The sequence below is a fragment of the Salvelinus namaycush genome, unplaced genomic scaffold, assembly GCF_016432855.1.
Source record: "Salvelinus namaycush isolate Seneca unplaced genomic scaffold, SaNama_1.0 Scaffold485, whole genome shotgun sequence".
NCBI lineage: Eukaryota > Metazoa > Chordata > Actinopteri > Salmoniformes > Salmonidae > Salvelinus > Salvelinus namaycush.
In genome coordinates, this window is record NW_024061181.1 from 40,288 (window position 1) to 181,518 (window position 141,231).

The 141,231-nt window shown below is 45.3% G+C and overlaps 6 protein-coding genes and 1 long non-coding RNA gene across 9 annotated transcripts; 2 read left to right on the forward strand and 5 right to left on the reverse strand.

The window, feature by feature from the left end:
- Positions 1–4,852: 4,852 nt before the first annotated feature.
- LOC120041609 (zinc finger protein 271-like) lies at positions 4,853–10,220 on the reverse strand. The gene is made up of 3 exons (XM_038986479.1): positions 10,121–10,220; positions 8,747–9,317; positions 4,853–8,511 (listed from the first exon to the last, which is right to left on the reverse strand). The coding sequence occupies exons 2-3, from the start codon at positions 9,257–9,259 to the stop codon at positions 6,415–6,417; spliced, it is 2,610 nt and encodes an 869-aa protein (XP_038842407.1). The 5' UTR covers positions 9,260–9,317; positions 10,121–10,220; the 3' UTR covers positions 4,853–6,414.
- An 8,664-nt stretch (positions 10,221–18,884) lies between these two features.
- LOC120041598 (zinc finger protein 665-like) lies at positions 18,885–29,941 on the reverse strand. Its single transcript, XM_038986466.1, has 3 exons — positions 29,881–29,941; positions 26,647–27,214; positions 18,885–21,093 (listed from the first exon to the last, which is right to left on the reverse strand). The coding sequence occupies exons 2-3, from the start codon at positions 27,154–27,156 to the stop codon at positions 19,087–19,089; spliced, it is 2,517 nt and encodes an 838-aa protein (XP_038842394.1). The 5' UTR covers positions 27,157–27,214; positions 29,881–29,941; the 3' UTR covers positions 18,885–19,086.
- A 3,305-nt stretch (positions 29,942–33,246) lies between these two features.
- On the reverse strand, positions 33,247–58,704 carry LOC120041599 (RNA exonuclease 5-like). The gene is made up of 18 exons (XM_038986467.1): positions 58,620–58,704; positions 57,812–58,156; positions 57,380–57,506; positions 56,691–56,808; positions 56,009–56,116; positions 55,777–55,865; positions 55,290–55,405; positions 54,896–55,034; positions 54,319–54,413; positions 53,680–53,782; positions 53,452–53,552; positions 49,497–49,614; positions 45,688–45,801; positions 42,320–42,457; positions 38,205–38,300; positions 36,450–37,011; positions 35,895–36,180; positions 33,247–33,601 (listed from the first exon to the last, which is right to left on the reverse strand). The coding sequence occupies exons 2-18, from the start codon at positions 58,048–58,050 to the stop codon at positions 33,511–33,513; spliced, it is 2,640 nt and encodes an 879-aa protein (XP_038842395.1). The 5' UTR covers positions 58,051–58,156; positions 58,620–58,704; the 3' UTR covers positions 33,247–33,510.
- A 51-nt stretch (positions 58,705–58,755) lies between these two features.
- Positions 58,756–71,369, forward strand: LOC120041602 (ERI1 exoribonuclease 2-like). Its single transcript, XM_038986468.1, has 9 exons — positions 58,756–58,965; positions 59,169–59,233; positions 59,329–59,409; positions 59,719–59,846; positions 60,693–60,846; positions 64,849–64,949; positions 65,346–65,427; positions 68,205–68,293; positions 69,109–71,369. Exons 1-9 carry the CDS (start codon positions 58,943–58,945, stop codon positions 71,014–71,016), a joined length of 2,631 nt encoding a protein of 876 aa, XP_038842396.1. The 5' UTR covers positions 58,756–58,942; the 3' UTR covers positions 71,017–71,369.
- A 4,379-nt stretch (positions 71,370–75,748) lies between these two features.
- Positions 75,749–76,356, reverse strand: LOC120041607. Its single transcript, XR_005475903.1, has 2 exons — positions 76,304–76,356; positions 75,749–76,210 (listed from the first exon to the last, which is right to left on the reverse strand). It is a non-coding gene; the product is annotated as an uncharacterized LOC120041607 (long non-coding RNA).
- A 2,626-nt stretch (positions 76,357–78,982) lies between these two features.
- Positions 78,983–90,785, reverse strand: LOC120041603 (zinc finger protein 585B-like). 2 transcript variants are annotated; one of them, XM_038986469.1, is made up of 7 exons: positions 90,711–90,785; positions 89,104–89,306; positions 87,923–88,692; positions 86,216–86,311; positions 85,528–85,638; positions 84,310–84,442; positions 78,983–84,181 (listed from the first exon to the last, which is right to left on the reverse strand). In XM_038986469.1, exons 3-7 carry the CDS (start codon positions 87,956–87,958, stop codon positions 81,066–81,068), a joined length of 3,492 nt encoding a protein of 1,163 aa, XP_038842397.1. In that variant the 5' UTR covers positions 87,959–88,692; positions 89,104–89,306; positions 90,711–90,785; the 3' UTR covers positions 78,983–81,065. The 2 variants fall into 2 exon arrangements, with proteins under 2 accessions (XP_038842397.1, XP_038842398.1); XM_038986470.1 differs by lacking the exons at positions 78,983–84,181; positions 84,310–84,442; positions 85,528–85,638; positions 86,216–86,311 and having other exon boundaries at positions 87,977–88,692.
- A 6,817-nt stretch (positions 90,786–97,602) lies between these two features.
- On the forward strand, positions 97,603–105,100 carry LOC120041611 (THUMP domain-containing protein 1-like). Of its 2 annotated transcripts, none has more exons than XM_038986480.1 (6): positions 97,603–97,771; positions 97,929–98,153; positions 98,494–98,665; positions 99,310–99,395; positions 99,572–99,734; positions 103,296–105,100. In XM_038986480.1, the coding sequence occupies exons 2-6, from the start codon at positions 97,950–97,952 to the stop codon at positions 103,811–103,813; spliced, it is 1,143 nt and encodes a 380-aa protein (XP_038842408.1). In that variant the 5' UTR covers positions 97,603–97,771; positions 97,929–97,949; the 3' UTR covers positions 103,814–105,100. The 2 variants fall into 2 exon arrangements, with proteins under 2 accessions (XP_038842408.1, XP_038842409.1); XM_038986481.1 differs by having other exon boundaries at positions 97,604–97,660.
- The last annotated feature ends 36,131 nt before the right edge of the window (positions 105,101–141,231 follow it).

Below are 141,231 nucleotides of genomic sequence, written 5' to 3' on the forward strand. Positions count from 1 at the left end.
CTACATGTAATAATAATAACAGAGTGATGAGGAGGAGCTCCACCTACATGTTATAATAATAACAGTGGTGAGGAGGAGCTCCACCTACATGTTATAATAATAACAGTGGTGAGGAGGAGCTCCACCTACATGTAATAATAATAACAGTGGTGAGGAGGAGCTCCACCTACATGTAATAATAATAATAACAGTGGTGAGGAGGAGCTCCACCTACATGTTATAATAACAGAGTGATGAGGAGGAGCTCCACCTACATGTTATAATAACAGAGTGGTGAGGAGGAGCTCCACCTACATGTAATAATAACAGAGTGGTGAGGAGGAGCTCCACCTACATGTAATAATAACAGAGTGATGAGGAGGAGCTCCACCTACATGTTATAATAACAGTGGTGAGGAGGAGCTCCACCTACATGTAATAATAACAGAGTGATGAGGAGGAGCTCCACCTATTCTTCTTGCGCTTCGCCAAGCTGTTGTTAAGGAAGTTGTCAAGGAAGTGTGTTTTTGTTTATACATGACCTCCCACCCCCACCTACCTTCAACCAATCATGTCAATGTGGAGTTATACGGAGGCCTCTGCATTGTTACAGCATTTGAGAGGCGCACGGCGATGCGCTCGATTTCGTCTCCGGAGGCTCCGCGTCACACCCTCCATACAGAGGCTCCGCGTCACACCCTCCATACAGAGGCTCCGCGTCACACCCTCCATACAGAGGCTCCGCGTCACACCCTCCATACAGAGGCTCCGCGTCACACCCTCCATACAGAGGCTCCGCGTCACACCCTCCATACAGAGGCTCCGCGTCACACCCTCCATACAGAGCCTCCGCGTCACACCCTCCATACAGAGCCTCCGCGTCACACCCTCCATACAGAGCCTCCGCGTCACACCCTCCATACAGAGCCTCCGCGTCACACCCTCCATACAGAGCCTCCGCGTCACACCCTCCATACAGAGCCTCCGCGTCACACCCTCCATACAGAGGCTCCGCGTCACACCCTCCATACAGAGGCTCCGCGTCACACCCTCCATACAGAGGCTCCGCGTCACACCCTCCATACAGAGGCTCCGCGTCACACCCTCCATACAGAGGCTCCGCGTCACACCCTCCATACAGAGCCTCCGCGTCACACCCTCCATACAGAGGCTCCGCGTCACACCCTCCATACAGAGCCTCCGGACAGCATCGACGGATCAAGCATAAATCAGCTATTACTGTCCGACAGTAATTTAGCCATTCATAGTCATGACTGGTTTGATTACAGTGCCTTCAGGAAGTATTCTCACCCCTTGACTTATTCCACATTTTGTTGTGTTACAGCCTGAAATTAAAATGGATTAAATGTATATTTTCTGTCATTGGCCTACACAATACCCCATAATTTCAAAGTGGAATTATGCTTTCGACATTTTTACAAATTCATTAAAAATGAAAAGCTGAAATGTCTTGAGTCAGTTAAGTGTTCAGCCCCTTTGTTGTGGAAAGACTAAATAAGTTCAGCAGTAAAAATGTGCTTAACAAGTTACATAATAAGTCACATGGACTCACTGTGTGTACAATAATAGTGTTTAACATGGTTGGTGAATGACAACCTCATCTCTATACACATCACATACAATTATCTGTAAGGTCCCTCAGTCGAGCAGTGAATTTCAAACGCAGATTCAACCACAAAGACCAGGAGGGTTTTCCAATGACAAAAAAAAAACCTTTGAGCATGGTAAAGTTATTAATTACACTTGCATATATGGTTTACTACATTTCCTATGATACATAAAAGGACATAAACAATGGAATTTAAAGGAATACCTCTGTAAATGTCTGAAGCACATGTTTTTCATTGTTTATTATTTTATTTTCTTATTTTAAAAGACCAAAGAACTACTGATGCTGTAAATGAGTGTGCTAAGTAGAATGACTCTTAATCTGTATCTGTCCCTACCAAATGAATCACGACCACCTGACTCTTCATCTGTATCTGTCCCTACCAAATGAATCACGACCACCTGACTCTTCATCTGTATCTGTCCCTACCAAATGAATCACGACCACCTGACTCTTCATCTGTATCTGTCCCTACCAAATGAATCATGACCACCTGACTCTTCATCTGTATCTGTTCCTACCAAATGAATCACGACCACCTGACTCTTCATATGTATCTGTCCCTAACAAATTAATCACGACCACCTGACTCTTCATCTGTATCTGTCCCTAACAAATCAATCACGACCACCTGCCTCTTCATCTGTATCTGTCCCTACCAAATGAATCATGACCACCTGACTCTTCATCTGTATCTGTTCCTACCAAATGAATCACGACCACCTGCCTCTTCATCTGTATCTGTCCCTAACAAATCAATCACGACCACCTGACTCTTCATCTGTATCTGTCCCTACCAAATGAATCATGACCACCTGAGTCTTCATCTGTATCTGTCCCTGCCAAATGAATCACGACTACCTGACTCTTCATATGTATCTGTCCCTACCAAATGAATCACGACCACCTGACTCTTCATCTGTATCTGTCCCTGCCAAATGAATCACGACCACCTGACTCTTCATCTGTATCTGTCCCTACCAAATGAATCACGACCAACTGACTCTTCATCTGTATCTGTCCCTGCCAAATGAATCGCGACCACCTGACTCTTCATCTGTATCTGTCCCTGCCAAATGAATCACGACCACCTTACTCTTCATATGTATCTGTCCCTACCAAATGAATCACGACCACCTGACTCTTCATCTGTATCTGTCCCTACCAAATGAATCACGACCACCTGACTCTTCATCTGTATCTGTCCCTAACAAATGAATCACGACCACCTGACTCTTCATCTGTATCTGTCCCTGCCAAATGAATCACGACCACCTGACTCTTCATCTGTATCTGTCCCTACCAAATGAATCACGACCACCTGACTCCTCATCTGTATCTGTCCCTGCCAAATGAATCACGACCACCTGACTCTTCATCTGTATCTGTCCCTACCAAATGAATCACGACCACCTGACTCTTCATCTGTATCTGTCCCTAACAAATGAATCACGACCACCTGACTCTTCATCTGTATCTGTCCCTGCCAAATGAATCACGACCACCTGACTCCTCATCTGTATCTGTCCCTGCCAAATGAATCACGACCACCTGACTTTTCATCTGTCCCTACCAAATGAATCACGACCACCTGACTCCAAATGAATCCCGACCACCTGACTCTTCATCTGTATTTGTCCCTACCAAATGAATCACGACCACCTGACTCCTCATCTGTATCTGTCCCTGCCAAATGAATCCCGACCACCTGACTCTTCATCTGTATCTGTCCCTACCAAATGAATCACGACCACCTGACTCCTCATCTGTATCTGTCCCTGCCAAATGAATCACGACCACCTGACTCTTCATCTGTATCTGTCCCTACCAAATGAATTACGACCACCTGACTCTTCATCTGTATCTGTCCCTACCAAATGAATCACGACCACCTGACTCTTCATCTGTATCTGTCCCTACCAAATGAATCACGACCACCTGACTCTTCATCTGTATCTGTCCCTGCCAAATGAATCACGACCACCTGACTCTTCCTCTGTATCTGTCAAACATTGTTTTGTTTTATTCTTACCAAATAAATAACTACCGGTAGAAGCCATCTTCTTCAGACATGTTATATTTCCCACCACTTGTTCGTCTGTCTGTTACGTGTTTTGTTGCTGATATATTTTATGAGAAGGAAACTACGTCCCTTCTGCACAAATACTTCTGTTGGTCGTAAAGAATTACTTCAACAACAGTGTTTACTGTCACCATTTTATTACCTCTGGTTGAGGTTCGGCTGTAAATGCAAACCACCCTTTAAAATGGACAACATACTAAATGCAAACCACCCTTTAAAATGGACAACATACTAAATGCAAACCACCCTTTAAAATGGACAACATACTAAATGCAAACCACCCTTTAAAATGGACAACATATCTTTAGATCCACGTTATGTGTGTAAATCCAGTCCATTACTACTACTACCCATACTAACTCTTCTTACACTACCCATACTACCTCTACTACCCATACTACCTCTACTGCTACTACCCATACTACCTGTTCTACTACTACCCATACTACCTCTACTGCTACTACCCATACTACCTCTTCTGCTACTACCCATACTACCTCTTCTACTACTACCCATACTACCTCTTCTGCTACTACCCATACTACCTCTACTACTACTACCCATACTACCTCTACTACTACTACCCATACTACCTCTTCTACTACTACCCATACTACCTCTTCTACTACTACCCATACTACCTCTTCTACTACTACCCATACTACCTCTTCTACTACTACCCATACTACCTCTTCTACTACTACCCATACTACATCTACTACTACTACCTCTTCTACTACTACCCATACTAACTCTTCTGCTACTACCCATACTACCTCTACTACTACTACCCATACTACCTCTTCTACTACTACCCATACTACCTCTACTACTACTACCCATACTACCTCTTCTACTACTACCCATACTACCTCTTCTACTACTACCCATACTAACTCTTCTTACACTACCCATACTACCTCTTCTGCTACTACCCATACTACCTCTTCTACTACTACCCATACTACCTCTTCTACTACTACCCATACTACCTCTACTACTACTACCCATACTACCTCTTCTACTACTACCCATACTACCTCTTCTACTACTACCCATACTACCTGTTCTACTACCCATACTACCTCTTCTACTACTACCCATACTACCTCTTCTGCTACTACCCATACTACCTCTTCTACTACTACCCATACTACCTCTACTACCCATACTACTTGTTCTACTACTACCCATACTACCTCTTCTGCTACTACCCATACTACCTCTTCTACTACATGTTATTGACTGGACTCTTATTGTTGATATGTACTGTATTGTTGAGGGAGCACATTCACATATCCCTGCATCTTTTATACCTGCTGCTAAACTGTGTATGTGACCAATACAATTTGATTTAACTGTCAACCGTTAATACAAAACCCCCCCCGAGGCAAGAATGTGAGCAGAGTATAATAATAGATGTTTGAAACAGACAAAGTGCAATACCTTTCCCAGTAATATATATACAGGAAGCACCACCGTGGAATTCTACCCACGGTGAGTCATTTAGAATGTTTGTAGACGAGTCTTTCAGAACCTGGAATCAGAACACACCTGATCCAATACTTTGTCCAATGGTCCAGTGAGAGGAAGTCAGTTGTATCGAGTTCTACTTCATGGGCGGGTGTCCCGATTCTCCACAAGTGTGCAAATTTGCACACTTTGGGAGAATCTCAATTGCCTTTGATTCCTCGCGTCCTCTCTCCACGCCTCCTTCTCAAAAACCCATTGGATAAGAAAGTCAGAGCGGAGGGGACCTCTGACCTTCTCATCCAATGGGTTTTGAGAAGCCGACGCGAGGAATTGAGATTCTCCTATTCTCGATATGGATTTGACAATGGTGGAAGCTCTCTCCAGCCAATGCTTGTAACAATCCCATGCTTTTAAATCCATGTCAGGGACGGTGCCACTCATGGAAAAGGGTGGAGAAACAGGACTTTTTTTTGTTCAGTTGTAGAGTTCTATTTCCATCTGTTTGTCTTTTGATTCCCTCAAGTCATCTGGTCCCAAATCCCTCCCTCTAGATCTGTCAACATGGAAAGGTGAGGGCCAAAGGGTGCGTGATAGGTCGGGGTTTCGACGGGGGTTCTAAGTCTAGGGTTTTGTTCCAATACTTTAGAGATGCACAGTAGAGCTGCGGGCGATATGGTCACAAATCTCCATAATCGCCATAAATTGCTTGAACTGACGTGGATAACAACATATAGAACAATACGTTTATAACATCAACGTGCACCACAGTTTTAATCAATTATCCTTTTAAAAATACTACTTCTAGTTTGATGGTTCTAGCCATGAATTGTCCCATTAATAATCACCCATATTAACAAACTTGTTTCATTTGAAACGTTCTAGTATAGGGTTATTTATCGTAATGAATGACCGAGCAAAACGCCCTGCAATAAGTGATTGGTATGTTCGCTGTAGATCGTTTTGGGTTTATTAATGTCCCAGCTGTAGTACCTAGCCTGTAATCTTGTGTTAACACAGCTGGATGCTCTATGTATGCCTCAGCCTCCCCACTGGAGACCAAAGTTCAATCCCTGCATCTACTCTTCACTGTCTTCCCTGCTCATCTGTCTCCCCCTCTACTTCTAACCTGTCTCCATTAAAAACAATTACAACATCAAATATACCCCCCTTTAAAAAAACACATCCTTCACATCTTGTCTCCTTGAAGTAGTAAACACATCTATAAGGGATTGGACAGGTGTAAACCAGTTTACAATGGAGTCTGATGTGGGTAGGGATAAGGGACATGCTGATTGTGTGGTAGGTAGGGATTAGGGAGTCTTGGGACAGAGACAGGCAGAGTTTGCCTGTGTGTCTCCTGATGTTTCTTCAGACTGCTCAACTGAGCAAAGGCTTTATCACACATGCGGCACTGGAACGGTTTCTCTCCTGTGTGGGTCCGCCGGTGGTTTTTCAAGACATTCCCATCACGAAACCTCCTCCCGCAGTCAGGGCATTGGTACGGCTTCTCTCCAGTGTGGATTCGCAGGTGAAGAGTGCAGTGGCTCTTACTTGTGAAGCTCTTGTCACAGTAAGTACAGCGGTAAGGCTTCTCACCAGCATGAATCCGGAGATGAAGTTTTAAACTCCCTGTCAGGGAGAAACTCTTCCCACACTGAGGGCAAAGGTAAGGCCTCTCTCCAGTGTGTTTCCTCTGGTGGACTAGTAAATTACGTTTAGTGGAGAAAGTCTTGTCGCATTGTGGGCAGTGGACTCTGCTGTTGTGGGTCTTCTGCAGGTGATCCTTTAGAAGAGCCTTGGTAGAGAACTTCTCCCCACAGTGGGGGCATGGAAGAGGGCCTTGATGCATACGGACGGGACCCAGTGTCTCCCCCTTGTGGTTCTTCAGGTGGTGCTGCTTTAGCGAGATTGTATGACGAAACTTCATCCCGCACACTGAGCAGTGATAGGGTTTCTCTCCCGTGTGAGTTCTCATGTGTCTCTGTAAGAGTCCAGATTGAGTAAAATCCTTACCGCAACGAGGGCAGACGTACGGTTTCTCCCCAGTATGGATTCTCAGGTGTATTTTAAGATTGTCGGCATATCTGAATCCCCTTCCACATTCAGAGCACACATGTGGGTTCTTCAGAGGATCACTTGGCGGGTGTCGTGTTTTTATGTGTGATTCCAGCCTTTCTGCAGTTATGAAACTCTTCTTACATTGACCACAACGGTGAGGGTGTTCTGTGTGAACAATTTCCTGGTGATGTTTCAGGCTTATTTTTACACGGAAATTCTTCCCACAATCCAAGCAGTGGTAAGGTTTCTCACCTGTGTGAGTTCTGATGTGTTTCTGTAAGTTTCCAGAATCATTGTAGTCCTTCCCACAATGATGGCAAACATACGGTTTCTCCCCAGTATGAGTTCTCAGGTGTCTCTTAAGACTGCCAGCCTCACTGAATCCCTTTCCGCATGTAGAACACACGTGTGGTTTCTCTCCAGTCAAGTTATCTCTGTATCTCTTCAGGTACTGTAGGTGTAGTTTTAGACTTCTTGCTGTGATAAAACTCTTCCCACAATGATCACAGATATGGGAGCCATCTCCTGAGAGGGGTTCCTTACGTTGCTTAGCATCAGGCGTGCTGCGAAGCTTCTCTCTTGTGTGTTTTCTCCGTTGTAGTCTTTGTTCGCGTGAGGTAGCAAAGCTCATCCCACAGTCGTCAGAGGAGAAATGGGAAGGTTTCTCTCCTGTATGGACGCTCTTCTGAGGGACAACGACCTCCTCTCCTGGGTGAGCTCTTTTGATGTGTTTCTTCAAACCTCCAGATTCAATAAAGTCCTTCCCACAACGAGGGCAGTGGAAAGGTTTCTCACCTGTGTGAGTTCTGATGTGTCTCTTTAAGGTTCCAGATTCAGTGAAACCCTTCCCACACTGACAACAACCATACGGTTTCTCCCCAGTATGAGTTCTCCAATGTATCTTAAGACTGTAGGCCTGAGAGAATCCCTTTCCGCATTCAGAGCACACGTGTGGTTTCTCTGCAGTGACGGTATCACTGAATCTCTTCAGGTTCTGTATGTGTAGTTGTAGACTTCTTGCTGTGGTAAAATTCTTCCCACAGTGATCACAGATATGGGAGCTAGAACTGTCTCCTGAGAGGGTTTTGTGTTGTTCAGCATTAGACGAGCTGTGGGGTTTCTCTCCTGTCTGTGATGTCTTGTGTATTATATGGCCACTCTGCCCCTGTGTTTTCCTGCAGTCGACTAGCCGCACGGACACCCTCTTCTGACCCTGCAGTAAGGTACTACTGGGATAGGCACGACCTGGGCACTCTGACAAAGGGGAGGGTTGCGGGGGAGGCTTGTCCTGGAAATCATTAAAAAAGAGACAGACTTAATCAGGGTGGGTAATACTCTCATAAGGTGATCTCAAAAGTCTTTCCTTGATTCCTTTCACCCTTGGTTACTTTGACTCCTTTTCAAAAAACATTGGAGGAGAAATTCCAAGAGGATGAACCTTGAATCTTCTCCTCCAATGCATTTATAGAAGGAGGACAAGGAATCATTTTATGACTGGAAAAATAAATACTCATGTGTCTTACTCTCTGCTCTGGAGTGTGCCTCTCCCGATCTGACTCTGCCTCCAGCCCATCGCTAGCCAACCAATCGTTTTCCTCCACGTCCCAGTCTTTGTCGCAGTCTGCAGCGCCATCATCGGATTGGCTGGAACTCAAGTGTTCCGCCTTCAGTCCATTGCTAGGCAACCAATCGCTGTCCTCTTTGTCGCATTCTTCTTCATAGTCTACAGCATCATCATCATCGGACTTGCTGGGACTAATTTCCGCACCACTAGCATCCTCCAGTATCCTTCTGATGTCCTCTTTAAGTCGGACTAACCAAGACATTCCCTGCTCCTCTGATTTCATTGACTCCGTATTGTCCCACATTTCCTCCATGATTTTACGTCTTAATAAGCGATGATTCATCCCTTTAATTTCCAATCCATCGTTGCCATGACGTTCACACAGGTAACGTAAATTGTCCACAGTTAAAGTGAATAAACTCTGTTCAATTTCATCAATCAACGTTTCCTTCTCTGAACTGAGCGGATTCATATTGTCCTGCTCGTGTGGCAACAACAACAATGCAGTCAATGGCAGGACTTTCGAGTACCTGTAAAAAAAGATTTATACATCAAAACACTCATCTGTAATGTCATGTCATTATTAGCTGATATTTAAAACACGTCACCAGGCGTTGTGAGATCTGGCAGCCGTCTACAAAGAAGCCTGGAACGTGACCATCGCTCTGTTAGCCGTTTAGCTAGTTAACTGGCTACTTAGCTTAGCTAGCTATTCTGTTCACGTTGTGTAGGGGACCCAAATCAATTCAATCGATTTACAGATCCTGGAAATACACATTCACAGCTTGAACGTGTAGCAAAGTTGGGAAAATAAACCTCATATTACAGTATACACTTAACACTACAACAGATCTAGCTAAATAGCGGTATACAAAGCAGCTAAACGTTAACGTAGCTAGATAGCGGTGTACAAAGCAAGCTAAACGTTAGCGTAGCTAGATAGCGGTGTACAAAGCAAGTTAAACGTTAGCGTAGCTAGATAGCGGTGTACAAAACAGCTAAGCGTTAGCGTAACTAGATAGCGGTGTACAAAGCAGCTAAACGTTAGCGTAGCTAGATAGCGGTGTACAAAGCAGCTAAACGTTAGCGTAGCTAGATAGCGGTGTACAAAGCAGCTAAACGTTAGCGTAGCTTGATAGCGGTGTACAAAGCAGCTAAACGTTAGCGTAGCTAGATAGCGGTGTACAAAGCAGCTAAACGTTAGCGTAGCTAGATCAGCATGTGCTAACCTAGCTAGCTACCCATGTGGACCTAGCCATCTAGCAGCTATATAGCTGACTATGCCTATCTGCAAAGCGAATATAAATTGTCTATATATGCATTTATAATATACCTGGCTGCTTTTAATAACTCTGATCATATAGTCTGTGATTTTCCTTCTGATGTTTACATTTTGACCACAATTCTACTGGCAGCAGATCGATGACGTCGCATTCTGCTTCTTCTTCTTCTTTGGGATCTAACGCCGGTTGGCATCCAATATGTTGCATTACCGACACCAACTGGACTTTAATATAAATCCATGATACTTTGTGATACAAAATGGGAAAATAGTAAAATAAAATATTTTAAAAACACCCTTCCGACTAACCCTGCACTCATTCATAACCGCAGGGCTCTCCAGAGGGTGGTGAGGTCTGCACAACGCATCACCGGGGCCAAACTACCTGCCCTCCAGGACACCTACAGCACCCGATGTCACAGGAAGGCCAAAAAAATCATCAAGGACAACAACCACTCGAGCCACTGCCTGTTCACCCCGCTATCATCCAGAAGGCGAGGTCAGTACAGGTGCATCACAGCTGGGACCGAGAGACAGAAAATGTTTTTCAATCTCAAGGCCATCAGACTGTTAATCAGCCATCACTAACACAGAGAGGCTGCTGCCAACATACAGACTTGAAATCATTGGCCACTTTAATAAATAGATTGCTAGTCACTTTAATAATGGCACTTTAATAATGTTTACGTATCTTACATTACTCATCTCGTATGCATATACTGTATTCTATACTATCTATTGCATCTTGCCTATGCCGCTCTGACATTGCTCATCCATATATTTATATGTACATATTATTATTCCATTCCTTTACTTAGATTTGTGTGTATTAGGTAGTTGTTGTGGAATTGTTAGATTACTTGTTAGATATTGCTGCACTGTCGGAACTAGAAGCACAAGCATTTCGCTACATCGCAATAACATCTGATAACCATGTGTACAGTATGTGACCAATAACATCTGATAACCATGTGTATGTGACCAATAACATCTGATAACCGTGTGTATGTGACCAATAACATCTGATAACCATGTGTATGTGACCAATAACATCTGATAACCATGTGTATGTGACCAATAACATCTGATAACCATGTGTATGTGACCAATAACATCTGCTAACCATGTGTATGTGACCAATAACATCTGCTAACCATGTGTATGTGACCAATAACATCTGATAACCATGTGTATGTGACCAATAACATCTGATAACCATGTGTATGTGACCAATAACATCTGATAACCATGTGTATGTGACCAATAACATCTGATAACCATGTGTATGTGACCAATAACATTTGATTTGAATTGATTTTGAAACCATGTTATCAACAATCACCTGTTTATTAGGTGGACATGACAAAGACAACACGAGGCATCATGTGGCATCACGTGATTCAAGTCAACACCAGTAAAACAATGAATATACAATATGGGAGTCTGTAGGAAATAACGACCTAATCCCTATATAGTGGACTACTTTAGGCCAGTGCTCATAGGGCTCTGGTCGAAAGCAGTGTCTTACACAGGAAATGGGGTGCCATTTTGTGTTTTCCTTCTTAATTCCTTTCCTCTGTGAAAACCCATTAGCCGTGGTATACTGGCCATATACCACAAACCCTCAACATAACCTTATTGATATCATAAACTGGTTACCAAGACAATTAGAACCCGTGATATACAGTCTGATATACCACGGCTTTCAGCCAATCAGCATCCAGGACCCGAAATACCCGGTTTGTAATTTAAAATAACTTTATATTCTCGTAGCCTTTTTCATTCAAGTTGAATTCATCCCGGGTTCTATCACACACAGATGGTTCAGTAGAGGTCTTTGAAGCAGTGTAGTTTCACTCTCTCTTTTGTGAAAATGCTTTCTGATTGCACAATATTTCAAAATGGCGGCCTAATGGCGGAAAACACTCTGTATTGAAAGCAACCAGTGTTGTTACTGCTGGAGAGAAAAGGATCAACCAGTGTTGTTACTGCTGGAGAGAAAAGGATCAACCAGTGTTGTTACTGCTGGAGAGAAAAGGATCAACCAGTGTTGTTACTGCTGGAGAGAAAAGGATCAACCAGTGTTGTTACTGTTGGAGAGAAAAGGATCAACCAGTGTTGTTACTGCTGGAGAGAAAAGGATCAACTAGTGTTGTTACTGCTGGAGAGAAAAGGATCAACCAGTGTTGTTACTGCTGGAGAGAAAAGGATCAACCAGTGTTGTTACTGCTGAATAGAAAAGGATCAACCAGTGTTGTTACTGCTGGAGAGAAAAGGATCAACCAGTGTTGTTACTGTTGGAGAGAAAAGGATCAACCAGTGTTGTTACTGTTGGAGAGAAAAGGATCAACCAGTGTTGTTACTGCTGGAGAGAAAAGGATCAACCAGTGTTGTTACTGTTGAATAGAAAAGGATCAACCAGTGTTGTTACTGTTGGAGAGAAAAGGATCAACCAGTGTTGTTACTGTTGGAGAGAAAAGGATCAACCAGTGTTGTTACTGCTGAATAGTAAAGAATCAACCAGTGTTGTTACTGCTGGAGAGAAAAGGATCAACCAGTGTTGTTACTGCTGGAGAGAAAAGGATCAACCAGTGTTGTTACTGCTGGAGAGAAAAGGATCAACCAGTGTTGTTACTGTTGAATAGAAAAGGATCAACCAGTGTTGTTACTGCTGAATAGTAAAGGATCAACCAGTGTTGTTACTGTTGAGTAGAAAAGGATCAACCAGTGTTGTTACTGATGGAGAGAAAAGGATCAACCAGTGTTGTTACTGTTGGAGAGAAAAGGATCAACCAGTGTTGTTACTGTTGAATAGAAAAGGATCAACCAGTGTTGTTACTGTTGGAGAGAAAAGGATCAACCAGTGTTGTTACTGCTGGAGAGAAAAGGATCAACCAGTGTTGTTACTGCTGAATAGAAAAGGATCAACCAGTGTTGTTACTGTTGGAGAGAAAAGGATCAACCAGTGTTGTTACTGCTGAATAGAAAAGGATCAACCAGTGTTGTTACTGCTGGAGAGAAAAGGATCAACCAGTGTTGTTACTGCTGAATAGAAAAGGATCAACCAGTGTTGTTACTGCTGGAGAGAAAAGGATCAACCAGTGTTGTTACTGTTGGAGAGAAAAGGATCAACCAGTGTTGTTACTGCTGTAGAGAAAAGGATCAACCAGTGTTGTTACTGCTGAATAGAAAAGGATCAACCAGTGTTGTTACTGATGGAGAGAAAAGGATCAACCAGTGTTGTTACTGCTGGAGAGAAAAGGATCAACCAGTGTTGTTACTGCTGAATAGAAAAGGATCAACCAGTGTTGTTACTGATGAATAGTAAAGGATCAACCAGTGTTGTTACTGTTGGAGAGTAAAGGATCAACCAGTGTTGTTACTGCTGAATAGAAAAGGATCAACCAGTGTTGTTACTGCTGGAGAGAAAAGGATCAGCCAGTGTTGTTACTGCTGGAGAGAAAAGGATCAACCAGTGTTGTTACTGCTGAATAGAAAAGGATCAACCAGTGTTGTTACTGATGAATAGTAAAGGATCAACCAGTGTTGTTACTGTTGGAGAGTAAAGGATCAACCAGTGTTGTTACTGCTGGAGAGAAAAGGATCAACCAGTGTTGTTACTGCTGGAGAGAAAAGGATCAACCAGTGTTGTTACTGCTGGAGAGAAAAGGATCAACCAGTGTTGTTACTGCTGAATAGTAAAGAATCAACCAGTGTTGTTACTGCTGGAGAGAAAAGGATCAACCAGTGTTGTTACTGATGGAGAGAAAAGGATCAACCAGTGTTGTTAATGCTGGAGAGAAAAGGATCAACCAGTGTTGTTACTGTTGGAGAGAAAAGGATCAACCAGTTATGTTACTGTTGGAGAGAAAAGGATCAACCAGTGTTGTTACTGCTGGAGAGTAAAGAATCAACCAGTGTTGTTACTGCTGGAGAGAAAAGGATCAACCAGTGTTGTTACTGCTGGAGAGAAAAGGATCAACCAGTGTTGTTACTGCTGAATAGAAAATGATCAACCAGTGTTGTTACTGCTGAATAGAAAAGGATCAACCAGTGTTGTTACTGTTGGAGAGAAAAGGATCAACCAGTGTTGTTACTGTTGAATAGAAAAGGATCAACCAGTGTTGTTACTGCTGAATAGTAAAGGATCAACCAGTGTTGTTACTGTTGAGTAGAAAAGGATCAACCAGTGTTGTTACTGCTGGAGAGAAAAGGATCAACCAGTGTTGTTACTGCTGGAGAGAAAAGGATCAACCAGTGTTGTTACTGCTGGAGAGAAAAGGATCAACCAGTGTTGTTACTGTTGGAGAGGAAAGGATCAACCAGTGTTGTTACTGCTGGAGAGAAAAGGATCAACCAGTGTTGTTACTGCTGAATAGAAAAGGATCAACCAGTGTTGTTACTGCTGGAGAGAAAAGGATCAACCAGTGTTGTTACTGCTGGAGAGAAAAGGATCAACCAGTGTTGTTACTGTTGGAGAGAAAAGGATCAACCAGTGTTGTTACTGCTGAATAGAAAAGGATCAACCAGTGTTGTTACTGCTGGAGAGAAAAGGATCAACCAGTGCTGTTACTGTTGGAGAGAAAAGGATCAACCAGTGCTGTTACTGTTGGAGAGAAAAGGATCAACCAGTGTTGTTACTGTTGGAGAGAAAAGGATCAACCAGTGCTGTTACTGTTGGAGAGAAAAGGATCAACCAGTGTTGTTACTGTTGGAGAGAAAAGGATCAACCAGTGCTGTTACTGTTGGAGAGAAAAGGATCAACCAGTGTTGTTACTGTTGGAGAGAAAAGGATCAACCAGTGTTGTTACTGTTGGAGAGAAAAGGATCAACCAGTGTTGTTACTGTTGGAGAGAAAAGGATCAACCAGTGTTGTTACTGTTGGAGAGAAAAGGATCAACCAGTGTTGTTACTGTTGGAGAGAAAAGGATCAACCAGTGTTGTTACTGTTGGAGAGAAAAGGATCAACCAGTGTTGTTACTGCTGGAGAGAAAAGAGCTTTCTGGTCTGAATTGTATTTAATAATGAACAAAGGACACTCACGTCGGTCATTCAAGGTGGGTGTATAGGCCTATACACTAAATGTAGCCTTCTGTTAGATATCAATTACATGGCTAACTATCAGTGATATTAGGCTATATTTACAGTTAGCAATTATGCTAACCACTTCCTCGGGTGGTGGATTAGCCCCAAATGAATTAGTCTTTGTGATATAATTCCCCCCTAAGAAATGTAGGAATATGAATCTCTATTGAAGAACAAAAAAAAAAAATAATAATAATAATAACAGCAACAATAGTTAAATTGTCAAACCAAAAACGAATGTTAATCACTGAAAATCGAAAATCAAGTCGAAGCAAATCACACATTCTTTAAAGTTAGGAAAATCGTTGGCCTGCAATTGTTTTGAAAATTTTCATAGGCGAACAAATAGATTTTGCAAGCAGTAGGTATTTAGAATTAAAATGTGGAGTGGAGCTGCGCTAACCCAGGTCTCTCAAACTCATGCCTTAAACTAATGACTCATGAATATATCGTGTCATAATTACAGCCAGTGTGATATCAATATATATAAACTGGGTGGTTCGTGCCAAGAATGCTGATTGGCTGACAGCCGTGGTATATCAGACCGTAAACAATGGGTATGACAAAACATTTAGTTTTACTGCCCTAATTACGTTGATTACCAGCTTACAATAAGGTACCTCAAGGGTTTGTGGTATATGGCCAATATACCACGGCTAAAGGCTGTATCCAGACACTCCGCTTTGCGTCATTGTGCCTAAGAACAGTAATTAGCCGTGGTATATTGGCAATATACCACACCCCCCGTGCCTTACTGCTTAAATATATACTATACTGTAGATAGGGTGTTGCAATGTAGTCTACATCTTAGATTTAAAATTGACAGGACTAATGGTTGCTAGGGAGTTGTCTAGATAATCATTAAACAACTGAACAGTTAAACAGAAAACAGCTTCAGTTTAAAAAAAAATTAATTATAAATCGATGGTGGTGTTTATAAATGTTATTAACCCCCTTAAAAAATGAACTAGCATTTATTTAGTGGTCTCCATGAATCGTGGCCCCTCTGCAGTTCACAACACAGCTCTGTAGTTGGAGACAACCACGTATCTGAATAAAGCAGAATGTTTTAAATAACAAACAAACATCACAACAATTTTACCCGTTATTTGTCATTTAGAATGAACTGGTCAAGGCAAAGATGGTGGATAAATGTTAGATGAACGACTCAAGCCGTTTACCATTGTCTACTTAAGTGGCTGGCTCTCCAATAGACACCAAATGCGAGTCTGGACTACTTAGTTCATTGACCTCCATTGAAACGGAAACATTTGGGAGTGGGATGTCTTGATTCAATCTCTGGTCAAGGAGGTAAGTTTGCGGTAAAATATTTCAAAACCCCAGAAATCAGGACACACCAGACCCAATACTTTGAGGAAGTCAGTTGTATAGTTCTATTCAGTCTCCCATCTGTTTTGTCTTTCATTACCTCATCTGGTTCCAAATCCCTCACTACATCTGGCCAACATAGAAGGGGGAGGGGCCAGGGGGACGTAGTAGGTAGGCGTTTGAGATGTCCTGAGTGCCAAATGGCACCTTCGTCCATATAGAGTGCACTAATGTTGACCAGAGCCCTGGTCAGAGCCCTATGGGCCCTGGTTAAAAAGTCTCGCACAAATTGTAGGGCATACTGGTCAAAATTAGTGCCCTCTATCGTGCAGAGTGTGCCATTTTGGACAGGCCGAGTCAAAGGCAGTGTTCCAGTACTTCAGGAAATGCTTCCTCCCAATCTATTTGCTTCAGTTGGTAACCAGAGTGATCCCTCACGAAACCCAGACAACAACAACAACAGAAAGACTGGGCGCAGACATCCATTCTAATTCTATTCCACGTTGGTTCAATGTCATTTTCATTGAAATGACGTGGGAACAACGTTTATTGAACCGGTGTGTGCCCAGTGGGATGGGTTTTGGGGATTGTAACAAAATGTAATCCATAGAATGCTCATTTGGAGGAAGGATTGTTTACATATATTTGAGATTCATCTCTGAAAGCATAATTGAGAAATAACTGATCAAAGTTATTAGATTTTGGCCTTACCCAGGCCTAATTTAAAACTCCATGTTTCATCTGTAAGTGCTACAAAGCAAAAAATAAACAATTTTTGATTTGGCAATTTTTATATATATACACACACACCACCGTTCAAAAGTTTGGGGTCACTTAGAAATGTCCTTGTTTTTGGTTGCCCTTCTAGGCAGAGTTGCAAAGAAAAAGCCATATCTCAGACAGGCCAATAAAAAGAAAAGATTAAGATGGGCAAAAGATCACAGACACTGGACAGAGGAACTCTGCCTAGAAGGCCAGCATCCCGGAGTCGCCTCTTCACTGTTGACATTGAGACTGGTGTTTTGCGGGTACTATTTAATGAAGCTGCCAGTTGAGGACTTGTGAGGCGTCTGTTTCTAAAACTAGACACTCTAATGTACTTGTCCTCTTGCTCAGTTGTGCACCAGGGCCTCACACTCCTCTTTCTATTCTGGTTGGAGCCAGTTGGCGCTGTTCTGTGAAGGGAACAGTACACAGCGTTGTACGAGATCTTCAGTTTCTTGGCAATTTCTCGCATGGATTAACCTTCATTTCTCAGAACAAGAATAGACAAGAATGAGTTTAATTAGAAAGTTCTTTGTTTCTGGCCATTTTGAGCCTGTAATCAAACCCACAAATGCTGATGCTCCAGATTCTCAACTAGTTTAAAGAAGGCCAGTTTTATTGCTTCTTTAATCAGAACAACAGTTTTCAGCTGTGCTAACATAATTGCAAACTGGGTTTTCAAACGATCAATTAACCTTTTAAAAGGATTAACTTCGATTAGCTAACACAATGTGCCATTGGAACACAGGAGTGATGGTTGCTGATAATGGGCCTCTGTACACCTACGTAGATATTCCATTCAAAATCAGCCGTTTCCAGCTACAATAGTCATTTACAACATTAACAATGTCTACACTGTATTTATGATCAATTTGATGTTATTTTAATGGACAAACAATGTGCTTTTCTTTTTTTAAAACAAGGACATTTCTAAGTGACCCCAAACTTTTGAAAGGTAGAGTATATATATATACACAGTATGTGTGTGTATATATATATATATATATATATATAGTTGTACATAATATACTCTATAAGCATATCAAAGTTCCAGAGTGGAATCTCTCCTAGTTTTAAAGCCCATTTTATGAAACAGGGCTCCCGAGTGGCGCAGTGGTCTAAGACACTGCATCTCAGTGCAAGAGGTGTCACTGCAGTACCTGGTTCGAATCCAGGCTGCATCACATCTGACTGTGATTGAGAAAAAAATGTAATATACACAGTGACAGACAATATATCCATAACAGACTGACCAGGTGAAAGCTATGATCCATTGTTGATGTCACTTGTTAAAGCCACTTTAAATCAGTGTAGATGAAGGGGAGGAGACGGGTTAAAGAAGGATTTTTAAGCCTTGAGACAATAGAGACATGTATGTGTGCCATTCAGCTGGTGAATGGGCAAGACAAAAGATTGAAGTGCCTTTGAACGGGGTATGGTAGGTAATAGGTGCCAGGTTACACCTATTGTCAAGAACTGCAACGCTTCTGGGTTTGTCATGCTCAACAATTTGTCATGCTCAACAGCTTCCTGTGTGTATCAAGAATGGTCCACCACCCAAAGGACATCCAGCCAACTGGACACAACTGGGAAGCATTGGAGTCAACATGGGCCAGCATCCCTGTGGAACGCTTTTGACACCTTGTAGAGTCAATGCCCCCAACGAACTGAGGATGTTCTGAGGGCAAAATGGGGTGCAACTCCATATTAGGAAGGTGTTAATGTTTTATTCTATTCTATGGATTTTATTTTGTGAATTTCCCGCAAATCATGGTATTTTTCTGTCTGGGTATCGTAAGGAATCCCTCTATAAGGGATTGGACAGGTGATACACCAGGTTACCATGGAGTCTGATGTGGGTAGGGATAAGGGACATGCTGATTGTGTGGTAGGTAGGGTTTAGGGAGTCTTGGGACAGAGACAGGCGGAGTTTGCCTGTGTGTCTCCTGATGTTTCTTCAGACTGCTCCACTGGGCAAAGGCTTTATCACACAAGCGGCACTGGAACGGTTTCTCTCCTGTGTGGGTCCGCCGGTGGTTTTTCAAGACATTCCCGTCACGAAACCTCCTCCCGCAGTCAGGGCATTGGTACGGTTTCTCTCCAGTGTGGATTCGCAGATGAAGAGTGCAGTGGCTCTTACTTGTGAAGCTCTTGTCACAGTAAGTACAGCGGTAAGGCTTCTCACCAGCATGAATCCGGAGATGAAGTTTTAAACTCCCTGTCAGGGAGAAACTCTTCCCACATTGAGGGCAAAGGTAAGGCCTCTCTCCAGTGTGTTTCCTCTGGTGGACTAGTAAACTACCTTTAGTGGAGAAAGTCTTGTCGCACTGTGGGCAGTGGACTCTGCTTTTGTGGGTCTTCTGCAGGTGATCCTTTAGAAGAGCCTTGGTAGATAACTTCTCCCCACAGTGGGGGCATGGAAGAGGGCCTTGGTGCATACGGACTGGACCCAGTGTCTCCCCCTTGTGGTTCTTCAGGTGGTGCTGCTTTAGCGAGATTGTATGACAAAACTTCATCCCGCACACCGAGCAGTGGTAAGGTGTCTCTCCCGTGTGAGTTCTCATGTGTCTCTGTAAGAGTCCAGATTGAGTAAAATCCTTACCGCAGCGAGGACAGACGTATGGTTTCTCCCCAGTATGGATTCTCAGGTGTCTTTTAAGACTGCCGGCCTCACTGAATCCCCTTCCACATTCAGAGCACACGTGTGGTTTTTTCAGAGGATCATTTGGCGGATGCCGGGTTTGCATGTGTGATTCCAGTTTCGATGCACTTACGAAGCTCTTCATACAGTGAGCACAGCGGTGAGGGTGTTCTGTGTGAACAACTTCCCGGTGATGTACAAGGCTTATTTTTTCACGAAAATTCCTTCCACATTCCGAGCAGTGGTAAGGTTTCTCACCTGTGTGAGTCCTGATGTGTCTCTGCAAGTTTCCAGAATCATTGTAGTTCTTCCCACAATGATGGCAAACATACGGTTTCTCCCCAGTATGAGTTCTCAGGTGTCTCTTAAGACTGCCAGCCTCACTGAATCCCTTTCCGCATGTAGAGCACACGTGTGGTTTCTCTCCAGTCAAGTTCTCTCTGTATCTCTTCAGGTACTGTAAGTGTCGTTTTAGACTTCGTGCTGTGATAAAACTCTTCCCACAATGATCACAGATATGGGAGCCATCTCCTGAGAGGGGTTCCTTACGTTGCTTAGCATTAGGCGTGCTGCGAAGCTTCTCTCTTGTATGTTTTCTCTGGTGTACTCTGCGTTTGCGTGAGGTACCGAAGCTCATCCCACAGTCGTCAGAAGAGCAATGGTAAGGTTTCTCTCCTGTAAGGACGCTCTTCACAATGACCTTCTCTCCTGGGTGAGTTTTTTTCATGTGTCTCCTTAAGTTTCCAGAATCACTCCAAGCCTTCCCACAATGATGGCAGACATACGGTTTCTCCCCAGTATGAGTTCTCAGGTGTCTCTTAAGACTTCCAGTCTCACTGAATCCCTTTCCGCATGTAGAACACACGTGTGGTTTCTCTCCAGTCAAGTTCTCTCTGTATCTCTTCAGGTTCTGTATGTGTAGTTGTAGACTTCTTGCTGTGATAAAATTCTTCCCACAATGATCACAGATATGAGAGCTAGGCCTGTCTCCTGAGAGGGTTTCATTGCGTTGTTCAGCAGACGAGCTGTGAGGATTCTCTCCTGTCTGTGCTGTCTTGTGTATTATATGGCCACTCCGCCCCAGTATTTTCCTGCAGTCGACCAGCCGCACGGACACCCTCTTCAGACCCAGCAGTAATACGCTACTGGGAGAAGCACGACCCGGGGACTTCGGGAGGGCGGAGGGTGACGTGGGAAGCTTGTTCTGGAAATCATAAAAATAGAGACGGAACAAATCAGGGTGGGAAACACTCTCCTACATGTCTTTCCCGTGACACTCTCATCCTTAAAACACATTGGAGGATAAAGTCCAAGAGGAGAAACCTTTTCCTCCAATACATTTATAGAAGGAGGATAACACTGTTAAAACACATTGGAGGATAAAGTCCAAGAGGAGAAACCTTGAATCTTTTCCTCCAATACATTTATAGAAGGAGTATAACACTGTGGCGCCGACAGACACGGTTGCCTTGTTTCTAGCTACTAGCCAACTTTGCAGTATTTTTTGGAGGTGTTATTTCTGACATATTAGGGGTGTTATTTCTGACATATTGGAGGTGTTATTTCTGACATATTGGAGGTGTTATTTCTGACATATTGGGGGTGTTATTTCTGACATATTGGGGGTGTTATTTATGACATATTGGGGGTGTTATTTATGACATATTGGAGGTGTCATTTCTGACATATTGGGGGTGTTTTTTCTGACATATTGGAGGTGTTATTTCTGACATATTGGAGGTGTTATTTCTGACATTGGGGGTGTTATTTCTGACATATTGGGGGTGTTATTTCTGACATATTGGGGGTGTTATTTCTGACATATTGGAGGTGTTATTTCTGACATACTGGGGTGTTATTTCTGACATATTGGAGGTGTTATTTCTGACATATTGGAGGTGTTATTTCTGACATATTGGAGGTGTTATTTCTGACATGTTGGAGGTGTTATTTCTGACATGTTGGAGGTGTTATTTCTGACATGTTGGGGGTGTTATTTCTGACATATTGGGGGTGTTATTTCTGACATGTTGGGGGTGTTATTTCTGACATATTGGGGGTGTTATTTCTGACATATTGGGGGTGTTATTTCTGACATATTGGAGGTGTTATTTCTGACATATTGGAGGTGTTATTTCTGACATATTGGGGGTGTTATTTCTGACATACTGGGGTGTTATTTCTGTTATATTGAAGGTGTTATTTCTGACATGTTGGGGGGTTATTTCTGACATATTGGGGGTGTTATTTCTGACATATTGGAGGTGTTATTTCTGACATATTGGAGGTGTTATTTCTGACATATTGGGGGTGTTATTTCTGACATATTGGAGGTGTTATTTCTGACATGTTGGAGGTGTTATTTCTGACATATTGGAGGTGTTATTTCTGACATGTTGGGGGTGTTATTTCTGACATATTGGGGGTGTTATTTCTGACATATTGGGGGTGTTATTTCTGACATATTGGAGGTGTTATTTCTGACATATTGGAGGTGTTATTTCTGACATGTTGGGGGTGTTATTTCTGACATACTGGGGTGTTATTTCTGACATATTGGAGGTGTTATTTCTGACATATTGGGGGTGTTATTTCTGACATATTGGAGGTGTTATTTCTGACATGTTGGGGGGGTTATTTCTGACATGTTGGGGGGGTTATTTCTGACATATTGGGGGTGTTATTTCTGACATATTGGAGGTGTTATTTCTGACATATTGGAGGTGTTATTTCTGACATATTGGGGGTGTTATTTCTGACATATTGGAGGTGTTATTTCTGTTATATTGAAGGTGTTATTTCTGACATGTTGGGGGGGTTATTTCTGACATGTTGGGGGGGTTATTTCTGACATATTGGAGGTGTTATTTCTGACATGTTGGGGTGTTATTTCTGACATATTGGAGGTGTTATTTCTGACATATTGGGGGTGTTATCTGACATATTGGGGGTGTTATTTCTGACATATTGGAGGTGTTATTTCTGACATATTGGGGGTGTTATTTCTGACATACTGGAGGTGTTATTTCTGACATACTGGAGGTGTTATTTCTGACATATTGGAGGTGTTATTTCTGACATATTGGAGGTGTTATTTCTGACATGTTGGGGGTGTTATTTCTGACATGTTGGAGGTGTTATTTCTGACATGTTGGGGGTGTTATTTCTGACATGTTGGGGGTGTTATTTCTGACATATTGGAGGTGTTATTTCTGACATATTGGAAGTGTTATTTCTGACATATTGGAGGTGTTATTTCTGACATATTGGGGGTGTTATTTCTGACATATTGGAGGTGTTATTTCTGACATGTTGGAGGTGTTATTTCTGACATGTTGGAGGTGTTATTTCTGACATACTGGAGGTGTTATTTCTGACATATTGGGGGTGTTATTTCTGACATATTGGAGGTGTTATTTCTGACATGTTGGAGGTGTTATTTCTGACATGTTGGGGGTGTTATTTCTGACATGTTGGAGGTGTTATTTCTGACATGTTGGAGGTGTTATTTCTGGCATATTGGAGGTGTTATTTCTGACATATTGGGGGTGTTATTTCTGACATATTGGAGGTGTTATTTCTGACATATAGGAGGTGTTATTTCTGACATATTGGAGGTGTTATTTCTGACATGTTATTTCTGACATATTGGAAGTGTTATTTCTGACATATTGGGGGTGTTATTTCTGACATATTGGGGGTGTTATTTCTGACATGTTGGGGGTGTTATTTCTGACATTATTTGCTCAGAACGTTTCTTGTATTAATACCTACAGCTGAAAATAACTGACACTAAATCGGCGGTCACTCACCAGAAACTAGTCTATTCAACAACAAAAAAACTCCTTAGTCTTTGCCGATGACAAACATACACATAACACGGTGCAGCCACCACCACGCTGGAAAATTTGAAGAGTGATGTGTTGTATTGGATTAGTGATGTGTTGTGTTGTGTTGGATTTGCCCCAAACATAACACTTTGTATTCAGGATATATCATTAATTTTTTTTGCACTATTAGCGCCTTGTTGCAAACAGGAAGCATGTTTTGGAATATTTGTATTCTGCACTGGCTTCTTTCTTTTCACTCTGTCATTAAGGTTAGTATTGTGGAGTAACTACAATGTTGTTGATCCATCCTCAGTTTTCTCCTTTGACAGCCATTAAACTCTGTAACTGTTTAAAAGTCACCATTGTCCTCATGGTGAAATCTCTGAGCGGTTTCCTTCCTCTTCGGCAACTGAGTTAGGAAGGACGCCTGTATCTTTGTAGTGACTGGGTGTATTGATACAACATCCAAAGTGTAATTAATTACAATCACCAGGCTCAAAGGGATATTCAAATGTCAGTTTTTATTTTTTATTTTATTTTTTTACTTATCTACCAATAAGTGCCCTTCATTGGAGAACCTCCCTGGTCTTTGTGGTTGAACCTGTGTTTGAAATTCACTGCTCGACTGAGGGTCCTTAGAGATAATTGTATGTGTGGGCTACAGAGATGAGGTAGTCATTCAAAAATCATGTTAAACACTATTATTGAAAACGGAATGAGTCCATGCAACTTATTATGTGACTTGTTAAGCACATTTTTACTCCTGAACTTATTTAGGCTTTCCATAACAAAGGGGTGGAACACGTATCGACTCAAGACATTTCAGCTTTGTCTCAAGGCTTAAATCCTTCTTTAAGCTGTCTCTTACCCTTCAACTACACTGATTGAAGTGGATTTAACAAAGGATCATAGGTTTCACCTGGATTCACATGGTCAGTCTGTCATGGAAAGAGCAGGTGTTCTTAATGTTTTGTATACTCAGTGTATTATGTACAGTAACAGTCAAAAGTTTGGACACACCTACTCATTCAAGGGTTTTTCTTCATTTTTTAAACTATTTTCTACAATGTAGAATAATAGTGAAGACGTCAAAATTATGAAATAACACATGGAATCATGTAGTAACCAAAAAAAGTGTTTCACAAATCAAAATATATTTTATATTTGAGATTCTTCAAAGTAGCCACCCTTTGCCTTGATGACAGCTTTGCACACTCTTGGCATTCTCTCAACCAGCTTCATGAGGTAGTCACCTGGAATGGATTTGAATCAACAGGTGTGCCTTGTTAAAAGTAAATTTGTGGAATTTTCCTTCTTAATGCGTTTGAGCCAATCAGTTGTGTTGTGTACAGAAGATAGCCCTATATGGTAAAAGACCAAGTCCATATTATGGCAAGAACAGCTCAAATAAGCAAAGAGAAACAACAGTCCATCATTACTTTAAAACATGAAGGTTAGTCAAATCCGTAAAATTTCAAAAATGTTGAAAGTTTTTTCAAGTGCAGTCGATAAAACCCATCAAGTGCTATGATGAAACTGGCTCTCATGATGACCGCCACAGGAAAGGAAGACCCAGAGTTACCTCTGCTGCAGAGGATAAGTTCATTAGAGTTACCAGACTCAGAAATTGCAGCCTAGATAAATGCTTCAGAGTTCAAGTAACAGACACATCTCAACATCAACTGTTCAGAGGAGACCTGCGTGGATCAGGACATCATGGTTGAATTGCTGCAAAGAAACCACTACTAAAGGACACCAATAAGAAGAGACTTGCTTGGGCCAAGAAACACGAGCAATGAAAATTAGACTGGTAAAAATCTGTCCTTTGGTCTGATTAGTCCAATTTTTTTGATTTGTGGTTCCAACCGCTGTGTCTTTGTGAGACGCAGATTAGGTGAACGGTTGATCTCTGCATGTGTGGTTCCCACATGAAGCATGGAGGAGGAGGTGTGATGGTGCTTTTCTGGCGAAACTGTCTGTGATTTATTTAGAATTCAAGGCACAGTTAACCAGCATGGCTGCCACAGCATTCTGCAGCCATACGCCATCCCATCTGGTTTGCGCTTAGTGGGACTATCATTTCATTTTCAACAGGACAATGACCAAACACACCTCCAGGCTGTGTAAGGGGTATTTGACCAAGAAGGAGAGTGATGGGGTGCTGCATCAAATGACCTGGCCTCCACAATCACCCGACCTCAACCCAATTGAGATGGTTTGGGATGAGTTGGACCGCAGAGTGAAGGAAAAGCAGCCCAAAAGTGCTCAGCATATGTGGAAACTCCTTCAAGACTGTTGGAAAAGCATTCCAGGTGACGCTGGTTGAGAGAATGCCAAGCGTGTGCAAAGCTGTCATCAAGGCAAAAGGTGGCTACTTTGAAGAATCAAAAATATAATTTGATTTGTTTAACACTTTTTTGGTTACTACATGATTCCATATGTGGTATTTCATAGTTTTGATGTCGTCACTATTATTCTACAATGTAGAAGAAATAGCACAAATAAAGAAAAACGCTTGAATGAGAAGGTGTCCAAGCTTTGACTGGTACTGTATGTATGCATTTTTACACACACACACACACACACACACACACACACACACACACACACACACACACACACACACACACACACACACACACACACACACACACACACACACACACACACACACACACACACACCAAATTCCTGCCTCTGACATTGCACGTTCTGATATTTCTTAATTTCTTAATTCTTTTTCATATCTTATTACTGTTGGAACAGTATTTCGCAAGTATTTCGCTGCACCTGCAATTAATATCTGAAAATGCGTGTTTCGCAACCAACAAACTGATTTGAGGACAAGGAATCAAGGATGAGATTTATCAAGGAAAGACTGAAACACACATTTTATGACTGGAAAAATAAATACTCATGTCTCTTACTCTCTGGTCTGGAGTGTGCCTCTGCGGATTTGACTCTGCCTCCAGCCCATCGCTAGCCAACCAATACTTGTCCTCCACGTCCAATTCTTCATCGCCGTCTGCAGCGTCATCATCGGATTGGCTGGAACTCAAGTGTTCCGCCTTCAGTCCATTGCTAGGCAACCAATCGATGTCCTCATCGCATTCTTCGTCACAGTCTACAGCATCATCATCATCCGACTGGCTGGGACTCATTGGTGCACCACTAGCATCCTCCAGTATCCTTCTGATGTCCTCTTTAAGTCGGAGTAACCAAGACATTCCCTGCTCCTCTGATTTCATTGACTCTGTATTGTCCCACATTTCCTCCATGACTTTACGTCTTAATAAGCGATGATTCATCCCTTTAATTTCCGATCCATCGTTGCCATGACGTTCACACAGGTAACGTAAATTGTCCTCGGTTAAAGTGAATAAACTCTGTTCAATTTCATCAATCAGCGTTTCCTTCTCTGAACTGAGCGGATTCATATTGTCCTGCTCGTGTGGCAACAACGACAATGCAGTCAATGGCAGGACTTTAGAGTACCTGTAAAAAAAGATTTATACATCAAAACACTCATCTGTAATATCATGTCATTATTAGCTGATATTTAAAGGAATAGTTCAGGATTTTGGCAATGAGTTTCTTTACTTCCAGAGTTAAACGGACTTGTGGAGACCATGTTTATGGTCCTGCGTCCAGTATTGAATAAGTTAGAGGTATAGTTTCGCGAGCCAATGCTAACTTGCAGTAGCGCAATGACGAAGTCTACAGAAACAGCTAGCAGTCTCCTTAGACTTCCAGTCATTTCTTATGATCGAACACAGGCAGGCTTTCATTGTTTTCAAATATGTAGCCTATTTGACTGACAAACCTTAGCTTATTTAACCTTTATTTTACATAGGCAAGTCAGTTAAGAACAAATTCTTATTTACAATGACGGCCTAGTAACAGTTGAATCAACTGGTTTATCCTCATTAGCTGTTGATAACAGGCAGCTTCATAGCAGGAGATTCTTCCACCATCCTTGGCGATACTTTCCTCCTGCTCTCTTACATGCTGACCAAACCAGACGCGTGACTCCTCTTTCACCTTTATTTAACTCGGCAAGTTAGTTAAGAATAAATTCTTATTGACAATGACGGCCTGCCGGGGAACAGAGGGTTAACTGACTTGTTCAGAGGCAGAACGACAGTTTTTGACCTCGTCAGCTCGGGGATTCGATCCAGCAACCTTTCAGTTACAAGTCCAACGCTCTAACCACTAGGCTACCTGCCTCCCCATCCTCATAGGTTTTTAGGAGCATATACCCAACATGGGTGATTGAAAGGTGAACTTCCACACTGCGGTAGGTTGTAGTAACGCTGTAAAGTTGGTTGCCAACCACCATATTAAGTCCAAAGAAGAAAAATAAGCCTTTAGGAAGAAGAAAGGGATTCCGTTTTATCTGTGGATTAATTGTCAGAGTTGAAGACCTTGTGCATTTCAGGTAAAATAACAAACCAATGTTTATATCCCAGGACAAATTAGCTAGAAACAGCAAGCTAACTAAATAGGACAAATTAGCTAGCAACTGCAAGCTAGCTAACTAAAATGCCATAAATGTCTAAAATGCTTTTCGACCTGTCCCCAAATTAATATAATTGGTTCAGAGTTTGTTTTCATATTTCAACCTGCGTGTCCTGATCGTGTCTGGTGTAGGGGTACAAAATCAACATGCGCGAGTCCTGTTTGGTCAGCATAGGAGAGGCACCGTTGTCTTATAAGCATACGTGTCCAGTTGCTGGGGTAATGTTTGAATTTTGAAAACACTTAGTTATTACATTTAATATTTTGCTCCAAGAAGTAAAGTAATCCAACAATGTAAACGTGGCCATCTTGTCTATTCCTCATCTCTCATTGATCGGAGTCGGGTGAGAGTACTCGTTAATTAATCCACCAATCAAACGTCACTTTGAATGACACTCACCTGGCTCGATCAATGAGAGCAGATCAGAGATAGAAAAGATGGCGGTGAACACATTTATGGAGCAAAACATGTATTTAATAACGGGAGCATTTTATGAATTCAATCGTTCCCGCTGCAACTGGACACAAACATTTAAGAGAATGGTGCCTCTCATAAATGAGAACGATGAAAGTATCGCCAAGAAAAGGTTGGCGGATAAATCTCCTGCTATGGCTATGCAGCTGCCTGAGATCAACGTTTATCACAGCTGATGAGGATAAACCGTTTGATTCCATCAACTATCGCTTTGGGACAACATCGGGAGTCTGTATTGGTTGCGTCATTCTGGTGGTTGGCGACAGAAAATAACGTACCACAATATAGCCATCTTCACAAAATAAAAACGTTTTCTGTCAACAAAGGCATATGCATGTATAAGCTCTAGGCACTATTTACCGAATGTAAAGTGAAATGTGACCCTCGCTATCAAATTAACGTGTGTCCCATTTTTGTCAGAACAGCGCCATGTTCCTGTTGAGTTATACAGTGGGTTGTCATTAGACCACGCACGTCCTACCACTGTCTACAAAGCAGGAATATGGTGCGGTTCGGACAACGTTTTGGATTCAGACGTTTATTTGATAGTGAGGGTCACATTTCAATTTACGTCTGGTAAATGGAGTTCCTAGAGACTATACATATGCTTTTGTGTAGCCAGCTATATTGTGGTAGGATTATTTTCCGTCGCCAGCCACCAGAACTACTAACGTTATATGCACAACTCAGGGAGTCCAACCAATACAGACCCCCGATGTTGTGTCCCAAAGCTACACTATACCATGCATTTCGTTGGAACCACTATATGGACAAAAAGTATTTTCTGGCAATTTAACCGTTAATTTTGCCAGCATTGCTCCGCGTAGACGCGAGAAAAATAGAATCTGACGCTCGCAGCCCGTCTTTTCTCATTCTGCATTATATTTCCATCGTGAGCACGCTCATTCACGTGTTTAGAAAACACTTAACGTATGATTTGTCCTTTTTTAAAGGTCTATATAAACCGTTCTGATATAGGTAACGTTCGAACAAATACGTTACAACAGCTAACGTTAACTAGCTAGATTAGCTAGCGATCCATGTGGAGCTAGCTACAAAGCGATTATAATTTGGCTAGATGCGCATTTATGATCTACCTTGATGCTTTTAATCAACTTTAATCATATCGTATGTGTGACGTTTCCCTTCGATGTGTTCTCATGTTTACCTTTTGACCAAAGATGGTTTAGATTGTCTTGTTTTCAACTCAGCCTGTTTTGATGGCAGCAGTTTGATGCCGTCACTTCCGGTATGGGAAGGAAGCCTTCTTCTGAGGTTTATTGGCAGACTTGAATGTCTATTCGCCTACCTACTGTACAGGGTAGTGAACGACATAAGAATACAAATAATTTGGAGGGGGGTGGAGGAAACGACATCATATGCTATACCAGGGGTACTCAACTCTTAGCCAACGAGGTCTGGAGCCTGTTGGTTTGCACACACCTCGTGTCCCAGGTCTAAATCAGTCCCTCATTAGAGGGGCACAATGAAAAACCTATACTATACAAAAATAGACCCATTAAAAACCACATCCAGTCATAGTCCATGGCGGAACATTCTTCGACAGGATTCCTAAGACCCAAAGAGCGTTCAGCTGCACTTACAATGATGCCAATTGTCTCTGATTTCTTCTCCGTTTGTGCTGTGCAGTTTATGACCATTGCAATAAATTATACAGTCCACCTTTTTAACATGAAATATATCAGGATCCCTTGGTTGCCGAGAAACATTCACTGGCGTAGGCTCTACTACCATTGCGTCTTCAAACCCACTCGATCCTTCCACTTTTCCTTGTTCACCACTTTAACTCACTCTTTCTCACTCTCTGTGTTCTCATCTTCACCCGACCCACCTTTAGTTTCAAACAGAACATCGGTTTCCCCCATCTTCCTTCAGTGGAAGCTCTACTCTACTCTGTGACAGAGTGAGTTATGCATTCTACTCTGTGACAGAATGAGTTATGCATTCTACTCTGTGACAGAATGAGTTATGCATTCTACTCTGTGACAGAATGAGTTATGCATTCTACTCTGTGACAGAATGAGTTATGCATTCTACTCTGTGACAGAATGAGTTATGCATTCTACTCTGTGACAGAATGAGTTATGCATTCTACTCAGTGACAGAATGAGTTATGCATTCTACTCAGTGACAGAATGAGTTATGCATTCTACTCTGTGACAGAATGAGTTATGCATTCTACTCTGTGACAGAATGAGTTATGCATTCTACTCTGTGACAGAATGAGTTATGCATTCTACTCTGTGACAGAATGAGTTATGCATTCTACTCTGTGACAGAATGAGTTATGCATTCTACTCTGTGACAGAATGAGTTATGCATTCTACTCAGTGACAGAGTGAGTTATAAATGCACTAGCAGACAGTAGAAGCTAGCTCTCTATTGAATGACCGAACCATGTTAACAACAATCATCGGTTTATTAGGTGGACATGATAAAGACAACACAAGGCATCATGTGATTCAGATCAGAAGCAGCAATACAGGTCAAACACAGTGAGTTTACATCCAAAATGACAAACTAACAATCCCTGTAGAGGGTTTTGCCAGGACCCATGGCGTGCCCATAGTGCACACTACATAAGGAATAGGGTGCCCATAGTGCACACTACATAGGGAATAGGGTGCACACTACATAGGGAATAGGCTCCACACTACATAGGGAATAGGGTGCCCATAGTGCACACTACATAGGGAATAGGGTGCCCATATTGCACAGGGTGCCCATAGTGCACACTACAGTGGGGCAAAAAAGTATTTAGTCAGCCACCAATTGTGCAAGTTCTCCCACTTAAAAAGATGAGAGAGGCCTGTAATTTACATCATAGGTACACTTCAACTATGACAGACACAATGACCAGAAAATCACATTGTAGGATTTTTAATGAATTTATTTGCAAATTATGGTGGAAAATAAGTATTTGGTCAATAACAAAAGTTTATCTCAATACTTTGTTATATACCCTTTGTTGGCAATGACAGAGGTCAAACGTTTTCTGTAAGTCTTCACAAGGTTTTCACACACTGTTGCTGGTATTTTGGCCCATTCCTCCATGCAGATCTCCTCTAGAGCAGTGATGTTTTGGGGCTGTTGCTGGGCAACACGGACTTTCAACTCCCTCCAAAGATTTTCTATGGGGTTGAGATCTGGAGACTGGCTAGGCCACTCCAGGACCTTGAAATGCTTCTTACGAAGCCACTCCTTCGTTGCCCGGGCGGTGTGTTTGGGATCATTGTCATGCTGAAAGACCCAGCCACGTTTCATCTTCAATGCCCTTGCTGACGGAAGGAGGTTTTCACTCAAAATCTCACGATACATGGCCCCATTCATTCTTTCCTTTACACGGATCAGTCGTCCTGGTCCCTTTGCAGAAAAACAGCCCCAAAGCATGATGTTTCCACCCCCATGCTTCACAGTAGGTATGGTGTTCTTTGGATGCAACTCAGCATTCTTTGTCCTCCAAACACGACGAGTTGAGTTTTTACCAAAAAGTTATATTTTGGTTTCATCTGACCATATGACATTCTCCCAATCTTCTTCTGGATCATCCAAATGCTCTCTAGCAAACTTCAGACGGGCCTGGACATGTACTGGCTTAAGCAGGGGGACACGTCTGGCACTGCAGAATTTGAGTCCCTGGCGGCGTAGTGTGTTACTGATGGTAGGCTTTGTTACTTTGGTCCCAGCTCTCTGCAGGTCATTCACTAGGTCCCCCCGTGTGGTTCTGGGATTTTTGCTCACCGTTCTTGTGATCATTTTGACCCCACGGGGTGAGATCTTGCGTGGAGCCCCAGATCGAGGGAGATTATCAGTGGTCTTGTATGTCTTCCATTTCCTAATAATTGCTCCCACAGTTGATTTCTTCAAACCAAGCTGCTTACCTATTGCAGATTCAGTCTTCCCAGCCTGGTGCAGGTCTACAATTTTGTTTCTGGTGTCCTTTGACAGCTCTTTGGTCTTGGCCATAGTGGAGTTTGGAGTGTGACTGTTTGAGGTTGTGGACAGGTGTCTTTTATACTGATAACAAGTTCAAACAGGTGCCATTAATACAGGTAACGAGTGAAGGACAGAGGAGCCTCTTAAAGAAGAAGTTACAGGTCTGTGAGAGCCAGAAATCTTGCTTGTTTGTAGGTGACCAAATACTTATTTTCCACCATAATTTGCAAATAAATTCATAAAAAATCCTACAATGTGATTTTCTGGATTTTTTTCTTCTCATTTTGTCTGTCATAGTTGAAGTGTACCTATGATGAAAATTACAGGCCTCTCTCATCTTTTTAAGTGGGAGAACTTGCACAATTGGTGGCTGACTAAATACTTTTTTGCCCCACTGTACATAGGGAATAGGGTGCACATAGTGCACACTACATAGGGAATAGGGTGTCCATAGTGCACACTACATAGGGAATAGGGTGTCATTTCAGACACATCCTGTGTTTTACCTTCAATTCGTTGCCTGGGTACAAAACCCTGTCCAGCCTGTACTGAATGAAACATATCGAACACTCGTAAGTAGACTCATCTCTTTATTTAAAAATAACTTAATACTCTCGTAGCCTATAGCTGTCTTTGTTAGTCAAGTTGCAGCACTCCTGGGCTACAGCACACAAAGATGGTAAAACATGGTATCGCAGGCGAAGTGTTGCCAAAATCTGTTAACTTTCCCAAAATGTCCTGTTTGGAAGATTCACGAAATCAGGAGGGAATAAGCAAGAAATCCAGAATCCTCCAACCAGGATTTCTGGGAATCTTGGGAAGGTACTGGATTTTTGCAACCCTATGCAGGTAGCATCAGGTTGTGGGCATGGTCACGGAGTGCTGCTGACCCCTGTTTGACCTCCAGGAAACACAGACCATCGCCATGGGAACTGAAAAAGCAAACCGACAGCATATTAGAATCCACCCCTCTCTATATAGAAAACAACAGCCCCCTGAGTTCCTCTCTCTATAGGAAACAACAGCCCCCTGAGTTCCCTCTCTCTATAGGAAACAACAGCCCCCTGAGTTCCCTCTCTCTATAGGAAACAACAGCCCCCTGAGTTCCCTCTCTCTATAGGAAACAACAGCCCCCTGAGTTCCCTCTCTCTATAGGAAACAACAGCCCCCTGAGTTCCCTCTCTCTATAGGAAACAGCAGCCCCCTGAGTTCCCTCTCTCTATAGAAAACAACAGCCCCCTGAGTTCCCTCTCTCTATAGGAAACAACAGCCCCCTGAGTTCCCTCTCTCTATAGGAAACAACAGCCCCCCGAGTTCCCTCTCTCTATAGGAAACAACAGCCCCCCGAGTTCCCTCTCTCTATAGGAAACAACAGCCCCCCGAGTTCCCTCTCTCTATAGGAAACAACAGCCCCCTGAGTTCCCTCTCTCTATTGGAAACAACAGCCCCCTGAGTTCCTCTCTCTATAGGAAACAACAGCCCCCTGAGTTCCCTCTCTCTATAGGAAACAACAGCCCCCTGAGTTCCTCTCTATATAGGAAACAACAGCCCCCTGAGTTCCCTCTCTCTATAGAAAACAACAGCCCCCTGAGTTCCCTCTCTCTATAGAAAACAACAGCCCCCTGAGTTCCCTCTCTCTATAGAAAACAACAGCCCCCTGAGTTCCCTCTCTCTATAGAAAACAACAGCCCCCTGAGTTCCCTCTCTCTATAGAAAACAACAGCCCCCTGAGTTCCCTCTCTCTATAGAAAACAACAGCCCCCTGAGTTCCCTCTCTCTATAGAAAACAACAGCCCCCTGAGTTCCCTCTCTCTATAGGAAACAACAGCCCCCTGAGTTCCCTCTCTCTATAGGAAACAACAGCCCCCTGAGTTCCCTCTCTCTATAGGAAACAACAGCCCCCTGAGTTCCCTCTCTCTATAGGAAACAACAGCCCCTGAGTTCCCTATCTCTATAGGAAACAACAGCCCCTGAGTTCCCTCTCTCTATAGGAAACAACAGCCCCCTGAGTTCCCTCTCTCTATAGGAAACAACAGCCCCCCGAGTTCCCTCTCTCTATAGGAAACAACAGCCCCCCCGAGTTCCCTCTCTCTATAGGAAACAACAGCCCCCTGAGTTCCCTCTCTCTATAGGAAACAACAGCCCCCTGAGTTCCCTCTCTCTATAGGAAACAGCAGCCCCCTGAGTTCCCTCTCTCTATAGGAAACAGCAGCCCCCTGAGTTCCCTCTCTCTATAGGAAACAACAGCCCCCTGAGTTCCCTCTCTCTATAGGAAACAACAGCCCCCTGAGTTCCCTCTCTCTATAGGAAACAACAGCCCCCTGAGTTCCCTCTCTCTATAGGAAACAACAGCCCCCTGAGTTCCCTCTCTCTATAGGAAACAACAGCCCCCTGAGTTCCCTCTCTCTATAGGAAACAACAGCCCCCTGAGTTCCCTCTCTCTATAGGAAACAACAGCCCCCTGAGTTCCCTCTCTCTATAGGAAACAACAGCCCCCTGAGTTCCCTCTCTCTATAGGAAACAACAGCCCCCTGAGTTCCCTCTCTCTATAGGAAACAACAGCCCCCTGAGTTCCCTCTCTCTATAGGAAACAACAGCCCCCTGAGTTCCCTCTCTCTATAGGAAACAACAGCCCCCTGAGTTCCCTCTCTCTATAGGAAACAACAGCCCCCTGAGTTCCCTCTCTCTATAGGAAACAACAGCCCCCTGAGTTCCCTCTCTCTATAGGAAACAACAGCCCCCTGAGTTCCCTCTCTCTATAGGAAACAACAGCCCCCTGAGTTCCCTCTCTCTATAGGAAACAACAGCCCCCTGAGTTCCCTCTCTATATAGGAAACAGCCCATCCTGTGAAAACCCCTTTCCTCACCAGGGGTTGTCTTCACTAGGAACCCATTGGAAGCAAAGGTACAAAACAGGGAGGGACTACCATAACTAAACATCGTCCAAAAGGAGACACTCGTTTTTTGGTTTTGCACAACGTTTTGCTACGCTGTACACTAATGGATACACCTCTGGTGTCCTAATATGACTTTGGCCCGATCTCAAATCAACCCCTAAGCCCAGATCTGAGATGAGTTGACAGGTGTAAGAAATCTGGTAATAGCTCCACATTGACCTCTGATAGGCTAGGTGATATCAACATATTGCTCATTCCAATTAAATCCTTGCAGATATCTACAAGTGCATAGGTGATGATTTGGGATTGGGCCAGTGTCTTTTCTCACCTGTGACCAGGCAGCAGTACGATGCTGAGGGTGTTGTCAGGTAGGGATCTGAACAGCTTCCCCACGCGCCGGTCCAACTTCCTCATCACACACGCCACTTCCTGTTCCTCTCTTCCAGTTTCCTGTGACGACTCGTCCAGTGTCTCTCTGTCGGACCCAGTCGTCATCATAGTAACCCAGGAGCACAGGTGGGGCGGAGTCAGGGCTCTGCAAGTGCTCACCTTCCTGTCCCAGAGTTCCACAGGTGAGCTGAGGACCGCGTCCACAGTGTCAGGACTATCAAACTCTGGAAAAATGTACACATTTTAATATGATGATTAACAAACAAATTGCATTTTAAAATCATACTTTATATTTCAAACAGCTAAAATTAGACCCAGGTCATTGATGCTGGGCGGCAGGTAGCCTAGCAGTTAGAGTATTGGGCCAGTGACCTAAAAGGTTGCTGGTTCGAATCCCTGAGCCAACAAGGGTAAGTTGCTCCGGATAAGAGCGTCTGCTAAATGACTAAAATGGGTGACTAAAAGTGTTGGTACATGTGAAGCTTTGACTCACTTAAGAAAGCATGTCTCCTACGTTTCTGTTTTCCAGAGTGCTTTGCAGGTAGAATTACGCCCTGAACCGTTCCGTACTGTCCGAAGGCCTCACGGAGGTCCTCTTCACAGAGTCCGGCAGTCTTAGCATGTAGCCTCGCTACAACATTGGCTTCGGCTGCTATCTCGGCTAGCATAGTTTTCGCTTTGAGCAGGGTTCCATTGACTTCAGCTGAGAGCTCTGCTAGCTTAGCAAATTTTGCTTTAGCATGTAGCCCAGGTTCATTCGCTTCAGCTAGCTTAGCTTTAGCATTTAGAAAAGTTCCATTGACTTTCTCTAAGAGCCCTGAATGGTTCGCCTTAGCTGGGAGTGCTGCTATGTTAGCATTTAGCCCAGAGCCATTGACTTCAGCTGCTGCGTTAGCATTTAGCCCAGTCCCATTGACTTTGGCTGCAAACTGTGCTGTTTTAGCATTAGCCTTTAGCCCTGCGGCGTAGATGACGTTAGCATTTAGCGGGTCATCCTGCAGGGAACTCAAAAAGACGTCCAGATCCAGCGTGGACTCCTTTACAGGTCTCTGGACCTGACAGGTAGGAGAGAGATATAACACACATTAGATTTACATTCAGAAAGAGCATGAGCAACAAGACAGAAGGGTTAATTACTGGAATCAAAGGTCAGAGGGAGAAATTAGAACGAGAATATGAAAAAAAGAGAGAGAGAGTGAGGAGACAGACAAAGTGTGAAAGAGACACAGGCAGGGCAGAAAGCGATAGAGATTGAGAGACAGAAAGCGAAAAAAGAGAGGCAGAAAGCGATAGAGATTGAGAGAGACAGAAAGCGAAAAAAGAGAGGCAGAAAGCGATAGAGATTGAGAGAGACAGAAAGCGATAGAGATTGAGAGAGACAGAAAGCGATAGAGATTGAGAGAGACAGAAAGCGATAGAGATTGAGAGAGACAGAAAGCGATAGAGATTGAGAGAGACAGAAAGCGATAGAGATTGAGAGAGACAGAAAGCGATAGAGATTGAGAGAGACAGAAAGCGATAGAGATTGAGAGAGACAGAAAGCGATAGAGATTGAGAGAGACAGAAAGCGATAGAGATTGAGAGAGACAGAAAGCGATAGAGATTGAGAGAGACAGAAAGCGATAGAGATTGAGAGAGACAGAAAGCGAAAAAAGAGAGGCAGAAAGCGATAGAGATTGAGAGACAGAAAGCGATAGAGATTGAGAGAGACAGAAAGCGATAGAGATTGAGAGAGACAGAAAGCGATAGAGATTGAGAGAGACAGAAAGCGAAAAAAGAGAGGCAGAAAGCGATAGAGATTGAGAGAGACAGAAAGCGAAAAAAGAGAGGCAGAAAGCGATAGAGATTGAGAGAGACAGAAAGCGATAGAGATTGAGAGAGACAGAAAGCGATAGAGATTGAGAGAGACAGAAAGCGATAGAGATTGAGAGAGACAGAAAGCGATAGAGATTGAGAGAGACAGAAAGCGAAAAAAGAGAGGCAGAAAGCGATAGAGATTGAGAGACAGAAAGCGAAAAAAGAGAGGCAGAAAGCGATAGAGATTGAGAGACAGAAAGCGATAGAGATTGAGAGACAGAAAGTGAAAAAAAGAGAGGCAGAAAGCGATAGAGATTGAGAGAGACAGAAGGTGAAAAAAGAGGCAGAAAAACCAGACAGATACATGGAGAGGGGGTTAGGAGAGAGAAACGTAGACAGAGTAAGAGAGGTAGATAAACAGAAAACAAGAGACAGAGGGACAGATCCAGACCTTGACGATGTGTCCGCTGTGTAGCAGTGTTCCGTTGAGCATCTCTACAGCCAGCACAGCTCCCTCCAGCAGCTCAAACTCTACCTCTGCATGCACCTGCCGAGTCATCACAGGGTCAAAGGTCAAACTCACATTTATGAAGCACATATACTCATAGGAAAGTAATCTTGATCACCGGTCACCAACTCTGGTTCTCATCAAGACTTTGATTAGTGGAATCAGGTGTTCGTGCTGGTCCGCTGAGGCGGATGCTAAGCTACTGTTTCACTAGCACAGACTGGAATATGTTCCAGGATTCATCCAATAACATTGAGAAGTTTAGCACATCAGTCACTGGCTTCATTAATAAAGTGCATCGATGACGACGTCGTCTCCACAATGACCGTACGTACGTACATACCCCAACCAGAAGCCATGGATTATAGGCAACATCCGCATTGAGCTGAAGGCTAGAGCTGCCGCTTTCAAGGAGCGGGACATTAATCCGGAGGCTTATAAGAAATGCCGCTACGACATCCGACGAGCCATCAAACAGGCAAAGCATCAATACAAGACTAAGATCGAATCCTATCGAATCCTCTGATGCTCGAGGGATGTGACAGGGTTTGCAAACTATCACAGATTACAAAGCCAAACCCAGCCACGAGCTGCCCAGCAACACAAGCTTACCAGACAAGCTAAAATGCTTTTATGCTCACTTTGAACCAAGCATGAGAGCACCAGCTGTTCCGGACAACTGTGTGATCACGCTCTCCGTAGCCAATGTGAGTAAGACGTTGAAATAGGTTAACATTCGCAAGGCCAGACGGAATACCTGGACACATACTCGGCGCATGCACTGACCATCTGGCAGGTGTCTTCACTGACACTTTCAACCTAACCTGGTCTGTAATACCAACTTGTTTCAAGCAGACCACCATTGTCCCCGTGCCCAAAAAACGGGGTCCACACACACCCACACAGTTGTGGCACGGCAGCGCCTCTTCCCCCTCAGGAGGCTGAGAAGATTTGGCCTCAGATCCTCAGGTCTACAGCTGCACCATTGAGAGCATCATGATTTGGCCTCAGATCCTCGGGTCTACAGCTGCACCATTGAGAGCATCATGATTTGGCCTCAGATCCTCAGGTCTACAGCTGCACCATTGAGAGCATCATGATTTGGCCTCAGATCCTCAGGTCTACAGCTGCACCATTGAGAGCATCATGATTTGGCCTCATATCCTCAGGTCTACAGCTGCACCATTGAGAGCATCATGATTTGGCCTCAGATCCTCAGGTCTACAGCTGCACCATTGAGAGCATCATATATTGACCCTCTGGGAAGAATAAACTTGGTTTGAACTTTCAGATTGTCCAATGAGTTTTATACTCTGAAAATTAGAACCAAAAATTAGAACCAAAACAGCACACACTCACTCACACACTACATATACCCAGACACTCACTCACACCCCAGTACACACTACATATACCCTCACACTCACACCCCAGCACACACTACATATACCCACACACTCACACCCCAGTACACACTACATACGCCCAGACACACACACACACCACAGCACACACTACATACGCCCAGACACACACTCACACCCCAGTACACACTACATACGCCCAGACACACACTCACACACGTGTACACACTACATACGCCCAGACACACACTACATACGCCCAGACACACACTACATACGCCCAGACACACACTCACACCCCAGTACACACTACATACGCCCAGACACACACTACATACGCCCAGACACACACTCACACCCCAGTACACACTACATACGCCCAGACACACACTCACTCACACTCACACCCCAGCACACAATACATATACCCAGACACACACTCACTCACACCCCAGCACACACTACATATACCCACACACTCACACCCCAGTACACACTACATACGCCCAGACACACACTACATACGCCCAGACACACACTCACACACGTGTACACACTACATACGCCCACACACTCACACCCCAGTACACACTACATACGCCCAGACACACACTACATACGCCCAGACACACACACACACACACACACCACAGCACACACTACATACGCCCAGACACACACTCACACCCCAGTACACACTACATACGCCCAGACACACACTCACACACGTGTACACACTACATACGCCCAGACACACACTACATACGCTCAGACACACACTACATACGCCCAGACACACACTCACACCCCAGTACACACTACATACGCCCAGACACACACTACATACGCCCAGACACACACTCACACCCCAGTACACACTACATACGCCCAGACACACACTCACTCACACCCCAGTACACACTACATACGCCCAGACACACACTACATACGCCCAGACACACACTACATACGCCCAGACACACACTCACTCACACTCACACCCACTACATACGCCCAGACACACACTCACTCACACTCACACCCCAGCACGCACTACATATACCCACACACTCACACCCCAGTACACACTACATATACCCACACACTCACACCCCAGTACACACTACATACGCCCAGACACACACACACACCACAGCACACACTACATACGCCCAGACACACACTCACACCCCAGTACACACTACATACGCCCAGACACACACTCACTCACACCCCAGTACACACTACATATACCCACACACTCACACCACAGCACACACTACATACGCCCAGACACACACTCACACCCCAGTACACACTACATACGCCCAGACACACACTCACACCCCAGTACACACTACATACGCCCAGACACACACTCACACCCCAGTACACACTACATACGCCCAGACACACACTCACACCCCAGTACACACTACATACGCCCAGACACACACTACATACGCCCAGACACACACTACATACGCCCAGACACACACTACATACGCCCAGACACACACACACACACCCCAGTACACACTACATACATCCAGACACACACTACATACGTCCAGACACACACTACATACGCCCAGACACACACTCACACACGTGTACACACTACATACGCCCAGACACACACACCCCAGCACACACTACATACGCCCAGACACACACACCCCAGCACACACTACATACGCCCAGACACACACGTGTACACTCTACATACGCCAGACACACACTACATACGCCCAGACACACACTACATACGCCCAGACACACTCTCACACCCCAGTACACACTACATACACCCAGACACACACTACATACATCCAGACACACACTACATACGCCCAGACACACACACACACACACACCCCAGCACACGCTAAATACACACACTCACACACCCAGCACACACTACATACGCCCAGACACACACTCACACCCCAGTACACTACATACACACACTCACACCCCAGCACACACTACATACTAGAGGTCGACCGATTATGATTTTTCAACGCCAATAGCGATACCGATTATTGGAGGACCAAAAAAGCCGATACCGATTAATCGGCCGATCTTATTTAATTTTTCAATATTTTTTTATATATATTTGTAATAATGACAATTACAACAATACTGAATGAACACTTATTTTAACTTAATATAATACATCAATAAAATCCATTTAGCCTCAAATAAATAATGAAACATGTTCAATTTGGTTTAAATAATGCAAAAACAAAGTGTTGGAGAAGAAAGTAAAAGTGCAATATGTGCCTTGTAAGACAGCTAACGTTTATCCTAGATCAGCTCTACTGTGGTAATGAATGGACAAGGGGGACCTGATCCTAGATCAGCTCTACTGTGGTAATGAATGGACAAGGGGGACCAGATCCTAGATCAGCACTACTGTGGTAATGAATGGACAAGGGGGACCTGATCCTAGATCAGTACTACTGTGGTAATGAATGGACAAGGGGGACCTGATCCTAGATCACCACTACTGTGGTAATGAATGGACAAGGGGGACCTGATCCTAGATCAGCTCTACTGTGGTAATGAATGGACAAGAGGGACCTGATCCTAGATCAGCACTACTGTGGTAATGAATGGACAAGGAGGACCTGATCCTAGATCAGCACCACTGTGAGACCGCTTTATGGCTTCTTATTTTAGGTCACGTACCCTCTGAGTAGCGTTCAACAGCCTGACGGCTCGTACGTTTCCACAGCTGCTGAACAGCCTCCTCACGTCCCTCTCTGTGTAGTCGCTAGGCAACGGCCCTGCAAACACCACACACATCTCTCTCAGACGCTGAGACATCTGGAACACACGACACGACACGCACATACAAAGTTCCTTTAGACAGATATGACATCAACATGTATACAGTTAGCGCCCCCTATTGGAATATAAAGACATTACATCCAACAGGACTAGTTCAGTATACAGTTAGCGCCCCCTATTGGAATATAAAGACATTACATCCAACAGGACTGGTTCAGTATACAGTTAGCGCCCCCTATTGGAATATAAAGTCATTACATCCAACAATTCAGTATACAGTTAGCACCCTCTATTGGAATATAAAGTCATTACATCCAACAGGACTAGTTCAGTATACAGTTAGCGCCCCCTATTGGAATATAAAGTCATTACATCCAACAGGACTAGTTCAGTATATAGTTAGCGCCCCCTATTGGAATATAAAGTCATTACATCCAACAGGACTAGTTCAGTATATAGTTAGCGCCCCCTATTGGAATACAAAGTCATAACATCCAACAGGACTAGTTCAGTATACAGTTAGCGCCCCCTATTGGAATATAAAGTCATTACATCCAACAGGACTAGTTCAGTATACAGTTAGCGCCCCCTATTGAAATATAAAGTCATTACATCCAACAAGACTAGTTCAGTATACAGTTAGCGTCCCCTATTGGAATATAAAGTCATTACATCCAAAAGGACCAGTTCAGTATACAGTTAGCGCCCCCTATTGGAATATAAAGTCATTACATCCAACAGGACTAGTTCAGTATACAGTTAGCACCCGCTATTGGAATATAAAGTCATTACATCCAACAGGACTAGTTCAGTATACAGTTAGCGCCCCCTATTGGAATATAAAGTCATTACATCCAACAGGACTAGTTCAGTATACAGTTAGCGCCCCCTATTGGAATATAAAGTCATTACATCCATCAGGACTAGTTCAGTATACAGTTAGCGCCCCCTATTGGAATATAAAGTCAATACATCCAACAGGACTAGTTCAGTATACAGTTAGCGTCCCCTATTGGAATATAAAGTCATTACATCCAACAGGACTAGTTCAGTATACAGTTAGTGCCCCCTATTGGGACATAAAGTCATTACATCCAACAGGACTAGTTCAGTATACAGTTAGCGTCCCCTATTGGAATATAAAGTCATTACATCCAACAGGACTAGTTCAGTATACAGTTAGCGCCCCCTATTGGAATATAATGTCATTACAAGTCCTTATATGATAGCCAGAGAGGTAGACAGATTCATACCGTGTGGTAGTGATTGATATGATAGAGGTAGACAGATTCATACCGTGTGGTAGTGATTAGAGGTCGACCGATTATGATTTTTCAACGCCGATTCCGATTATTGGAGGACAAAAAAAGCCGATACCGATTAATCGGCCGATTTATTTAATAATAAAAAATATTTTTTTATATATATTTGTAATAATGACAATTACAACAATACTGAATGAACACTTATTTTAACTTAATATAATACATCAAAATCAATTTAGTCTCAAATAAATAATGAAACATGTTCAATTTGGTTTAAATAATGCAAAAACAAAGTGTTGGAGAAGAAAGTAAAAGTGCAATATGTGCCATGTAAAAAAGCTAACGTTTAAGTTCCTTGTTCAGAACATGAGAACATATGAAAGCTGGTGGTTCCTTTTAACATGAGTCTTCAATGTTCCCAGGTAAGAAGTTTTAGGTTGTAGTTATTATAGGACTATTTCTCTCTATACGATTTGTATTTCAGATACCTTTGACTATTGGATGTTCTTATAGGTACTTTAGTATAGCCAGCCTAATCTCGGGAGTTGATAGGCTTGAAGTCATAAACAGCGCAATGCTTGAAGCATTGCGAAGAGCTGCTGGCAAACGCAGGAAAGTGCTGTTTGAATGAATGCTTACGAGCCTGCTGCTGCCTACCATCGCTCAGTCAGACTGCTCTATCAAATCATAGACTTAATTATAATATAATAACACACAGAAATACGAGCCTTAGGTCATTAATATGGTCGAATACGGAAACTATCATTTCGAAAAACAAAACGTTTTCTTTCATTTAAATACGGAACCGTTCCGTATTTTATAGAACGGGTGGCATCCATAAGTCTAAATATTCCTGTTACATTGCACAACCTTCAATGTTATGTCATAATTATGTAAAATTCTGGCAAATTAGTTTGCAACGAGCCAGGCGGCCCAAACTGTTGCATATACCCTGACTCTGCGTGCAATGAACGCAAGAGAAGTGACACAATTTCACCTGGTTAATATTGCCTGCTAACCTGGATTTCTTTTAACTAAATATGCAGGTTTAAAAATATATACTTCTGTGTATTGATTTTAAGAAAGGCATTGATGTTTATGGTAAGGTACATTCGTGCAACGATTGTGTTTTTTTCACAAATGCGCTTTTGTGAAATCCTCCCCCGTTTTGCGAAGTTGGCTGTCTTTGTTAGGAATAAATGGTCTTCACACAGTTCGCAACGAGCCAGGCGGCCCAAACTGCTGCATATACCCTGACTCTGTTGCACAGAACGCAAGAGAAGTGACACAATTTCCCTCGTTAAAATAAATTCATGTTAGCAGGCAATATTAACTAAATATGCAGGTTTAAAAATATATACTTGTGTATTGATTTTAAGAAAGGCATTGATGTTTATGGTTAGGTACACATTGGTGCAACGACAGTGCTTTTTTCGCGAATGCGCTTGTTAAATAACCGTTTGGCGAAGTAGGCTGTGATTCAATGATAAATTAACAGGCACAACATTGATTATATGCAACGCAGGACAAGCTAGATAAACTAGTAATATCATCAACCATGTGTAGTTAACTAGTGATTATGTGAAGATTGATTGTTTTTTATAAGATAAGTTTAATGCTAGCTAGCACCTTACCTTGGCTCCTTGCTGCACTCGCATAACAGGTAGTCAGCCTGCCACGCAGTCTCCTCGTGGAGTGCAATGTAATTGGCCATGATCGGAGTCCAAAAATGCAGATTACCGATTGTTATGAATACTTGAATTCGGCCCTAATTAATCGGCCATTCCGATTAATCGGCCGACCTCTAGTAGTGATATGATACGACAGACAGAGAGGTAGACAGATTCATACCGTGTGGTAGTGATAGACAGAGAGGTAGACAGATTCATACCGTGTAGTAGTGATAGATATGGTAGACAGAGAGGTAGATAGACAGGTAGACAGATTCATACCATGTGGTAGTGATAGATATGATAGACAGAGAGGTAGACAGATTCATACCGTGTGGTAGTGCTGGTCAGTAGAGATCATAGCCTTCAGATGGTCAGAGAAGGAAGACAACTGGACAACGCTGAACGAGTGAGACTCTAGTCCTCTTTTAAAGGAAGACAGGACCTGGAGGAGAGGGTTGGAGGTTAGGAGGGATTAGGAGGTAGGGTGGAGGATGGAGGATTTGGAGGATAGGGTGGAGGATTAGGAGGTAGGGTGGAGGGTTAGAGGTTAGGAGGTAGGAGAGGGTTGAGGTTTGAAGGGTTAGGAGGGATTATGAGGTAGGGTGGAGGTTAGGAGGGATTAGGAGGTAGGGTGGAGGATTAGGAGGTAGGGTGGAGGATTAGGAGGTAGGGTGGAGGTTAGGAGGGATTAGGAGGTAGGGTGGAGGATTAGGAGGTGGGTTGGAGGTTAGGAGGGATTAGGAGGTAGGGTGGAGGATTAGGAGGTAGGGTGGAGGTTAGGAGGGTTTAGGAGGTAGGGTGGAGGGTTAGAGGTAGGGTGGAGGTTAAGAGGGTTTAGGAGGTAGGGTGGAGGGTTAGGAGGTAGGAAGGTAGGAGGTAGGGTGGAGGGGTAGGAGGGGTAGGAAGGTTGGAGGTAGGGTGGAGGGGTAGGAGGTAGGTTGGAGGTTAGGAGGTAGGTTGGAGGTTAGGAGGTAGGGTGGAGGGGTAGGAGGGGTAGGAAGGTTGGAGGTAGGTTGGAGGTTAGGAGGTAGGTTGGAGGATTAGGAGGTAGGTTGGAGGATTAGAGGTAGGTTGGAGGTTAAGAGGGTTTAGGAGGTAGGGTGGAGGGTTAGGAGGTAGGAGGGGTAGGAAGGTAGGAGGTAGGGTGGAGGGGTAGGAGGTAGGGTGGAGGGTTAGAGGTAGGTGGAGGGGTAGGAAGGTTGGAGGTAGGTTGGAGGTTAGGAGGTAGGGTGGAGGATTAGGAGGTAGGGTGGAGGATTAGAGGTAGGTTGGCGGTTAGGAGGTAGGGTGGAGGGTTAGAGGTTAGGAGGGATTAGGAGGTAGGGTGGAGGGATTAGGAGGTAGGGTGGAGGGTTAGAGGTTAGGAGGGATTAGGAGGTAGGGTGGAGGGATTAGGAGGTAGGGTGGAGGGTTAGAGGTAGGGTGGAGGATTAGGAGGTAGGGTGGAGGATTAGGAGGTAGGGTGGAGGGTTAGAGGTTAGGAGGTAGGAGAGGGTTGAGGTTTGAAGGGTTAGGAGGGATTATGAGGTAGGGTGGAGGATTAGGAGGTAGGGTGGAGGGTTAGAGGTTAGGAGGCAGGAGAGGGTTGAGGTTTGAAGGGTTAGGAGGGATTATGAGGTAGGGTGGAGGATTAGGAGGTAGGGTGGAGGTTAGAAGGTAGGGTGGAGGTTAGGAGGGATTAGGAGGTAGGGTGGAGGATTAGGAGGTAGGGTGGAGGTTAAGAGGGATTAGGAGGTAGGGTGGAGGATTAGGAGGTGGGTTGGAGGTTAGGAGGGATTAGGAGGTAGGGTGGAGGATTAGGAGGTAGGGTGGAGGTTAGGAGGGTTTAGGAGGTAGGGTGGAGGGTTAGAGGTAGGGTGGAGGTTAAGAGGGTTTAGGAGGTAGGGTGGAGGGTTAGGAGGTAGGAAGGTAGGAGGTAGGGTGGAGGGGTAGGAGGTAGGTTGGAGGTTAGGAGGTAGGGTGGAGGGGTAGGAGGGGTAGGAAGGTTGGAGGTAGGGTGGAGGGGTAGGAGGTAGGTTGGAGGTTAGGAGGTAGGTTGGAGGTTAGGAGGGTTTAGGAGGTAGGGTGGAGGGGTAGGAGGGGTAGGAAGGTTGGAGGTAGGTTGGAGGTTAGGAGGTAGGTTGGAGGATTAGGAGGTAGGTTGGAGGATTAGAGGTAGGTTGGAGGTTAAGAGGGTTTAGGAGGTAGGGTGGAGGGTTAGGAGGTAGGAGGGGGAGGAAGGCAGGAGGTAGGGTGGAGGGGTAGGAGGTAGGTTGGAGGTTAGGAGGTAGGGTGGAGGTTAGGGTGGAGGTTAGGAGGTAGGGTGGAGGGGTAGGAGGGGTAGGAGGTAGGTTGGAGGTTAGGAGGTAGGTTGGAGGTTAGGAGGGTTTAGGAGGTAGGGTGGAGGGGTAGGAGGGGTAGGAAGGTTGGAGGTAGGTTGGAGGTTAGGAGGTAGGTTGGAGGATTAGGAGGTAGGTTGGAGGATTAGAGGTAGGTTGGAGGTTAAGAGGGTTTAGGAGGTAGGGTGGAGGGTTAGGAGGTAGGAGGGGTAGGAAGGCAGGAGGTAGGGTGGAGGGGTAGGAGGTAGGTTGGAGGTTAGGAGGTAGGGTGGAGGTTAGGAGGTAGGGTGGAGGTTAGGAGGTAGGGTGGAGGGGTAGGAGGGGTAGGAAGGTTGGAGGTAGGTTGGAGGTTAGGAGGTAGGGTGGAGGATTAGGAGGTAGGGTGGAGGATTAGAGGTAGGTTGGCGGTTAGGAGGTAGGGTGGAGGGTTAGAGGTAGGGTGGAGGGTTAGAGGTTAGGAGGGATTAGGAGGTAGGGTAGAGGGATTAGGAGGTAGGGTGGAGGGTTAGAGGTAGGGTGGAGGATTAGGAGGTAGGGTGGAGGGATTAGGAGGTAGGGTGGAGGGATTAGGAGGTAGGGTGGAGGGTTAGAGGTAGGGTGGAGGATTAGGAGGTAGGGTGGAGGATTAGGAGGTAGGGTGGAGGATTAGGAGGTAGGGTGGAGGATTCGGAGGTAGGGTAGAGGGATTAGGAGGTAGGGTGGAGGGTTAGAGGTAGGGTGGAGGTTAAGAGGGTTTAGGAGGTAGGGTGGAGGTTAAGAGGGTTTAGGAGGTAGGTTGGAGGTTAGGAAGTAGGGTTAGGAGGGGTTGGAAGGTTGGAGGTAGGAGGGTTAGGAGGTAGGGTTGAGGTTAGGAGGGGTTGGAGGTAGGAGGGTTAGGAGGTAGGGTGGAGGTTAGGAGGGAGGGTTAGGAGGTAGGGTGGAGGTTAGGAGGGAGGGTTAGGAGGTAGGAGGGTTAGGAGGTAGGGTGGAGGTTAGGTGGGGTTGGAGGTAGGAGGGTTAAGAGGTAGGGGGAGGTTAGGAGGGAGGGTTAGGAGGTAGGGTGGAGGTTAGGAGGGGTTGGAGGTAGGAGGGTTAGGAGGTAGGGTGGAGGTTAGGAGGGGTTGGAGGTAGGAGGGTTAGGAGGTAGGGTGGAGGTTAGGAGGGAGGGTTAGGAGGTAGGAGGGTTAGGAGGTAGGGTGGAGGTTAGGTGGGGTTGGAGGTAGGAGGGTTAGGAGGTAGGGGGAGGTTAGGAGGGAGCGTTAGGAGGTAGGGTGGAGCTTAGGAGGGAGGGTTAGGAGGGGTTGGAAGGTTGGAGATAGGAGGGTTAGGAGGGAGGGTGGAGGTTAAGAGGGGTTGGAGGTAGGAGGGTTAGGGGGTAGGGGGGAGGTTAGGAGGGAGGGTTAGGAGGTAGGGTGGAGGTTAGGAGGTAGGGTGGAGGTAGGAGGGAGGGTTAGGAGGTAGGGTGGAGGTTAGGAGGTAGGGTGGAGGTTAGGAGGGAGGGTTAGGAGGTAGGGTGGAGGTTAGGAGGGAGGGTTAGGAGGTAGGAGGTAGGGTGGAGGTTAGGAGGGGTTGGGGGTAGGGTGGAGGTTAGGAGGGGTTGGAGGTAGGAGGGTTAGGAGGTAGGGTGGAGCTTAGGAGGGAGGGTTAGGAGGTAGGGTGGAGGTTCGGAGGGTTAGGAGGTAGGGTGGAGGTAGGAGGGTTAGGAGGTAGGGTGGAGGGGTTGGAGGTAGGGTGGAGGGTACTTTTTCATACCCCAGTGGGAATTGAACCCACAACCCTGGCATTGACAGCGCCATGCTCTACCAACTGAGCCCCACGGGACCCCCTGACCCCGTCTCACCTCTCTGTCTGAGCTGTGCCACTGCTGATTGGATAGATCCAGGGTGTTGTCAGCACGCTTCCCTATAAACACGGCTGATTGCCCAGAACTCTTCAGGGCCTCGGCAAACCTGAGAGAGCTATAGTAGTGTTGGTTACCACAAGAGGAAAAGGAGAGCCAGGAGCTCCAATGCATTTAATAACCATTTCCACAGACGAGCCGTCTTCATCACCCTTTTCCAGGTGTTCTGCTCCCCTAGCCAGCACCTCTCCTAAACAGGTGTTCTACTCCCCTAGCCAGCACCTCTCCTAAACAGGTGTTCTACTCCGCTAGCCAGCACCTCTCCTAAACAGGTGTTCTACTCCCCTAGCCAGCACCTCTCCTAAACAGGTGTTCTACTCCCCTAGCCAGCACCCCTCCTAAACAGGTGTTCTACTCCCCTAGCCAGCACCTCTCCTAAACAGGTGTTCTACTCCCCTAGCCAGCACCTCTCCTTAACAGGTGTTCTACTCTGCTAGCCAGCACCTCTCCTAAACAGGTGTTTTACTCCTTTAGCCAGCACCTCTCCTAAACAGGTGTTCTACTCTGCTAGCCAGCACCTCTCCTAAACAGGTGTTCTACTCTGCTAGCCAGCACCTCTCCAAAACAGGTGTTCTACTCTGCTAGCCAGCACCTCTCCAAAACAGGTGTTCTACTCTGCTAGCCAGCACCTCACCTAAACAGGTGTTCTACTCCCCTAGCCAGCACCTCTCCTAAACAGGTGTTCTACTCCCCTAGCCAGCACCTCTCCTAAACAGGTGTTCTACTCTGCTAGCCAGCACCTCTCCTAAACAGGTGTTCTACTCCGCTAGCCAGCACCTCTCCTAAACAGGTGTTCTACTCCCCTAGCCAGCACCTCTCCTAAACAGGTGTTCTACTCCCCTAGCCAGCACCTCTCCTAAACAGGTGTTCTACTCCCCTAGCCAGCACCTCTCCTAAACAGGTGTTCTACTCTGCTAGCCAGCACCTCTCCTAAACAGGTGTTCTACTCCCCTAGCCAGCACCTCTCCTAAACAGGTGTTCTACTCCCCTAGCCAGCACCTCTCCTAAACAGGTGTTCTAATCTGCTAGCCAGCACCCTCCTAAACAGGTGTTCTACTCTGCTAGCCAGCACCTCTCCTAAACAGGTGTTCTACTCTGCTAGCCAGCACCTCTCCTAAACAGGTGTTCTACTCTGCTAGCCAGCACCTCCCCTAAACAGGTGTTCTACTCTGCTAGCCAGCATTTCTCCTAAACAGGTGTTCTACTCTGCTAGCCAGCACCTCTCCTAAACAGGTGTTCTACTCTGCTAGCCAGCACCTCTCCTAAACAGGTGTTCTACTCCCCTAGCCAGCACCTCTCCTAAACAGGTGTTCTACTCTGCTAGCCAGCACCTCTCCTAAACAGGTGTTCTACTCTGCTAGCCAGCACCTCTCCTAAACAGGTGTTCTACTCTGCTAGCCAGAACCTCTCCTAAACAGGTGTTCTACTCTGCTAGCCAGCACCTCTCCTAAACAGGTGTTCTACTCCGCTAGCCAGCACCTCTCCTAAACAGGTGTTCTACTCCGCTAGCCAGCACCTCTCCTAAACAGGTGTTCTACTCCCCTAGCCAGCACCTCTCCTAAACAGGTGTTGTACTCCCCTAGCCAGCACCTCTCCTAAACAGGTGTTGTACTCCGTTAGCCAGCACCTCTCCTAAACAGGTGTTCTACTCCGTTAGCCAGCACCTCTCCTAAACAGGTGTTCTACTCCGCTAGCCAGCACCTCTCCTAAACAGGTGTTCTACTCCGCTAGCCAGCACCTCTCCTAAACAGGTGTTCTACTCCCCTAGCCAGCACCTCTCCTAAACAGGTGTTCTACTCTGCTAGCCAGCACCTCTCCTAAACAGGTGTTCTACTCTGCTAGCCAGCACCTCTCCTAAACAGGTGTTCTACTCTGCTAGCCAGCACCTCTCCTAAACAGGTGTTCTACTCTGCTAGCCAGCACCTCTCCTAAACAGGTGTTCTACTCTGCTAGCCAGCACCTCTCCTAAACAGGTGTTCTACTCTGCTAGCCAGCACCTCTCCTAAACAGGTGTTCTACTCTGCTAGCCAGCACCTCTCCTAAACAGGTGTTCTACTCTGCTAGCCAGCACCTCTCCTAAACAGGTGTTCTACTCTGCTAGCCAGCACCTCTCCTAAACAGGTGTTCTACTCTGCTAGCCAGCACCTCTCCTAAACAGGTGTTCTACTCTGCTAGCCAGCACCTCTCCTAAACAGGTGTTCTACTCCGCTAGCCAGCACCTCTCCTAAACAGGTGTTCTACTCCGCTAGCCAGCACCTCTCCTAAACAGGTGTTCTACTCCGCTAGCCAGCACCTCTCCTAAACAGGTGTTCTACTCCGCTAGCCAGCACCTCTCCTAAACAGGTGTTCTACTCCCCTAGCCAGTACCTCTCCTAAACAGGTGTTCTACTCCCCTAGCCAGCACCTCTCCTAAACAGGTGTTCTACTCCCCTAGCCAGCACCTCTCCTAAACATGTGTTCTACTCCCCTAGCCAGCACCTCTCCTAAACAGGTGTTCTACTCTGCTAGCCAGCACCTCTCCTAAACAGGTGTTCTACTCTGCTAGTCAGCACCTCTCCTAAACAGGTGTTCTACTCCGCTAGCCAGCACCTCTCCTAAACAGGTGTTCTACTCTGCTAGCCAGCACCTCTCCTAAACAGGTGTTCTACTCTGCTAGCCAGCACCTCTCCTAAACAGGTGTTCTACTCTGCTAGCCAGCACCTCTCCTAAACAGGTGTTCTACTCTGCTAGCCAGTACCTCTCCTAAACAGGTGTTCTACTCTGCTAGCCAGTACCTCTCCTAAACAGGTGTTCTACTCTGCTAGCCAGTACCTCTCCTAAACAGGTGTTCTACTCTGCTAGCCAGCACCTCTCCTAAACAGGTGTTCTACTCTGCTAGCCAGCACCTCTCCTAAACAGGTGTTCTACTCCGCTAGCCAGCACCTCTCCTAAACAGGTGTTCTACTCTGCTAGCCAGCACCTCTCCTAAACAGGTGTTCTACTCTGCTAGCCAGCACCTCTCCTAAACAGGTGTTCTACTCTGCTAGCCAGCACCTCTCCTAAACAGGTGTTCTACTCTGCTAGCCAGTACCTCTCCTAAACAGGTGTTCTACTCTGCTAGCCAGTACCTCTCCTAAACAGGTGTTCTACTCTGCTAGCCAGCACCTCTCCTAAACAGGTGTTCTACTCTGCTAGCCAGCACCTCTCCTAAACAGGTGTTCTACTCTGCTAGCCAGCACCTCTCCTAAACAGGTGTTCTACTCTGCTAGCCAGCACCTCTCCTAAACAGGTGTTCTACTCCCCTAGCCAGCACCTCTCCTAAACAGGTGTTCTACTCCCCTAGCCAGCACCTCTCCTAAACAGGTGTTCTACTCTGCTAGCCAGCACCTCTCCTAAACAGGTGTTCTACTCCCCTAGCCAGCACCTCTCCTAAACAGGTGTTCTACTCCCCTAGCCAGTACCTCTCCTAAACAGGTTCTACTCCGCTAGCCAGCACCTCTCCTAAACAGGTGTTCTACTCCCCTAGCCAGCACCTCTCCTAAACAGGTGTTCTACTCCCCTAGCCAGCACCTCTCCTAAACAGGTGTTCTACTCCCCTAGCCAGCACCTCTCCTAAACAGGTGTTCTACTCCCCTAGCCAGCACCTCTCCTAAACAGGTGTTCTACTCTGCTAGCCAGTACCTCTCCTAAACAGGTGTTCTACTCCCCTAGCCAGCACCTCTCCTAAACAGGTGTTCTACTCCCCTAGCCAGCACCTCTCCTAAACAGGTGTTCTACTCCCCTAGCCAGCACCTCTCCTAAACAGGTGTTCTACTCTGCTAGCCAGTACCTCTCCTAAACAGGTGTTTCTTTCGCCTCCAGGCTAATACAAGAGGAACCACATATGGAAAAGAGGGGAAGGGTTTGTTGGTCGTACCTGTTGTTGTTGTGTTTGTGTGTAGATGTTGCTCTGTTGACAGGAGGCTGGTACATGGTAGGACTCCCACCCCACAGCTCTTCACAATACAGCTCCACTACCTGATACAGAACACACAGTCTGGTTACACAGCCTGGGAGTCTGTGTGTGTACCTGTCGTGGTCCAGTGTGTGTGTGTGTGTGTGTCGTGTACCTGTCATTGTTATAGTGTGTGTGTGTGTCGTGTACCTGTCGTGGTCCAGTGTGTATGAAGTACTGGGCCAGTTCCAGGGCAGCCTGGGCGTCCTCTGTGGGGTCATGACCCTTCCTCTCCTCCGTCTGGATCTGCTTCCTGTGGGTCACAAACAGAAGAGTTGGAAGAGCTGTACCTAGGGGATTCTGGAGCAAGAACACACTGGAATACTTTGAATAATTTATTTGGGTAAGTACATATTACTCAAACAGTTCATAGGTGAAGGGTGAAGTTGCCCCTAGACACTGATCTTGGGTCAGTTTAACATTGTCCCCCACTAATGGTTAATGTTAATGTTAGGATTGGGGGAGGGGGAAGCTGATCCTAGACACTGATCTTGGGTCAGTTAAACATTGTCCCCCACTAATGGTTAAGGTTAGTATTGGGGGAGGGGGAAGCTGATCCTAGATCTGTACCATGGGGGAAACTTCACCCCAGAGCAGAAACACACACAAACATGCTGCAGTTCCTACCTATTATGGAGCACAGCGATGTGTTGTCAGTGTGTGTGTTGTCAGTGTGTGTTGTCAGTGTGTGTGTTGTCAGTGTGTGTGTTGTCAGTGTGTGTGTTGTCAGTGTGTGTGTTGTCTGTTGTCAGTGTGTGTTGTCAGTGTGTGTTGTGAAAATGAACTCACTTGAGCACGGTCTCAGCCAGCACCTTGAGTTTAAACCTCTGTCCAAACTCTCTCCTGTACAGCAGGGAGGTGTCAATCACATGGGGGTGGATCAGCTGGGAGGAGACAACACAACAGGTCACAGGTCAGGGCTTAGAGGTCAGGGGTCAGCTGAGACGAGACAACAGGTCACAGATCAGGGGTTTTGAGGTCAGGGGTCAGGTGAGACGGGACCACAGATCAGGGGTTTTGAGGTCAGGGGTCAGCTGAGACGAGACCGGGTCGAATCTATTAGCGCTCACAGTAGCAAAACGCTTTTCAATGGATTTTTTTTTTGTTGACAAATTCAGGTAGGTCCCTCCTCGTTTTGGCCCGTTTAGTTCCTAGTGAATATGACCTGTGTGTGTATTCCAGATAGAAATGAATAGATCTGACATGATTCCTATTCTACCTGACAGTCATATCTGTTCTACGACATACATTTCTATCTGAACGTTCTGTAATGTTATATTCTCCTGAACAGGCCTCGGGCATTGCTGCTAGCTGCCATTGCAACCACTATCGTCATGGCTTCATTGGTAAACCACCAGCGACTCACGTTCAGGGCACTGAGGTCGTTCTCAAGGGAGTGGCCAACCAGGACCGCGTCCCGGGGCAACACTTTCTTGAGCTTTGATTGGACTTCTCTTAGGGTGGTGGTGATTGGCTGCAGTATTGCACGGGTGATACCAGAGAACCTATCAGGGGAGAGGAGAGGTTACGTACAGATATTGAGAAGCAAACATGCACACACACACACGTAAACACATACACACACGTAAACACACACACACACGTAAACACAGAGACACATGTAAACACAGACACACACGTAAACACACAAACACACACACACACACACACACACACACACACACACACACACACACACACACACACACACACACACACACACACACACACACACACACACACACACACACTCCTCTTACTGTGTTAGGTAGTTTAGGATGCGGTTGGGAGGTTTGACCAGCTCATCCAGAACACAGCTCCCTCTGCTGTCTACTAGAGAGATACGTGTCAGCTCGTTACCCCGTTCTGTCAGACACTACACACACACACACACACACACACACAGACACAGACACAGACACCACACACACACACACACAGACACACACACAGACACACACACACACACACACACACACACACACACACACACACACACACACACACACACACACACACGTTAGACACCGAGCAATAACTAGAGAACAAAATGAAGGTTTCATCTACTGTTAATAAAATCTATGAATGATATGACATGAATATGGGATGTCACAAATGGCACCCTATTCTCTATATAGTGCACTACTTTGAACCAGAGCCCTATGGCACCCTATTCCCTATATGGTGCACTACTTTGAACCAGAGGCCTATGACTGACTACTGTCAGTCATACAGTCATGTCCTCACCATCTCACAGTCCAGCCCATAGAGAGGACTACTGTCAGTCACACAGTCATCACTGTCTGTACACACAAAGCCTTCACTGTCAGGCATACCTGGAAAACACACCACAGAGAGACATGAGAGAGAGACCTGTGTGAGTGTCCAGTGTATGTGAGTGTCCAGTGTGTGTGTGTGTCCAGTGTGTGTGTGTGTGTATCCAGTGTGTGTGTGTGTGTGTGTGTCCAGTGTGTCTCACCGCGGACAGGGAAGTGTTTCTTGATCATCTCCTCCTGTGTGAGGAGGTATCCAGTCAGCCCTCTGGTCTCCAGACCAAACTTCCTGATCACTGGGTGCCACTGCAGACCTACACACACACACACACACACACACACACACACACACACACACACACACACACACACACACACACACACACACACACACACACACACACACACAAAACACACACACACACACAGGTACAAAACACACACAGGTACAAAACACACTCCGGAAATCAACATCCTAACAATTAGACCAAGAGGAAATTCCTCCTTCGACCGAGGGTGGCTGATTTTTAAGTCGCAGGCAGGGCTACCCATAACATACCTTCCTCAGGCAGGGCTACCCATACATACCTTCCTCAGGCAGGGCTACCCATAACATACCTTCCTCAGGCAGGGCTACCCATAACATACCTTCCTCAGGCAGGGCTACCCATAACATACCTTCCTCAGGCAGGGCTACCCATAACATACCTTCCTCAGGCAGGGCTACCCATAACATACCTTCCTCAGGCAGGGCTACCCATAACATACCTTCCTCAGGCAGGGCTACCCATAACATACCTTCCTCAGGCAGGGCTACCCATAACATACCTCCCTCTGGCTGAGCTACCCATAACATACCTTCCTCAGGCAGGGCTACCCATAACATACCTCCCTCTGGCTGAGCGCTCTCCTGGTCTCCTAGCGCATCAGCGGGACTATTGTTGACAACTTCACTGCTGAATATTCCAGAAATCACGTTGCCAGGCGATGGAGTATAACTGTGTCTCTGAGGTCAGAGGGTAAAAAAATTAAAATATGTCACGGTGGAATCTTATGCAATATGACTGACATAGGCCGTGTCCCAGATGTCACCCTGTTCCCTATAGAGTGCCCTACTTTACAACCCATACGGTTCTGGGTGCCATAGGGTCAAGTCAAAAGTAGTGCACTATGTAGGGAATAGGGTGCCATAGGGTCAGGTCAAAAGTAGTGCACTATAAAAGGGAATAGGGTGCCATAGGGTCAAGTCAAAAGTAGTGCACTATGTAGGGAATAGGGTGCCATAGGGTCAGGTCAAAAGTAGTGCACTATAAAAGGGAATAGGGTGCCATAGGGTCAAGTCAAAAGTAGTGCACTATGTAGGGAATAGGGTGCCATAGGGTCAGGTCAAAAGTAGTGCACTATGTAGGGAATAGGGTGCCATAGGGTCAGGTCAAAAGTAGTGCACTATAAAAGGGAATAGGGTGCCATAGGGTCAAGTCAAAAGTAGTGCACTATGTAGGGAATAGGGTGCCATAGGGTCAGGTCAAAAGTAGTGCACTATAAGGGAATAGGGTGGCATTTGGTTCTTGACTTACAGAGGTGTACTTGGTGCGGAGGTGTTTGAAGTGCAGGTAGTGTCTGTAGAAGTGGGCCTGGCTCAGTCCTTCTAGAAGGATCACGCTCACCCCTGACACCTTCTTCTGGTGGTGGAGGCGACACCAACTGAAACAGGTACGAGACAATTACATGTTGTCATCGCTCATCAATCCACATGCATATCTATCATGTTATTGTTGTGGCAGAATGTTTGCTTCAGTTCCTGTCGTGATGTGACATCCATCTCTATGCAGTAGTGTTATTGCCTCGAGAGTCTAGACTCTGATCAGAATGTTTGCTTCAGTTCCTGTCGTGATGTGACATCCATCTCTATGCAGTAGTGTTATTGCCTCGAGAGTCTAGACTCTGATCTAAGATAAGTTGAGGTGTTTGTTGTTATTGTTGTTGTTGTAGCTATCTAGCTAACATACCTGGGTTGTTTCAGCCCACCGGTGTTCCCCAGAGCAGCAAACTGAAGCAGTTCCGTCAGATCTTTCAACGTGACCGGTTCCTGGAGACGGTCAAACCGCAGAGAGAGCAGTGGGGGTCGGGAACCGGAACGGTGCTCAGACTCTGGAACTCCGTTAAGTTCTGTCTCTTTCACTCGTTTACTGCTCTCTGGTGTTGGATAAGGTTCCCTCTTTCTCTTGAGACAGACTTGTCGCTCCATGCTTACGGGGAGAGTCCCAGGTTGGATGAAGGAAGGTTGTAGCTCCGAGAACAAGTCCTCATGAACGTCAGCAGCTGTTTTGGTTGGCTAGTTGTTGTGACTCAAACTGGACATGGATCGGAGTGAAGAAAGTAAATTATATCATCCTAGCTTTAACTCTTTTTTCCGAAAATATTAAGTTATTTCAGAATAGGACAGTTAGTTGAGCTGGCTAATTTATTAATCCCTGATTTTATGGAACAGACCCTGTATCGCCCAATGGAGTTTTCAGAAGATACATCTAGCTAGCGATCATATCCTAGCAACAGTCCCAACTGTGACAAAATTACATTACATTTTATTTCATCATTGATTTAATAAGTCTTCCTTATGTCGTTGACTTGTCTGTTTTTTACTGGTGATCAAACTCTACACTACTGCATCTCTACTCGGTCGACGAGAAGTGATCGTGATTTGTTAATTTACAAAACCACAACAATCATACATACGCAAACAATAAGTAAATACAGTAGCATGTCCGAAGTCTACTAACAAGTTACAGTGTGACTAGTACAAATAAAGATCAATACCTCGTAGTGGGTCAATCTGTTTTGTGAAGTTCTCCTGCTTCGCCTCACACGTTTCACGGTTTCCATGCTGCTGATCGATCATCGCTTCCTGCTCGATTGTTTTTTCCTTTCAGCCCAAACAAGTCGAGCGCAGCAGAGTAACACAGATGCGACGAGAATTCAAAAAAAGATCACCGCGAATCCAACGCTGCTTTGTTATGAAGTTGTATGCGATATTTTACCTGGTACTTTCTTTTTGAAGTCGTACTTTGGTTGTCACATTGTTCATATTTTAATGTACACTAGTCGTAACGAAGTTGAGTCCGTGGCCTGAAGAAAACGACATGTCTACAAAGAAACTGGCGAAGTAAGTAACGTTATCTAGCTTCCAAGCTAAAATATATCTAGACAGCCATACTTGCCGAGAAACAATGCAATTCAAATGCCGACTTGCCATGATTCTCATAAATGGTTTTAAGCGCTCCCATGAACATAAAAGTACAACGAGTAATATTCATAGTAGCAGGGGGTGACAAAACTGATGGGATGATGTCTGTTTTGTTATGGAAGACAACTAGGGTTTGTGAGGAAACGCAGCCAGTCATCAACTGGACAGAAGAAACCACTAACATCGAGTAAGAGTCTTTTAAAACGCCATACATGTTTGGTTTTCTGCTTGAATCAATGGCATCTCGTTCAACTTCCATCACTTTGACTTTCTACTTTCCAGATCAAATATTCCCATATCTGATTGTCATTGACTTCGAATCCACATGCTGGAGAGAGAGGAACAGCTATGGGCAGGAGATTAGTAAGCATACAGTACTTTGACAATAGTTGTGGTAATATCATACCTACATACTGTAACCATTGCACTTTTTTTGTCCTCCCCTCTCTCCCCCTTGCCTCCCCTCTCTCCCCCCTTGCCTCCCCTCTCTCCCCCCTTGCCTCCCCTCTCTCCCCCCTTGCCTCCCCTCTCTCCCCCTTGCCTCCCCTCTCTCCCCCTCCCCTCTCCCCCTCCCCTCTCTCCCCCTCCCCTCTCTCTCCCTCCCCTCTCTCCCCCTCCCCTCTCTCCCCCCTTGCCTCCCTGTCCCTCTCCCCCTTGCCTCCCCCCATCTAGTTGAGTTTCCTGCTGTTCTCCTGAACACCTCTACAGGTGAGGTGGAGTCAGAGTTCCATACGTACGTTCAGCCGCAGGAGCACCCCATGCTGTCTGACTTCTGCACCGAACTCACTGGAATCACACAGGTATTCACACTGTCTGACTTCTGCACCGAGCTCACTGGAATCACACAGGTATTCACACTGTCTGACTTCTGCACCGAGCTCACTGGAATCACACAGGTATTCGCGCTGTCTGACTTCTGCACCGAGCTCACTGGAATCACACAGGTATTCACACTGTCTGACTAATGCACCGAGCTCACTGGAATCACACAGGTATTCACACTGTCTGACTTCTGCACCGAGCTCACTGGAATCACACAGGTATTCACACTGTCTGACTTCTACACCAAGCTCACTGGAATCACACAGGTATTCGCGCTGTCTGCCTTCTGCACCGAGCTCACAGGAATCACACAGGTATTCGCGCTGTCTGACTTCTGCGCCGAGCTCACTGGAATCACACAGGTATTCACACTGTCTGACTTCTGCACCGAGCTCACTGGAATCACACAGGTATTCACACTGTCTGACTTCTGCACCGAGCTCGCTGGACTCACACAGGTATTCACACTGTCTGACTTCTGCACCGAGCTCGCTGGAATCACACAGGTATTCATGCTGTCTGACTTCTACACCCAGCTCACTGGAATCACACAGGTATTCACACTGTCTGACTTCTACACCCAGCTCACTGGAATCACACAGGTATTCACACTGCCTGACTTCTGCACCGAGCTCACTGGAATCACACAGGTATTCACACACACAGATGCACCCTCTTCATGCAGACACACCCTTCTTCCCTGTGGCCTGTTCAACAGGATGGTAACAGTTAGAATATTTGAAGCATTAGCCAACATCCGTGTGTGTTTTTCTTCTGGTTTTAAACCTGACGAGTGTTAGAAAACCTCTGTTTCTCTTCTACAGCAACAGGTGGAGGCCGGTGTTCCCCTTCACATCTGTCTGTCCAGGTTCTCCCGGTGGCTCCAGGCTCTGGAGCACCAGAGGGGTGTGGTCTTCCCCAGGGACCAGAGGGCTCCAGTCGCAGAGCAGCGCCCCTGTGCCTTCGTCACCTGGTCAGGTATAGTAGCTTAGGATAGTAAAGGTTACCCGGGTCACCTTCAAATGGGAAGAAACGTATTGATGCGAAAATCAGAAATTCTTATTTCCCTCCCTTTCTCTGTAGGCCCAGGTCTCATATGACTATATACTGCCTTTCTCTGTAGGCCCAGTACTCATATCTGACTATATACGGCCTTTCTCTGTAGGCCCAGGACTCATATGACTATATACTGTCTTTCTCTGTAGGCCCAGGACTCATATGACTATATACTGTCTTTCTCTGTAGGCCCAGGACTCATATGACTATATACTGCCTTTCTCTGTAGGCCCAGGACTCATATAACTATATACTGTCTTTCTCTGTAGGCCCAGGACTCATATGACTATATACTGCCTTTCTCTGTAGGCCCAGGACTCATCTGACTATATACTGTCTTTCTCTGTAGGCCCAGGACTCATATGACTATATACTGCCTTTCTCTGTAGGCCCAGTACTCATATGACTATATACTGTCTTTCTCTGTAGGCCCAGGACTCATATGACTATATACTGTCTTTCTCTGTAGGCCCAGGACTCATATGACTATATACTGCCTTTCTCTGTAGGCCCAGTACTCATATCTGACTATATACGACCTTTCTCTGTAGGCCCAGGACTCATATGACTATATACGGCCTTTCTCTGTAGGCCCAGGACTCATATGACTATGTACGGCCTTTCTCTGTAGGCCCAGGACTCATATCTGACTACATACTGCCTTTCTCTGTAGGCCCAGGACTCATCTGACTATATACTGTCTTTCTCTGTAGGCCCAGGACTCATATGACTATATACTGCCTTTCTCTGTAGGCCCAGGACTCATATCTGACTTACTGCCTTTCTCTGTAGGCCCAGGACTCATATCTGACTTACTGCCTTTCTCTGCAGGCCCAGGACTCATATCTGACTATATACTGCCTTTCTCTGTAGGCCCAGGACTCATATCTGACTATATACTGCCTTTCTCTGTAGGCCCAGTACTCATATCTGACTATACTGCCTTTCTCTGTAGGCCCAGTACTCATATCTGACTATATACTGCCTTTCTCTGTAGGCCCAGGACTCATATGACTATATACTGCCTTTCTCTGTAGGCCCAGTACTCATATCTGACTATATACGGCCTTTCTCTGTAGGCCCAGGACTCATATCAATCAATCAATCAATTTTATTTTATATAGCCCTTCGTACATCAGCTAATATCTCGAAGTGCTGTACAGAAACCCAGCCTAAAACCCCAAACAGCTAGTAATGCAGGTGTAGAAGCACGGTGGCTAGGAAAAACTCCCTAGAAAGGCCAAAACCTAGGAAGAAACCTAGAGAGGAACCAGGCTATGAGGGGTGGCCAGTCCTCTTCTGGCTGTGCCGGGTGGAGATTATAACAGAACTATGCCAAGATGTTCAAAAATGTTCATAAGTGACAAGCATGGTCAAATAATAATCATGAATAATTTTCAGTTGGCTTTTCATAGCTGATCATTAAGAGTTGAAAAACAACAGGTCTGGGACAGGTGGCGGTTCCATAACCGCAGGCAGAACAGCTGAAACTGGAATAGCAGCAAGGCCAGGCGGACTGGGGACAGCAAGGAGTCACCACGGGCGGCAGTCCCGACGCATGGTCCTAGGGCCCAGGTCCTCCGAGAGAAAGAAAGAGAGAAGAAGAAAATTAGAGAGAGCCAAGATTTTCAAAATGTTCATAAATGACAAGCATGGTCAAATAATAATCAGGAATAAATCTCAGTTGGCTTTTCATAGCCGATCATTAAGAGTTGAAAACAGCAGGTCTGGGACAGGTAGGGGTTTCGTAACCGCAGGCAGAACAGTTGAAACTGGAATAGCAGCAAGGCCAGGCGGACTGGGGACAGCAAGGTGTCAGCATGCCCGGTAGTCCTGACGTATGGTCCTAGGGCTCAGGTTCTCAGAGAGAAAGAGAGAACGAGAGAATTAGAGAGAGCATACTTAAATTCACACAGGACACTGGATAAGACAGGAGAAGTACTCCAGGTATAACCAACTGACCCTAGCCCCCCGACACATAAACTACTGCAGCATAAATACTGGAGGCTGAGACAGGAGCGGTCAGGAGACACTGTGGCCCCATCTGAAGAAACCCCCGGACAGGGCCAAACAGGAAGGATATAACCCCACCCACTTTGCCAAAGCACAGCCCCCGCACCACTAGAGGGATATCCTCAACCACCAACTTACAATCCTGAGACAAGGCCGAGTATAGCCCACAAAGGTCTCCACCACAGCACAAACCAAGGGGGGGCGCCAACCCAGACAGGAAGATCACGTCAGTAACTCAACCCACTCAAGTGACGCACCCCTCCTAGGGACGGCATGAAAGAGCACCAGCAAGCCAGTGACTCAGCCCCTGTAACAGGGTTAGAGGCAGAGAATCCCAGTGGAGAGAGGGGAACCGGCCTGGCAGAGACAGCAAGGGCGGTTCGTTGCTCCAGAGCCTTTCCGTTCACCTTCACACTCCTGGGCCAGACTACACTCAATCATATGACCTACTGAAGAGATAAGTCTTCAGTAAAGACTTAAAGGTTGAGACCGAGTACTGCCTTTCATATGACTATATACGGCCTTTCTCTGTAGGCCCAGGACTCATATGACTATGTACGGCCTTTCTATGTAGGCCCAGGACTCGTATCTGACTATATACTGCCTTTCTCTGTTGGCCCAGGACTCATATGACTATATACTGCCTTTCTCTGTAGGCCCAGGACTCGTATCTGACTATATACTGCCTTTCTCTGTAGGCCCAGGACTCATATGACTATATACTGCCTTTCTCTGTAGGCCCAGTACTCATATCTGACTATATACGGCCTTTCTCTGTAGGCCCAGGACTCATATGACTATATACGGCCTTTCTCTGTAGGCCCAGGACTCATATGACTATGTACGGCCTTTCTATGTAGGCCCAGTACTCGTATCTGACTATATACTGCCTTTCTCTGTAGGCCCAGGACTCATATCTGACTATATACTGCCTTTCTCTGTAGGCCCAGGACTCGTATCTGACTATATACTGCCTTTCTCTGTAGGCCCAGGACTCATATCTGACTATATACTGCCTTTCTCTGTACTCGTATCTGACTATATACTGCCTTTCTCTGTAGGCCCAGTACTCATATCTGACTATATACGGCCTTTCTCTGTAGGCCCAGTACTCATATCTGACTATATACTGCCTTTCTCTGTAGGCCCAGGACTCATATCTGACTATATACTGCCTTTCTCTGTACTCGTATCTGACTATATACTGCCTTTCTCTGTAGGCCCAGTACTCATATCTGACTATATACGGCCTTTCTCTGTAGGCCCAGTACTCATATCTGACTATATACGGCCTTTCTATGTAGGCCCAGGACTCGTATCTGACTATATACTGCCTTTCTCTGTAGGCCCAGTACTCGTATCTGACTATATACGGCCTTTCTCTGTAGGCCCAGGACTCATATCTGACTATATACTGCCTTTCTCTGTAGGCCCAGGACTCATATGACTATATATGGCCTTTCTCTGTAGGCCAGGACTCATATCTGACTATATACTGCCTTTCTCTGTAGGCCCAGGACTCATATCTGACTATATACTGCCTTTCTCTGTAGGCCCAATACTCATATCTGACTATATACTGCCTTTCTCTGTAGGCCCAGGACTCATATGACTATATACTGCCTTTCTCTGTAGGCCCGGGACTCATATGACTATATACTGCCTTTCTCTGTAGGCCCAGTACTCATCTGACTATATACTGCCTTTCTCTGTAGGCCCAATACTCATATCTGACTATATACTGCCTTTCTCTGTAGGCCCAGGACTCATATGACTATATACGGCCTTTCCAGTGGATTCCTTTTAGGTTTAGAGAAAATAAGGACATTTGCACACTTTAGTACAGTCTCAAACATTTAATGTGGATAACCTTGTTCAACTTGATTGATTATCTGTGTTGTGTTGTTTCAGACTGGGACCTGGGGGTGTGTCTGCTGTATGAGTGTAAACGGAAGCAGCTCCACAAACCTGCTGTTCTGAACAGCTGGATAGACCTGAGAGCTACGTACAGGGTAGGTGATGTGTTAACCCAGTCTAACTCAGGTGAGAGCTACGTACAGGGTAGGTGCTGTGTTAACCCAGTCTAACTCAGGTGAGAGCTACGTACAGGGTAGGTGGTGTGTGTGTGTGTGTGTGTGTGTGTGTGTGTGTGTGTGTGTGTGTTAACCCAGTCTAACTCATGTGTGTGTGTGTGTGTGTGTGTGTGTGTGTGTGTAAACCCAGTCTAACTCGTGTGTGTCTCTCTCTCTCTCTGTATGTGTGTGTGTATGTGTAAACCCAGTCTAACTCGTGTGTGTGTGTCTCTCTCTCTCTGTGTGTGTGTGTGTGTGTGTGTAAACCCAGTCTAACTCATGTCTCTCTCTCTCTGTGTGTGTTAATCCAGTCTAACTCATGTGTCTCTCTTTCAGCTGTTCTACAACCGAAAACCCAAGGGACTGAATGGAGCTTTACAGGATCTAGGGATACAATTCTCTGGACGGGAGCACTCAGGTACACACAGACCAAAGACATCTCTCTATTATAATTTATAGTGCTGAGCTTCTCTGGACGGGAGCACTCGGGTACACACAGACCAAAGACATCTCTCTATTATAATTTATAGTGCTGAGCTTCTCTGGATGAGAGCACTCAGGTACACACAGACCAAAGACATCTCTCTATTATCATTTATAGTGCTGAGCTTCTCTGGACGGGAGCACTCAGGTACACACAGACCAAAGACATCTCTCTATTATCATTTATAGTGCTGAGCTTCTCTGGACGGGAGCACTCGGGTACACACAGACCAAAGACATCTCTCTCTTATAATTTATAGTACTGAGCTTCTCTGGATGAGAGCACTCAGGTACACACAGACCAAAGACATCTCTCTATTATCATTTATAGTGCTGATCTTCTCTGGACGAGAGCACTCAGGTACACACAGACCAAAGACATCTCTCTATTATCATTTATAGTGCTGAGCTTCTCTGGACGAGAGCACTCAGGTACACACAGACCAAAGACATCTCTCTATTATCATTTATAGTGCTGATCTTCTCTGGACGAGAGCACTCAGGTACACACAGACCAAAGACATCTCTCTATTATCATTTATAGTGCTGAGCTTCTCTGGACGAGAGCACTCAGGTACACACAGACCAAAGACATCTCTAATATAATTTATAGTGCTGAGCTTCTCTGGACGAGAGCACTCGGGTACACACAGACCAAAGACATCTCTCTATTATCATTTATAGTGCTGAGCTTCTCTGGACGAGAGCACTCAGGTACACACAGACCAAAGACATCTCTAATATCATTTATAGTGCTGAGCTTCTCTGGACGGGAGCACTCAGGTACACACAGACCAAAGACATCTCTCTATTATCATTTATAGTGCTGAGAGATTAACAGAAATTCGTGTTGTTTTTGTTTTTTTAAACAACTAATTGACCGACTTCGGTTCAATTATTTAAATTCCATTTAGGTCTTTTTTTTGCTTCTTCTGTGAGCTCAGTGTGTAGTTTCTCTAGAGATGCATCAGATCCGGCCTGAACTGTGAGATGTAGTAGGGAGTTGTAGTTTCTCTAGAGATACATCAGATCCGGCCTGAACTGTGAGATGTAGTAGGGATTTGTAGTTTCTCTAGAGATGCATCCGATCCGGCCTGAACTGTGAGATGTTGTAGGGAGTTGTAGTTTCTCTAGAGATGCATCCGATCCGGCCTGAACTGTGAGATGTAGTAGGGAGTTGTAGTTTCTCTAGAGATGCATCCGATCCGGCCTGAACTGTGAGATGTAGTAGGGAGTTGTAGTTTCTCTAGAGATGCATCCGATCCAGCCTGAACTGTGTGATGTAGTAGGGAGTTGTAGTTTCTCTAGAGATGCATCAGATCCGGCCTGAACTGTGAGATGTAGTTTCTCTAGAGATGCATCAGATCCGGCCTGAACTGTGTGATGTAGTAGGGAGTTGTAGTTTCTCTAGAGATGCATCAGATCCAGCCTGAACTGTGTGATGTAGTAGGGAGTTGTAGTTTCTCTAGAGATGCATCAGATCCGGCCTGAACTGTGAGATGTAGTAGGGAGTTGTAGTTTCTCTAGAGATGCATCAGATCCGGCCTGAACTGTGAGATGTAGTAGGGAGTTGTAGTTTCTATAGAGATACATTAGATCCGGCCTCAACTGTGTGATGTTGTAGTTTGCAACAGGCTAATATTCCACATAGTTTAGCGTATACAATGTGGTAATTAACTACAATAACCATAATCCATTGCTCGTCTACTTGTCCGGTCTGTTTTATTTTATGCCTGCTACGGAAGAGGCTGAGGAGAGCAGCTGTTGCTTCACATCTCTCTACCTGAAAATACATGAGCTAAGTGATTGATAGTTGGTAATCAGCAGTGAGAAAAGTTTGCCTTATTTACTTTGAGGAACTACAAAATAGTGTTTTTTGTCAGGCAGCAGCTCTATATAGATCAACCAAATGTTATATACACAACAACTGAAATATTGTATTAAAGTGAATAAATGGTTAATAGGGGATGGGCAGTGATGGGCAGTCCCTACCATCATGGGACTTTTAGTAATAGTTGGATTCTGTGTTACAGCATTCATCCCACATAATCGAAAGCCCTGATTTATTTTTTAAATAATCGAATTGAAACCGAACCATCCTCAAAAAAAGCACTAATCGCTCAGCACAAGTGGCTGGCTAGCTAACTATTAGCATTCTCTGCACTAGTGGCTTGGCTAGCTAACTATTAGCATTCTCTGCACTAGTGGCTTGGCTAGCTAACTATTAGCATTCTCTGCACTAGTGGCTTGGCTAGCTAACTATTAGCATTCTCTGCACTAGTGGCTGGCTAGCTAACTATTAGCATTCTCTGCACTAGTGGCTTGGCTAGCTAACTATTAGCATTCTCTGCACTAGTGGCTGGCTAGCTAACTATTAGCATTCTCAGCACTAGTGGCTTGGCTAGCTAACTATTAGCATTCTCAGCACTAGTGACTTGGCTAGCTAACTATTAGCATTCTCTGCACTAGTGGCTTGGCTAGCTAACTATTAGCATTCTCAGCACTATTCATTTTAATAACATTAGGATCAAAACATACAAGACTCCAGTCATCATTGTCAGTTACTGTGAATAATATACATCTTGGTTCAAGGTCTGGATGAAGCCCATAACGGTTACAATGAACAACATTCATATAACACAATGAATATTTCTCTTAAGCATTTTTGAAAGTCTGGACACAAAAATATTTTTTGTTGAATGTTATTTGCAGGTCTGGACGACGCCCGCAACACGTCCCACCTGGCCTGGAGGATGATGAGGGATGGCTGTGTGATGAAGATTACACGCAGTCTGGAGAGGGTGAGTGGCTTCCTGACAAACCCCCACTACTACACCCCCAGTACTAACGACCCCACCGTGCTGACGACCCCTGGACTACTGTACTACGCCCCTAAAGACTCACCCAGGGGCGACCTACATTGAACCCCCTTGGATTTCTGTCAACGCCCCAGAATACCCACTCCTCCTCCCGTAAAGACTCACGCAGGTGACTCACCCCCGTTCCATACACACCTGGTTCGTATTCATTAGTGCAAATGTAAAAGGTTTTGCAATGAAAATCAGTTTCTTATTGGAGTTCAGGAAGTCACTCGTTGTTTCGGGTCAGTTTTCTTCTGTTTGGTTCCTCTGTTTACTGGACTGACTATCAATAAAGTTTGTTAAAAAAATGTTTTGATTGGGCCTCCCGAGTGGCGCAGCGTTCTAAAGCACTGCATCTCTGCTAGAGGGGTCACGACAGACCCTGGTTCGATCCCGGGCTGTTTCACAACCGGCCGTGATCGGGAGTCCCATATGGCAGCGCACAATTGGCCCGGCGTCGCCCGGGTTACAGGAGGATTTGGCTGGGGGGGGCTTTCCTTGGCTCATCGCGCTCTTGTGAGCCGGGCGCCTGCAGGCTGACCTCGGTCGTCAGTTGATGCGGCTGGCTTCCGGGTTAAGCGGGAGGGTGTTAAGGAGCGAGGTTTGGCGGGTCATGTTTCGGAGGACACATGACTCGACCTTCGCCTCCCGAGCCCGTTGGGGACTTGCAACGATGAGACAAGATTGTAATTGGGGAGAATTTTAAAAATATATATATATAATGCATTGATTTATTTTATTTGTTTACCTCTTAGGCACCTTTGAAGACCAAACCCCTGTTTGGAAATGGGAATGGTTGTCCTAGCAACAAGGGGGATAACAAAACCACTATCAAAAACCCCTCCAAGACGACAGAGAGCGGCGGCCATCTTGAAAATCGACCCAACAGCAAGCCAGTTAGCAACACAGACGTTGTTGAAACACGACCCAAGCCTTCAGACAACATGGCTCCCAACACAGAGGTGAACTCCAACTTAACCGCTGAACCTGTTCAGTATCAGAGTATTGTTTCACCAAAGACCCTTCTAAATGGTCTGACCACTCCAATGTGTGGTAGTAGTGGCAGCAGCAGAACAGTTCGAATAGGAACGATACGGTCCGTCTCCTCTCCTATGACTTTCAATATCCCCTCTCCTCATCACTACATCAACAGCCTCGTTCTGGTCTCCACCACTGTCAATTGCATTACCCATCTACCCCAGCCAGACCCGACCCTTGACCCGGAAACAGGTAGTATGGAGGAGGACGTGCCCATCTTGGTGGAAACGGAGTCGTGCGGTTCGTATGACGACGTGGTATTGGAGGAGGACTGCGATGTCATGGTTGGTGACGAGGATTCTGTTGCTGATGTGTACACAGAGAACGAGAGGTTTGAGGTGGATGATAGCTCGGTCTGTGGGAGGACCTTGCTGTGTCCAAGCCCAGTACATTCAAATCCTGGTAGAGGTCCAACCAACAGTAGGCCTAGTTCCAATACCACCAACACGTCCTGCCAACATCTCACCAGACTGGTACACAAGACCGATAGTAGAACGTCCTCCAGTAACTTGGTGTCTTTGAAGGCTGAGACAACAAGGACCTACAACCCCTCTGCACCCACTAGTCTGTCCACTTCCTCTTTTGTCAAACCCAGACCTGTTACCCCTGGCTCAAACCTCTCAGATACACGGTCAAGACTGACCACGGAAACGTCAATCTCCTTTGTGATCGACAAGGACGAATGGAGAACATCCTCCAGTTCTGCAAAAGCTGAGACAACGAGGATATACAACACCTCTGGGTCAAATAGTTCATGCAGTTTCTCCTTTGCCAAACCCAGACCTGTTACCCACGATTCCAACCGCTCAGCTACACGGTTAAGACCTCAAACGGCAACATCGAACAACTCCTTTGTGATCTACAAGGACAAGCCAAGAGCCTCAAATACCTCTTCTACATCCAGTATTTCTATCTCATCCAATACCTCAACAGCATCCAGTCATTCCTTTGTCAAACCCAGACCAGGCCTCCAGAGCTCCAACCTCCATGCTACACGGTCAAGACCTCTCACAACAAAAAACCCTGGGAACTACTTCACATCCATGTCCTCTACTACAAACCTTCCTAATCCTTCTTTCGTTAGACCCAAACCAGTTACCACCAGCAGTAACCTCTCTGCTTCACAGACACAGACACCAAACAGCTCTGCATCCAATCTTTCCTTTGCCAGGCCCAGACCTGTTGTCCATAACCCTAACCCATCGACTTCACGTTCAAGGCTGCACGCAGAGATGCCAAAAGCATCTTTCACGATCCACAAGGACTCCTCTTGCCTCTCTTCTGTCTCTCGTACTTCTGTCGGTGGATCGTTCTCCATCCTCTCCTCGTCCGTTAACCGGTCCTCGTTCCCGCCGACCCGCAGCACCAAGATCACGGCCCCGCTGTGCGACTGTGGGCGGCGAGCCAAGCGTCTAACGGTGTGTAACGGCGGCCCGAACCAAGGCCGAGCGTTCTACTGCTGTGCGGTGCGTAAACACGGCCCTGGGGGGACCAGGAAGGGATGTGAGTTATTTAAGTGGGAGTCTGCTCTCCTCCAGGCTAAATCACCAGCCTCCGCTGCCGCCTCCATCGCTCTGTGTTTTGGTCTCAACTCCAGTGTTGTTCGTCCCCCTGTCATCATCTAGGATGAGATATCAGTTAGCTTGAGGTCATAGGGAGACTCTCAATAGCAATTTCCTTCTCATCCAATGGGTTTGTGAGGTGGCGAGGAGAGGACACGAGGAATCAAGGAAATGTAATTGAGATTCTCCTCACAAAGGTGTCATATTTTAAACTGTACTTTATGAAAATATGTATGATGTGTGTTGAGTGTATGATTTATGTCCACATACTAAATCTGGTGCATTCATTGACCAATATCCTGTACAGTTTCTAAATAGAATTGATCCTCATAATGTGAGATGACATGACGTCATGATGAAATGTTAAAATACTTTTTAGGTCGGCATTGTCATAATAAAATATGTCATGAATTGTATTAGATGGGTTCTATTGTTGTAAATATAACAGTTGAGGTAATCATGGCAGCATCCCACATTAATGTGAAAGTGTTTATTTTTGTGACTCCAAAATGACACACTACGTTATGTACCATTCATTTATATTCGTTATAACATAATCTGAAACACAACCAAAAAGGAAATGCAAATGGAATATGATATACATCTATAGAGTTGATAAAATCATTGCGTGCTAGGAATGTGGGACCAAATACTAAACCTCTGACTACTGTATAAGAATCTTTAGGGGTGTCAATTTGTTGTTGTATTACTTGTTAAACAAAATCTCTGAGTGATTGTATAAAATAATAGAATTTCCCCCTTTTTTTGCACACAATATAGCTCCGTGTTTGAATTATTTTATACAGTCATTATTGCTCATCTTTATTAAGGGTGTCAATAATTTCACACCCCACTGTGTATATGGTGTTACTTTATGGGGGACTGAGGTCCAGAAAGAAGTACTCAGTAGGGTCTGTAGAATCTATATATATGGTGTTATATCATGGTGGACTGAGGTCTATAGGCCCAGAAAGGAAGTACTCAGTAGGGTCTATAGAATCTATATATATATATGGTGTTATATCATGGTGGACTGAGGTCTATAGGCCCAGAAAGGAAGTACTCAGTAGGGTCTGTAGAATCAATATACGGGTGACTCAGTTGGTAGAGCGTGGTGCTTGCAACGCCAGGGTTGTGGGTTCGATTCCCACAGAAGACCAGTAGCCTATGGATATGTATGCACTCACTACTGTAAGTCTCTCTGGATAGGAGCGTCTGCTAAATGACTCACTACCCTAAGTCTCTCTGGATAAGAGTGTCTGCTAAATGACTCACTACCCCAAGTCTCTCTGGATAAGAGAATCTGCTAAATGACTCACTACTCTAAGTCTCTCTGGATGAGTGTCTGCTAAATGACTCACTACCCTAAGTCTCTGGATAAGAGTGTCTGCTAAATGACTCACTACTGTAAGTCTCTCTGGATGAGACCATCTGCTAAATGACTAACATGTAAATACAGTGTATTGCATTGGAACCAAGTGGGTGGAGTAGAAAGTGCTGCTGGGTATTTAGACCACAGTCCCACAAGAAATGGCACCATATACAGATTCTACAGACCCTATACAGTAATCTATACAGTAATCTATACAGACCCTATACAGTAATTTATACAATAACCTATACAGACCCCATACAGTAATCCCAACCCAGCTTTACTTCCACACACAGAATAGTTTTTTTCTCTCTCTCTAAACCAATTTCTAATTTTATAGGCCTACAATGTATTCCAGTGGGTTGGGTAGAAAGTGCTGCTGGGTATTTAGACCACAGTCCCATAAGAAATAACACACTATAGATTCTACAGACCCTATACAGTAATCACATCATAGATTCTACAGACCCTATACAGTAATCACATTATATAGATTCTACAGACCCTATACAGTAATCACATTATATAGATTCTACAGACCCTATACAGTAATCACATCATATAGATTCTACAGACCCTATACAGTAATCACATTATATAGATTCTACAGACCCTATACAGTAATCACATCATATAGATTCTACAGACCCTATACAGTAATCACATCATATAGATTCTACAGACCCTATACAGTAATCACATTATATAGATTCTACAGACCCTATACAGTAATCACATCATATAGATTCTACAGACCCTATACAGTAATCACATTATATAGATTCTACAGACCCTATACAGTAATCACATTATATAGATTCTACAGACCCTATACAGTAATCACATCATATAGATTCTACAGACCCTATACAGTAATCACATTATATAGATTCTACAGACCCTATACAGTAATCACATCATATAGATTCTACAGACCCTATACAGTAATCACATTATATAGATTCTAGAGACCCTATACAGTAATCACATTATATAGATTCTACAGACCCTATACAGTAATCACATTATATAGATTCTAGAGACCCTATACAGTAATCACATTATATAGATTCTACAGACCCTATACAGTAATCACATCATATAGATTCTACAGACCCTATACAGTAATCACATTATATAGATTCTACAGACCCTATACAGTAATCACATCATATAGATTCTACAGACCCTATACAGTAATCACATTATATAGATTCTACAGACCCTATACAGTAATCACATCATATAGATTCTACAGACCCTATACAGTAATCACATTATATAGATTCTAGAGACCCTATACAGTAATCACATTATATAGATTCTACAGACCCTATACAGTAATCACATTATATAGATTCTACAGACCCTATACAGTAATCACATTATATAGATTCTACAGACCCTATACAGTAATCACATCATAGATTCTACAGACCCTATACAGTAATCACATTATATAGATTCTACAGACCCTATACAGTAATCACATTATATAGATTCTACAGACCCTATACAGTAATCACATTATATAGATTCTACAGACCCTATACAGTAATCACATCATATAGATTCTACAGACCCTATACAGTAATCACATTATATAGATTCTACAGACCCTATACAGTAATCACATCATAGATTCTACAGACCCTATACAGTAATCACATTATATAGATTCTACAGACCCTATACAGTAATCACATTATATAGATTCTACAGACCCTATACAGTAATCACATTATATAGATTCTACAGACCCTATACAGTAATCACATCATATAGATTCTACAGACCCTATACAGTAATCACATCATATAGATTCTACAGACCCTATACAGTAATCACATTATATAGATTCTACAGACCCTATACAGTAATCACATTATATAGATTCTACAGACCCTATACAGTAATCACATTATATAGATTCTACAGACCCTATACAGTAATCACATTATATAGATTCTACAGACCCTATACAGTAATCACATTATATAGATTCTACAGACCCTATACAGTAATCACATTATATAGATTCTAGAGACCCTATACAGTAATCACATTATATAGATTCTACAGACCCTATACAGTAATCACATTATATAGATTCTACAGACCCTATACAGTAATCACATTATATAGATTCTAGAGACCCTATACAGTAATCACATTATATAGATTCTAGAGACCCTATACAGTAATCACATTATATAGATTCTACAGACCCTATACAGTAATCACATCATATAGATTCTACAGACCCTATACAGTAATCACATCATATAGATTCTAGAGACCCTATACAGTAATCACATTATATAGATTCTACAGACCCTATACAGTAATCACATTATATAGATTCTACAGACCCTATACAGTAATCACATTATATAGATTCTACAGACCCTATACAGTAATCACATTATATAGATTCTAGAGACCCTATACAGTAATCACATTATATAGATTCTACAGACCCTATACAGTAATCACATCATATAGATTCTACAGACCCTATACAGTAATCACATTATATAGATTCTACAGACCCTATACAGTAATCACATCATAGATTCTACAGACCCTATACAGTAATCACATTATATAGATTCTACAGACCCTATACAGTAATCACATTATATAGATTCTACAGACCCTATACAGTAATCACATTATATAGATTCTACAGACCCTATACAGTAATCACATCATATAGATTCTACAGACCCTATACAGTAATCACATCATATAGATTCTACAGACCCTATACAGTAATCACATTATATAGATTCTACAGACCCTATACAGTAATCACATTATATAGATTCTACAGACCCTATACAGTAATCACATTATATAGATTCTACAGACCCTATACAGTAATCACATTATATAGATTCTACAGACCCTATACAGTAATCACATTATATAGATTCTACAGACCCTATACAGTAATCACATTATATAGATTCTAGAGACCCTATACAGTAATCACATTATATAGATTCTACAGACCCTATACAGTAATCACATCATATAGATTCTACAGACCCTATACAGTAATCACATCATATAGATTCTACAGACCCTATACAGTAATCACATTATATAGATTCTACAGACCCTATACAGTAATCACATTATATAGATTCTACAGACCCTATACAGTAATCACATTATATAGATTCTAGAGTATTCCCAACCCCACTTTTTCTCAGCACATAGAATAGTTTTTTCTCTACAGCCCAAAGATGTGAATATACCAAACTGAACATTGTGTTTTTCGATAGTGGTCTTAAATGGTTTTTGAAGCATGTTAGTAATTGTTTCCATAAAGTACTCCTTGCATTTGTTTATAAATCACAATAAAAATGGACATTGATTCAAATGTAATATTTTTGAATGAATTCTACACATTGCAGTGTTTCGAAATGCGGCTTTTATTTTGAATACTCGTCAGAATAGCGTTTTTTGAGAGCTAAAGAAGACCATTAATGATAGCCTTTAATTAGGCCCTTAAAATATACTATTTGGTTTGTTGTTGAACACAGCATCATTTGTCCTTGTCTTTAACTTGTCTCGAAGTGTCCCTTATCCCGTCTTTCACATCCTTTACTATAGAATCCCGGAGTCTTCCGGCTTTTCTCCCCATCTCCCCGGCGTTTTTAGGCAGTCCCGACGCCTCATGTCGTATCTGGCGAACTGTTTTGAACTTCAGCAGTTTGGTTGTCACATCTTTTCTGGCAATTTTTGCCTTCATCAAGGCATAAGCGGTGAGCTGTGCGGCCCGTCGTATAGGTCGCAACTCGGCCAGTTTTTCCACCACTTGCGCTTTGTTGAGCAGAGCGGATAGAAGACGACTCAACACCATGTTAGAACGATCTGTTTTGGGAACAATACAATAACCTGACTTTATAATGTATGCAGTCGGTAGGTATAGAGGAAAATGAATGTATACCTGTAAATACAAGCTACCTTAGCTGTCCCGTTCCGGACTCTGCATTGCTTCTTCTTCGATAGCCCATCTATGTGGAATGTGAAAGGTTTTTTAGGTCCGTGTCGCCATCTTGTGTCACGGAGGTCGTGAAACATTTCTGAAATAAACTCCAATGGATCGTTCCACTAATTCGTTGTCATAAAGAGCAAATGTTCAACTTAATAAAACCTATTTTCCCATCTCAAGAGGTTAAATAATTTTAAAATTTAAAAAATTAAGTGCCAAATAAAGTAACAGGGTTGATGTCATCTTAAATCAGCCATAAATCCCGCCGTGACGGGAAATGGAGGGGCAATTGTATGCAAGCCCCCCCCCCCCCAAAAAAAACCCAAATGTAATTGTTAAAGCATGTCTAGCCTGTCTATCTATGGGTAACAGAGTTGAAGTGTTATTCTTGACCCGTTCAGTTTTCCACCACAAAATGCCCATAAAGAGTAGAACCAGCTCACCTGTTTTTACACTATGATTTGACTATTACATAGATGTTCAATGTTTTTCTTTTTGATATATTTTTTAAAGGAATAGTTTAACCATATTAAGACAAGAGTTCAGTTGACCTTAACACAAGGGACAGATTTTATTTTTAACATTTAAAATGAATCACTAATCAAATGAAATAAATACTAATAATCAGAAAATAACTGTCAAAGAAACAAAATAACTAGGTTTTTACAATGAAGGTGAAAACTTGGGAGCCGTGTGGGTTAAAGGTTAGAGGTCGATACAATCAGTCCTCCTTAACAAATGTTTTTTTTACCCCCCAATTGTCTTGTAGTTGGTCACTGTCCAGTAACTTTGACATACTCACTGTGTCTGCTGATATACAGTGAGGCTCAAAAAGTATTTGGACAGTGACACATTTTAGTTTAGTTTTTTTTGGCTCTGTACTCCAGTACTTTGGATTTGAAATTATAGTGCGTGATGATATAGTGAACACAAAAAATTTATTTTTTCGATTAAGTTTTCATGTACTGAATAAAAATGTAATGTTCAGCGTGTTTCCATCGTATTATCAACTCTACCGATAGTTTAGTCACAAACTGTTGCGCTAAATAGCAAATGTAACTACTCTGGTCTTGGTACGTGCGCTCCAGCCAACAACTCACAGATACAGTGCGGGTAGGCTGTGCGGGTAGACTAGTCTACATGTTCAAGACCTGACCAGAGAGGTTCAAGACCTGACCAGAGAGGTTCAAGACCTGACCAGAGAGGTTCAGGACCTGACCAGAGAGGTTCAGGACCTGACCAGAGAGGTTCACGACCTGACCAGAGAGGTTCAGGACCTGACCAGAGAGGTTCGAGACCTGACCAGAGAGGTTCGAGACCTGACCAGATAGGTTCAGGACCTGACCAGAGAGGTTCAAGACTTGACCAGAGAGGTTCAAGACTTGACCAGAGAGGTTCAAGACTTGACCAGAGAGGTTCAAGACTTGACCAGAGAGGTTCAGGACCTGACCAGAGAGGTTCAGGACCTGACCAGAGAGGTTCAGGACCTGACCAGAGAGGTTCAGGACCTGACCAGAGAGGTTCAGGACCTGAAGAGCTGTTCTTGTCTATTGATGGTCTGTATTATGTCATGTTTCATAGGGATCCTAATAAAATACCAAATACCCTGCCTGGTGACATCACCGGAAGGTAAATTAGTTAATAGACCAATAAGAAAGAGAGTTCCAAACTTCGCTGCCAATAACAGCTAGTTTTCCGTTTTCACCTCCCCACTAAGCCCACTCCCAGACAGTCGTAGCAAAATTATAGATTGAGAAATTGCTCTCTGCTGAGAAGCAATGTGTTTATTTTTGACCATTTTAATTGAAAACAATCACAGTAAGGTACTTTTTGTTACCCAGACAATTATTTGATTATTAAGATAGAAATGATTGTGGCTTTCAATCATTTTTGCTTTATCGTGTTATTTCAGCCCTTGTCTCTCTACGTGACATACGTAACTGCCAGAATAAAGGAAACACCAACATAGTGTCTTATTAGGGTGTTGGGTCACCACGAGCCAGAACAATTTCAATGCACCTTGGCATAGATTCTACAAGTGTCTGGTACTCTATTGGAGGGATGTGACACCCTTATTCCATGAGAAATTCCATCATTTGTTATTTTGTTGATGGTGGTGGTGGGAAAACGCTGTCTCAAGGGCTTCAGAATCTCCTATAAGTGTTCAATTGGGTTGAGATCTGGTGACTGAGACGGCCATGACATGTGGTTTACATCGTTTTCATGCTCATCAAACCATTCAGTGACCACTCGTGCCTAGTGGATGGGAGCATTGTCATCCTATGAGAGCATAGCCATGGTAGCCAAAATAATTGCCTGCCCAGCATTTATATACAGTACATGGCCCTAAGCATGATGGGATGTTAATTGCTTAATTAACTCAGGAACCACACCTGTGTGGAAGCACCTGCTTTCAATATAATTTGTATCCCTCATTTACTCGCGTGTTTCCATTATTTTGGCAGTTACCTGTAACAACCAATACCTTAAGAAGGATACCCACAGAATAATCATTTCTGTGCAATGGATGTAAATTCAGAAACTCTTGTCGACAACTTTTCACTAAGACAGATCGGGGAGAGGCCATTACAGGCCATTGTAGAACCAATTGTAACATACAAAATGGAAGGATGACAAAATTGAGGATAATGCATGGGTTGCTGTTATGTTTATTATATTACAATTATTGTAGACATATAGTTGCAGTTTTGTAAAGGATATATACAATTAGCTGTTTTACAAAGCTAAGAAGTTTGTCATTAAAAAAAATAAACCTTTTTCAACAGATTAGATTATTTCATTCAATATGGAGAATTCAAAATTAACTCATTCAATATTAACTCATTCAATATGGAGAATTCAAAATGAACTAAAAGTAACAGGGTTTTTTTGTGTGGAAATAGTAGAAGTGGAACATCTGCCCACTGAGAGGTCTGTTACAACTGGGCAGTGCATCATCATCCTCCTAAACAATGAACCCAATGGAACATCTGCCCACTGAGAGATCTGTTACAACAGGGCAGTGCATCATCATCCTCCTAAACAATGAACCCAGTGGAACATCTGCCCACTGAGAGGTCTGTTACAACAGGGCAGTGCCTCATCATCCTAAACAATGAACCCAGTGGAACATCTGCCCACAGAGATCTGTTACAACAGGGCAGTGCATCATACTCCTAAACAATGAACCCAGTGGAACATCTGCCCACTGAGAGGTCTGTTACAACAGGGCAGTGCATCATCATCCTCCTAAACAATGAACCCAATAGAACATCTGCCCACTGAGAGGTCTGTTACAACAGGGCAGGGCATCATCCTCCTAAACAATGAACCCAATGGAACATCTGCCCACTGAGAGATCTGTTACAACAGGGCAGTGCATCATCCTAAACAATGAACCCAGTGGAACATCTGCCCACTGAGAGGTCTGTTACAACAGGGCAGGGCATCATCCTAAACAATGAACCCAATGGAACATCTGCCCACTGAGAGGTCTGTTACAACTGGGCAGTGCCTCATCCTCCTCCTAAACAATGAACCCAATGGAACATCTGCCCACTGAGAGGTCTGTTCCAACAGGGCAGTGCCTCATCATCCTCCTAAACAATGAACCCAATAGAACATCTGCCCACTGAGAGATCTGTTACAACAGGGCAGTGCATCATACTCCTAAACAATGAACCCAATGGAACATCTGCCCACTGAGAGGTCTGTTACAACAGGGCAGGGCATCATCCTCCTAAACAATGAACCCAATGGAACATCTGCCCACTGAGAGGTCTGTTACAACAGGGCAGTGCATCATACTCCTAAACAATGAACCCAGTGGAACATCTGTCCACTGAGAGGTCTGTTACAACTGGGCAATGCATCATACTCCTAAACAATGAACCCAACGGAACATCTGCCCACTGAGAGGTCTGTTCCAACAGCATTTTATCAGCATTTCAGTCTTCAGTGATTCCTCGAATCAGATACCCGACAATATTGATCTCCTCTCAGAAAGTTATGGATCGTTGCAATAAGACAGCCATGGACAATTGTGCAAGACAAAGAAATTAAACCATTCCTGTCGTACTTAATAGGTCTTATTTATGCGACGGGCGGAATAAGATGTATTGCATTTGGAAACATCCCTATTGACATTCGTCTAATAGGCTAATTGATAACCTCGTCAAAATCGTAAGTTGAAGTCTCCATTCCAAACCTTCTTGGAATGCACCTGCGGCACTTCCCGCGGGCTTTATGCTGCCTTCACGGCAAAACGGGAAACTGGGAGCAACGAGTTGAGTACATTCACATGCTTTGAACCAATTTAGAAAACGCTGATTGGCTGATGGCAAAGCTGTGTCAACCATAAACAGCAACCTGCTCACTAACAACTTGTTTTCAAAAAACATGAATAGATTTTTTATTTTATTTTTATAAATAATGTTTTGTTGTTGCATTTAACTGCTAAAAATGCTGTTATCAAAGGTCATGTCCTTTGTATGTGACATCAGAGTTCAGCATGTGGCAGAAGTCGGAAGCTCAGAGATGACAGACGAGTTTCCCGACAAGTAATTACCAGTTGGAGAGGCGTTCAAGTGGATTTTTCAGTCGGATTGCTGCTATTCACAAATGTACCAGATGTTATGAACGCAGGGTGAGACGGAAGTACATTACGTCTGAATACTGCCAGACACAATAAGAACATAAGAACTCTTTTATCTTAACTCTTGAGCGCCAAGGCAACTAGGAACACAAAGGTTGATGTTGCCTCAAATCGCCTTTCTGTCTAAAGCCCTTCCCACAAACCGGACATTTAAAAGGCCTCTCCCCCGTGTGACACATCATGTGCAGTTTCAGATGCTTATTGGTGGTAAAACGTACTCGACAAAGAGTGCAGGCAAACGGCCGCTCTCCCGTATGAATCAGTCGATGTTGCGTCAGGGTTCCCTTCCGCTTAAAGCTTTTCCCGCAATCTGTGCAAGAGTACGCCCGCTCGTCTGTGTGCACGCGCTCGTGGGATTCCAACGCACTCTGAGATGGGAAATCCTTGCCACACGTATCACACAGATAAGGCCTGTAACTATGACAACGAATATGAAACTTTAATTGATTATGTCCGGCAAACATTTTGCCACAAAAGCTACAGGAGAAGCCATCTCCTGTGTGACATACCATGTGGGATTTCAGTTTCTTTTCGCTTGTGAACTGTTGCAGACATTCGGGGCAAGTGAAGACCGACGTGTCTTTTGTGGGAACGATTACGGTGGTAAGATTACGGCGCAGTGGCCCACAACCTGATTTGTTGGCTAGGTGAAACTTTAAATCCCTGTTGCGACCAAAGCACCTTGAACATATGGGACACTTAATGGCCCCCTCACCGTGACGTCTCAGATGCAAAATCAGGGATTGTTTCCTACGAAAACTCTTAGAGCACACGTGACATGTTCTAGAATCTAAATTCACACCGGGGGGCAGAGTGGGGGAAGCATGGCAGGTTGTTGGGTTGTGGGATTCAGTACTGTGGGGAGTCTCTATCCCGTTCCCCCTTGAAGGCTGAGATGTGCTTTCACCTGCTGGGTCAACCTCCCTTAGTGTTTGGCTTGGATTGACTTCCTCATTAAAGTCTTGCTGTGTCTGAATGTTCCTCTCATCACACTGGTTGGCTCTTCGGGGTCCAGACCGACTTACTGCGAGAGCAGTTCGCTGATCGAAAAAGCACCTTACCAATAAGTTTGATTGATTGACTGATTGGTTTATCTGGTGTTGCTGAGAGTCATTTGAGAAGTCAACGTCTGTGCTGCTGGACTGTGGGATCTCCATCTCCTTTTCCCCTGTATGTAGTGGCCAGGCTGTCTGGTGTCTTTTAAGGTTCACTTCCTGACTTGTCATTTCCTGCTGCTGCCTATATTGAGAAGTCCTTGTCCTGCACCCGGGACACTTTCTGGAATCTGGAATGTTTTGACCGGAACACTCGTCCGAGTGTTTCTCCCGATCAGATGTGCTTTGGAAACTCTCCCCACATTTGAAGCACAGGTAAGGAAGTACACCATGTTGAAATCTCAGATGTCTTCTCAGGTCTTCTCCATTATCAAAAGCTTCTTTACATAAAAGGCATTTTCTGTAATGATTAGCTAGCTGAAAGGGCAGAGCATTGGAGGTGGTTGGGTTTTGGGGTGTTGTGTTTGAGGGCTGAGGTATCTCTGTCGCATTTTCTACTGCTGCTAAAAGAGCGCTGGCCTCTGGAAGAGCCTTCCTCGGAAGTTGCTGTGGGTTCACGTCCTCACGCTCGTTTGGCTCAGAGAGATCAAAGGTGTCCCCGCACAGAGAGCAAGAGAGACGTTTCTTTGTCTTCAAACACACTTTTTTATGTTTCTTCAAAGTGGAGTTCTCAAAAACATCCCCACAGTTGAGGCACAGGAGCTTCCCATGTGTGTATCTCATGTGCTTCCCCATGTGTGATGCCTTACTGAAGGTCTTATCACACAGGGAGCATTTGGTGACTTTGGAAGACTGTCTTGGTTTACCATGTTGGATTTTCATGTGCCTTCTCTGGGGTAAAGTGTCGTGGGGCTGGGATATCTCTGTGCAATCCTCCGTAGATGTCGCAGACGTGTTATCCTCTTCTGGTTGAATTGCCACCTCACACACATTCTGACGATGTTTCTGTAAGTCCTCATGGTGTTCAACGTCTCGTCTACACAGGGTGTACTGGTAAGGCCTCTGCTCAGTGTGAGATGTTATGTGTGCTGTCAAATCCTTTGCTTCCCTGAAAGTTTTCCCACACAAGGAGCATATTTTGACACGCATGCTTCTTTTAGGCTGCCCCTTAGTATGGCATGGGCCAGGGACCAGAGGATATTGAGGCTGGCTATCTGAGGGCTCTACGTCGACATTCCTCTTAGTATGGCATGGGCCAGGGACCAGAGGATATTGAGGCTGGCTATCTGAGGGCTCTACGTCGACACTCCTCTTAGTATGGCATGGGCCAGGGACCAGAGGATATTGAGGCTGGCTATCTGAGGGCTCTACGTCGACACTCCTCTTAGTATGGCATGGGCCAGGGACCAGAGGATATTGAGGTTGGCTATCTGAGGGCTCTACGTCGACACTCCTCTTAGTATGGCATGGGCCAGGGACCAGAGGATATTGAGGCTGGCTATCTGAGGGCTCTACGTCGACACTCCTCTTAGTATGGCATGGGCCAGGGACCAGAGGATATTGAGGCTGGCTATCTGAGGGCTCTACGTCGACACTCCTCTTAGTATGGCATAGGCCAGGGACCAGAGGATATTGAGGCTGGCTATCTGAGGGCTCTACGTCGACATTCCTCTCGCTCTTTTGTGATATGACCCGTCCTTCTCTCTGTCCTTGGGTTTCCACATTGTCAATCTGAAGCCTCTCTCTGCTCGGCGTTGGAAAGACCTCTGACACAGGTGACAGCATATCAGTAATGTCAAGTCTGTGCAGCAGCACCGTGGGCTTAAGGAGCCGACAGGACGTAGACACATTAGAAATGTCCTGCATTTCCTTTTCGAAGCGGTGAGCTCCTGGTTGGATTTTCGGCCCACTGTCAGCACGAAGGTGAAGAAAAACTTGATCCATTTCACTCTCTTTGTCAAGAGTTTCCTTGTTTACACACTCTACCTCTTCATTCAAAGGCAGAATGTCGACATTTGCAGTGCGGTCTAAATTCATCCCTTGTTGACTCTCCCTGTAATCCAGCGAAGGTGTTTCTGACTCAAAGTAATATGATGCAGGGCTTTGAATGGTCATAAATGTCTGTAAGGGTTCTGATTGGATCTCTGGGTCAGCTTGGTCAGTGAATGACTCTCGGGGAGATGGAGACAGGATGTGGTTGTCTCCAGATGACAGAGCCGAGGACAAGAGAAGAAGAAAAGGCAATATCAAAACATGAATGTCAAAAACCGTACAAAAAAAAAAACATTAAAATTATCACTCCTTCATTTTTCAAAAAGTCTTCTCCTACCATTGGCCTCAACATGTGGGACTGGAGAAAGGTTGGTGTGGTACTGGAGAAGGGTCCTCAAAGGTTGAGGGTGACGCACAGACTGCCCACACTCCTCCAGGACAGAGGGGTCAGGGAGAAACCAAGATGCAGTCTGAGGAAAAGAGAATGGCTGGACAATGACAACAGATCCAGTTCTATAATATCATAACCTCGCTAAAAGCAACTTCATAAACAATGTTTGGTTTGTTTCTAGCTTGTTAGCTAGCTGCCTAGCCAGTTAAAAATAATGACCAGAGCATAGCTGACAACGTCTTAACTTTAGCTAATTTGTATTCATCATTACAGGAAGATAAATTACAACAAGATCTAAATAATGTGACGAAATAAAAGCAGGGCATTCTACTTAAGATTTTTTAGAACGTGTGCGCTCTCGTTTCTGGTAACCATGACAACGGACGCTGAAACAGGGTCAAAGTTCAGCTTTCTGTCTGCAACATGAACATGGAAACCGACAGTCGCAGCTCCGGTCTACAGACGTTCCACCGGAGTATAAAATGAAATGTCGTTTTGACCAACGATACTTGTCGAGTTGTAATTGTCTACAAACACGTCGTTAGGCCAAGTATAAAACAGCCTTAAGATGTTGTATGCTCTAGGTTTTTGTCTAAGTTGTTGGGAAAGTGTTCAAAGTCGCTGATTTGCATCAAAAGTGACAATGTTTACAGTGAATAGAATGTTAGAAGTCGTGGGAGTATTCAACAACGGAAGCTTTAGAATGTTGAAGAAATTCCATTAAAGTGGATAAAGTTTTTTTTTTTTGGAGGAAAAAACATTAAATAGTTTTAACAGTATAAATGGTTTCAAAAATGTGTATTTAAGCACACTATTCCAGACCAGTCTGCACGTTTTAAAGTTTTGAATGGCATTTCTAGCTTAAACGTTCCAAAGAATAACTACAAGGCTAAATGAAGTTGTACATTATTTAAAGTGTGGCTGCTGCAGTATACCACATTAATACATCTGAAAAGAAACAGTGTTTTTCCAAGACGCTGACAAAATGCATGAATGGTATAAAACGCACAATGGTATAGAATAAAATATACCTTTTATGCATCTATTCATCCAATTAATTAATATTTTTGCATTTGTGTAAAGTCCCCGTTTGGTATAACCCTGATGTATGAAGGCTATCCTCAGTCCGATGCTGATGAAGGTAGTAAGATGTTATGGTGGTACCTGTTGAAGGGTCGGTGTTGGAAGCAGATTCTCCAGTCTGGAGAGGAACTCCCACACCAGAGTCTGCAGTGCGGAGTGATACTTTGGGCCGAATTCCTCTGGAAAAACGTTCTGAGAAACAACCAAAGAAGTAGAGAATAGGACAGTGACTGACAGGAAGTAGAGAATAGCACAGTGACTGACAGGAAGTAGAGAATAGCACAGTGACTGACAGGAAGTAGAGAATAGCACAGTGACTGACAGGAAGCAGAGAATAGCACAGTGACTGACAGGAAGCAGAGAATAGCACAGTGACTGACAGGAAGTAGAGAATAGCACAGTGACTGACAGGAAGTAGAGAATAGGACAGTGACTGACAGGAAGTAGAGAATAGGACAGTGACTGACAGGAAGTAGAGAATAGGACAGTGACTGACAGGAAGTAGAGAATAGCACAGTGACTGACAGGAAGCAGAGAATAGCACAGTGACTGACAGGAAGTAGAGAATAGCACAGTGACTGACAGGAAGTAGAGAATAGCACAGTGACTGACAGGAAGTAGAGAATAGGACAGTGACTGACAGGAAGTAGGGAATAGGACAGTGCTTTTTGAATCTAAGCATTTAACACTACCTTGTCAAAGCATTCAACCCCTTGGAGTTATTATCCTCCTCATCATCATCAACAGAATCAGCTACTTAGTCACTGACCTGAAAGAAGCGTTCTCTCTCAACTGGGTCTTCCAGCAGCGTTTTAATCAGCTTCAGGAAGTTGGATTCTGATGCCTCCACCTCAGGATCACAAATCTACAGGAAGTACGGATAGCACAGTGAATAACAGGATGTATGGATAGCAGAGTGAATAACAGGAAGTATGGATAGCACAGTGAATAACAGGAAGTATGGATAGCAGAGTGAATAACAGGAAGTATGGATAGCACAGTGAATAACAGGAAGTACGGATAGCAGAGTGAATAACAGGAAGTATGGATAGCAGAGTGAATAACAGGAAGTATGGATAGCACAGTGAATAACAGGAAGTATGGATAGCAGAGTGAATAACAGGAAGTATGGATAGCACAGTGAATAACAGGAAGTATGGATAGCAGAGTGAATAACAGGAAGTACAGATAGCACAGTGAATAAATGAAAAGAGCCAGCATCTATAACACCTTGCCTGGTTAACCAGAGCACGTGGCACAGTATGGATAGCACAGTGAATAAATGAAAAGAGCCAGCATCTATAACACCTTGCCTGGTTAACCAGAGCATGTGGCACAGTATGGATAGCAGAGTGAATAAATGAAAAGAGCCAGCATCTATAACACCTTGCCTGGTTAACCAGAGCATGTGGCACAGTATGGATAGCAGAGTGAATAAATGAAAAGAGCCAGCATCTATAACACCTTGCCTGGTTAACCAGAGCACGTGGCACAGTATGGATAGCAGAGTGAATAAATCAAAAGAGCCAGCATCTTTAACACCTTGCCTGGTTAACCAGAGCACGTGGCACAGTATGGATAGCAGAGTGAATAAATGAAAAGAGCCAGCATCTTTAACACCTTGCCTGGTTAACCAGAGCACGTGGCACAGTATGGATAGCAGAGTGAATAACAGGAAGTATGGATAGCACAGTGAATAAATCAAAAGAGCCAGCATCTATAACACCTTGCCTGGTTAACCAGAGCACGTGGCACAATCGCAAGCTGTGTGAATGCCGTTGACGTACCTTTCTTATCTTGTCGTGAGCGTTTGTCCAACTTTTGTGGGAAAATGCATTGAAAGTGTAGGGAGCGTTACCTTACTACCCGTGAACCTTACTAACGGGGATCAGCGTTTTCCCACCTATTTCCCCGTTACATAACTAGTTATCGCAAACCCTTTTTCCCCGGGGGGGGGGGGGGGGGGGGGGGGGGGGGTGTGAGACAGCTGTAATGGTTTGAAAACCATAGAGTTAAAAATGAAGGCTCTGGATGGATATAACCTATTTTAGCATGGATAATGACATTAAGGGCTTCCACCATTTTTAAGTAGTCAACTGGGTGGGGATTCCTATGGATTGGGAACGATCAGCCAATGATCAGAGCGAAGTCTTCTTTTTCATATAGAGTGCTATTGTTTTTAAATGTCTTTCTGTTATATGACCGTCATCTTGTGGCCACAATAAATGAATGACACTCTAGATTTGGTTCAGGACTCCAGCACTGCAGGGGGTGGTACATCACCAATATTAGCTTTACACTAAGAAGAAAATGGACTTCTTTAAAATGGAGACAGCCCTCAATGGCGCTGGCCATGCTGTCCCAGAAGCCATTATGACACAGATACAAAAGTGAGCCGTGTTTCTGTCGCTATGGTTTGGTATCAACCACTACAAATAATACCAGCAGAGTTACAATGTCACTGAGTGGCACTCACCTGGTTGTCCCTATGAGTGATGCTGCAGGTCTTCATTCTATTCAGGTGTGACTGGATGGTGTCAGAGTCAGCTAGGTGTTCTGAGTGACACTCACCTGGTTGTACCTATGAGTGATGCTGCAGGTCTTCATTCTATTCAGGTGTGACTGGATGGTGTCAGAGTCAGCTAGGTGTTCTGAGTGACACTCACCTGGTTGTCCCTATGAGTGATGCTGCAGGTCTTCATTCTATTCAGGTGTGACTGGATGGTGTCAGAGTCAGCTAGGTGTTCTGAGTGACACTCACCTGGTTGTCCCTATGAGTGATGCTGCAGGTCTTCATTCTATTCAGGTGTGACTGGATGGTGTCAGAGTCAGCTAGGTGTTCTGAGTGACACTCACCTGGTTGTCCCTATGAGTGATGCTGCAGGTCTTCATTCTATTCAGGTGTGACTGGATGGTGTCAGAGTCAGCTAGGTGTTCTGAGTGACACTCACCTGGTTGTCCCTATGAGTGATGCTGCAGGTCTTCATTCTATTCAGGTGTGACTGGATGGTGTCAGAGTCAGCTAGGTGTTCTGAGTGACACTCACCTGGTTGTCCCTATGAGTGATGCTGCAGGTCTTCATTCTATTCAGGTGTGACTGGATGGTGTCAGAGTCAGCTAGGTGTTCTGAGTGACACTCACCTGGTTGTCCCTATGAGTGATGCTGCAGGTCTTCATTCTATTCAGGTGTGACTGGATGGTGTCAGAGTCAGCTAGGTGTTCTGAGTGCAACAACTTCAGAACCAGCTGATGGGAGTAAAAGTTAGATTTTTTTTTTTTAAGAATTCCATCAAATTATACTGGTGTATTGACTGCAGCTGAGACTTGTTCCCATGGAGACATTTTAAGCACGGCGGTAGATGCATCATGTTTCATAAAATATGAAAACTGTGCCATTGGGAGAATACTTTTTCATGGGACTATATCAATTTCTATAGCAATGCAATGTGGTATAGCCTAGTTCTCAAGCTAATTACTTCATATAGATTTACCCAGATTATAACCAGACAACTACATGCATCTAATGAAGTGACCTCACCCCCCGTGTTGAAACAAGGGGTTCTCCTGAGTCTCTCCTTTACCCTCTCCACCCATCAGCCCCATCTCTCACCTGTGCTCTCAGGCCCATGATCTCCACCCATCAGCCCCATCTCTCACCTGTGCTCTCAGGCCCATGATGAGTTGGACTTTCTCTCTGTAAGTCATCAGATCCGGGACTATGTCCAACACAGTGATGACAAACTCCTCCACCGAGCCGTAGTCCACGATGTCTCTCCGCTGAACAACCTGCCATAGAGCTGCAGACACCAGCCGCAGTGGAGGAACCAAAAGACGCAGAGACGCTGTGGGAAGAAAGGGACCTACAGGCACACATTCAGAAAAGGAGACATTGTTTGTGGGACATTCCCTGGGGAAGTCAACCTGAGCGTACAGAAATAAAGTTAGTCATTTCCAAATGATACCATGTTGCTAATTATCCCTGAGGTCTATATGTTGGAGCGCAGACTGTTATCAGTGTATGTAGGAGTCTGCATGAATGTTGGCAAGTCTCAAATTATGCATTTCAGTCAATCATATTCCATGGCTTTTGGAAAGGGCTCACAGATCTTGTTTTTCCACTCACAGCTGCCTCACAGTGTTTGTTATGAAGCTGACACTGGCTCTGACGCTCATCGGATCTGGCAGGCTTGCAAACTATTACGGACTACAAAGGGAAACCCAGGCGCGAGCTGCCCAGTGCCTACCAGATGGGCAAAATGCCTTTTACGCTCGCTTCGAGGCAAGCAACACAGAAGCATGCATGAGAGCACCAGCTGTTCCGGACGACTGTGTGATCACGCTCTTCGTAGCCGAGTAAGACCTTTAAACAGGTCAACATTCACAAGGACGCAGGGCCAGCCATTACCAGGACGTGTACTCAGAGTATGCGCGGACCAACTAGCAAGTGTCATCAGACATTTTCAACCTCTCCCTGACCGACTCTGTAATACCTACATGTTTCAAGCAGACCACCATAGTCCCTGTTCCCAAAAAAAGTGAAGGTAACCTGCCTAAATTAATACCGACCCGTAGCACTCATGTCGGTAGCCATGAAGCTAACAGACTGAATTTCAATATCCACCCTCCACAAAGGCAATCTGTTCCTGTTTTCATTGTGTATTTATGAGCCTTTCCCTTTAAATCACCATAGAAACGGCTGCTTTCAACGTAGATTGACCGCGATTATAGGCAATTATAATTTTTTGTGGTTATAGGCAATTAAGAGAAGGATCTGGAGATGGCTCCCGAGTGGCGCAGCGTTCTAAGGCACTGCATCTCAGAACTTGAGGTGTCACTACAGACCCTGGTTCAATTCCAGACTGTATCACCCCCGGCCGTAATTGGGAGTCCCATAGTTCACATACGAACATAGTTCACTGTTTTATATGTAATGTGGGTGCTTTGGTGTGTTTGGACCCCAAGAAGAGTAACTGATGCCTTGACAGGAGCTAATGGGGATCCCTAATACAAATACTGTTCTTGACATAACGTGAGGCTACCACGGCAAATGACAAGATAAATGTATTCCTGACGAATTCATAATAGGCTAGTTTATATAGCTCGCTAGCCTAGCTATCACTTGATCGCAACTTAAATAACTCACTTTAGCTAGCTAGTTAGTTAGCTATGAGACAGAGGCCAAAGAGAGAACAATCTTAGGAACATTTCTCTGCAGACGCTACCACACTGCAACGATAGCAAACTACTAGCTAGCTACTAGTTACCTTTTTCCTTGAGATGTTGCATTTCGAGCTTTGTTAGCTAGCTAACGTTACGTGTTCTTGCCAGTAGCACTAACAGGTCAAATCCGGGTCACGGAATTTTGGGGGAATTTCAAAATAAAAGTCCCCCATACAATAGTACAAAAGTGTCAAACGATTAATATACAGCCACGTCCATAATTATTGGCACCCTTGATAAAGATGATCAAAAAATACTGTATCAAATAAATAATACAAATACTGAGCTATATTGCGTGCTCAAAGAAATATTGAAAATTAAATTATTTTACACCAATACAATTTCTCAGAGAAAGAGATTGTGTTTAAGGGTCCAATGTAGCCGTTTTTATCTCAATATCAAATCATTTCTGGGTAACAATTAAGACAGGGGTGCAACTTTGGTTTTAGAAGTGGGGGGGGGCATAACCTGGCGGGGGGTCTGGGGTTCCTGCTCCAGATTGTTTGGATCTAAAGCTCACTTCCTGCCTTTCTACACAATCCAATATGACCCATGACCCTTCTAGTCATCTCTATTTAGAACAACAAGAAGTAAGCAATAATGCCCACAGTCATCAAGCTAGGTAAGAGATTATTACTAGCGAGAGTTGCACCCCTGCTGAAAAAACCTACACTCGATCCCTCCGATGTCAACAACTACAGACCAGTATCCCTTCTTTCTTTTCTCTCCAAAACTCTTGAACGTGCCGTCCTTGGCCAGCTCTCCTGCTATCTCTCTCAGAATGACCTTCTTGATCCAAATCAGTCAGGTTTCAAGACTAGTCATTCAACTGAGACTGCTCTTCTCTGTGTCACGGAGGCGCTCCGCACTGCTAAAGCTAACTCTCTCTCCTCTGCTCTCATCCTTCTAGACCTATCGGCTGCCTTTGATACAGTGAACCATCAGATCCTCCTCTCCACCCTCTCCGAGTTGGGCATCTCCGGCGCGGTCCACGCTTGGATTGCGTCCTACCTGACAGGTCGCTCCTACCAGGTGGCGTGGCGAGAATCTGTCTCCGCACCACGTGCTCTCACCACTGGTGTCCCCCAGGGCTCTGTTCTAGTCCCTCTCCTATTCTCGCTATACACCAAGTCACTTGGCTCTGTCATATCCTCACATGGTCTCTCCTATCATTGCTATGCAGACGACACACAATTAATCTTCTCCTTTCCCCCTTCTGATAACCAGGTGGCGAATCGCATCTCTGCATGTCTGGCAGACATATCAGTGTGGATGACGGATCACCACCTCAAGCTGAACCTCGGCAAGACGGAGCTGCTCTTCCTCCCGGGGAAGGACTGCCCGTTCCATGATCTCGCCATCACGGTTGACAACTCCATTGTGTCCTCCTCCCAGAGTGCTAAGAACCTTGGCGTGATCCTGGACAACACGCTGTCGTTCTCAACTAACATCAAGGCGGTGACCCGTTCCTGTAGGTTCATGCTCTACAACATTCGCAGAGTACGACCCTGCCTCACACAGGAAGCGGCGCAGGTCCTAATCCAGGCACTTGTCATCTCCCGTCTGGACTACTGCAACTCGCTGTTGGCTGGGCTCCCTGCCTGTGCCATTAAACCCCTACAACTCATCCAGAACGCCGCAGCCCGTCTGGTGTTCAACCTTCCCAAGTTCTCTCACGTCACCCCGCTCCTCCGCTCTCTCCACTGGCTTCCAGTTGAAGCTCGCATCCGCTACAAGACCATGGTGCTTGCCTACGGAGCTGTGAGGGGAACGGCACCTCCGTACCTTCAGGCTCTGATCAGGCCCTACACCCAAACAAGGGCACTGCGTTCATCCACCTCTGGCCTGCTCGCCTCCCTACCTCTGAGGAAGTACAGCTCCCGCTCAGCCCAGTCAAAACTGTTCGCTGCTCTGGCACCCCAATGGTGGAACAAACTCCCCCACGACGCCAGGTCAGCGGAGTCAATCACCACCTTCCGGAAACACCTGAAACACCACCTCTTTAAGGAATACCTAGGATAGGATAAAGTAATCCTTCTAACCCCCCCCCCCCCCCCTTAAAAGAGTTAGATGCACTATTGTAAAGTGGTTGTTCCACTGGATATCATAAGGTGAATGCACCAACTTGTAAGTCGCTCTGGATAAGAGCGTCTGCTAAATGACTTAAATGTAAATGTAAATTACATATGGATAAGTGATTGATAAGACTGAAGTAGATCAAAGGTCATTCAAAAATCTATATTGTGTTGCACCTTTAACCAAAAGCCTAAAAAATGTACTCTTAAAAAAATACAAAGTACAAAGACTTGATTGTCTTTATTAAGACATCCTCTATATCAAATTTCAGCCAGTCAGCATCGAGCTGGCTGCAGGCCCAACCCCCACCAGTTTAGTCAATAACTCAACTCACTCCCAACACAATTTCCTTCCCAACTTTTTTTTTTTTTATTCCCAAGGAAAAGGTTTGGAAACCAAAGTTTAAAAAAATATTACAAAAAAATAATTTTAGAGCAAGCCAAATAATTTCATGTTTTGAAAAGTTATCCTAGATCAGGATTCATTGTTTGAATGTAAGATGCCAAATATATATTTTACTTTTATTTAACTAGGCAAGCCATTAAGAACAAATTCTTATTTACAATGACGGCCTACCACGGCCAAAACTAGACGATACGGGGCCAATTGTGCGCCGCCCTATGGCACTCCCAATCACGGCCGGATGTGATACAGCCTGGATTCGAACCAGGGACTGTAGTGACACCTCTGAGATGCAGTGCCTTAGAGAGAGATGCAGTGCCTTAAACCTCTACGCCACTCGGGAGCAGCACATCCTCCATATAATTAATCTCATAGGCCTAATAGTACTGTAGAGCTCTTTTTACTTGCACACAATATAGCAGGGTCGCCCCGTCCTGCCCCTAGGGGTCCACCACCCTGCCCCTAGGAGTCCACCAGCCTGCCCCTAGGGGTCCACAACCCTGCCCCTAGGAGTCCACCACTCTGCCCCAAGGGGTCCACCACCCTGCCCCAAGGGGTCCACCACCCTGCAGCGCACCAACCTAACACACCCCGCTCAGCTCAAGGATCTTAGTGAAACATTCATTATTGATTTCGGGTGTGTTAGGCCAAGGCCAGAGTGACAACACACAGACCCCCAGGACCAGTACTGAGTAGCCCAGCAGCTAAGGATTGCCTAAATAGACTAGGTATCTCCCCTGACCCGGGCATGTTTTCTATACAGACTCCTTTCGTCATACTGTATTCCATATAAGGCATCCAGACCTTCTGAAAGTTGCCCAGAATACCTTTAAGCTTGTAATAAATAAAATCCAGTGGTACATAACTTGACATTTCTGCCACCCATTGTGACATTGTGGGAGGGTAACCAACATTCCAATTAACGACAATGCATTTTCTTAGCCGCTATTAAAATGCTTGGTTACACAGTTTCTTCTGACAACAGTCTCCAGTATCGACATTTTCCAAGCAAATAAAAAACAGGGAGATAAGAGAACAGGTAGAAGGGATAATCTGTAGACATGCTGAGATAAGAGAACAGGTAGAAGGGATAATCTGTAGACATGCTGAGATAAGAGAACAGGTAGAAGGGATAATCTGTAGACATGCTGAGATAAGAGAACAGGTTGAAGGGATAATCTGTAGACATGCTGAGATAAGAGAACAGGTAGAAGGGATAATCTGTAGACATGCTGAGATAAGAGAACAGGTAGAAGGGATTATCTCTAGACATGCTGAGATTAGAGAACAGATAGAAGGGATAATCTGTAGACGTGCTGAGATAAGAGAACAGGTAGAAGGGATAATCTGTAGACATGATGAGATAAGAGAACAGGTAGAAGAGATAATCTGTAGACATGCTGAGATAAGAGAACAGGTAGAAGGGATAATCTGTAGACATGCTGAGATAAGAGAACAGGTTGAAGGGATAATCTGTAGACATGCTGAGATAAGAGAACAGGTAGAAGGGATAATCTGTAGACATGCTGAGATAAGAGAACAGGTAGAAGGGATAATCTGTAGACATGCTGAGATAAGAGAACAGGTAGAAGGGATAATCTGTAGACATGCTGAGATAAGAGAACAGGTAGAAGGGATAATCTGTAGACATGCTGAGATAAGAGAACAGGTAGAAGGGATAATCTGTAGACATGCTGAGATAAGGGATAATCTGTAGACATGGTGAGATAAGAGAACAGGTAGAAGGGATAATCTGTAGACATGGTGAGATAAGAGAACAGGTAGAAGGGATAATCTGTAGACATGCTGAGATAAGAGAACAGGTAGAAGGGATAATCTGTAGACATGCTGAGATAAGAGAACAGGTAGAAGGGATAATCTGTAGACATGCTGAGATAAGAGAACAGGTAGAAGGGATAATCTGTAGACATGCTGAGATAAGAGAACAGGTAGAAGGGATAATCTGTAGACATGCTGAGATAAGAGAACAGGTAGAAGGGATAATCTGTAGACATGCTGAGATAAGGGATAATCTGTAGACATGGTGAGATAAGAGAACAGGTAGAAGGGATAATCTGTAGACATGCTGAGATAAGAGAACAGGTAGAAGGGATAATCTGTAGACATGCTGAGATAAGAGAACAGGTAGAAGGGATAATCTGTAGACATGCTGAGATAAGAGAACAGGTAGAAGGGATAATCTGTAGACATGCTGAGATAAGAGAACAGGTAGAAGGGATAATCTGTAGACATGCTGAGATAAGGGATAATCTGTAGACATGGTGAGATAAGAGAACAGGTAGAAGGGATAATCTGTAGACATGGTGAGATAAGAGAACAGGTAGAAGGGATAATCTGTAGACATGCTGAGATAAGAGAACAGGTAGAAGGGATAATCTATAGACATGCTGAGATAAGAGAACAGGTAGAAGGGATAATCTGTAGACATGCTGAGATAAGAGAACAGGTAGAAGGGATAATCTATAGACATGCTGAGATAAGAGAACAGGTAGAAGGGATAATCTGTAGACTTGCTGAGATTAGAGAACAGGTAGAAGGGATCATCTGTAGACATGCTGAGATAAGAGAACAGGTAGAAGGGATAATCTGTAGACATGCTGAGATAAGAGAACAGGTAGAAGGGATCATCTGTAGACATGCTGAGATAAGAGAACAGGTAGAAGGGATAATCTGTAGACATGCTGAGATAAGAGAACAGGTAGAAGGGATAATCTGTAGACATGCTGAGATAAGAGAACAGGTAGAAGGGATAATCTGTAGACATGCTGAGATAAGAGAACAGGTAGAAGGGATAATCTGTAGACATGCTGAGATAAGAGAACAGGTAGAAGGGATAATCTGTAGACATGCTGAGATAAGAGAACAGGTAGAAGGGATAATCTGTATACATGCTGAGATAAGAGAACAGGTAGAAGGGGTAATCTGTAGACATGCTGAGATAAAATAACTTCCTCTTTTCCAGAATTCAGCCAGCCTTCACTAGACCATAACATATGTAAATATGTCCCCTTTTGTGTTTTACACCTCCAGCAGAGGATTTACATTTATTCCATTTATAACTGAGTGCATGATATTCAGTTTCACTGGCATATAGTACGTTTCATGAATGGTCTTCAACTGCAGCAATTTCTATTTGAGATGATATGAACATGACTGGGCATTCTAACACATCTGTGTCCATTCATCATCATCAATAGCTTCTAGCAGGTCTTCCTCACATTTTTGTTTTACGTGTTGTGTCATCGGGAGAAGCCTCGATCAACCCTCGATACAGTTTGGAAATCAACTTTGGAGCTTTGTCAGACTGTGTAACGATCTTCTTCATCTGAGGAACAGGAGAGATCGGACCAAAACGCAGCGTGGTAAGTGTCCATGTTAATTTAATATAACTGAACACGAAATACAAAATCACAAAGTGAAACAACGAAAATCGAAACAGTCCTGAAAGGTGACACAACAGGAAACAACTACTCACAAAACACCAGGTAGAAAAAGGCTACCTAAGTATGGTTCTCAATCAGAGACAATGATAGACAGCTGCCTCTGATTGGGAACCATACCAGACCAAACACATAGAAAAAAAACATAGAATGCCCACCCCAACTCACACCCTGACCAAACCAAAATAGAGACATAAAAAAGGAACTAAGGTCAGAAATCACAGACTGCCTTAAAATAGTTTCATACTTGGAAGCATCTGGCTTGTCCAGTGTTTCGCTGCACAGAGAGAATATAGTGTTGTATCTGCAAAACTTCACCTCAACTCCGTCACAGACTGGTCTTCCCTGGCTACCTGACCCTGCTGAGAAGAATGGGAGAAACACCCCAAATACAGGTGTGCCAAGCTTGTAGCATCATACCCAAGAAGACTCGCTTGCCGTGCGGTAGCAGAGAGAATAATCTATGACCAGGGTGGCTGGAGTCTTTCACATTTTTAGGGCCTTCCTCTGACACCGCCTGGTATAGAGGTCCTGGATGGCAGCAAGTTTTGCCCCAGTGATGTACTGGGCCATACGCACTACCCTCTGTAAGTGCCTTGCGGTCGGAGGCTGAGCAGTTGCCATACCAAGCGGTGATGCAGCCAGTCAGGATGCTCTCGATGGTGCAGCTGTAAAACCTTTTGAGGATCTGAGGACCCGTGCCAAATATTTTCAGTCTCCTGAGGGGGAATAGGTTTTGTCGTGCCCTCTTCACGACTGTCTTGGTGTGCTTGGACCATCATCCCTAAATTTATACATCCACAGTGCGATCAACGGATTTAACATTTTTGTTGTCAAATAGTCTTCTGTTGAATTTTTCTAAAAACATTCCAACCTTGTTTAACATTTATAGGCCCAATTGTGTCATGATTTCAATATTTTTATTAGTTTGCATGTTTCAATGGGGACTTTTATTTTGAAGGCGATACGCCGATTCCACTTTTGCTGCTCACAACACTCGCGTGTTTGAATGAACGAAGGAGCCCACGAGTACCTTCAGACTCAACTTGAGAAGAGTACGATAAACGTCGACTAGTATTTCTATAACTTAGCAAATTAATCGATACATTGTTATTATTTAATCCAACGTGTACGGTTACTGATTGAGTTTTAGCACAGTAGCGAAAGTAAGCAATCCCGGCTCGTGTCGTTTGTTGTGCTAGCTTGCATGTTAGCTAGCTAGCCAATTCTGCTATACTTGCTAGTGCCAAATAATAAACTAGATAGATAACTTAACGTTATCCAGGTAAATGTGTTTTTTCTAACTGTTAAACTATTATCAAGGAGTCCTGTATATGATCAAATATGTCCGAAGCACAAGACTTGAGAAAGCGCAGTAAGAAACGCTATGGCGGCGGACACCGGAGTAAGAAGTACAAGGGTTCCCGGGAACTCGAGGTGGGCATGCAAGGTATTCTCATCACCTGTAATATGAACGAGAGGAAATGCACCGCGGAAGCCTTCAACCTTCTCAACGAATACGCCGACCAACTCTACGGACCTGAGAATGTAAGCAGTACATTTAGCTAGGCCGTGTACGAATACGTGAAGAGGTGTTTCCCTTAATGCCTTCCTTGAAGTCATCACTGGTGTAAAGCCGTTGAGTGGAACGGATAACTGTCCGATCATGTCATTCAAATCAGGGATCAACTGAACGTAAATAGGAGTAGGAGAACGGAGTCATTTCTAAAGTAACTGAGCCAAGCCAACTTTACGAAATGTTGTAGTGTGAATTGTTAGTAGATATTATTTGTACTGTACATCATTATTGGTAGTAATCTTTGTTAATAGTTATAAATCTGACTTTTTTAGTTTAAACTAACTTCTCTAATCTCTCCTGACAACCCAGTTTAAGGAACCCGAGGAGAGCAGTAGTGAGGAAGAGGATGATGAAGACGTGGAGGCAGCTCTGAAGAAGGAGGTGAAGCAGCTCAAAGCGTCGTCAGGGAAACGAGAGCGGCGCTTCCAGGCCATGGACAGCGGGGCCAACAACGTCATCTTCATCAAGACCAAGAACCTCGGTGAGGAAGAGTTTGACAGCTCCTTAGACAGAGATGAAGCATGTCTCAAAAGACTCACAATATATATTTATTTATGTTTTTAATTTAACCATTATTTAACTAGGCAAGTCAGTTAAGAACAAATTGTTTGTTGGCCTACACCGGCCAAACTCGGACGACGCTGGGCCAATTGTGCGCCGCCCGATGGGACTCCCAATCACGGCCGGTTGTGATACAGCCTGGATTTGAACCAGGGTGTCTGTAGTGACACCTCTAGCACTGAGATGCTGTGCCTTAGACCGCTGCGCCACTCGGGAGCCCAAATATAGTGCACTACTTTGGACCAGGGCCCTGAGAAGAGTATGACTTATCGGAGACGACTCATTTAGCAGACACTTTTATCATAGTTCTTAAGCTCATTTCAATAATAATTTGTTTTATCCTAGCCTGGGTACCAGTCTGTTTTGTGCCGTCATGCCACTGCTTGATAACATGATAGCATAAACAGATCTGGGACCAGGTTAGGTTTTATCCTTAGTTCAATAAAGAACTGCCAACATTGACAGTAAGACCTATTCAGAAGTCCTCAAAATAGTCTGTTTTTGTTTATAACTAACTAGTATTTTTATTCTCCCCGTCCCCCCTCTCTCGCTCTCTCTCTCCAGACCCTGATAAGCTGGTGCATCACATCCTGTCAGACCTCCACATCACCAAGAAGAACAAGTCACGAGTCATCCTCAGAATGCTGCCGGTGAGCACATGTCATGTCATGGGGCTGAGTATCAGGTGACATGGAGGTTTCCTGACCGTCCAACCAGAAGAGAGAGGGAGAGACTAGCAGGAAGAATTTCTCTTTTTGGGAATGTGTGGTTTTTTGGGGGGGGGGGGCAGTTCCTTGTGGTTCTGATGGTTCTCTGTGTGTTCTAGGTGAGTGGGACGTGCAAGGCGTTCCAGGAGGACATGGATAAGTACCTGAGTGAATTCTTAGAGCCGTGGTTTAAAGCCCCCAACCAGGGCAGCTACCAGATCGCCTTCAAGTCCCGGAACAGCTCCCACAACAAGAGGGACGACATCATCAAGGCCCTGGCAGGTAGGCTACATGGACACAGTACTGGGAAACACATCTCCAGATACAGTGTGTTCAGAGGGATGACATCATCAAGGCCCTGGCAGGTAGGCTACATGGACACAGTACTGGGAAACACATCTCCAGATACAGTGTGTTCAGAGGGATGACATCATCAAGGCCCTGGCAGGTAGGCTACATGGACACAGTACTGGGAAACACATCTCCAGATACAGTGTGTTCAGAGGGATGACATCATCAAGGCCCTGGCAGGTAGGCTACATGGACACAGTACTGGGAAACACATCTCCAGATACAGTGTGTTCAGAGGGATGACATCATCAAGGCCCTGGCAGGTAGGCTACATGGACACAGTACTGGGAAACACATCTCCAGATACAGTGTGTTCAGAGGGATGACATCATCAAGGCCCTGGCAGGTAGGCTACATGGACACAGTACTGGGAAACACATCTCCAGATACAGTGTGTTCAGAGGGATGACATCATCAAGGCCCTGGCAGGTAGGCTACATGGACACAGTACTGGGAAACACATCTCCAGATACAGTGTGTTCAGAGGGATGACATCATCAAGGCCCTGGCAGGTAGGCTACATGGACACAGTACTGGGAAACACATCTCCAGATACAGTGTGTTCAGAGGGATGACATCATCAAGGCCCTGGCAGGTAGGCTACATGGACACAGTACTGGGAAACACATCTCCAGATACAGTGTGTTCAGAGGGATGACATCATCAAGGCCCTGGCAGGTAGGCTACATGGACACAGTACTGGGAAACACATCTCCAGATATAGTGTGTTCAGAGACAAGAGAATAACACCAAATCACATTTTATTGATCACATGCACCGAATACAACTGGTGTACATTGAAATGCTAGCTTACGAACCTTTCTCAACGATGCAGAGTTTAAAAATAAAATGGTAACTAACACGAGGAATACAATAAAATACACAATAATTAAGCTATTTACAGGGATTACCAGATCAATGAGCAGCTATATACAGGGAGTACCAGTACCAGATCAATATACAAGGAGTACCAGTACCAGATCAATATATAGGGAGTACCAGTACCAGATCAATGTGGAGCTATATACAGGGAGTACCAGATCAATGTGGAGCTATATACAGGAAGTACCAGTACCAGATCAATGTGGAGCTATATACAGGAAGTACCAGTACCAGATCAATGTGGAGCTATATACAGGGAGTACCAGTACCAGATCAATGTGGAGCTATATACAGGGAGTACCAGTACCAGATCAATGTGGAGCTATATACAGGGAGTACCAGTACCAGATCAATGTGGAGCTATATACAGGGAGTACCAGTACCAGATCAATGTGGAGCTATATACAGGGAGTACCAGTACCAGATCAATGTGGAGCTATATACAGGCAGTACCAGTACCAGATCAATGTGGAGCTATATACAGGGAGTACCAGTACCAGATCAATGTGGAGCTATATACAGGGAGTACCAGTACCAGACCAATGAGCAGCTATATACAGGGAGTACCAGATCAATGTGGAGCTATATACAGGGAGTACCAGATCAATGTGGAGCTATATACAGGGAGTACCAGTACCAGATCAATGTGGAGCTATATACAGGGAGTACCAGATCAATGTGGAGCTATATACAGGGAGTACCAGTACCAGATCAATGTGGAGCTATAAACAGGGAGTACCAGATCAATGTGGAGCTATATACAGGGAGTACCAGTACCAGATCAATGTGGAGCTATATACAGGGAGTACCAGATCAATGTGGAGCTATATACAGGGAGTACCAGTATCAGATCAATGTGGAGCTATATACAGGGAGTACTAGATCAATGTGGAGCTATATACAGGGAGTACCAGTATCAGATCAATGTGGAGCTATATACAGGGAGTACTAGATCAATGTGGAGCTATATACAGGGAGTACCAGTATCAGATCAATGTGGAGCTATATACAGGGAGTACCAGTATCAGATCAATGTGGAGCTATATACAGGGAGTACCAGTACCAGATCAATGTGGAGCTATATACAGGGAGTACCAGTATCAGATCACTGTGCAGAGGTACGAGGTATTTGAGGTAGATATGTACATGAAGGCAGGGTAAAGTGACTAGGCATCAGGATAGATAATAATAAGGTATTTGAGGTAGATATGTACATGAAGGCAGGGTGAAGTGACTAGGCATCAGGATAGATAATAATAAGGTATTTGAGGTAGATATGTACATGAAGGCAGGGTTAAGTGACTAGACATCAGGATAGATAATAATAAGGTATTTGAGGTAGATATGTACATGAAGGCAGGGTGAAGTGACTAGACATCAGGATAGATAATAATAAGGTATTTGAGGTAGATATGTACATGAAGGCAGGGTGAAGTGACTAGACATCAGGATAGATAATAGTAAGAGTAAATTAAAGAACAGAGTAGCAGCAGCAAATGTTGAGTGTAAAAGGTGTGTGAGCGTGGTGTGTGAGCGTGGTGTGTGAGCGTGGTGTGTGAGCGTGTGTGTGTGAGCGTGAGCGTGTTGTGTGAGCGTGTTGTGTGTGTATAAGCTCGGGACTGTTGTGGTTGAATCCCGGAACATATCCCAGTCTGTACTAGCAAAACAGTCTTCTAGCCTCGTGTCTGCTTGGTCCGACCACTTCCATCCTAGATGTTTCTGTATATCTCATTGGACCAGTTTCCCCAGACATAGGTTCAGCCTATAGGCCTGGACTGAGAAGCATGCTGGATAGAGATTACATCCAGGAAACTATCTCTATATGTTCCTCGTGTATTCATATCTCACACACCTGTCCAGTCTCCATGGGACAACCCCTGTGTGTGTACTGTGCTCGCTCATATAACCTCTGTACCTCATATACCCTCTGTAGCTCATATATAACCTCTGTACCTCATATATATATATATATATAACCTCTGTACCTCATATATATATATATAACCTCTGTACCTCATATATATATATATAACCTCTGTACCTCATATATATATATATAACCTCTGTACCTCATATATATATATATAACCTCTGTACCTCATATATATATATAACCTCTGTACCTCATATATATATATAACCTCTGTACCTCATATATATATATAACCTCTGTACCTCATATATATATATAACCTCTGTACCTCATATATATATACATAACCTCTGTACCTCATATATATACATAACCTCTGTACCTCATATATATACATAACCTCTGTACCTCATATATATATATATAACCTCTGTACCTCATATATATACATAACCTCTGTACCTCATATATAACCTCTGTACCTCATATATATATACATAACCTCTGTACCTCATATATATACATAACCTCTGTACCTCATATATATACATAACCTCTGTACCTCATATATATACATAACCTCTGTACCTCATATATATACATAACCTCTGTACCTCATATATAACCTCTGTACCTCATATATAACCTCTGTACCTCATATATATATACATAACCTCTGTACCTCATATATAACCTCTGTACCGGGCCACGCTCATTATGTTTATCTCCCCCTGCAGGCCTGGTGGGGAAGATGAACCCTAAAAACAAGGTTGACCTGACCACCCCTGAGCTCACCATCATCGTCGAGGTCATTAAGAGTGTGTGCTGCGTCAGCGTCGTCAGGGACTACACTCTATACAGGAAGTACAACCTGCAGGAGGTCGCAAAGGAGGAGGGGCCTAAAGACGGGAAACAGGAAGAGGTCACCACAAACCAGGAAGAGATCAAGTCGAACCAGGAAGAGAAGGGTGGGAAACAGGAAGAGATCAAGTCGAACCAGGAAGGGAAGGATGGGAAACAGGAAGAGATCAAGTCAAACCAGGAAGGGAAGGATGGGAAACAGGAAGAGATCAAGTCGAACCAGGAAGGGAAGGGTGGGAAACAGGAAGAGATCAAGTCGAACCAGGAAGAGATCAAGTCGAACCAGGAAGAGATCAAGTCGAACCAGGAAGAGAAGGATGGGAAACAGGAAGAGGGAAAGGATGCCCCAAAAACAGACAAGGAAGTGAAGGGGGATGAAGAGGAGGAGAAGTAGATCCCTGTACCAGGAGGGAGAGAAGAAGAGGGAGGGGAATGAGGGAGGAAGTGAAATGGGACTGATAAACAACTCAAAGGCATCTCACAGTGCAGGTGATGCAGTCAATGTGTTAGGTAGCTTTACTGTAGAACAGGTCCTATTCCTATTGTCCATTCCAAATGGAACCCTAATTCCTACATAGGCCTCTCATCAAAAGTAGTGCACTATGTGCCCTGGTCAAAATGAGTGCACTATGTAGGGAATAGGGTACCATTGGACCTGGTCAAAAGTAGTGCACTATAAAGGGAATAGGGTTCCATTTGGGACGTAGCCAGTATGTTATTTCGTCCTTGTCCCTCCAGCTGTATGGTGCGTAGTTAACTAGTGCCAGGGTTGGGGTCATTTCCCTTTTCAATTCCAGTCAATTCAGAAAATACACTGAAATTACATTTCATTTCGATGTGTTTCAATTAGGAACCTTTTGGAATTTGGGTTACTTTCTGAATTGAAAGGGAATTGACCCCAACCCTGACTATGACAAAATCCTTTGGTCCTCCATTTTGTATTGTCTCCAACATGTCCTCCTCATCGCTGACAGTCCCTTGGTCTCCTCTCCTTACCGTCACCGAGCACTCACTGAAAGCTGATGGGTAATTTTTTTTAATTTCATTAGATTTTTAAAAAGATACATTTTTATTTTTTAACATAAGGTGTCATACATTTTTTTCAAAATATAAATTCCCTCTTTATTCAGGAAATCCTGGTTGTAGGGTTCCGAGTTCCCTACTTATTCCCTCTTTATTCAGGAAATCATACATCTGGGATTTCTGTAAAGCCAGTCCCCTGAATTTTTCAACCCTAGTCAGCCGACAGTCTTTCCTCTGTAAATGAATGTTAGATAAGTTGACACAGTTCTTACAGGACTGGTTTCCCGGACCCAGATGAAGCATACTCAAGAACTCTAAAACACTCTTTTTCATTGAGAATCTCCTTTGAAAGTGCTTCTTAGTCCAGGGGCCGTTATGTATCATGTGTCCCAGACTCGGAGTGCTGATCTAGGATCAGGTTCCCCCTGTCCATATAATTGTATTTGTTATAATCTTAAAAGACAAAACTGATCCTAGATCACCTCTGAGACCATTGATACGGCCCCAGGAATGTAGCCCTGATCTGAGTGCAGGACTCTCATATATTGTCCGATAATGGAGGTAAACTGTAATATACCTTTTGTTTTGTAGAACAGAGTAAAACTTCCCAAAAAAAACAGCTCCTTGAAATAAAGTGTGATTTTTGTGTGTTTTTGTATTCTCATTCTCCCTCCACTTTGTTTTCAAAGTAACTCACCAGCTCGGTTTCCGTCTGACGGGAGATTTTCCATGTGAATATTGTCAAATCAGCATCAAAACAATATAAATATTGTCCCACGAGAGAGATGTGTTTCCATCAAACTGACTTGTTGCAGATGAACGGCTGTGTGTGATGACGTAGGTCACATAAAATACATTTTATTTAGTGTTAAATTCCCACGTCTGTTTCCATTGCATGTTCAACTCTTGGTAGTTGTCTCACAAGACATGTTGCATTGTATAGCGAGTGAAGAGATTTATGTACTAAAGAGAGAAATCATTTTTATTTGTCAAAAGCCCAGCTCTTTCAGAACATCGACGATCATGTCACCAGAAGAAGACCATCAAAATGTATTGGAAAGGAGCATCAAGCTCATCACATGTAGTTTCACCACCCTGTGAAGTTCATAACTTATTTCATCTGTAGCCTAATAAACTACATGGGTTCCCAAGTCGTAGAGGGAGGACCACACACCACGTCATCGTGTGACTCCACGGTTACTTTCATATGATGTTTATTATATCAATATCTGCATAAAAGCGATTTTACTGACACAAAAAGATCCCACCTTGTCCAGCGTATTTTGTTTTGTCGACATTTGGAAAGTTTACCGAAAACTAATTTTTGTTTCCATCAGGCCTGTCATGACATTTTTACTTAACTCAGATTTAAAACTTTAAAAAAGAAAGTTGGGTGAAAACCTGGTTACAGATACTTCGTCCAATTTCATTTTGATGTTTGCCATTACTGCTCTGTAACACAAGGTGGCGCTGTATTGCACTGTAAACCCAGCCAGGAGCACAGAGGTGATCAAATCCTCTTCATATAGAGAGCTACTGACAGAGCAGGCTTTTGCTCCAGACCTATTTTTATTTATTTACCCCTTTTTTCTTTGGTAGTTACAGTCTTGCCCCATCGCTGCCACTCCCGTACGGTGAAGGTCGAGAGCCGTGCGTCCCCCGAAACAACCCAGCCAAGCCGCACTGTTTCTTTTCACAATGCCCGCTTAACCCGGAAGCACCGTAACCTGGCGACCGTGTCAGCGTGCGCTGCACCCAGCCGATGGGACAAGAACATCCCTGCCGGACAAACCCTCCCATAACCCGGACGACTGGGCCAATTGTGCGCCGCCCCATGGGTCTCCCGGTCGCGACAGAGCTCAGACTCGAACCAGGATCTCTAGTGGCACAGCTAGAGCTCACTGTACCACTCGGGAGGCCCTGCTCCAGACCCACAACACACCTGGTTCAGATTATCAAGGTTCTGAGTATCAGCTGATTAGTGAAATCAGGTGTCACGGTAAGGCTGGAACAAAACCTTGCTACTGGTGCGTAGCTCTGGCCACTCCGACTCCTGGGTCCAATTCATTAGGGGCACACCGTAGCGAAACATTTTGCAATGGCGAGAACGAGTATTATGGGCTAGTGCAGGTAGTCCCTCCCATGTTTTTATGTTATTGACCAAAGTGACTATTCACTGCAAAACAACTGAAGATGGCCAAGTTCAGTACATCCGCCATCGGACTCTTCATAGCTCTCCACTACTATAGACCAGAGCCCTATTCCCTATATAGTACACTACTATAGACCAGAGCCCTATGCCCTATATAGTACACTACTGTAGACCAGAGCCCTATTCCCTATATAGTACACTACTTTAGATCAGAGTCCTATTCCCTATATAGAACACTATTGTAGACCAGAGTCCTATTCCCTATATAGTACACTACTTTAGACCAGAGCCCTATTCCCTATATAGTGCCCTACTTTGGACCAGAGCCCTATTCCCTATATAGTGCCCTACTTTGGACCAGAGACCTATTCCCTATATAGTGCCCTACTTTAGACCAGAGTCCTATTCCCTATATAGTGCCCTACTTTGGACCAGAGCCCTATTCCCTATATAGTGCCCTACTTTGGACCAGGGTGCATATGATAGGGAATAGAGTGCCACTTGAGTGTAGTTTGAGCAACAACTCATTGACTTCCATTATGGATCTGTAGGCAGAGTGAGATGACTGTAAGACAGACAGACAGAGACAGGGGGGATGGGTTGTACTAATTGGCTCATAGACTTCCAGTGATATTGACAGACAAACAGATAGGAGAGACAGGTTGTCAATGTGGAGACGGAGGCTTCCATTAGAATAGAACAGAATATTTTCGTATTGAATTCTGTCTTCCATTTAGGAGGAGCTGACTCATTTGTAGAGCTAATTTAGAACACCTCTCTTTCTCTGCCTCCCGCCACATCTCTCTCCCTCCCCCTATCTCTCTCTCTCTGCCTCCCGCCCCACCCCCCCTCGCTCTCCCTCCCCCTCTCTCTCCCTTTCTCTCTCCCTCCTCCCTCTCTCATTTGTATGCCATATTGACCTCTCCCTCTTTCTCTCTCACACACACATCTCCCCAAAGTGGCAGTTTTCACTCTCCCTTATTAAAGCTAATTACCTGGGCAGGGAGTGTTCCTAGCGACCCCGCTGATCGTTAGTCCCGACAGCCGGTGCGTTCCGTTCCTCCTCGTTGGAAAATTAGCTGCTACCGGCTCGTCTCCAGCGCCCCGGTTTGACATTTTACTGGACAAGGTGAGAATCTCAACAGCGCCCCAGTAGAGGATGATTGGAGCGCGTTTTAAAGCCTAGAAATACAACGGCCATTAAAATGATCCCCCCATTAGATATCTAACATCATAATGACCAATTTACAGAATATGAGTCATCAGAATACGGTCTGCCTGTTAGTCTATCCTGACCTACACCTGATGGGAATGAATTACCCAGTTCATATTGTTAGAATAATATGGTAATTAGGTAACATAATAAAATGATGCCTCCATTAGGCTACAGGGGATAAACATTGTCGCCCTTTGAAGCGGTTAAAGCCTACAATATTATCCATGAATTCAGTTTGTACTTGGTCGTCTCTTAAGAAACCTCACAGGAGTCTCACACACACCCTCTTCCTGTCTCTGTTGTTTTAATTGGTCCTCAGGTCCTGTCTAATTGCTCTGTGTTTCTCTGTGGGACCTGAGCCCCCTGCCACTCAGACCTGAGACTCACACACCCGTCACTCAGGATTGTCCAAAACCCCTCTCGTTTGAGTGGAAAGGTCAGAGGCCCTGGAAACAATGGAACATACAGTACACACACACACTCATGTGCACGTTGTCCCTGAGGACATAGGGATTATCATCCACTAGTGTAGCCCTATGACTGTGTTCTAAATGGGACCTTATTCCCTATATAGAGCCCTCTGGGCCCTGCTCGTAGCCCTATGGCTGTGTTCCAAATGGGACCTTATTCCCTATATAGAGCCCTCTGGGGCCTGCTCGTAGCCCTATGGCTGTGTTCCAAATGGGACCTTATTCCCTATATAGAGCCCTCTGGGCCCTGCTCGTAGCCCTATGGCTGTGTTCCCAATGGGACCTTATTCCCTATATAGAGCCCTCTGGGCCCTGCTCGTAGCCCTATGGCTGTGTTACAAATGGGACCTTATTCCCTATATAGAGCCCTCTGGGCCCTGCTCGTAGCCCTATTGCTGTGTTCTAAATGGGACCTTATTCCCTATATAGAGCCCTCTGGGCCCTGTTAGACTGCTGCTACAGAGGTCAGAGTTGAACAGGACGTCAGACTGCTGCTACAGAGGTCAGAGTTGAACAGGACGTCAGTTAGACTGCTGCTACAAAGGTAAGAGTTGAACAGGACGTCAGTTAGACTGCTGCTACAGAGGTCAGAGTTGAACAGGACGTCAGACTGCTGCTACAGAGGTCAGAGTTGAACAGGACGTCAGTTAGACTGCTGCTACAGAGGTCAGAGTTGAACAGGACGTCAGACTGCTGCTACAAAGGTCAGAGTTGAACAGGACGTCAGACTGCTGCTACAGAGGTCAGAGTTGAACAGGACGTCAGTTAGACTGCTGCTACAGAGGTCAGAGTTGAACAGGACGTCAGACTGCTGCTACAGAGGTCAGAGTTGAACAGGACGTCAGACTGCTGCTACAGAGGTCAGAGTTGAACAGGACGTCAGTTAGACTGCTGCTACAGAGGTCATAGTTGAACAGGACGTCAGTTAGACTGCTGCTACAGAGGTCAGAGTTGAACAGGACGTCAGTTAGACTGCTGCTACAGAGGTCAGGGTTGAACAGGACGTCAGTTAGACTGCTGCTACAGAGGTCAGAGTTGAACAGGACGTCAGACTGCTGCTACAGAGGTCAGAGTTGAACAGGACGTCAGTTAGACTGCTGCTACAGAGGTAAGAGTTGAACAGGACGTCAGACTGCTGCTACAGAGGTCAGAGTTGAACAGGATGTCAGTTAGACTGCTGCTACAGAGGTCAGGGTTGAACAGGACGTCAGTTAGACTGCTGCTACAGAGGTCAGAGTTGAACAGGAAGACTGAAGAAGTGATATTTCAGGGTGTGATTCTCTAGACTGTAGTGTGCTGAGTGGTTTTGTGATTCTCATGCCACACACACTTTCCCCTTCCCACAGTCACGACACACACACACAGACACACACACACACACACACACACACACACACACACACACACACACACACACACACTTCCTGAACTCCTCTCTGTATCACTCACCACAGGTAATATAAAGTCCCACTTGTTATTCACACCTTGTTGGGAGATGTAGTTACATCCATTTACTGGTGAGATTACCCCATAATGACTCTCCCCCTTCCCTCTGTGTGTGTGCGAGCGTGTGTGTGTGTGTGTGTGCGGTGTGTAGTTGTCCGCTGTGTGAATGAGTCTTATAATGACAAACTCTTATCATCACTCAGCAGCCTGTCAGCTGACTGCTATTAGCTGTAACCACGGAAACACAGCAGGTAGAGCTGTCTCAAGTGGCCCGTGTTGACTCTGAGCTCCCATTGGTCGCCTCAGACCCCATTCTGTGGGAATGGAAGGCATCAGACTAATGGAACCCAACCCCCCTACGTAGTGCACCACAGGGTCCATAGGGAATAGGGTGCACTACTTCAGACCAGGGTCCATAGGGAATAGGGTGCACTACTTCAGACCAGGGCCCATAGGGAATAAGGTACACTGCTTCAGACCAGGGTCCATAGGGAATAGGGTGCACTACTTCAGACCAGGGCCCATAGGGAATAGGGTGCACTACTTCAGACCAGGGCCCATAGGGAATAGGGTGTACTACTTCAGACCAGGGCCCATAGGGAATAGGGTGCACTACTTCAGACCAGGGCCCATAGGGAATAGGGTGCACTACTTCAGACCAGGGCCCATAGGGAATAGGGTGTACTACTTCAGACCAGGGCCCATAGGGAATAGGGTGCACTACTTCAGACCAGGGCCCATAGGGAATAGGGTGCACTACTTCAGACCAGGGCCCATAGGGAATAGGGTGTACTGCTTCAGACCAGGGCCCATAGGGAATAGGGTGCACTGCTTCAGACCAGGGCCCATAGGGAATAGGGTGCACTACTTCAGACCAGGGCCCATAGGGAATAGGGTGCACTACTTCAGACCAGGGTCCATAGGGAATAGGGTGCACTACTTCAGACCAGGGCCCATAGGGAATAGGGTGCACTGCTTCAGACCAGGGCCCATAGGGAATAGGGTGCACTACTTCAGACCAGGGCCCATAGGGAATAGGGTGCACTACTTCAGACCAGGGCCCATAGGGAATAGGGTGCACTACTTCAGACCAGGGCCCATAGGGAATAGGGTGCACTACTTCAGACCAGGGCCCATAGGGAATAGGGTGCACTACTTCAGACCAGGGCCCATAGGGAATAGGGTGCACTGCTTCAGACCAGGGCCCATAGGGAATAGGGTGCACTACTTCAGACCAGGGCCCATAGGGAATAGGGTGCACTACTTCAGACCAGGGCCCATAGGGAATAGGGTGCACTACTTCAGACCAGGGCCCATAGGGAATAGGGTGCACTACTTCAGACCAGGGCCCATAGGGAATAGGGTGCACTACTTCAGACCAGGGCCCATAGGGAATAGGGTGCACTACTTCAGACCAGGGCCCATAGGGAATAGGGTGCACTACTTCAGACCAGGGCCCATAGGGAATAGGGTGCACTACTTCAGACCAGGGCCCATAGGGAATAGGGTGCACTACTTCAGACCAGGGTCCATAGGGAATAGGGTGCACTACTTCAGACCAGGGCCCATAGGGAATAGGGTGCACTGCTTCAGACCAGGGCCCATAGGGAATAGGGTGCACTACTTCAGACCAGGGCCCATAGGGAATAGGGTGCACTACTTCAGACCAGGGCCCATAGGGAATAGGGTGCACTACTTCAGACCAGGGCCCATAGGGAATAGGGTGCACTACTTCAGACCAGGGCCCATAGGGAATAGGGTGCACTACTTCAGACCAGGGCCCATAGGGAATAGGGTGCACTACTTCAGACCAGGGCCCATAGGGAATAGGGTGCACTACTTCAGACCAGGGCCCATAGGGAATAGGGTGCACTACTTCTGACCAGGGTCCATAGGGAATAGGGTGCACTACTTCAGACCAGGGTCCATAGGGAATAGGGTGCACTACTTCAGACCAGGGCCCATAGGGAATAAGGTGCACTGCTTCAGACCAGGGCCCATAGGGAATAGGGTGCACTACTTCAGACCAGGGCCCATAGGGAATAGGGTGCACTACTTCAGACCAGGGCCCATAGGGAATAGGGTGTACTACTTCAGACCAGGGCCCATAGGGAATAGGGTGCACTACTTCAGACCAGGGCCCATAGGGAATAGGGTGCACTACTTCAGACCAGGGCCCATAGGGAATAGGGTGTACTACTTCAGACCAGGGCCCATAGGGAATAGGGTGCACTGCTTCAGACCAGGGCCCATAGGGAATAGGGTGCACTACTTCAGACCAGGGCCCATAGGGAATAGGGTGCACTACTTCAGACCAGGGCCCATAGGGAATAGGGTGCACTACTTCAGACCAGGGCCCATAGGGAATAGGGTGCACTGCTTCAGACCAGGGCCCATAGGGAATAGGGTGCACTACTTCAGACCAGGGCCCATAGGGAATAGGGTGCACTACTTCAGACCAGGGCCCATAGGGAATAGGGTGCACTACTTCAGACCAGGGCCCATAGTGAATAGGGTGCACTACTTCAGACCAGGGCCCATAGGGAATAGGGTGCACTACTTCAGACCAGGGCCCATAGGGAATAGGGTGCACTACTTCAGACCAGGGCCCATAGGGAATAGGGTGCACTACTTCAGACCAGGGCCCATAGGGAATAGGGTGCACTACTTCAGACCAGGGCCCATAGGGAATAGGGTGCACTACTTCTGACCAGGGTCCATAGGGAATAGGGTGCACTACTTCAGACCAGGGTCCATAGGGAATAGGGTGCACTACTTCAGACCAGGGCCCATAGGGAATAAGGTGCACTGCTTCAGACCAGGGCCCATAGGGAATAGGGTGTACTACTTCAGACCAGGGCCCATAGGGAATAGGGTGCACTACTTCAGACCAGGGCCCATAGGGAATAGGGTGCACTACTTCAGACCAGGGCCCATAGGGAATAGGGTGCACTACTTCAGACCAGGGCCCATAGGGAATAGGGTGCACTACTTCAGACCAGGGTCCATAGGGAATAGGGTGCCATTTGGGCCCTAGATGTGGAGTAGTTTGAGATGTGATTGGAGGAGATTATGAACCAGGAAGGGAATGGAAATGGGAAGATGTGTTTTTATAATGATGTGTTAATTAGTGATGAGAAATGAGTTAACACCTGACTCAGGGTAATCAGTCAATATTACTCAGTATTTATTACTGTTGAGAGAGAGAGAGAGAGGGAGCATGTCACGTTCTGACCGTAGTTCTTTTGTATTTTCTTTGTTTTAGTGTGGTCAGGGCGTGAGTTGGGTGGGTAATCTATGTTTTCTATTTCTGTGTTGGTTTCCTGTGTTTGGCCTGATACGGTTCTCAATCAGAGGCAGCTGTCAATCGTTGTCCCTGATCAGGAACCATATTTAGGTAGCCTGTTTTCTGTTGGGTTTTGTGGGTGATTGTCTATGTTAGTTGCTTGTGTCTGCACTTGTTGATCTATAGCGTCATGATCGTTTTGTATTTAGTTTGGTTAGTGGTTCTTCTTAATTAAATAGAAGAATGTATTCACTTCACGCTGCGCCTTGGTCCTCCTCTCTTCCACATTACGACGAACGTGACAGAGCAGTATGAATTAAAGAGACAAAGTGAGAGAAGAGGAGGAAAGGAGGAGACTGATGGAGAGAGAGAGCAGTATGAATTAAAGAGACAAAGTGAGAGAAGAGGAGGAAAGGAGGAGACAGATGGAGAGAGAGAGAGAGAGAGAGAGAGAGCAGTATGAATTAAAGAGACAAAGTGAGAGAAGAGGAGGAAAGGAGGAGACAGATAGAGAGAGAGAGAGAGAGAGAGAGAGCAGTATGAATTAAAGAGACAGTGAGAGAAGAGGAGGAAAGGAGGAGACAGATGGAAAGAGAGAGAGAGAGCAGTATGAATTAAAGAGACAAAGTGAGAGAAGAGGCGGAAAGGAGGAGACAGATGGAGAGAGAGAGAGAGAGAGAGAGCAGTATGAATTAAAGAGACAAAGTGAGAGAAGAGGAGGAGAGGAGGAGACAGATGGAGAGAGAGAGAGAGCAGTATGAATTAAAGAGACAAAGTGAGAAAAGAGGAGGAAAGGAGGAGACTGATGGAGAGAGAGAGAGAAGTATGAATTAAAGAGACAAAGTGAGAGAAGAGGAGGAAAGGAGGAGACAGATGGAGAGAGAGAGAGAGAGAGCAGTATGAATTAAAGAGACAAAGTGAGAGAAGAGGAGGAAAGGAGGAGACAGATGGAGAGAGAGAGAGAGAGAGAGAGAGCAGTATGAATTAAAGAGACAAAGTGAGAGAAGAGGAGGAAAGGAGGAGACAGATGGAGAAAGAGAGAGAGAGAGAGAGCAGTATGAATTAAAGAGACAAAGTGAGAGAAGAGGAGGAAAGGAGGAGACAGATGGAGAAAGAGAGAGAGAGAGAGAGCAGTATGAATTAAAGAGACAAAGTGAGAGAAGAGGAGGAAAGGAGGAGACAGATGGAGAAAGAGAGAGAGAGAGAGCAGTATGAATTAAAGAGACAAAGTGAGAGAAGAGGAGGAAAGGAGGAGAATGACAGATAGAGAGAGAGAGAGAGAGAGCAGTATGAATTAAAGAGACAAAGTGAGAGAAGAGGAGGAAAGGAGGAGACAGATGGAGAAAGAGAGAGAGAGAGAGAGAGAGAGCAGTATGAATTAAAGAGACAAAGTGAGAGAAGAGGAGGAAAGGAGGGGAATGACAGATAGAGAGAGAGAGAGAGAGAGAGAGAGAGAGAGCAGTATGAATTAAAGAGACAAAGTGAGAGAAGAGGAGGAAAGGAGGAGACAGATGGAGAAAGAGAGAGAGAGAGAGCAGTATGAATTAAAGAGACAAAGTGAGAGAAGAGGAGGAAAGGAGGAGACAGATGGAGAAAGAGAGAGAGAGAGAGAGCAGTATGAATTAAAGAGACAAAGTGAGAGAAGAGGAGGAAAGGAGGAGACAGATAGAGAAAGAGAGAGAGAGAGACTCTGGTCTGGACTATATGACCTTGACAACGGTGTTCCAGTTCATTGTTGTTCTGCTATCGGTCTGGACTATATGACCTTGACAACAGTGTTCCAGTTCTTTGTTGTTCTGCTGTCGGTCTGGACTATATGACCTTGACAACAGTGTTCCAGTTCTTTGTTGTTCTGCTGTCGGTGGTTCTACATGGCTGATTACCATACCACTACAGAGGTCACATGACTAACTGGACTCTGGAGGACAGGTGGGCTCCAAAACAGCAGACACATTAAAATGGTAATGTCTGAGGAGGGGGAGGGGATGAGGGCAAAGGAGGGGATGAGGGGAGAGGAAAGGAGGGGATGAGGAGAGGAGGGGAGAGGGGAGAGGAGAGGAGGGGATGAGAGGAGAGGAGGGGATGAGGGGAGAGGAGAGGAGGGGAGAGGGCGAGAGGACGGGAGGGGAGATTGAGGAGGGCTAGTCTGTTGTGGTGTGAACTGTGGAGAGAGAAAGAAAGAGACAGGAAGAAGTAGAGGAGGGGAGGAAGCTGCTTCAGAGTATTGAGATATGTCCCATCATGTCTGATTCAGAGTATTGAGATATGCCCCATCATGTCTGATTCAGAGTATTGCGATATGCCCCATGTCTGATTCAGAGTATTGAGATATGCCCCATCATGTCTGATTCAGAGTATTGAGATATGCCCCATGTCTGTTTCAGAGTATTGAGATATGCCCCATCATGTCTGCTTCAGAGTATTGAGATATGCCCCATCATGTCTGATTCAGAGTATTGAGATATGCCCCATCATGTCTGATTCAGATTATTGAGATATGCCCCATCATGTCTGATTCAGAGTATTGAGATGTGCCCCATCATGTCTGATTCAGAGTATTGGGATATGCCCCATGTCTGCTTCAGAGTATTGAGATATGCCCAATCATGTCTGATTCAGAGTATTGAGATATGCCCCATCATGTCTGATTCAGAGTATTGAGATATGCCCCATGTCTGCTTCAGAGTATTGAGATATGCCCCATCATGACTGCTTCAGAGTATTGAGATATGCCCCATGTCTGATTCAGAGTATTGAGATATGCCCCATCATGTCTGATTCAGAGTATTGAGATAAGCCCCATGTCTGCTTCAGAGTATTGAGATATGCCCCATCATGACTGCTTCAGAGTATTGAGATATGCCCCATGTCTGATTCAGAGTATTGAGATATGCCCCATCATGTCTGATTCAGAGTATTGAGATAAGCCCCCTGACTGCTTCAGAGTATTAAGTATTGAGAGTATTCAGATTTATCAAACTATATAGATTAAACACACACACACACACACACACACACACACACACACACACACACACACACACACACACACACACACACACACACACACACACACACACACACACACACACACACACACACACACACACACACACACACACACCACACACACACACGAACACACACACACACACACACACACACACACACACACACACACACACACACACACACACACACACACACACACACAGACACACACACACACACACACACACACACCACACACACACACACGAACACACACACACACACACACACACACACACACACACACACACACACACACACACACACACACACACACACACACACACACACACACACACACACACACACACACCACACACACACACAGATAGCATGTCAACACAACTCAAAAGGGAGAAACAAATGTTGAAAGGAGGAACATGAATAGTGATTATATATGAAGACTTCAAAGAGAAGCAGCTGGTTGATGATCTAGACAGAAGGGCTCTCCAACACACACACACACACACACACACACACACACACACACACACACACACACACACACACACACACACACACACACACACACACACACACACACACACACACACACACACACACACACACACACACACACACACACACACACACACACACACACGAATACACACTGCACCATGCAGCATTAACAGGATTTGAGAAGGTATTGAACATAGAGAGAGAGGGACAGAGGGAGGAGAGAGGGGGCGAGAAAGAGAGAGAGAGAGGGAGTGGGGGTGAAAGAGAGAGGGGGCGAGAGAGAGAGGAGAGAGGAGAGAGGGGGGGTGAAAGAGAGGAGAGGGGGGGGTGAAAGAGAGAGGGGGCGAGAGAGAAAGAGAGAGAGAGAGAGAGAGGAGAGAGAGAGAGGGAGGGGGGGTGAAAGAGAGAGGGGGCGAGAGAGAGAGAGAGAGAGAGAGAGAGAGAGAGGAGAGAGGGAGGGGGGATGAAAGAGAGAGGGGGCGAGAGAGAGAGTAAGAGAGAGAGGAGAGAGGGGGGGAGAAAGAGAGAGGAGAGAGGGAGGGGGGGTGAAAGAGAGAGGGGGCGAGAGAGAGTAAGAGAGAGAGAGAGAGGAGAGAGGGGGGGGTGAAAGAGAGAGGGGCGAGAGAGAGAGAGTAAGAGAGAGAGAGAGATATGAATGAAGCTGTTAAATACAACATCAAACACAGGGCAAGCCCAGCAGGGGGTCTTCTGTCAGTCTGACGTCCTTTCTACTGAGGGTCTGTCTGGTGTGTGTGTTGGTGGCGGGGCCCCCCTGCAGAACGGAGAAGGCCTTCGTTGCTCCTCCATATCGCTGCAGCGTGATGACATCACAACACGGAAACAAGAGAGGGAGGGAGGGAGGGGTGGGATGAGAAAGAGAGGAGGAGAGAGAAAGAGAAGGGCTGATAACCAAGACAACGACACAAAGATGGCGACAGATTCCACTGCGGGACGCCAACGGGAGTCCAGATTAACAGATCGTCCTGCGGAGTACCAGAACCGTGTCCATTACAACGGGACGATGACCGGCCTGACACCCCGACACGACCAGCACCGACCGCCGCCACATCATCGCCACGGTAAGAATCACCATTTACCGTATTACTGCCACCGCCCTACCACCTCCCGTACGCCAACGGATCCTCCAAACAACAAAGCCCGTTGTGCCGTAACATCTCCCCGCGGCGGCGGCGTCGTCGTCGTCCGACCCGTTTGTTGTCGTGTTCGTCTTCTAATCTAATAACAGTTATTTTTTTCTTCTCTTTCTTTCGCTCCTTTCATCCTGGTCCTTATGTCCCTGCAGAAGCCCTTTATCGACATCAAAGGAACCACATCAATTGGTTTGACTGCTGGGAGAGTCTCCAGGAAAAAGACCTTGTAGCAAAGATCACCACACGCTTTCCCTGACGCATTTATTTACATCTTCTCCTTGCTGGGGTTTTATCTCCCCATCCTGCTCCGTCCTGCTCCGTCCTGCTCCATCCTGCTCCATTTCTACCCTCCATCCCCTTTCATCCCATCCTTCCATCCATTCATCTCTAGCCTCCATCTCCTTCCACCCCATCCGCTCTTCGTTGGCTGCGGAATGCCTCAGAACTCTCCACCATTGTTTTACTAACCCACAACGTTCCGATTCCACATTCTCATTCCCCAATCAAATACAACTCCTTTGTAGACTGTTATAGAGGGGAAATCTTTCCCATGTCTAAACTAGGTTTAATGTAGAGTTCTTGTTTTCTCTACTGGGCAGTAGGTAGAGTCTCTATGACTGTTGATGACAATACGTGAAACAATATTTGAATAAGCAGCAGGAGGTAAATCTTTTAATCCAGTGTAGCTAATCCAGCCTTGCAGGAGGAGGAGGAGGAGGCCATTTTGGTCTCTCTATATTCACACTGTCTCAATACACATCAGTAGGAAGCCATGGCAGACATGCTGACAGTCCTCTTTAAGGGCCCAAGCCGGGCTGAAAAAGAACAGGGGATGAATGAATGGGTTTATACACCTCTCAGACGTTGTGGTTACTAGGCTTTTTTTCTTTCCGTTTTTTTTTCTTTTTCTGGTTATTACTCGGTAATGAGCCTGTGTGGAGCTCTGAGAAGAGACAGATCTCAGCCTTTCTCTCATTAGCTGTTGTCTGTGTGCTATAGAACCCACGGAATACGGATGATAGCTACTATAGAACCCATGGAATACGGATGGTAGCTACTATAGAACCCATGGAATACGGATGATAGCTACTATAGAACCCGCGGAATACGGATGATAGCTGCTATAGAACCCACGGAATACGGATGATAGCTGCTATAGAACCCACGGAATACGGATGATAGCTGCTATAGAACCCACGGAATACGGATGATAGCTACTATTCTACTATCTCAAGACAATAAACCAACAAGTCGTGCTCGTCTCCTTAGTTTGATGCTTCGTGACTCTTAACACATATTGTGGGCTGTTTAGCTACGAACCAACCCTCTCCAAACAGCCGTCCTCCATGGCTGTTTAGCTATGACCCAACCCTCTCCAAACAGCCGTCCTCCATGGCTGTTTAGCTACGACCCAACCCTCTCTAAACAGCCGTCCTCCATGGCTGTTTAGCTACGACCCAACCCTCTCTAAACAGCCGTCCTCCATGGCTGTTTAGCTATGACCCAACCCTCTCTAAACAGCCGTCCTCCATGGCTGTTTAGCTATGACCCAACCCTCTCTAAACAGCCGTCCTCCATGGCTGTTTAGCTATGACCCAACCCTCTCTAAACAGCCGTCCTCCATGGCTGTTTAGCTCAATCAATCAATCAATTTTATTTTATTTTATATAGCCCTTCGTACATCAGCTAATATCTCGAAGTGCTGTACAGAAACCCAGCCTAAAACCCCAAACAGCTAGTAATGCAGGTGTAGAAGCACGGTGGCTAGGAAAAACTCCCTAGAAAGGCCAAAACCTAGGAAGAAACCTAGAGAGGAACCAGGCTATGAGGGGTGGCCAGTCCTCTTCTGGCTGTGCCGGGTGGAGATTATAACAAAACTATGCCAAGATGTTCAAAAATGTTCATAAGTGACAAGCATGGTCAAATAATAATCATGAATAATTTTCAGTTGGCTTTTCATAGCTGATCATTAAGAGTTGAAAAACAACAGGTCTGGGACAGGTGGCGGTTCCATAACCGCAGGCAGAACAGCTGAAACTGGAATAGCAGCAAGGCCAGGCGGACTGGGGACAGCAAGGAGTCACCACGGGCGGCAGTCCCGACGCATGGTCCTAGGGCCCAGGTCCCCCGAGAGAAAGAAAGAGAGAAGGAGAAAATTAGAGAGAGCCAAGATTTTCAAAATGTTCATAAATGACAAGCATGGTCAAATAATAATCAGGAATAAATCTCAGTTGGCTTTTCATAGCCGATCATTAAGAGTTGAAAACAGCAGGTCTGGGACAGGTAGGGGTTCCATAACCGCAGGCAGAACAGTTGAAACTGGAATAGCAGCAAGGCCAGGCGGACTGGGGACAGCAAGGAGTCACCACGGCCGGTAGTCCCGACGTATGGTCCTAGGGCTCAGGTCCTCCGAGAGAAAGAAAGAGAGAAGGAGAAAATTAGAGAGAGCCAAGATTTTCAAAATGTTCATAAATGACAAGCATGGTCAAATAATAATCAGGAATAAATCTCAGTTGGCTTTTCATAGCCGATCATTAAGAGTTGAAAACAGCAGGTCTGGGACAGGTAGGGGTTCCGTAACCGCAGGCGGAACAGTTGAAACTGGAATAGCAGCAAGGCCAGGCGGACTGGGGACAGCAAGGTGTCATCATGCCCGGTAGTCCTGACGTATGGTCCTAGGGCTCAGGTTCTCAGAGAGAAAGAGAGAACGAGAGAATTAGAGAGAGCATACTTAAATTCACACAGGACACTGGATAAGACAGGAGAAGTACTCCAGGTATAACCAACTGACCCTAGCCCCCCGACACATAAACTACTGCAGCATAAATACTGGAGGCTGAGACAGGAGCGGTCAGGAGACACTGTGGCCCCATCCGAAGAAACCCCCGGACAGGGCCAAACAGGAAGGATATAACCCCACCCACTTTGCCAAAGCACAGCCCCCGCACCACTAGAGGGATATCCTCAACCACCAACTTACAATCCTGAGACAAGGCCGAGTATAGCCCACAAAGATCTCCACCACAGCACAAACCAAGGGGGGGCGCCAACCCAGACAGGAAGATCACGTCAGTAACTCAACCCACTCAAGTGACGCACCCCTCCTAGGGACGGCATGAAAGAGCACCAGCAAGCCAGTGACTCAGCCCCTGTAACAGGGTTAGAGGCAGAGAATCCCAGTGGAGAGAGGGGAACCGGCCTGGCAGAGACAGCAAGGGCGGTTCGTTGCTCCAGAGCCTTTCCGTTCACCTTCACACTCCTGGGCCAGACTACACTCAATCATATGACCTACTGAAGAGATAAGTCTTCAGTAAAGACTTAAAGGTTGAGACCGAGTCTGCGTCTCTCACATGGGTAGGCAGACTGTTCCATAAAAATGGAGATCTATAGGAGAAAGCCCTGCCTCCCGCTGTTTGCTTAGAAATTCTAGGGACAATTAGGAGGCCTGCGTCTTGTGACCGTAGCGTACGTATTGGTATGTACGGCAGGACCAACTCGGAAAGATAGGTAGGAGCAAGCCCATGTAACGCTTTATAGGTTAACAGTAAAACCTTGAAATCAGCCCTTGCCTTAACAGGAAGCCAGTGTAGGGAAGCTAGCACTGGAGTAATATGATCAAATTTCTTGGTTCTAGTCAGGATTCTAGCAGCCGTATTTAGCACTAACTGAAGTTTATTTAGTGCTTTATCCGGGTAGCCGGAAAGTAGAGCATTGCAGTAGTCTAACCTAGAAGTAACAAATGCATGGATTAATTTTTCTGCATCATTTTTGGACAGAAAATTTCTGATTTTTGCAATGTTACGTAGATGGAAAAAAGCTGTCCTTGAAATAGTCTTGATATGTTCGTCAAAAGAGAGATCAGGGTCAAGAGTAACGCCGAGGTCCTTCACAGTTTTATTTGAGACGACTTTACAACCATCAAGATGAATTGTCAGATTTAACAGAAGATCTCTTTGTTTCTTGGGACCTAGAACAAGCATCTCTGTTTTGTCCGAGTTTAAAAGTAGAAAGTTTTCAGCCATCCACTTCCTTATGTCTGAAACACAGGCTTCTAGCGAGGGCAATTTTGGGGCTTCACCATGTTTCATTGAAATGTACAGCTGTGTGTCATCCGCATAGCAGTGAAAGTTAACATTATGTTTTCGAATAACATCCCCAAGAGGTAAAATATATAGTGAAAACAATAGTGGTCCTAAAACGGAACCTTGAGGAACACCGAAATGTACAGTTGATTTGTCAGAGGACAGACCATTCACAGAGACAAACTGATATCTTTCCGACAGGTAAGATCTAAACCAGGCCAGAACTTGTCCGTGTAGACCAATTTGGGTTTCCAGTCTCTCCAAAAGAATGTGGTGATCGATGGTGTCAAAGGCAGCACTAAGGTCTAGTAGCACGAGGACAGATGCAGAGCCTCGGTCTGACGCCATTAAAAGGTCATTTACCACCTTCACAAGTGCAGTCTCAGTGCTATGATGGGGTCTAAAACCAGACTGAAGCATTTCGTACACATTGTTTGTCTTCAGAAAGGCAGTGAGTTGCTGCGCAACAGCTTTTTCTAAAATTTTTGAGAGGAATGGAAGATTCGATATAGGCCGATAGTTTTTTATATTTTCCGGGTCAAGGTTTGGCTTTTTCAAGAGAGGCTTTATCACTGCCACTTTTAGTGAGTTTGGTACACATCCAGTGGATAGAGAGCTGTTTATTATGTTCAACATAGGAGGGCCAAGCACAGGAAGCAGCTCCTTCAGCAGTTTAGTAGGAATAGGATCCAGTATGCAGCTTGAAGGTTTAGAGGCCATGATTATTTTCATCATTGTGTCAAGAGATATAGTACTAAAACACTTAAGTGTCTCTCCCGATCCCAGGCCCTCGCAGAGCTGTGCAGATCCAGGACAGCTAAGCCCTGGAGGAATACGCAGATTCAAAGAGGAGTCCGTAATTTGCTTTCTAATGGTCATGATCTTTTCCTCAAAGAAGTTCATGAATTTATTACTGCTGAAGTGAAAGCCATCCTCTCTTGGGGAATGCTGCTTTTTAGTTAGCTTTGCAACAGTATCAAAAAGAAATTTTGGATTGTTCTTATTTTCCTCGATTAAGTTGGAAAAGTAGGATGATCGAGCAGCAGTGAGGGCTCTTCGGTACTGCACGGTACTGTCTTTCCAAGCTAGTCGGAAGACTTCCAGTTTGGTGTGGCGTCATTTCCGTTCCAATTTCCTGGAAGCTTGCTTCAAAGCTCGGGTATTTTCTGTATACCAGGGAGCTAGTTTCTTATGACAAATGTTTTTCGTTTTTAGGGGTGCAACTGCATCTAGGGTATTGCGCAAGGTTAAATTGAGTTCCTCAGTTAAGTGGTTAACTGATTTTTGTCCTCTGACGTCCTTGGGTAGGCAGAAGGAGTCTGGAAGGGCATCAAGGAATTTTTGTGTTGTCTGAGAATTTATAGCACGACTTTTGATGCTTCTTGGTTGCGGTCTGAGCAGATTATTTGTTGCGATTGCAAACGTAATAAAATGGTGGTCCGATAGTCCAGGATTATGTGGAAAAACATTAAGATCTACAACATTTATTCCATGGGACAAAACTAGGTCCAGAGTATGACTGTGGCAGTGAGTAGGTCCAGAGACATGTTGGACAAAACCCACTGAGTCGATGATGGCTCCGAAAGACTTTTGGAGTGGGTCTGTGGACTTCTCCATGTGAATATTAAAATCACCAAAAATTAGAATATGATCTGCTATGACTACAAGGTCTGATAGGAATTCAGGAAACTCAGAGAGGAATGCTGTATATGGCCCAGGAGGCCTGTAAACAGTAGCTATAAAAAGTGATTGAGTAGGCTGCATAGATTTCATGACTAGAAGCTCAAAAGACGAAAACACCATTTTTTTTTTTGTAAATTGAAATTTGCTATCGTAAATGTTAGCAACATCTCCGCCTTTGCGGGATGCACGGGGGATATGGTCACTAGTGTAACCAGGAGGTGAGGCCTCATTTAACACAGTAAATTTAGCTATGACCCAACCCTCTCCAAACAGCCGTCCTCCATGGCTGTTTAGCTATGACCCAACCCTCTCCAAACAGCCGTCCTCCATGGCTGTTTAGCTATGACCCAACGCTCTCCAAACAGCCGTCCTCCATGGCTGTTTAGCTACGACCCAACCCTCTCCAAACAGCCGTCCTCCATGGCTGTTTAGCTATGACCCAACCCTCTCCAAACAGCCGTCCTCCATGGCTGTTTAGCTACGAACCAACCCTCTCCAAACAGCCGTCCTCCATGGCTGTTTAGCTATGACCCAACCCTCTCCAAACAGCCGTCCTCCATGGCTGTTTAGCTACGACCCAACCCTCTCCAAACAGCCGTCCTCCATGGCTGTTTAGCTATGACCCAACCCTCTCCAAACAGCCGTCCTCCATGGCTGTTTAGCTACGACCCAACCCTCTCCAAACAGCCGTCCTCCATGGCTGTTTAGCTATGACCCAACCCTCTCCAAACAGCCGTCCTCCATGGCTGTTTAGCTACGACCCAACCCTCTCCAAACAGCCGTCCTCCATGGCTGTTTAGCTATGAACCAACCCTCTCCAAACAGCCGTCCTCCATGGCTGTTTAGCTACGACCCAACCCTTTCCAAACAGCCGTCCTCCATGGCTGTTTAGCTATGACCCAACCCTCTCCAAACAGCCGTCCTCCATGGCTGTTTAGCTATGACCCAACCCTCTCTAAACAGCCGTCCTCCATGGCTGTTTAGCTATGACCCAACCCTCTCCAAACAGCCGTCCTCCATGGCTGTTTAGCTATGAACCAACCCTCTCCAAACAGCCGTCCTCCATGGCTGTTTAGCTATGACCCAACCCTCTCCAAACAGCCGTCCTCCATGGCTGTTTAGCTATGACCCAACCCTCTCCAAACAGCCGTCCTCCATGGCTGTTTAGCTATGACCCAACCCTCTCCAAACAGCCGTCCTCCATGGCTGCGTCCCAAATGGTGCCTTATTCCCTACGTAGTGCACTACTACCCTATTGGCTCTGGTCAAAAATTGTGCGCTACACACTGAGTGTACAAAACATTAGGAACAACTTCCTAATATTGAGTTGCACAGCCCCATTTGCCCTCAGAACAGCCTCAAGTCGTCTGAGCATGGACTCTACAAGGTGTCGAAAGCGTTGCCGCAGGGATGTGGGCCCATGTTGACTCCAATGCTTCCTACAGTTGCATCAAGTTGGCTGGATGTCCTTCGGGTGGAGGACCATTCTTGATACATTCTTGAGCGTGAATAACCCAGCAGCGTGGCAGTTCTTGACACACTCAAACCGGTACCCCGTTCAAAGGCACTTAAATCTTTTGTCCTTCCCATTCAATGGCACACATACACAATCCATGTCTCGTCTTAAAAATCCTTCTTTAACCCATCTCCTCCCCTTCATCTACACTGACTGAAGTGGATTTAACAGGCGACATCAATAAGGGATCATAGCTTTCACCTGGTCAGTCTATGTCATGGAAAGAGCAGGTGTTCCTAATTATTTGTCCACTCAGTGTATTGGGAAAAGGGTGCCATTTGGGACGCAGGCCATATGTCCTCTGAGCCCCGAGGTTCCTCTCTCTTTCTCCGGGAGGTATATAATGAAGATTTCACTCATCCTTTCAGCATTTAAATGGCTCTTTGTGTGAGAGGAGGTAAGCCTGTTTCAGTCAGGCCCGTGCGGACGCTTAAATCCGCCATGGCAGCTGCAACAAAGGACCCCTAGACCAGGACACACAGACAAAGGGTGTATCTCAATACTCTTGACTAGACACTCGCCTAGGACACACAGACAAAGGGTGTATCTCAATACTCTTGACTAGACACTCGCCTAGGACACACAGACAAAGGGTGTATCTCAATAGTCTTACTGGTCCCTAGTGTAGGACACACAGACAAAGGATGTATCTATTTGTTAATTTGGACCGCCCATTAGCTTCTGCAGATGCATCAGCTACTCTTCATGGGGTCCACAAAAAACATGACGAGTGACAAAACACTGATACACTGATAGACAAGGACAGTCCCACAAAATTAAAATACAACGATATACAATACAACAACAACAAAAAATGATGTGTGTGTCTGTGTGTGTGTCCCCTCGCCATCCCCGTTTTGGACTTGGGAAGAGACCCCTGGTGGCATGTCTTGTGGGGTATGTATGGGTGTGTGAAGAGACCCCTGATGGCATGTCTTGTGGGGTATGTATGGGTGTGGGAAGAGACCCCTGGTGGCATGTCTTGTGGGGTATGTATGGGTGTCTGAAGAGACCCCCTGGTGGCATGTCTTGTGGGGTATGTACGGGTGTCTGAAGAGACCCCTGGTGGCATGTCTTGTGGGGTATGTATGGGTGTCTGAAGAGACCCCTGGTGGCATGTCTTGTGGGGTATGTATGGGTGTGGGAAGAGACCGCTGGTGGCATGTCTTGTGGGGTATGTATGGGTGTCTGAAGAGACCCCTGGTGGCATGTCTTGTGGGGTATGTATGGGTGTCTGAAGAGACCCCCTGGTGGCATGTCTTGTGGGGTATGTATAGGTGTCTGAAGAGACCCCCTGGTGGCATGTCTTGTGGGGTATGTATGGGTGTCTGACGAGAACCCTGGTGGCATGTCTTGTGGGGTATGTATAGGTGTGTGAGCTGAATGTGATTTGATTATGCAGACAATTTGGAATTTTCTCCACAGTAATATTTATCATAACTAGAAGAGAAGCAGTACATCTCTGGTCAACCCTCAACCAGGAAAGACTGGCATACACGTTGTTCATGTTAGTTCTGGATGTGCAGTTAAGGGCAAGGTGTACTGCTTTGTTAAGGGCAAGGCGTGCTGCTTTGTTAAGGGCAAGGCGTGCTGCTTTGTTAAGGGCAAGGCGTGCTGTTTTGTTAAGGGCAAGGCGTGCTGCTTTGTTAAGGGCAAGGCGTGCTGCTTTGTTAAGGGCAAGGCGTGCTGCTTTGTTAAGGGCAAGGCGTGCTGCTTTGTTAAGGGCAAGGCGTGCTACTTTGTTAAGGGCAAGGCGTGCTGCTTTGTTAAGGGCAAGGCGTGCTGCTTTGTTAAGGGCAAGGTGTGCTGCTTTGTTAAGGGCAAGGCGTGCTGCTTTGTTAAGGGCAAGGCGTGCTACTTTGTTAAGGATAAGGCGTGCTACTTTGTTAAGGGCAAGGCGTGCTGCTTTGTTAAGGACAAGGCGTGCTACTTTGTTAAGGGCAAGGCGTGCTGCTTTGTTAAGGGCAAGGCGTGCTGCTTTGTTAAGGGCAAGGTGTGCTGCTTTGTTAAGGGCAAGGTGTGCTGCTTTGTTAAGGGCAAGGCGTGCTGCTTTGTTAAGGACAAGGCATCATGTCTTTGAACCATAAAATGTTTAAATTCCTCATCAAGCTAACAGGGTTCTAACATGGTTCTAACAGGGTTCTAACAGGGTTCTAACAGTTCTAACAGGGTTCTAACAGGGTTCTAACAGTTCTAACAGGGTTCTAACAGGATTCTAACAGTTCTAACAGGGTTCTAACAGTTCTAACAGGGTTCTAACAGGGTGCTAACAGTTCTCTCAGGGTTCTAACAGGGTTCTAACAGTTCTCACAGGGTTCCAACAGGGTTCTAACAGTTAAGGTATTAACAATTGGCATTAATAATTTTACAAATATTTCCAGTGCTGCATCTGGATTCACTTCCTCAAACACATCAGACCAACATGTACATGTTTACATCTTTAACAACAGAGTCCTGAGAAAACATATCATATGATCTCTTATGAATTTACTTTAGACCCAACCTTTGGCACTTTCCATGTTATTGACTAAATGTTATGGTCACTACAGCCAATGGGAACTTATATTAGTTTGGAGCAAAGCTCTTCAGCATTAGTGACTATATGACCAATACAAGTGGATGTCACAGATCCAACACTATTTGTACACACTCTAGTTGGCTGAGTGATAATCTGGGTTACATTACAGGCATTAGTCACAGTTAGAAGATTCCTCTAGAGAGAACAGCTAGCTGCTAACCAGTCACTGTTCAGGTCACCCAGAAAATAGACCTCTCTGTTAACATCACACACACTATATCAAGCATTGCACACATATTATCCACACACTGACTGTTGACACTTGGCCTATAGCAGCACCCCAAAAGAAGAGTTTAGTCGAGGCAGGTGAACCTGTAGCCGTATTTCTTCAACAGCATTGGACATGAGACGCTCTTTAAGCTTAACAGGAAGTAGTAGCTGTTGTCTCTGAATATAAACAACTACACCTCCGCCACAGGCATTCCTGTCTTCTCTGTAGATGGTACATTGTATCCCTGTATTGCTACTGCTGTATCATCAACATGATGATCTAAGTCAGTTTCAGATGGCCAGTATATGAATGTTATCCCATATTAGCAAGTTATTGAATTCATTAACCTTATTTCTAAGGGTAAATATATTAATATGGGCTATTCTTAGCCCTTTCCTGGGTAGCTAAACATTGTTTTGTCAATAGTTTTACTAGTCTAGGATCCACAGATATAAAGGGTGTATCTCAATAGTCATGACTAGAACCTAGTCTAGGATCCACAGATATAAAGGGTGTATTTCAATAGTCTGACTGGACCCTAGTCTAGGATCCACAGATATAAAGGGTGTATCTCAATAGTCTTGACTGGACCCTTGTCTAGGACCCACAGATATAAAGGGTGTATCTCATTAATCTGACTGGACCCTAGTCTAGGACCCACAGATATAAAGGGTGTATCTCATTAATCTGACTGGACCCTAGTCTAGGACCCACAGATATAAAGGGTGTATTTCAATAGTCTGACTGGACCCTAGTCTAGGACCCACAGATATAAAGGGTGTATTTCAATAGTCTGACTGGACCCTAGTCTAGGACCCACAGATATAAAGGGTGTATTTCAATAGTCTTGACTGGACCCTAGTCTAGGACCCACAGATATAAAGGGTGTATTTCAATAGTCTGACTGGACCCTAGTCTAGGATCCACAGATATAAAGGGTGTATTTCAATAGTCTGACTGGAACCTAGTCTAGTACCCACAGACATAAAGGGTGTATCTCAATAGTCATACTGGACCCTAGTCTAGGATCCACAGATATAAAGGGTGTATTTCAATAATCTTACTGGTCCCTAGTCTAGGATCCACAGATATAAAGGGTGTATCTCAATAGTCATGACTGGACCCTAGTCTAGGACCCACAGATATAAAGGGTGTATTTCAATAGTCTTACTGGTCCCTAGTCTAGGATCCACAGATATAAAGGGTGTATCTCAATAGTCTGACTGGACCCTAGTCTAGTACCCACAGATATAAAGGGTGTATCTCAATAGTCATGACTAGAACCTAGTCTAGGACCCACAGATATAAAGGGTGTATTTCAATAGTCATGACTGGACCCTAGTCTAGGACCCACAGATATAAAGGGTGTATCTCAATAGTCATGACTGGACCCTAGTCTAGTACCCACAGATATAAAGGGTGTATTTCAATAGTATTGACTAGAACCTAGTCTAGGACCCACAGATATAAAGGGTGTATCTCAATAGTCATGACTAGAACCTAGTCTAGGACCCACAGATATAAAGGGTGTATTTCAATAGTCATGACTGGACCCTAGTCTAGGACCCACAGATATAAAGGGTGTATCTCAATAGTCATGACTGGACCCTAGTCTAGTACCCACAGATATAAAGGGTGTATTTCAATAGTCTGACTGGACCCTAGTCTAGGACCCACAGATATAAAGGGTGTATTTCAATAGTCTGACTGGACCCTAGTCTAGTACCCACAGATATAAAGGGTGTATTTCAATAGTCTGACTGTACCCTAGTCTAGGATCCACAGATATAAAGGGTGTATTTCAATAGTATTGACTGGACCCTAGTCTAGGACCCACAGATAAAGGGTGTATCTCAATAATCTGACTGGACCCTAGTCAAGGCCTTTGATCGTAAGGAGGACATCATAGATTGTTCAGCATCATCTCTCACGGCAATCGCAATCCATGGGTCACGTCACGTATCCCGAAGTCGCCACGGTTACCGAGCCAGTCTTTATGACAACGGAACTGTCCTTGAGTCAGTTTATACAATACCACACACACACACACACACACACACACACACACACACACACACACACACACACACACACACACACACACACACACACACACACACACACACACACACACACACACACACACACACACACACACACACGTAGCGCCAGACAGTCTGGGATATGTGGGTCTATATTGTGATTGTTATCTGTCTTGATTATTATAGTGTGTGTGTGTGCCCGTGGGTGTGTGCCCGTGTGTGTGTGCCCGTGGGTGTGTGCCCGTGTGTGTGCCCGTGTGTGTGTGGTCGACCCTTTCCTTGAGCTCAGCAGGTGTGTGTGTGGTCGACCCATTCCTTGAGCTCAGCAGGTGTGTGTGTGGTCGACCCATTCCTTGAGCTCAGCAGGTGTGTGTGTGGTCGACCCATTCCTTGAGCTCAGCAGGTGTGTTGTAGAATGTATTTTATTGCTTTAGGTAATCACCATCATGTCGTCCACCTGATCACGAGCAGCAGCTCTAAAACAACTCCCAGCCACAGACATTATTACACCGGAGAGATTACACAAGACAATGGCAGAGCGAGAGAGTGTGTGGGTGTGTGTGGGTGGGTGAGGCTACATGCAGAGCAGAGGAGGTGGTGGGAGGGTTGAGGGGGCAGCAAGGGGATTAAACACACACACACATTCACATCCTTAAGGAGCAGGGAAGGGAGGGGGGAGGGGCAGTTGTGTCTTTGCCTCCCCAGTGAGGTGACCTTTTGTTCAGCTGAGGGCTCAACCGAAGTTCCCTTAGGACACACACGCACGCACGCACGCACGCACGCACACACACACACACACACACACACACACACACACACACACACACACACACACACACACACACACACACACACACACACACACACACACACACACACACACACACACACACACACTCCCAGTCCCAGCCCCAGTAGGGTCATTAGTGATTAATAAGTAGCAACATGCCCCAGTAGATATGATAAAGGTCAGACTGATCATCTACTCTCTCTATCGTGATACTCTACTGGCTCCACCCTGGGGACTGGGGGTGTGTGTGTCAATGTGTGTACTGTGTGTGTACTGTGTGTACTGTGCGTGTGTGCGTGTGTATGTGTGTACTGTGTGTGTGTGTGTGTGTGTGTGTGTGTGTGTGTGTGTGTGTGTGTGTGTGTGTGTGTGTGTGTGTGTGTGTGTGTGTGTGTGTGTGTACTGTGTGTGTACTGTGTTCTGTGTGTACTGTGTACTGTGTGTGTGGATGTGTTCTGTGTGTGTGTACTGTGTTTTGTGTACTGTGTACTGTGTACGCATAGCGATACGTCAAATCTTTAGTGATGGTGATAGGTTTGACATGCCAGCCATGTAGCCTCCTACCCTGAGAGGAGGACAGAGACCTGGAGGATAAACAACACCAACAGACAGACAGAGACCTGGAGGGTAAACAACACCAACAGACAGACAGAGACCTGGAGGATAAACAACACCAACAGACAGAGACCTGGAGGATAAACAACACCTACAGACAGACAGAGACCTGGAGGGTAAACAACACCAACAGACAGAGACCTGGAGGATAAACAAAACCAACAGACAGAGACCTGGAGGGTAAACAACACCAACAGACAGAGACCTGGAGGATAAACAACATCAACAGACAGAGACCTGGAGGATAAACAACATCGACAGACAGACAGAGACCTGGAGGGTAAACAACACCAACAGACAGAGACCTGGAGGATAAACAACACCAACAGACAGAGACCTGGAGGGTAAACAACACCGACAGACAGACAGAGACCTGGAGGGTAAACAACACCAACAGACAGAGACCTGGAGGATAAACAACACCAACAGATAGAGACCTGGAGGATAAACAACACCAACAGACAGAGACCTGGAGGATAAACAACATCGACAGACAGACAGAGACCTGGAGGATAAACAACACCTACAGACAGAGACCTGGAGGGTAAACAACACCAACAGACAGACAGAGACCGGGAGGGTAAACAACACCAACAGACAGAGACCTGGAGGATAAACAACACCAACAGACAGACAGAGACCTGGAGGGTAAACAACACCAACAGACAGAGACCTGGAGGATAAACAACACCGACAGACAGAGACCTGGAGGATAAACAACACCAACAGACAGAGACCTGGAGGGTAAACAACACCAACAGACAGACAGAGACCGGGAGGGTAAACAACACCAACATACAGACAGAGACCTGGAGGGTAAACAACACCAACAGACAGAGACCTGGAGGATAAACAACACCAACAGACAGACAGAGACCTGGAGGGTAAACAACACCAACAGACAGACAGAGACCGGGAGGGTAAACAACACCAACAGACAGAGACCTGGAGGATAAACAACACCAACAGACAGACAGAGACCTGGAGGGTAAACAACACCAACAGACAGAGACCTGGAGGATAAACAACACCGACAGACAGAGACCTGGAGGATAAACAACACCAACAGACAGAGACCTGGAGGGTAAACAACACCAACAGACAGACAGAGACCGGGAGGGTAAACAACACCAACATACAGACAGAGACCTGGAGGGTAAACAACACCAACAGACAGAGACCTGGAGGATAAACAACACCAACAGACAGACAGAGACCTGGAGGGTAAACAACACCAACAGACAGAGACCTGGAGGGTAAACAACACCTACAGACAGACAGAGACCTGGAGGGTAAACAACACCAACAGACAGAGACCTGGAGGATAAACAACACCAACAGACAGAGACCTGGAGGATAAACAACACCGACAGACAGACAGAGACCTGGAGGGTAAACAACACCTACAGACAGAGACCTGGAGGGCAAACAACACCAACAGACAGACAGACACCTGGAGGATAAACAACACCAACAGACAGAGACCTGGAGGATAAACAACACCAACAGACAGAGACCTGGAGGGTAAACAACACCAACAGACAGAGACCTGGAGGGTAAACAACACCAACAGACAGACAGAGACCTGGAGGATAAACAACACCAACAGACAGACAGAGACCTGGAGGGTAAACAACACCAACAGACAGACAGAGACCTGGAGGATAAACAACACCAACAGACAGACAGAGACCTGGAGGGTAAACAACACCAATAGACAGACAGAGACCTGGAGGATAAACAACACCAACAGACAGAGACCTGGAGGATAAACAACACCAACAGACAGAGACCTAGAGGGTAAACAACACCAACAGACAGACAGAGACCTGGAGGATAAACAACACCTACAGACAGATACCTGGAGGGTAAACAACACCAACAGACAGAGACCTGGAGGGTAAACAACACCTACAGACAGAGACCAGGAGGATAAACAACACCAACAGACAGAGACCTGGAGGATAAACAACACCAACAGACAGAGACCTGGAGGATAAATAACACCTACAGACCGAGACCTGGAGGATAAACAACACCTACAGACAGACAGAGACCTGGAGGATAAACAACACCAACAGACAGAGACCTGGAGGATAAACAACACCAACAGACAGAGACCTGGAGGATAAACAACACCAACAGACAGAGACCTGGAGGATAAACAACACCATCAGACAGAGACCTGGAGGATAAACAACACCTACAGACAGACAGAGACCTGGAGGGTAAACAACACCAACAGACAGAGACCTGGAGGATAAACAACACCAACAGACAGAGACCTGGAGGGTAAACAACACCAACAGACAGAGACCTGGAGGGTAAACAACACCAACAGACAGAGACCTGGAGGATAAACAACATCAACAGACAGAGACCTGGAGGATAAACAACACCAACAGACAGACAGAGACCGGGAGGGTAAACAACACCAACATACAGACAGAGACCTGGAGGGTAAACAACACCAACAGACAGAGACCTGGAGGATAAACAACACCAACAGACAGAGACCTGGAGGATAAACAACATCGACAGACAGACAGAGACCGGGAGGGTAAACAACATCAACATACAGACAGAGACCTGGAGGGTAAACAACACCAACAGACAGAGACCTGGAGGATAAACAACACCAACAGACAGACAGAGACCTGGAGGGTAAACAACACCAACAGACAGACAGAGACCGGGAGGGTAAACAACACCAACAGACAGAGACCTGGAGGATAAACAACACCAACAGACAGACAGAGACCTGGAGGGTAAACAACACCAACAGACAGAGACCTGGAGGATAAACAACACCAACAGACAGACAGAGACCTGGAGGGTAAACAACACCAACAGACAGAGACCTGGAGGATAAACAACACCAACAGACAGACAGAGACCTGGAGGGTAAACAACACCAACAGACAGAGACCTGGAGGATAAACAACATCAACAGACAGAGACCTGGAGGATAAACAACATCGACAGACAGAGACCTGGAGGGTAAACAACACCTACAGACAGAGACCTGGAGGGTAAACAACACCAACAGACAGACAGAGACCTGGAGGATAAACAACACCTACATACAGAGACCTGGAGGGTAAACAACACCAACAGACAGACAGAGACCGGGAGGGTAAACAACACCAACAGACAGAGACCTGGAGGATAAACAACACCAACAGACAGACAGAGACCTGGAGGGTAAACAACACCAACAGACAGAGACCTGGAGGATAAACAACACCGACAGACAGAGACCTGGAGGATAAACAACACCAACAGACAGAGACCTGGAGGGTAAACAACACCAACAGACAGACAGAGACCGGGAGGGTAAACAACACCAACATACAGACAGAGACCTGGAGGGTAAACAACACCAACAGACAGAGACCTGGAGGATAAACAACACCAACAGACAGACAGAGACCTGGAGGGTAAACAACACCAACAGACAGACAGAGACCGGGAGGGTAAACAACACCAACAGACAGAGACCTGGAGGATAAACAACACCAACAGACAGACAGAGACCTGGAGGGTAAACAACACCAACAGACAGAGACCTGGAGGATAAACAACACCGACAGACAGAGACCTGGAGGATAAACAACACCAACAGACAGAGACCTGGAGGGTAAACAACACCAACAGACAGACAGAGACCGGGAGGGTAAACAACACCAACATACAGACAGAGACCTGGAGGGTAAACAACACCAACAGACAGAGACCTGGAGGATAAACAACACCAACAGACAGACAGAGACCTGGAGGGTAAACAACACCAACAGACAGAGACCTGGAGGGTAAACAACACCTACAGACAGACAGAGACCTGGAGGGTAAACAACACCAACAGACAGAGACCTGGAGGATAAACAACACCAACAGACAGAGACCTGGAGGATAAACAACACCGACAGACAGAGACCTGGAGGGTAAACAACACCTACAGACAGAGACCTGGAGGGCAAACAACACCAACAGACAGACAGACACCTGGAGGATAAACAACACCAACAGACAGAGACCTGGAGGATAAACAACACCAACAGACAGAGACCTGGAGGGTAAACAACACCAACAGACAGAGACCTGGAGGGTAAACAACACCAACAGACAGACAGAGACCTGGAGGATAAACAACACCAACAGACAGACAGAGACCTGGAGGGTAAACGACACCAACAGACAGACAGAGACCTGGAGGATAAACAACACCAACAGACAGACAGAGACCTGGAGGGTAAACAACACCAATAGACAGACAGAGACCTGGAGGATAAACAACACCAACAGACAGAGACCTGGAGGATAAACAACACCAACAGACAGAGACCTAGAGGGTAAACAACACCAACAGACAGACAGAGACCTGGAGGATAAACAACACCTACAGACAGATACCTGGAGGGTAAACAACACCAACAGACAGAGACCTGGAGGGTAAACAACACCTACAGACAGAGACCAGGAGGATAAACAACACCAACAGACAGAGACCTGGAGGATAAACAACACCAACAGACAGAGACCTGGAGGATAAATAACACCTACAGACCGAGACCTGGAGGATAAACAACACCTACAGACAGACAGAGACCTGGAGGATAAACAACACCAACAGACAGAGACCTGGAGGATAAACAACACCAACAGACAGAGACCTGGAGGATAAACAACACCAACAGACAGAGACCTGGAGGATAAACAACACCAACAGACAGAGACCTGGAGGATAAACAACACCTACAGACAGACAGAGACCTGGAGGGTAAACAACACCAACAGACAGAGACCTGGAGGATAAACAACACCAACAGACAGAGACCTGGAGGGTAAACAACACCAACAGACAGAGACCTGGAGGGTAAACAACACCAACAGACAGAGACCTGGAGGATAAACAACATCAACAGACAGAGACCTGGAGGATAAACAACACCAACAGACAGACAGAGACCGGGAGGGTAAACAACACCAACATACAGACAGAGACCTGGAGGGTAAACAACACCAACAGACAGAGACCTGGAGGATAAACAACACCAACAGACAGACAGAGACCTGGAGGGTAAACAACACCAACAGACAGACAGAGACCGGGAGGGTAAACAACACCAACAGACAGAGACCTGGAGGATAAACAACACCAACAGACAGACAGAGACCTGGAGGGTAAACAACACCAACAGACAGAGACCTGGAGGATAAACAACACCAACAGACAGACAGAGACCTGGAGGGTAAACAACACCAACAGACAGAGACCTGGAGGATAAACAACACCAACAGACAGACAGAGACCTGGAGGGTAAACAACACCAACAGACAGAGACCTGGAGGATAAACAACACCAACAGACAGAGACCTGGAGGATAAACAACACCGACAGACAGAGACCTGGAGGGTAAACAACACCTACAGACAGAGACCTGGAGGGTAAACAACACCAACAGACAGACAGAGACCTGGAGGGTAAACAACACCAACAGACAGAGACCTGGAGGGTAAACAACACCAACAGACAGAGACCTGGAGGATAAACAACACCAACAGACAGAGACCTGGAGGGTAAACAACACCAACAGACAGAGACCTGGAGGATAAACAACATCCACAGACAGAGACCTGGAGGATAAACAACATCGACAGACAGACAGAGACCTGGAGGGTAAACAACACCAACAGACAGAGACCTGGAGGATAAACAACACCAACAGACAGAGACCTGGAGGGTAAACAACACCGACAGACAGACAGAGACCTGGAGGGTAAACAACACCAACAGACAGAGACCTGGAGGATAAACAACACCAACAGACAGACAGAGACCGGGAGGGTAAACAACACCAACAGACAGAGACCTGGAGGATAAACAACACCAACAGACAGACAGAGACCTGGAGGGTAAACAACACCAACAGACAGAGACCTGGAGGATAAACAACACCGACAGACAGAGACCTGGAGGATAAACAACACCAACAGACAGAGACCTGGAGGGTAAACAACACCAACAGACAGACAGAGACCGGGAGGGTAAACAACACCAACATACAGACAGAGACCTGGAGGGTAAACAACACCAACAGACAGACAGAGACCGGGAGGGTAAACAACACCAACAGACAGAGACCTGGAGGATAAACAACACCAACAGACAGACAGAGACCTGGAGGGTAAACAACACCAACAGACAGACAGAGACCGGGAGGGTAAACAACACCAACAGACAGAGACCTGGAGGATAAACAACACCAACAGACAGACAGAGACCTGGAGGGTAAACAACACCAACAGACAGAGACCTGGAGGATAAACAACACCGACAGACAGAGACCTGGAGGATAAACAACACCAACAGACAGAGACCTGGAGGATAAACAACATCGACAGACAGACAGAGACCTGGAGGATAAACAACACCTACATACAGAGACCTGGAGGGTAAACAACACCAACAGACAGACAGAGACCGGGAGGGTAAACAACACCAACAGACAGAGACCTGGAGGATAAACAACACCAACAGACAGACAGAGACCTGGAGGGTAAACAACACCAACAGACAGAGACCTGGAGGATAAACAACACCGACAGACAGAGACCTGGAGGGTAAACAACACCTACAGACAGAGACCTGGAGGGTAAACAACACCAACAGACAGACAGAGACCTGGAGGGTAAACAACACCAACAGACAGAGACCTGGAGGATAAACAACACCAACAGACAGAGACCTGGAGGATAAACAACACCGACAGACAGAGACCTGGAGGATAAACAACACCAACAGACAGAGACCTGGAGGGTAAACAACACCAACAGACAGACAGAGACCGGGAGGGTAAACAACACCAACATACAGACAGAGACCTGGAGGGTAAACAACACCAACAGACAGACAGAGACCGGGAGGGTAAACAACACCAACAGACAGAGACCTGGAGGATAAACAACACCAACAGACAGACAGAGACCTGGAGGGTAAACAACACCAACAGACAGACAGAGACCGGGAGGGTAAACAACACCAACAGACAGAGACCTGGAGGATAAACAACACCAACAGACAGACAGAGACCTGGAGGGTAAACAACACCAACAGACAGAGACCTGGAGGATAAACAACACCGACAGACAGAGACCTGGAGGATAAACAACACCAACAGACAGAGACCTGGAGGATAAACAACATCGACAGACAGACAGAGACCTGGAGGATAAACAACACCTACATACAGAGACCTGGAGGGTAAACAACACCAACAGACAGACAGAGACCGGGAGGGTAAACAACACCAACAGACAGAGACCTGGAGGATAAACAACACCAACAGACAGACAGAGACCTGGAGGGTAAACAACACCAACAGACAGAGACCTGGAGGATAAACAACACCGACAGACAGAGACCTGGAGGATAAACAACACCAACAGATAGAGACCTGGAGGGTAAACAACACCAACAGACAGACAGAGACCGGGAGGGTAAACAACACCAACATACAGACAGAGACCTGGAGGGTAAACAACACCAACAGACAGAGACCTGGAGGATAAACAACACCAACAGACAGACAGAGACCTGGAGGGTAAACAACACCAACAGACAGACAGAGACCGGGAGGGTAAACAACACCAACAGACAGAGACCTGGAGGATAAACAACACCAACAGACAGACAGAGACCTGGAGGGTAAACAACACCAACAGACAGAGACCTGGAGGATAAACAACACCGACAGACAGAGACCTGGAGGGTAAACAACACCAACAGACAGAGACCTGGAGGGTAAACAACACCAACAGACAGACAGAGACCGGGAGGGTAAACAACACCAACATACAGACAGAGACCTGGAGGGTAAACAACACCAACAGACAGACAGAGACCTGGAGGGTAAACAACACCAACAGACAGAGACCTGGAGGGTAAACAACACCTACAGACAGACAGAGACCTGGAGGGTAAACAACACCAACAGACAGAGACCTGGAGGATAAACAACACCAACAGACAGACAGAGACCTGGAGGGTAAACAACACCAACAGACAGAGACCTGGAGGATAAACAACACCAACAGACAGACAGAGACCTGGAGGGTAAACAACACCAACAGACAGAGACCTGGAGGATAAACAACACCAACAGACAGACAGAGACCTGGAGGGTAAACAACACCAACAGACAGAGACCTGGAGGATAAACAACACCAACAGACAGAGACCTGGAGGATAAACAACACCGACAGACAGACAGAGACCTGGAGGGTAAACAACACCTACAGACAGAGACCTGGAGGGTAAACAACACCAACAGACAGACAGACACCTGGATGATAAACAACACCAACAGACAGAGACCTGGAGGATAAACAACACCAACAGACAGAGACCTGGAGGGTAAACAACACCAACAGACAGAGACCTGGAGGGTAAACAACACCAACAGACAGACAGAGACCTGGAGGATAAACAACACCAACAGACAGACAGAGACCTGGAGGGTAAACAACACCAACAGACAGACAGAGACCTGGAGGATAAACAACACCAACAGACAGACAGAGACCTGGAGGGTAAACAACACCAATAGACAGACAGAGACCTGGAGGATAAACAACACCAACAGACAGAGACCTGGAGGATAAACAACACCAACAGACAGAGACCTGGAGGATAAACAACACCTACAGACCGAGACCTGGAGGATAAACAACACCTACAGACAGACAGAGACCTGGAGGATAAACAACACCAACAGACAGAGACCTGGAGGATAAACAACACCAACAGACAGAGACCTGGAGGATAAACAACACCAACAGACAGAGACCTGGAGGATAAACAACACCAACAGACAGAGACCTGGAGGATAAACAACACCTACAGACAGACAGAGACCTGGAGGGTAAACAACACCAACAGACAGAGACCTGGAGGATAAACAACACCAACAGACAGAGACCTGGAGGGTAAACAACACCAACAGACAGAGACCTGGAGGGTAAACAACACCTACAGACAGAGACCTGGAGGATAAACAACACCAACAGACAGAGACCTGGAGGATAAACAACACCAACAGACAGAGACCTGGAGGGCAACAGACAGAGACCTGAGGATAAACAACACCTACAGACAGACAGAGACCTGGAGGGTAAACAACACCAACAGACAGAGACCTGGAGGATAAACAACACCAACAGACAGAGACCTGGAGGGTAAACAACACCAACAGACAGAGACCTGGAGGGTAAACAACACCAACAGACAGAGACCTGGAGGGTAACAACATCAACAGGACAGAGACCTGGAGGATAAACAACACCAACAGACAGACAGAGACCGGGAGGGTAAACAACACCAACATACAGACAGAGACCTGGAGGGTAAACAACACCAACAGACAGAGACCTGGAGGATAAACAACACCAACAGACAGAGACCTGGAGGATAAACAACATCGACAGACAGACAGAGACCGGGAGGGTAAACAACACCAACATACAGACAGAGACCTGGAGGGTAAACAACACCAACAGATAGAGACCTGGAGGATAAACAACACCAACAGACGGACAGAGACCTGGAGGGTAAACAACACCAACAGACAGACAGAGACCGGGAGGGTAAACAACACCAACAGACAGAGACCTGGAGGATAAACAACACCAACAGACAGACAGAGACCTGGAGGGTAAACAACACCAACAGACAGAGACCTGGAGGATAAACAACACCAACAGACAGACAGAGACCTGGAGGGTAAACAACACCAACAGACAGAGACCTGGAGGATAAACAACACCAACAGACAGACAGAGACCTGGAGGGTAAACAACACCAACAGACAGAGACCTGGAGGATAAACAACACCAACAGACAGAGACCTGGAGGATAAACAACACCGACAGACAGAGACCTGGAGGGTAAAACAACACCTACAGACAGAGACCTGGAGGGTAAACAACACCAACAGACAGACAGAGACCTGGAGGGTAAACAACACCAACAGACAGAGA

What these genes read in the sequence shown, in the direction of transcription:
- LOC120041609 (XM_038986479.1), bottom strand. Translation starts at nt 9,259, where the DNA reads ATGAATCCGCTCAGTTCAGAGAAGGAAACGTTGATTGATGAAATTGAA. An exon ending in GGCACACTCCAGAGCAGAGA is followed by an intron (nt 8,512 to 8,746) that starts GTAAGACACATG and finishes AATGATTTCCAG; the next exon opens with GACAAGCCTCCCCCGCAACC.
- LOC120041598 (XM_038986466.1), bottom strand. Translation starts at nt 27,156, where the DNA reads ATGAATCCGCTCAGTTCAGAGAAGGAAACGCTGATTGATGAAATTGAA. An exon ending in GGCACACTCCAGACCAGAGA is followed by an intron (nt 21,094 to 26,646) that starts GTAAGAGACATG and finishes TATGATTTCCAG; the next exon opens with AACAAGCTTCCCACGTCACC.
- LOC120041599 (XM_038986467.1), bottom strand. Translation starts at nt 58,050, where the DNA reads ATGGAGCGACAAGTCTGTCTCAAGAGAAAGAGGGAACCTTATCCAACA. An exon ending in GAGCGCTCAGCCAGAGGGAG is followed by an intron (nt 56,117 to 56,690) that starts GTATGTTATGGG and finishes GTGTGTGTGTAG; the next exon opens with GTCTGCAGTGGCACCCAGTG. An exon ending in TAGGAGACATGCTTTCTTAA is followed by an intron (nt 36,181 to 36,449) that starts GTGAGTCAAAGC and finishes ACATTTTTCCAG; the next exon opens with AGTTTGATAGTCCTGACACT.
- LOC120041602 (XM_038986468.1), top strand. Translation starts at nt 58,943, where the DNA reads ATGTCTACAAAGAAACTGGCGAA. An exon ending in TGCCTTCGTCACCTGGTCAG is followed by an intron (nt 60,847 to 64,848) that starts GTATAGTAGCTT and finishes GTGTTGTTTCAG; the next exon opens with ACTGGGACCTGGGGGTGTGT. An exon ending in TTACACGCAGTCTGGAGAGG is followed by an intron (nt 68,294 to 69,108) that starts GTGAGTGGCTTC and finishes TTTACCTCTTAG; the next exon opens with GCACCTTTGAAGACCAAACC.
- LOC120041603 (XM_038986469.1), bottom strand. Translation starts at nt 87,958, where the DNA reads ATGAAGACCTGCAGCATCACTCATAGGGACAACCAG. An exon ending in TCACTCATAGGGACAACCAG is followed by an intron (nt 86,312 to 87,922) that starts GTGAGTGCCACT and finishes TACTTCCTGTAG; the next exon opens with ATTTGTGATCCTGAGGTGGA. An exon ending in AGAGAGAACGCTTCTTTCAG is followed by an intron (nt 85,639 to 86,215) that starts GTCAGTGACTAA and finishes GTTGTTTCTCAG; the next exon opens with AACGTTTTTCCAGAGGAATT.
- LOC120041611 (XM_038986480.1), top strand. Translation starts at nt 97,950, where the DNA reads ATGTCCGAAGCACAAGACTTGAGAAAGCGCAGTAAGAAACGCTATGGC. An exon ending in TCATCCTCAGAATGCTGCCG is followed by an intron (nt 99,396 to 99,571) that starts GTGAGCACATGT and finishes TGTGTGTTCTAG; the next exon opens with GTGAGTGGGACGTGCAAGGC. An exon ending in CATCATCAAGGCCCTGGCAG is followed by an intron (nt 99,735 to 103,295) that starts GTAGGCTACATG and finishes CTCCCCCTGCAG; the next exon opens with GCCTGGTGGGGAAGATGAAC.